Source organism: Phalacrocorax carbo, chromosome 16 (assembly GCF_963921805.1).
Source record: "Phalacrocorax carbo chromosome 16, bPhaCar2.1, whole genome shotgun sequence".
NCBI lineage: Eukaryota > Metazoa > Chordata > Aves > Suliformes > Phalacrocoracidae > Phalacrocorax > Phalacrocorax carbo.
Window position 1 is genome coordinate 4,126,888 of NC_087528.1, and position 134,433 is coordinate 4,261,320.

A 134,433-nucleotide genomic window follows, 5' to 3' on the forward strand; every position below is an offset into this window, starting at 1 on the left:
GATCTCAAAAGCTCCGTTAAGTAGGACTGCCAGAAGACAGAGATTTGTCGAGTGTGTCAGCGGGAGCCCAGCATTTTCCTTAGTGATGAGGACAGCCTGCACCGAACTATTGATATGCATAACAATATTGATATGCATCAAATACTGATATGCACAGAACAAAGCACGTAGGGGAGAGTTGCAGGCATCTTAAACTGGCCCTTCTCTACAAGACAAGCAGAAAAGGCAGAAATGGTTATTGCTCTGCAGCTGGCATATTTTCTTTATTCATTGTTTGTGCCGTTAAACTGCACAAAGTCCCTACCAAAATGAGCAGGAACTCTGCTTAGCCATTCCCTGTCTCTGTAACGGGCATCGTTCAGGCAGGGAACTCCTGCCCAAACTGCTGCTCCTGAGCAGGCATTTGCACCATCCAGCATGTGTGTAATGAGTCGCTCCCTTTACCTTCTCCTATGACCTCTCATACCTGCTTCTACAGGCAATGCAAATACCCACCTCCCCGCTGGGATGGTTGTTCAGCGGTTAGTCGGAACAAACACAGACCGTGACACAGCAGGAACAGAGTTCAGGTTTGCTGGATCCTAGCCTGGTTTCACAAACACGGCTTTTGTGCTGGAACTCAGCAATGGTTTTCAGAACGCATCAGTGCAAAGCCAAAGATTATGATTTTTCTAAGCTGAGTGGTCAAAAGTACAGTTCATCTCTGAATTTCATGTGTCTTTTGAGCAGAGCTCTGTGTACAATTTAGCAGTTTTTCTGCTCGCAAGATCAGAAGTGGGGAGTGCATATAAATGAATGTCATTGCAAGGAAAAAATGAGTGTCCTGAATTAGTAGAAAAGATGGAAGAACTCTTGTTTGTATTCAGAACTAACCACATCAGTAAGCAGCAACAGACTTGGTGTAACGGTTTAGTATGGGAAGACCTCTGACATATTGATCATGGTGGAAAAAGCAATTCTTGGAGGCTTTTCCTCACAGCTGTCTTCACAACAAACAGTTCAAATAATTTGTATGCTCTTCTACTGCATTAAATATTTCAGTAAAAAATTCCTACATTGCTGACATGGGTGCTTTGTTACCCAGTGATAGCGGTGGTGAAAACTCAAATACAGACAAGCTAAAACTTCCAGTTTGCCTACAGGACATGTGCTGTCTGTTAGCGTGAGCATGCACAGTGCATCCAAAATGGTTCTCTGCTTTTGGAAATACGAGTGGGATTCCTGCAGTGTGTGAACTGTACCTTTTAGACATAATGAGAGTTGTTTCACACAGCATTAAATTACTGGTAGCTGCATGGTTTTGCAAATGCCAGTGCTCCAGCACCCTGGGTAAAATGCACTGCAGAGAAATGTTTGCCAAAAACATCAGTGTGGAGATGCAGCCAAAGCAGTAAGCATATTTTGAGGTTTACAGCTGTTCTGAGCAGATATTCAGAGATTTTTACCTTAAGTTTCAGAAGAGCAACCAGCAATAATTTCACCCTGCTCTATCCTGATACAGGGGACGCACCTGCTGCAATTTCTCTACTTACTGAACTTTATTACAGTGAGCTAAGGCTCCGTGACAGGCTGCTGTACAACCTGCTTGGTTTATATACATGCTGCAAAACCCAGTGAACTGCAAGGCGAAGTGAGAGTCTGAACTCCGTGAGACGTGTGCGATTCCCCTGCTCCACAGTACTCGAGCCTTAGCATGACACAGAGGTGATAGTGCCATAAAACTCCATTTAGGCCACACGTATTAATCAGCACGAACTGTGCCGCAGCCCCGTAGGTCAGAGCCACGCGCACTGGCCAGCAGTCACTAACCCTGCAGAAGTGTGGTGAAGTAAAAGAAATCCGAATACTTTCTTCCATAGAAGAGGGCTCAGCCCAAACATGGGCAGACTGTCTCTGTGTTCAGATTAAGAAACCAGATGAACGTTTGCCTCCCTTAGCAACAGGGGAAGATATTCTTCAGCTCTCATTGAGTTACGGCATTAAAATCTGCATTTATTTGCTTCTTCTATTAACTGGCAGATACGTAGCTGAGTCTTTCAATTTAACAAGTTGGCAAAATTTTCTCTACATCCTCCACTCTGCCAGTAGGAAAATCATTGCCTTTGAAGTGGGTCTTTTGGTAGGTTCCCATAGCACTGTCTTCACTATTGGAAAGAGGTTTTGTTTTGGGGTTTTTTAATTTCCTGTTAGCTCGGAGGCAATTAATGTGTGGTGAAACCTACAGCTGGTGGGAATTTTTCTGACAAAACACCTCTGATAAGCAAATGCTGAGTTGTCAAAATCAAAACCATTCCTGGGAATCTGTTTTCATTCAATCCTGGTTCTGAAATTGTCGACATATCTGGGTCTACGTTGTCAAAATGAAAGCTAATGGGTTTTGGCTTTGAATAATTTTTGGATTGACTTGAACAAGAAGCGTAGTTTGAACTGTCCTTTTTTTAAAGAAAAAAAACCCACTAGGGAAATCCTATCATGGGCAAAACATTTTGTCATTTTTTAATATCGCACAAAATGGCTCATTCAGAAGAGGATGGTACTGTAAGTTGCACATGCGTGTTCAGTCTAAAAAACAAACCACACAAACCCTGTAATGCTTCCTTCCTCAGCAGAAAAACACCACAACAGAGGCAGAGAACCTGCATCCAAATGACCATCTCTAATAACCAAATGTCCACCGAAAGGCTGTTTACACAGTTCAGCTCAGAGGCTGTGTATACCATCATGATAGATGAGACTTGCTGAGACCTTAGATAAAGACTCCTGTGGAACAGCGTAATTGATGGGGACCTCAAAACCATGGCACTGGCTGCTGCTTATTTTCCTTAAAATATTGACCTTGGTAGCTTTTCAGGCCCTGCCTGTTTCCTGTAATGCATTTATTTGATGTAAGCTAACATTTTTCTAAGCTGCTTTGTCAAGTGATTGAAGTTATTAGTAAAATTATGAAAACATTTGTTGTCCCTTATATGAGAAGAAAATTAGTCTTTCACTTTATGGTGTATATATGCTCAGTTTGAATAACAATAATTGTAGAGTAACCAACTAGTCCCGTCATTTACCTTGGCATAACATAATTTTTTAAACTAATCACCTAAGAAAATAGTGGATTTTCTTTTTAGAGGGAAGAGGAGTCAGGAGAACCCAACAAAAGCTATAAATCAAATTAAGAACAGATTTGATAAGCTTCTTTACCTTAAAAAACTAGACAGAGCAAAATCTGTTGCTATTGTTATTTTTATCCCGAGGAGTCACCCTGCGCCACAATACACTAAGTGGTACTGTGTACACGCTCACTGTAAAACAGCTAAACATCCATGAGTCATTTGTTTAATCAGTTCTGAGTTTTTATGCCAAGCACCCGCCTTTTAATTTGCTACGGCCAACCTGAAACATCTGTCAATTTTTTCCCCACGAATTAATAACTCTGTAATTAAAATCCAGCAGAGAGCTCAGCTGAGACTCCTGGTTAATTAGGACAGGAGATAGCCATGTGAGCGGCATGGCGTTACTTTAGTTGGAGAAGGCTTGGATTTGAACCAGGGCTCTGTGGGTGACACGGAGCTACCAGACCATGATTTAACTATGAAGCTTTTGGATATTTGTTTCAGTAGCCAGTGTGTGTATTTGTGGGCAATCAAATATTGCTGAAATTATTTAATTAGGACGCAGTGCCTGAAAACTGTTTTCTTGAAATGTGTATTTTCAGAGGATCTGGTGTTAGTTATTGCTATTCTCCAAATAGTAAGAAAATGAGAAGAAACAGCGATGAGCTAAGCTCTTGCCTAGAGCTGTTTCACACTTCAAGTGGCAGTGGGAGTGTCACAAAGAGAAAATCACCTTGGTAAAGTCCGTACCTGCTGCTAATGTGCAAAGGTTGAGGATTTCAGTTTCTTCCAGGATTGCTTTCTACACTGATAATTGCAATGGTGTCCAAATAATCAAGATTGTTTGTGGTACTGAAAGTATCGGCTTGATTCAGGATGATGCAGGTTGGTTCCTGCAGCTTTTGAAAGGATTCTTATACCACATACTTGATACCTAAGGATTTGGGGATTCTTTTTCTTTTGTTTAAAGCAGCAGACAAAAATATTTGTTGCTGTATCGCATTTTAGCACACCTATAGATGAAAACAGCTATCTGAAGCCCTCATCACTTGTCAGGTATTTTTTTAATTTTAAAAAGTGCACCAATTAATATAGCAGAATTTTTCAAGCTTGTTCACTAAAGGCAAAGAAATTTGTATTGCAGCAAGAGTGAGATATGAAAGATTTTTTTCATGAACGTCAATAATTTGAAAACAAAATTAGACTAAACGTCTTAAATGCAAACCAGTTATTTGCCATTTTCCTTTGCAGGCAAGATGACAGAAAGGTTCCCAATGTCCCACATGCTACTTTGCTGTAAATCTGAGTTACCAAGTTCATAGCTTATTTTCCATTTTGAGCTTGTTCTTTACCCAGCAGTTTGTATATATATAGCAGTCGCATCCCATTCACGGGAAAATTATCTACAATTCCTGAAATTTAAGATTCAGGGAGTTTTTTATTTCTTTATAAGTTTTCCTGGGAGATTCAGGCAGAGGATTCTCCCTTCCAGTGGATAAGGTGTATTTAATAATGAATCTCATACAGGAAAGTTGAGTCAAGACTCAAAATATTCTGCAGTATAATAATGATTTCATTGTTTCTTTATAAATCTAGAATCCATTGCAGGAAAATATGCCTCTGAAGAGAAGCTGGGGGAACTGGATGATGCATCTTTGTCTCTGAGAAGAGTAACTTGAGGAAAGGCATTGGTAAGTTTCCTAAATATACAACAAATATTTATCTCCAGCCTTGATCCAGGGAAAAAGGAGGATTGTTTCCTGAAAGGAAATGGAAGAGAGGCAGGAAAGCTTTTGGATTAACACCACGTCGTGAGAGCAGAATCCCAGAGGGAGGTATTATGTAATATCGAATATATTTTTTTAAAAAAGTCTCAATAGATGTAAAAAACTTGTTTCTGAGAGAATTTACACTTACTCATCCTAGGTAAAACAAGGTACATATGGTTTTAGTTTCAAATTAGCTGGGATTCCCATAGTGTGTTCTTTTTAAAAATTGTTTTTCACTTGGAATTCTCAGTGTTTAGAACAGGGAGAAATACAGGTTTGTCCAACTTCACACGAAAGTGCCAGGGCAGTGACAGTGTGCTGAGGCTGTGTGGTCCAGGAAGTGCAGCACTGAACCGAGAGCGGGAAAACCTGGCAGCCACCTGGCAGCCCTGAAAAATACCACACGCTCCCCTCACCCCCTTCTGCCTTCTGAGAGCTTTGCATTGCATATTCAGAGATTATTTTTTTTTTTATTTCAAATGACAAGAAAGCATTACAATGCTAACGAGCTGCATCTGAAGCACACTGTGTATATGAGAAAACCCAACATGGCTGACAGGGTATTGCCTTTTCCAAAAACCATCCTTCACTTCGAGCAGCCACCGCATGAAAAATGAGGAGATTCCTTGGACAAGCTTGCCCCCTGCAGGCCACGGGCACCTCCCTCCTCCGCTCCAGTATTTGTTCCCCCTTCCTACACAGGCAAATTAAATGTGCTGCCAACATGACGGGGTTTAGATATTTTATTTTTTTTATAAAATAGTAATTACTTAGAAAGATATTTGGGGACAGCTCTTCATTCTTAGTGAGACTGAGTCCCAAACATTAATTTAATTTGCCCAAATAGCTCCTGATTAGGTTTGCTGTTATCTGAAGGCAATGAGCTAATGGAGATGATGCAGAAGGGATTTGATTTAGCCCTCTAGCTGTTTCTTTAAGTTGAGCTACCCGCACAGGCCATAACCAGCATCTGGTCTAATGAGCTACAGTGAGAATCCTGCTGATTGTGTCTTTGTTGTACGGGATAACAAGGAAGCATCACACTAAAATAGACTTCTGGTGAAGACCGTGAGAGTAAATACAGCTCTAGGGAGATGGAGGGGGGAATACTTTGTAACTCCTCACCTAATCTCTGTTGAATAATGATCTTTTGAGAATCTCTCTCGGTTTTTAAACTAAACCAAAAATCATCACCATGGTTTGTAATTGTCATATAACAAATAGCAGCAGGTACAAGTCAATATCATAAATCAGTTTATAAATATGACAGCTGCTTAATTATTTCACTCAATGTGTTGTGTATGTGATTCCTTGAAAGTAGGACTGAAGACTAAATAAGATAAAGGTGTGATTTTTTAAAAAAACTAGATTAATGATGTATAACTCTGAAGTTTAAAACCAGCAAAACTAGGTTGGAAAAAACCTCTGCATACCTACAGCAATTAGGGATGCAATTTTCTATTTGTAATTGACATAGCAGCATCAACAAAATCTCTAGTACAAATAAAATTACATTGACAAGCCTGCTTATTTTGGTATAATACATGTTAGCTCAAGAGGCAGACATAAACTATGCCACTAAACACTCTTGTTTCAAATCATTTTGCAAAGAGAAATTATTTAGCCTCTTCTTTCTTTTTATAACGTACTAGGTGTGCTTGCATAACATGGAAAATGTCCCTTAATAGTAATAATTAAGTATAATACTATATTGGCAATAATAGTAAAACTGCAAGGAGTGCAGTAAGACCCTCCTGGGACTCTTTGATCACTGACTCCTAAATACCAAGGACTCCAGACCAGAGAAGGCTGAAGAGTCAGGCAGGCTCATTTCAAGCCAAACCTGAAGTCCACTAGGAGTTCATAGATCGAGACCAGTACGTGATTCCGATGAGTAACTTTAATCAGTTAAGTTCCAATGAAAAAAGGCTTCATCAGATTTTTTTTTTCCCCCAGGAGTAGCTCAATAAAATATGCTTTCTGAAAAAAGAGCTGACTCGCATTGCAGGTTTAACAAAGGCTGATTTAAATAGGCCCTTATTTCAGTTTCGGTGTTAAAAAGCAAATGAAATAAAGACCCAAGTTTAAAGGATGTCTTTCAGAATTCTGCAACCAAGAATAAATAAACAAACTCCTGTTTTGACAGATCATGTCTGGCGTATAACTAAATTGCGAGACTAACAGAAGTGTGGAAAATTGGGATGTGTTCCTTAGAAAGTCTCAAATGGAACATCACCAAGCTGTATGACAAACTCCACCCATTGCCATAGAAAGAGTAAGAAAAAGACTCAGCTCCTACATTCATTGTACATGATCAACTTGCCCAAAAGTTCTTGTAATACCTTGCTTTTTGTAGAGATATTTGCAGGTACCCAGGAAAGTACGTTCTTCTCCAGCCTTTATGTTAAAGCCATCCAGTAGATGGGGCCATAGAGTTACACAAAATGCAAAAGTAAAATGCGTTTGTCTTAGGAAGAACTCTCATAATCAGTGCAAATACGGCTTTGTTAATGCATGCAATTCTAACGTCAGGCAAATAATTTATTTGGTTATATCATGTTCTGACTGTATGACTAACTAAGCTGTATTCAAATGCTAGTTAATATGATTCCGTGTTTGTTTGATACTGAAATAATTACAACTCTCAGTCAACAAAAATTAGAGCTGAGGTTTTAATTTTCATTCATGTCCCATTCATTCCGGAGTATTATATAGGTCTGAGATACAGTCAGATTTGTGATGAAGTGACACAATGGAAGTCATTGATCGTAACTGTAGCAAGAAAGTCCCACATGTGGAAACGTGTATGTGGCGAGAGGAATGTGTTAGTGGTTTCTACATAATACAAAGGATGGTTTTATGAATGTAACTTACATGCACTGGTTTCCCCCCCCCCCCCCCCCCCCCTTTTTTTGAGATCTGTGCATCTGTTCCTGTTAAATCTGAAACAGAAAAGAACAGAACATATAGATTTGCAAAACCATGTATGAACGTGGCAGGAGCAGTGGTCAGCCCCAGTGATTTCATAGCGGTGGATGCTAAAGCTTGAAATGTGTCTGCACAGAGCACGCTGTAAGGTGTAGCAGTTGTCGTCGCTCTCACTGCATATACAGTCTTCTTTTAAAATAAATGAATTGTGTGTAATCAATTTAACAAGCAAATTGCATCAGGTACCAGTTTAAAAGTGTATATGCTGTTCTGATGCATTTGAAAAGCCTGATTTTCTGAGGTTTCGTATCTGAAGTGAAGGTCTTAACAGCTATATCGTAAAGCTGACGCTTTAAAAGTCAGTTCTGCTATAAAAAGTTCTTCACAATACCTGAAAAGACAAAATTACCATCGGTCTTCTGTGCTACTGAACAGATCCATGGGGCGAGTGCTGCAAGGCAGGCGGTTTTTTCCCCTTTCCGTTAAAGTTAACATAGGCGTGCGGGTCATAGGTGCCAGCAGGCAGGTTGGAGCCACGGGGTAGGTTCGACCCAGCTGTTTCTGGGCTTTGACTCACGAAATGCCAAGTTTCTCGTGGTTTCAGCTATTAAGCCCACCTAGGAGACGGCTGAGGGAACTCTCATGAGCGGGAGGTCTCGTCACAGGTTAAGCCCTGGCCAAGGAGCAGGAAAAGGGGGACGTGGCTACGCGGCGGGGTGCTGTGGGTGCGGGACGCGCCCGTCCGTGAGGGGCCGGGCTGCCGGAGCCCCGCGGCTGGAAGACCCTCCGGCCTGGCCCGGCCCGGCCTGGCCCGGCGCGGGGCTGCCGCTCACCCCGCCGCTCCACCGGGACAGCAGCGCTGCGGCCCCGCGGGGGCGGTGCGGCCCGGTCTGGGCGCGATCGGCAACGGGGAGCCGCGACGGCACCTGGAGGCGGCTCCGCCCCAGTCCCAGGAAGGGAGAGACCGGCGGGGCGGGAGGGGAGCGGCCGGATCCGGCGGGACGGGACGGGGCTGCCCCTCAGAGGCTGCGCGACCCCGCCGGCAGCGGCCATGGCTTTCGGGAAGGCTCCGAAGGACCCTTTCGGCACCGCCGTGGGCAGCCTGGTCGGTGAGTAACGAGGGGGCGCCGCCTCCCGCCCCGCGCCGCTCCGCCGCCCGCCTGAGGGGAGCCGGGGGGGCCGCCATTTCCCGCCCCGGCCGTGAGGGGCGCGGCGGGACGGCGCCTCCCCGCTCCTCCCGCCCGGCGGGGCTCGGCGGCGCTGGGGGTCCCCGGCCGGCTGTACGGCGGCTCCCCTTGGCCTTTCAGACCGGGCGACGTTGGGAGCGCTGCAGACGGAGGAGTGGGGACAGTTCATGCACATCTGCGACGTGATCAACGCCACGGAGGAGGGGTGAGCGGGGCAGGGGGCTGCGGGCCCGGGGCGGGGGGCGTCGGTGGGACGAGCAGGGCCGGGACCTGCCCCTTCTCCCGTGGGAAGCGAGAACAGCCGATTTCCATCACGGAGGTAGCGCCAGCGTTGCTCGAGGGCGAAATCGAGCAGTCGACGTATGGTGTGTCTAAAGCCACCTAAAATTAAACAGCAGCAGGGAGCAGATATCTTTGGCTCCTAGCGAAGAGTTTTGCCTGTCTCGGTGCCTTTTGCTGCGCCATCAGGACTTGTAGGGATTAGACTTGTAGGCTCTTCGCCATAGATAAGTGTTAGGTGATAACACAGGTCTCTTCCCCGAGTCTGACGTATTTCATTTAACCTGCGCCGCCTGTCAGGCAAAACGCATGCCTTCGTGCTCTGGGAAACCCAGATTGGAAAAGACCTTGAGAGTGTAGTTGCCTGCAACACTATTTAAAACTCTGTGCTTTTAACTCATTCGGAGTTCCCTGCTATACAACTTCTCAGCCAACCTTCATCACGGTGGCAGAGCGAAGCGCTGGCTGCGTTCCTGTTCAGTGGGATCCATCCTACCGACGTGCCTGCCTGGGGCTCCCAGGACGGCGTTGGCCTCTTGCACCAAATGGCCACGTACTGATTTGCTGAGCCGCTTGCTGCTATGTGATTCCTTGTTCCTACCTGTAAAAAGGGAAGAAGGAAGTTTGTTCCCATGTAAGGTCTGCTTCGGCCTTGCATTGGAAGAACTCACTGCTAACAGTGGCGAATTTTAACACCGACTGGAGAACTCTCTCCAGGGACATGAGGTATGCCTTAGTTTCTGCACAAGTATCTTCTTTTATATCAGCTTTTCCTTCCTTTCATTTTTTTTTCGAATCCAACGCTCTCACGTGTGGCTTTTAGAGTTTGGAAGGTCAGTAATAACTCCTTCCGGTCACTGCTATAAGCAACAGCACACTTTGACCCTCTGTTCGTTTTTCTGTAGAGCTTCTATGTAACAGAGCTTTTTTAAATAAACTACTTCCTCTTGTGTACAGCTTATGCTTACAGAGGAGCTTCTCAAAACTTCCTTCTAGGCAACTACTACTAGTCACAGCCTGTAACAGGATACTGGGAACAGCAGAACTGCTGTATCTAATTAGGCAAATGGTTATTTTAATGCAATATCCAGCTCCTGACCAGAGCACTTCCAGATGCTTCAGAGAGAACAAGAAGCAGGAGTGGAATAGTAGTATAGCTTTTTGCAAGGGAAAGTTTTCCTTCCCTGTCTCATGCTCCCATCCATCACTTCTGTTTTGACTTGATGGTTTACTGGTATGACTGGGTGTGGCAACTCTGTTGCCATCGGATTAAAAAAAACAGAAGTCTTTTTTTCTGATGAGGTACAGCAATATTTCAAACTCAAGAATGCGGTAATGCTAAATACCCATTTAATTTCATTGGCTTTAAAATATTTTCAACAAAGATTTCTTCTTATCAAAACATTCTATTGCTCCGTCTTAGATTCTAGAGAGATCCCAAAGAGACTTTAGGACAACTTGTTTTTGTTGACCAAGAGCACTGAGGTGGCCCTAATAATTATACGCTATAGATAGCCCCTGTTAATCAGGCAAACTGTTTCCTGCACGCGATAGGCTAGATACCATCTTCTACCCTTTTCCTCCTACATAGATAGTTAAAAGATAAGGGGTGTATATATAGAAATCAAAATGACTAGGCTAGAAATGCCACTATCTTTGGGGTGGAATGGGTTGTTCATCCATACATGGTAATTACTCAGATGAGTTAAAAGCATCCTGCAATTATAAGATTGGAAGTTAGCCAGGACACCCTTACTCCTGACAGCACTCCCAGGAGAATATTTTTTAATTGCATCCTATATGGAAAAATAGGGACGAGTCAACTCTTGATACAGCTGGCAGTTGTTATTCCCCTTCGTAGCAATAAAAGCTAGATAAGTAAATCTATTGTACAACAGCGAAAGTAATATAGTTTTGGAGGAGACTCTGCAGAGGAGAATAACTTTATTTCTCTGTACAAGTCTCTAGAGTAATGCGGAGTTTGCAGTAACAAACCTGATTTCACCGCTTTGTTACTTCAGCTCAACGCTGAAGCGATTTTGCTGAAATCAATGGGGCAATTGCTCTAGTTTTATGTGGGTGTAAATACAGGGATGAATCTGGTCCCGTATCTCAGGCTGGTATTTTTGGCTCTTGGATGAAGTTACAAATCCGAAAAATAGTCTGACATCTCTGGTAACTTTTTCTACTTAATTTCTTGTCACAGGCCTAAAGATGCAGTTAAAGCGCTAAAGAAAAAGCTTTCAAAAAACTGTAACCAGAAGGAAATCAGGCTTACCCTGTCTGTAAGTACAGCTATATTTACATTAATTAGACACTAAGAAGGAAAACATTTTAAACGATAAGGTGGCATGCAAATTATTACTGACAGAACTCGCCGGGGTGTTTTGTCTTTGTGTGTACAGCACTACCACGGTGCAGATCAGATGGCCTGCTGGCATTCCACAGAGCAAATTCTTAAATTTAGTGTAGCTTTTTTTTTTTTAAACCTATACTATATAAAAGTAGCGTACTACTTATTTGCAGTAGTGACTGTCCCTCTGTGAGTGCCCCAACTGTTTGCGAAAGATACAGAGGTTGGCATATTACATAAAAGCTACATCTGACCATTCTGTTACTCACCTTGTGGTACTGATCGTGGTTAAAGCAAGCACGGTATGCAGTGCGGTGGAATGTGCGATACCTGTTTGGTAAAAGTGTTGTTATGTACAAATGAGAAACTTGAATGAAAGGGTAATGATGGCGAGTTAAGCAAGGGAGCAAGACCCAAGGTAAGCCACATAAGATTCAGATGTTATGACGAAAGGTTGGAGTGGCTGAGAATATCCTCATTTGAGATAACCTGGCCTCCAGAATCTGACAGTGTTTCTATCCCAGAGTTTGGGGAAGTGTAGCGATTTCAGTCAGTTTAACATTTACTGGGGTATGTTAACACAGTTCTGATTTCCACTGATAATGTAGGCAGTAGCAGGAAGCTTCTAACACTTACCATAAGCCCAGAGTTCCCCACCTGAATTCCTCTTGACTAACAATTGTGCAACTGCGGGAAGAATTGAGCTGTTTGTATTTTCAGGTGTTGGGGGTTTGTGTCTTTCATTGTTTGTCTAGAAGTGTTTTCCTCGCCAGTTCCTTTTTTGAGGTTGTAGAGGCCTGTCTGCATTACACTCTGGGTACTGTTACTCATGGGTTTGGTATTTGTTGTGCAAAATCATTATCTACATCAATATGTGCTGAGAAGTGATTAAGGAAGATAGGTGATTGATAGTGTCGAATTGTAGGTTACTTAGCAATTGCCCAAGTGCCTCCTGACAAGTTAGAGATGCAGATAAATGTGTTAAACATACCGATGTATACCTTCAGCTCATTCCATTTCCATACTTCTTTCCTGGCTTCCTCCTCCACTGTCTAATGAGTCACCTTTTTGTGTGTTCTATGTGTTTGCATAACAGAAACGCTTGGTTTCCGCTGCAATTACAATCCTTGTATGAGATCTGCTTTCTTTCTCCTGCAGTCTTTGTGCACCTTGGTCCTTTTCTGAATATCTGACGCAGTCAACTGGAGTTATGATAACCCAGTGCTTAGATTTAGGAGCCTTTCTTTGGATATTTACTCTGCAGATATACCCAAGGTGATATTATGGGTTAGCTCTTAAGAACATAAAAACAGGATAAGGATCTTGTTTCAGGCGTATCCAAGGAAGAGCTTTATCGCGTTGACCCAGAAGCTCATTGTATTTACTCGTCGATGGAGTGTGTACCTGGTTGCAGTTGTGCCTGTAGTTCAACATGTTCTCACAGTCTCTTTGCTGTTCAAGTTCCCTTCTCCATGTTTGTTCTCACCCACTCACATGTACACGTGTAACTGTGCCTGCCAGATAATCACATCCTTTTGGCCCAGTTTCTGGTCTTTGACTGCAGGTTTCTTCTCCCTGAGTTCCTTATTTTTTTTATTTGTTTTTTTTTAATGAGTGCCAGCCTTTCCTCCAACTCTTCCCACTTTTATGTAAGATCTTCCATCCTTTGCCTCTCCCTCTACCATTGGCTCCTTTCATTTTTCAGGTTTTCTACCAGTACTGCCATCAGTTCAGCATGTGTAAAACCTTTCCTTTGATGACCTCGTTGCTGACCATGTATGACTTTAGACTCCTTTGTTCCCAAATAGTCTTTCTACCTGCTGTATCTTCTGTTTTGGGTTCTTGCTTGCTGTAATGAAATTGTTCCTATTTCCCATTTTGAAATGCTTGGATTGGAACAGCAAATCTTTGCAAATAGAAAAACAGAAATAACTTTCAGTTCCTAAAACACAAGACCCCCTTCCCTGTGCAACTCTTATCTCTTAAAAATTGTTCTTCTCTCAGATTTCTACAAAAATAAGGGCCCTTTTTTGATTAACTGTAAGTTATTGTTGTGTTTCCTACAGTAAATACGGTCCTCCAGCTTTTGAGACTCTACATCAAATTGTGTCTCCTGCCCACATTAGATACAATGAAGAAGGCAACAGATCTACACATCACTTTTCTTTTGAAATGTACTTTGATCCACTTCTATTTATTCAACCTTGAAATTCTGGAATTTAGTCTTTGTAATAAAACTGCTTAAGGAGCTTATTTCCAGAGAATACACACAGGGTGAAATGTGAAGGTCTTCACCTGAAGTAGCATGACTCCATGTGTTAGCCCCGATACTGTCATCAAGACATGTTAAATCTCAACAGCGGCATCATCTTTCTGGCTCACAGATGCTTATTTGTTTACTTGGAGGAAGAAGGGTGAGTGCCAGCTGTATAATGTGTTGGCTGTGGCTTGACTTCATGCACTCATCCCCTGAAGTTACCTAGTGCTTGTGAAGTCACAGGGATCAGGGTGTATGTGTGTCAGGCCGTGAAGTTGCTTCATGCAGTGTTTGATAAAGCCAAGAAATCAGGCTTGGCAGTGGTGATTTTGCAATCAGAGTGAGGAGGATTAGAACTTTTAGGCAGGAATCCAACAAAGTGTGTATGTGTTATTTGACTTATTATTACTAATAGGCTTTGGATACGTAAACTCTGTTTATGTAGTGAACGCTGAGACACCTGTTCAGTTGGCTCCATAGATCTCCCTTGCTTTTGTAAAGCATTTACTGCAGTGCCCCACTTCTGATGCCTGTAAAGTCTTAGGAACTGAACAGCACATGGGGAAGTAGTTTATTGTAGGTTCTGCTCTCTACCTGTGTCCACGCGCACACTCTTATGTACAAAGCAGTGGGCAGAAATTTAAAATGAAATTGTTTCAGTTCTGCATGACATTGTTGGAAAATATTTTAAAGGAACTCATTGGTTAGATTTAAATTTTGGAGTTTGTTTGGGTTTTTTTGCCTTAGGCTTTTTTCTGTTTTTTCTTTTAGTATTCCATATGTTTTCAGATGTGAAAAAAATTTAGCATGGCAAACGTTGCCTTCAGATTTTCCTTTGTTAAATTAACATTTCACAAAGCAGAGGATCTAAAAAACAAAAACATGAGGGATCCCTCCAGCTCCTCCATCAAAAAAAGTCCTAGTCAATTTTATTATACTTTATGGTACGTATGGGCAAAGAGGGAAAGAAAAGGACATTGAGTGGGAGCAAAATAAATCCATATTTCAGTGTTATATATATAATTTGAAAAATTCAGGACTTAACAAAAAAAAATATTTTTGAAATGCAGAATCTTGGTAAAGTGTACATAGCCCCTACACTGTAGTTGATGAATGTCAGCTGAAAAAGCTGCTCGTAGAGGGTTCTTTTAAATGCTGGCACTTGGAACTAGTCTCTTGCTGTTCAGAAACGCTACTGGGTAGACATGGGTATATATTTGATAGAGTGGGATCCTGGAGAGGGCTTAATGAGTTGTTCCCTTTGAGTCAGAAATGCGAAGAAGCAAACTGTTCATCTGTGTTTTCTTGCTTTCACCTTAGGTCTGAGAAGTATCTGTCACAAACTACATCCATTCATTACAGCTTTGTGGACCATACCTGGCTGCCTTAGATGAGCAGATAGTACTACTGAATTCTGAGTGAGGCCTCTATAGACAAGAAATATGGTTGACTTTTATCCCCACCAACTTCTCCCCTTTTTGTTTCTGCTTGACAGTTTGTCTCTTCACCTCCGCTCAGATGCCTTGTATCAGTTTAGTTTTGTGTTGCTGATGTGAACCAGAGGGCTTTGGTTGTGCAATTCGTCCTCGTTTTTGCTCAGTGCAGATCTCTTCTCAGCTGGATGTCTGGAATCAGCTAGCCTGGAACATAGCAGCTCTGTCAGTTCCAACAGTTCTCAGGTCCTGCCTGTCATTTAGAGGAAATTTAATGGTTTGGTTGAAGTTAATTTGCCTGTTCTATTATTAAAAGTTGTTTCTGTTTAGATTCCATAGTGTTATGTGGAGCAATAGTTGACTTGGCCACCTTGGATGGCCACCTTCACTCCCATGGAACTGCTTGGGAAGGTGAAGTCCTATTTGCAATGATAAATAACCATATTTAAGTTCTAATGAAAGGTGTTATTAGCATGAAAGTGGTTCGTCCCTGAATGGTCCATTTAAAAATAATTGAGTCAAATTCTTCTTTTTCTTACACCAGTTTAGTTTCACTCTGAGTGGGCTGTACTGGCATAATGAGTGGAGGATCTAGCCCATTAGTTCAGTATTTTCATTCAGAGGGTAAATACTCAGTCCCTTAAGTAGGGAATTAATAATAGGGAGTAGCATACCAAATTTCCCATGCGCTGGGTCGAAAATGTTTTACACAGACCATCTTTGAAGTACTGCACAGGCAAATGACTTGGCTTATTAGCATATGTTTCATGTACTCTTTCAAATGAAAAATAATGATTCGAGCCAAGATTTTTTTTTTTATAATTATCTCTCAGTTTTTTGCACAGCAGTCTGCCAGTGTCTCTTTGTTCTACCCTGTTTTCATTTCAGCAATTTATTTTCTTCTGGTTTTAAGCCTCTTCTCCCATAAGTTCCCGATCACACTGGGAGAAAAATCCCCAAGTCCTGAGGCTAGAAAATTAGTTACTGAAATAATATCAGCTTAGCCAAATATAGTCTGCTCTGATAGGAAAGTATATTTAACCTACTTTTATCAAGATTACAATAGCATCCTTTAAAATCTGTGTTTCCTTTTGAAAAGATATCCTGTCTGTTGCATGATTCAGGGGAAGCTTTGTCTCAAGCTATGAAATTTTGCAAAATTTTGTTAAGTTCTACCCTTTGCTTTCACCTTTCCATCTTCCCTCTTAAACTGGGAGGGAAACTAAAGGTACGGCTGAAGAGCAAAAAGCACAAGAGTGACCTTTTTTTCTCTACGTGGGGCATCATAGTCCTGTGGTCAATCTCCAGACATGAGCAAGACAGGATGAGTTACGTTCCTGATTCTGCACCTGATCTGCCTGACCCCAGTTTCCTATCAGGACTTGTATTGGCCTGATTTCAGATGACTGGGACGTAGAGACAGCTTTGATACCTCTTCTGTAAAACGGGAATTGTAATCGGCCACCTGCAGGTGTACAAGGGAGAAGTATTATGTCATTATCCCGTACTGCTGTATTTGATAGAGTGGACATGTTGCTTGCAGGGATCCTACTCTGAGCATTCCAGGCAGAATTTTGGAAGTAGACTTCTTTCATGAAGATGAATCTGACAATTGGAACAATTCAGCTATTCTGTTTCAAATCAATGTGACCTTTAAAACATGTGGAAAAATTGTACTCTGAGTTGTTGAATTTGTTCTTTTCTGTTTTTTTCATGAATCTCTCACTGACAGGGCAGATTAGAAGGGAGGCATTTACTAATCTTATTTTCTTCTCATGTAGAGCTCTTCAGAAGCGGTCAGACCAGGGTACTTATGTGTTAGGCAGTGAATTAATTCTATTACTGAATCTGTACAAGTCATTTTTTAAGCTATGGACAGATTTCATGCTGTTAAGGTGCCCAGTGTTCAGTAACGGCTATGATATGGAAACAAGTGTGACCATACTTGTCTGTTAAAAATAGTGTAACTCTGCCTAACACATCTCGTTTTGTATTGCGTAGGTGTAACAGTACACGCAGTGAGCTACTGTTTCCCTGTAGTAACCTCATCAGGCATTCTAGTGAGATAGCTGGCAATAATCTGTTCATATCCATTTGTATTCTTCCCCATAACACCTTGGAACAAATTAAACAAAAGGAAACAAAAGCAGTCAAGTTGGGGTTTTTTTCCTAGTATCTGAGTAACAGAAGCTTTTTGTGTGTGCAGCTGCTTGACATGTGTATAGAGAACTGCGGCCCGCGATTCCAGTCTTTAGTTGTGAAGAAAGATTTCTGTAAAGACAAGCTGGTGAAGCTGCTGAATCCAAGATACAACCTGCCAATTGACATGCAGGAGAAAATCTTGACCTTTATCATGGTAAGTCTAGAGTAAACAGTAAGTGTTAGTGCCTCTGCTATAAGGTAAACATTTAATGATGCGGCCCATTTCTCTACTGTAACATACTCATGGGAACCTCTTCCTAAAGCAGATTTTATTCTTGCTGCTACTGCTTTGTGCAGAGGTAGCAGAGACTGGAAGGCGAAGGGAGAGAACTGGAAAACTGTCAACCTCCACCTTTTATATTCCCCTCCCAGTCTGTGTATGTGCTCCTTCTGTGGTTGCAGATGGGAGGTAACTTGGGAGCTTTTCTGGTTCCTGCTGCTTTGATTGGAGTTAGCTGGAGTGGTTGGAGGGGATAAACTGCCTTTAGGACCACATATTTTAGAAGCACTTGTCTGACCACTGACTGTCTGCTTCTGTGACTGTTACTGTTCCTGTTATTTCAAAACTAGACGTGGGCCCGCGGTTTCCAAGGAATGGTGGATGTGAGTGAAGTAAAAGAAGTTTACCTAGACTTGCTGAAGAAAGGAGTGGAGTTTCCATCTTCTGACACAAGCAGAGGGGGACCTAAGGTAGGGATACACAAGGATACTTCATTAATCGTTGTAAATCGGACACATGTGTTAATTGTATGAGCTGTGTAGACAAAGAAGGTGTGTTTGTTTTGTTTTTGTTGGGTTTTATTTATTTATTTATTTAAATGCTCCAAGGCAGAATATGACCAACCTACTTAAGCATGTGAGCAGGAATCAGTTTCCATTATAACAGCTAAGCTACCAACAGAGGAACTTGGCGTATATAATAGTTTATTTTATATCAAGCCACAGATTAGTGGATACGTTCTCAAAAAGGAAGCTTTCAAAGTGTGTAAAGGATTGGGTATGTGGTTTACCTCAAAATGAATGAGAGCTGAGTGCTCCAAACTTGTCAACTTCTGAAAGTCTCCACTAAAATGAGTAAGATTTTAACAAAAACATGTAGTGTTCAGAATTATGAACATTATCTATCTTTACAACTAAACCAGGAGAGGTAGAAATCTATAAGAAAAGATTATTGTCTATGTATCTCTCCAGCTGTTTGCACAACCTGTACACAATAAATGTTGTTTAAGCATATGTATCACTGTGTAGGATTTAGGACATGTAGCATAGTATGGCTTGAGCATTGGACGTCAGCTGAAAATACAGTACATGTTCTAAATCCATTCTTTCCAGAATTTTTTCTCTATTAGAAGAGTTTCCCCAAGAGTTTTGAGAAGTGTGAATGCCATCCAGCACTGCGATTACAGAATTAGGTGTCTATGATCAGTGCAGACAGGAATGATTCAGATTTATCATGAGTTTGATTTGATGATTGAATAGTGGACTGTACACCAACTTATATATTTGAAGGTTGTTTGAACAAGCTATGTGGAGAATGCCCTCAATAGACAATCTTTTTTTTCCCCTCACCTGGTACAGTAGAGATGATTCTCCGATTCTCCGTACCGCATATATCTGCCAATTAAATCAGTGGCAAACCTTCTGTTGATCTCAGCAATGGTAGACCTGAACACAGGTTTTAGCTCCATCCCTAGGAAGTGAAGGACTTGAAATGTGTAGTCTTGTGCAGGTTGGGTTTTGAATTAGAAATTTCTTTATAGCCATCAGTTCAAATGCAATGCAAGTGAACCTTTCTGCAGACAGTGTGTTCCAGCTTTTTGATCCAGGCGGCCTTTGTAATTCATCTTCTGTAGAGACCCAGACTTAAACCCCCAACCTTTCCACTACTTCCAAGCATTATAAACTACTCTTCACTGTAAAATTGCAGGGGCACTTTGGGAAGGATTCTAGGCTGTTGTAAAGCTGAAGAGCTGAAGGAGCTAGCCTGATCTTAGCCATTCCCACTTTATTCTGTGATGGAATTTACTTCCAAATGTGTTGAAAAACTATCTGATTTCCAAGCCCCATTTCATTACAAAACAGCCATTACATTTATTATTGTAAATAGACCTTGCTCAACAATTTCCCTGGGAGCACTGATTATGCGAAAGCTAATGCCCAGTTGTCTAGTCTGACAAAGATGTTTTGTAGCTCTCTCGTCTGGATGTCTGCTTCAATTCTTTTGTTAAACCCAAGCTCTGCTGTTTTGTCTTTCCGCAGACTTCATCTCAGCCTTCTACAAAGTCATCACCATCTTCAGCTAATCCTGCAAAACGTTCTTTGCTGCCTCTTCCCACAGGCCCAACATTACTGTTGACTCCTGAGCAGGTGCAGTACTACAGGTCTGGGGGGGGCAGGTCCACTTGAAATGTCCTGGTAATGTGTGATTTTGACAATCTGGGTGCGTAGGCCACTGGAAGGGACCATCAATTCCAGTGGCATAGTTCTATATTCATAGCTTTAGGTTCGTTCTCCTGAAGGTGTTTTTTATGGTGTTGTGCCAAAGCAAAGTAGGCAACAGAAGTGAATTCAATAAATGCTGGGCTGTACCCCAATCTCATGCACTCAAGCATGAGGATATCTAATGATCTCTTATGATGTTGTTATGCAAACTGATAAAAGTTACTTCAAAGATAAGTGAGAAAGCCAAACGTACTTTTGCGTAAGGCTTGTGTGAAGAGATTATTCTAAAAAGCAGAAAGGAAAAGGAAGTTCACTTCCATCCCAGCTTGGCCTGTAGGTAACTAAAAAGAGCAGCAGTAACATCAGTGAGAGGGATTAACTGTAAGGAAAATGAGTAGTACTATCAGACTTGGCTCTGTGTTTGATTGCACATGTAAAAGCTGAGCCATCTGTTTTCATGGCATGTCACTGGAGTAAAATAATGCTAATTAGGCCCATATTATACCTAATGGGGAAGAAAGTATGTATTAGAGGTAAGAATTATTCTGCTCACTCTGTTCACCTACGCAATATTCTGTCCTGTTGAACTCAACAGATTGGGAAACTATACAGTGAACTAGATATGGCAAAAATGAACGTGAGAGTCATGTCATCAATATTAAAAGAAAATGTTCCTGGCTCTGAAAATCCAGATGATATGAATCTTTTACAGGTATGTGATAATTCATTGGTAAGGCCTATTTGGTTTGGTCAAAGTTTTGATTTTAAAATATGTTGTATCCGTTCTCGTAACAGCTGGATTCAGATTGTCAGATGAAATCCGACAATAGGTTTCTATCCCTGGTTTTGCTCAGCTTTCTCCTGTCGCCTTCACCTTCCCCTGACATCTAGATAGTCAGGAAAGCACAATACAGCTTGCAATGCAAATTCAAGCTCTAGGGAATTCCAATGGCAAAGGAATTTCATAATGGAGTGTTCTCTGTTAAGCATGTTCTGTCAAACAGCCCTGAGAACATTCCACCTGAACGCAGTTGCCTTGTGGGAAAATAGATGATGACACAGTCTCTCTCTCATATCCGTCCTGGAGTTTTCAGTGCTCTCTTTATTATTACCAGTACCTTAAAGGCAGACTGAAGGCCAGTGAAGAATATGAAGCATTTGTTCTGTGTGTGACCTCCAAGCTTGGGAACTTGCTTTGCTATAGATGAATCCACGTGCTCTTAAAGTGTAGCCTGAAGGAAGCGTATTGCAATAGTTGAGTTCAGATTTGACAGTGAACATGCAGACATTCTTCTGTGGTGTCAGTTCTACTTGCTCATGCTGTATTTTCTATTTTAGAAATTAAAAATGCGGTATTACTTTAGCATTCCAGTAGTGAACTATATCAATGGACATTCTTCTGTTTCATATCGTCTTCAAGAATTTAAAAAGCTTTTACCACATCCTTTTTTTTTCCTAAACTTACCTCCAAACCTCTATGATGAGGAAGCATTTTTTGCAATTTGTCAGCATTAAATCTGTTGGAGAACTGATCTCATTTTTGCAAGTCTTCAGTGCGCTTCTCTTGCCCAGTGGAGAATTTTTTCCTTTGCAAGGAGCCCTCACTGGGTGCTGTTGGTTTGCTGTCAAGGTTGTACTGTTCAGCTGTGACCATTTATGCTTTGGCTCACAAGTAGAGGTGAGATATGGAGAGACAGCAGCAGTTTGCCACTGTCTGTCATCTTTAACGACAGGCAGCACTGCTGGTCTGGAGGAACCAGATAGGAGCCAGGTGCAAACTCTCAGTGGTTTTAGCTCCCCTAGAAATTCCTCACATCTCCAACACTGTCTCTTTTGCAGAGATTTGTGGAGCTCTGAGTCCAAGGAGAAAGGGCCTGTGAAGCAATGATCTGAGCGGAGTAGACTTTAAACACAGGCAAGGCAAACAGCTGTTGCAATAGATTACAGAGGGCTGGCATTGCCTGCACTGAAGGGTTGGGTATAGGTTGTTCCAGCAATGGACACCACCAGCTAATCTATGGCTGTTGTATGCACAGTACTTCACTGCTGTAGTGGTACTGCCACCAGGGAGGCTGCCAAGGTGCAAACTGGCCTTGATGATTTAACCAAACAGTGAAAGATACCCCAGGTAGGAGAATACACTGGTTTAATATACTCGGCCACCTCTGTCCAGTCCATGACAAGATAAGTGTCTTCGATTGCAAAACAGGAAAAGTATCTCTCATTTCCTGTCTCTTACTATGGCCCTTCTGCATGTAGGCACAGATTAGGTTTCCCGCAGTAAACCAGTAGATTCTTATTAACACTCCCAGTAATAAAATTGTTGGCAAAAGTTTGAGGACAGGGTGTGGAGTTCCCATTTGTGGGAGAATGACTAAAAACTCATTCCTTCTGTGTTAATTTCAGTGTTCTTTCTGTTCTTTTCCCCTGTGCGCTGAGTGGTATAAAGCATCAAGCATGGCTAGCCTGTTCCTTTAACGATGTTTAATGTTCCCTTTTGTTTATAGCTCTACCCGGATTGCTTGGATTAGGCTTTTGTTGTCAGAGAACAAAGTCCTTTATTATAAGAGCTGCTTGTTTAAGCTTTGAGTGAGTTGGAGACATTAATTTCAGTCCTTCTGATGATCTGGAGTCTCTCAGTAAAAACTGTAACGGGTATACTTCAGCAGTGCAACATATTTTCAGTTCTGTAACTTCATTAGTGGCTAGGCTCCTCCCTTTCTCCACCCTGTTTTGGACAAGGCTTAAGATAGATCTCACTTGAAATATTGCGCTGGCCAGTAACAGTAGTTAAAGAATAGCTAGAGCTCAGTATCAGCCAAGAAGAGTAACAAACTTTTGTACTGGACAGTGAATAGACATACTTGATGGACATGCAGGAATTTGGGTCCAGATCATCAGCTGGTAAGAATCAGCACAAATCCAGTGGAATCACTGATGATTGTTATACCAGCTGGTAGTCCGTCATTGTAAAACTCCAGTTTTCAAAACATAAGAGTGCATGCATCGTTGTGGGTAGGAGCAAAGCCTAGCAAATCTGTGCTTGAAATAAGTGTCTCGATTTCCTTCTCTGTTGAAAATTGATATTTACAAAGAAGCTAGTCTGCCTGTATAATGGAATTGTAAGAAGTACACATTTCTTTACTACCTGATACACATTTAAGTTGGAGAGGTTTTAAATTTAATTACTGACATTAAACTGAATACACTTGTGTGTTTTATCCTAGTCTATGAAGATACAGTACTGAAAGGTACAGTACTTTTTAATTCTTAAGCAGATTTGGCAAACGGGTGCAAAATTTCTTTTTACATAAATACAATAATTTATTTACATGAAGTATATGTTTTTTGAGGAAAAATCACTGTGTCTAAACTTCTCCACTTCGAGGAATAGTTAGAGCTAGACTTGTGTCACAGAGCACTTCTGTCTTTAGATTGCTGTTGTCTTTTCTCCAAGCAGATGTTGGACAGGATCACATCCATTACATCCATGCGAAGTATCCTGCTGAGTTTAATCAGCCTCACACAAGATCAAATCAAATGTGCTGTGCTCTGCATCACCCAGAGGGGTCTTTGTTATTTTGTAATTTGTAATTTAGGCCTTAGAGACAGATACATCTTTAGAAATAAAGGCAGGTCAAGGGGTAGGAACTGGTTAGGGGTAGAAGTTCTGCCTGTGATGATAGGAGTTGTCAGCCTGCCTTGCAGAGATCAAAGACATGAAAATTACGCTATTTGCAATGTTTGGTATGTGTGTGGTTTGTATAAATTAAGGAATGCTACCCGTGAGTCTGCAGTGCTCAAATGTCTTATCATTCTTCTCCAGAACTGACAAATTGGGAGATCACAGTTATGATTTGTCTTTTTTTTTTCTTTCCCTGTCTCGGGCAGAAACTGTATAAGACCTGTCGGATGATGCAGGAGAGGATTATGGAATTGTTGGTGACAGTGGAGAATGAAGATGTGATAGTTGAGTTAATACAAGTAAATGAAGATCTGAATAATGTCCTCCTGGGCCATGAAAGGTAAGTACAGAGCATCTCTCCTCACATTTGGTATTCTAACTGAATGGCCACAGACATCCAATGTTGATCCTCCACCAGGAGACAGATTTTGTCCTTAAATACAGAGAAGAAACGTGATGGCAAAAAGAGAAAAAATATATATTTGCCTTCCCCTAAACACTTCAGAAACGGTTCATAAAGGTGGTTAGAAAACTATTAGAATGGGATAAGACAAGTTAACAGCATAGACAGGAAATCAGATGGAGGCACGTAAACAAAAAGCACTTTGGAACTTGACGTCCCTTTTTGGTACTGCGCAGTGAATTTGTCATCAGTCTGCTACAAACCCTTTGGTGCTGGTGGTGGTTCTTATCTCTGTTAAGTGTAAATGCTTCCAGGAAAGACTACTTATTCTCCTTTCTAAACAACTTTGACAGCTTTACTGCAGAAATCGGCCATGGAATAGCATTCTGCCTCGTTGCATGCTTAAGAGAGTCACTTGCTTTTCTCAGCTGGATTGAAACACGCTGTTCTAGTTGTCTTACAGCAGAAAATGTTTTTCTTTACACATGGAAGCACCGTGGTGCTTGCATTGACATCCTGTGTATTTGTCTGTTATGCTACTGGTAGCACGACTAGATGCTAGCAAAACTGAAATGAATTTTTAACTCAAAATTCCAGTATTGTCCCCCAAAATATCAAAGTGAGTATCCTCAGGTAGAGTATTGTGGTTTAACAGGAACTCGCCTTCCATGTTAAGTAGCTTATCTCCTCCATGGCTAAGAAATGTTCCAAAAATCATTATGCATCAAGTGCAATGATTCATGATTAAATTTAGCAGATTTAGAGGGTTCAGTCATTTTTTTTCCTTTTTAAACCTCTTCTGAATGCTGCACTGAAAATATCACTAATTCTTCTAAGTGTCATGGCACAAAATTTGGGCCTTATCTTGACTAAATTCAGTTTTCGTTTATCCTTAAATCTTATGTCTACAGCAGCGTTAGCATACTTTACAGTAACTCCTTGAAAGAATGGTGTGCTCACTTCTTGCTTTAGGAAGTTTTTCATTTTAGTAAAGCAAAACCAGAATTCTGTTCAGTTTCTGTAAATCCACTGAAATCAGATGTGGGCTTATGCTGAATCTGGCAAGGCCAAGAACCGCTTGAACTGTGAATAGTAGCTTGTGGGTACAATTCAATAAATTGCTGATGTAAGACTCGCCTGGTGATGGAAGGAGCAATTAATTGGCCATGTGAAACTGGACAGAAAACTTCCGCGTTTTAGTACTATAATGTTACTGTTTATATGTAATGAGTCTTCTGGGGTGAAGCTGTGTTGCACTTGAGAGTTGGTAAGTGTTAAAATTTATTTGGTTAATGTTTGCAGAAGATTTGTTCTGTGGAACTCCCTCTGAACAGTGAGTGTGTAGAGGACAAACTGATTTTAACCAGCTGCATCTGTTTTATATTATGTGTATTGTTTGAAGACAAGGCGTGCTGCATTCTCCAACATAGAGTCCAAATTACATCAGGAGCAATCACCATTGTGCAATAAACTGGCCTCGTGTGTGTAACAATGACTCCCTCTAGTGGCTCTGCAACTTTTCCGTTCTTCCTGTATTTCAGATAAATACGTTCTGCAGTTGGAGAGGTTTTTTCTTCTTCTGTTCCCCCCTGTATATGTACTATCTTTGTGGACCTCACCAGTATGGTAACCCTGAATAGCAGTTGGGTAGACAGTCCCATGCCTCTACCACTTAGGGCTCTTACTTCTGAAACAGGTCAGCGTTATGGATGCTGAATAGCACTTGACTGGCTCTCCTCTGGGCCCAGTGTAGCACTGCTATGACTCCCCATATGTAAATATTTATGCAGGTGGATTTTCTGGTTTCTTTTTTTTTTAATTATTTCCAACACCTGAACTAATGAGAAGGCATAGAATGCCCCAGAATAGGCATGTGGTGGGGGGACCTCTGAGGACAGAAGGCTTCCTGGGACTCAGCTGGAAGAGTGTTCTGGTCAGAAGGAGCCAGATCTGGCACAGCGTGTGTTCATAGTTGCCTGTCTGGCATGAACAGAGGCAAACTTTATTGTCAGCTGTGCCTTGGTTTTCTTCTGGAAGAAACAGGTGGCTGTCTCCAAAAGTGAGCCCAAGAACAAACTGGCATTAGTATAGGTGATCAGAGGACCACAGCCCTGGCGAAGAGAGTCACACTGCTAGTGCAGAGACAAGTGCCCCACAGAAAAGGACCTGTAGTGGTTGTTTGGTACCTTGGAGTCGTTTGATAATCAAACCTTGATTATAACTGATTTCGTGTCCAAATTGAACACTTAACTCTAACTTCAACAGGTTCTCTCGAAACAGAGTTCGTTTTTTGGAGAATCAGAGAATACAACGTGAACGCATGGAAGTGAGTAATTACAGATGAACTCGTGAACTGCAGGACTGTAAACATTTTTTCCTGTTCATTGTGAAAAATACACTTTTGATACATGCAGACTTTTATTCTCTAGCGGAGAGGCACAGGAGACAGCAGGCTGATACTACTCATTGATTTTTCTGAAGTCTCACTTGCAGAATTTCATGCAAATTCATGTAACTAAAGTAGCAAATGTCAAATCTAAGATGGAAGCTTGGTCAGGAAAAAGGAGAGAGAGATCTATTCAAATGCTGGTTTATTACCTCTACAGCTAGGTGCTATTATCTGCCATAAACAAAATGAGGAACCATAATGTTTCTTTTCATTTGTTCTCTGTTAAGCATTTATAGACTGAAATACTATTACGCTACCCGAATTCACTAGTACTGATGGTTTTTTCTGAGTCAAAGCTTTTTCTGAATTGTGAATAATGGCTTGTAGCACATCTTTAATGACTATCCTTTATTGATTGGTAATTATGGTTGTTAATTATATTGCCCAAAGTAGTTTTGCACATGTTTTTCAGCTTCTGCTAAGCCATAATTGTGTGTAGTCTCTAGGACTCAATATGAAAATGACTGCATTGTGAATGCTGAAACACAGCTGACAATTATTAAAAAAAGGTAGAAGACGATCTTGTTTTCCTTGAAGAGCCGCTATTACTACATTCTGGTTATGCTGGTGGATGTTTTTGCTTGATGATGCACTGTAGGATTAGTTAATAGTCCAAATGGTGCAGTCTGTGCATTTTTTTATTAGAGTCTCCAAGTTTAAAATGCATCATCTTTTTTTTTTTAATCTGGTGTGACCAAACCCTTATGATTCAAGCATGTACTTTTATTAAAATCTTTGGTTGGCAACATTTTTGTTTTATTTCTAACACATTCACAGGAGAAACAAAGGGAACCCTTTGTCCTAGGAAACATTCTTGTGTTTTTGAACTTTTCCTATCCAAAACAGGACTGAAAAAATCAATCTCCTAATTATGTGTCTCAATAACACAAAAAAGTAGTGTGAAAATAATTGTACAGGACCAATCAGAAGATCAGTATCTAACCTGTATCTAAACAAGCTCATGATTACTTTTTAGAATTGAGTCCATTCTCTTTTCTACTTCAGAATTGTTTTCCTTAACTTTTTGAAATAGCAACCTTGCTGAAATGGATGTTTTCTGGAAAGCGTTTTTTTGTTTCATTAGCTGTCTTTCACATGGAAAAATAAACAAATACTGATCCTTTCTCATACTTTCTAATTTTAGTATTATGATTGTAAAAGCTTATATTCTGTGAAAATAGTAATTTGCTTAAAACTATGTAAGATCAATTTTAAAAACCAAAAAACCCACCAAAAACCCCACAAACAACTTTATTCCTTTTCGAATGTGAAGCTGTACAGGAAACAGCCATCCGCTCCCTCAAGCGATCTACTTGACCTCTCCGTAGATTCTCCATCTCCTGTGTCACCAGGGCAGCAAACTGACTCTGCCATGTCTCCTTCAGGCCTCAGTAAGTGATGAATGCACTTTCCCCTTGCAGTCTGGTTTCCTAAAGCCAAACCAACAAGGACTTAGTGGAGGAATCAAGAAGTTCCTTGCAAGGAAGAAAACAAAGCAACTCCTTAACTTTAAGGATGTTCCTCGTATCTCCTTGCAAGGAGAATTGATGTGTGTACGTAGGACAAAAATGTAAGGTAGCAGAGGGCTGCCTGTAATTTGTTTACAGTGGAAGCAATAATCTTTTTCCCCCATTATACTTAAACAGCGGAACATGCTCTGTTTTCTATTACAGTGAAGTTTGTAAAACATTGTAGCAGTTGCCTGTTTCGTAGGCTTGCAATACAGACAGACAGATAGGCTTTTCTTATACCCTCTTGATTGCCTAAGTTTTTTTTTCAGGAGGCACTTGGTGTTGGAAATAGTTCACTTTGAGAAAGGTACTAATTTCCTCTGACTTTAGACTCCTTTCATAGTCAGAGGAGTGACTAAAGCTCCTAACTTAGGTACCTGGAGTTACTGTTTGCAGAAGCCGCGCCTTTATCTGCTCTAGGGGGTCCGTGTCCTGAAGTTAAAGGTGTGAATAAACGCCTCTAATTCCATTTTAACCTTTTAGAAATAGTGAAAGGAGTTTTAAGTGGTATCTACCACATATAGCACTACTGACATTTTAAGGAGATAAATATATTGCATCTAAAACTTTCTGAGTTACTAAAATTTTGCCTTTCATGTGATAAAAAGCAATTAATTTCAGATTCTTTATATGCCTTCGGAACAAAACTTTACCCTTCCAATGTTCACAGTACAAGTAACTAACATTTGCTTAATTATGTTTAAATGATCATTAATGACCTCTTTTTGAATTTCAGATTGCATATCTGCACATCCTGAAGATAAAAACAGGCATCATCCATCAATTTATCCACAGCTAGATTTAGCAACTGCTGCAAAAGCTCAGCAATTCCCGTGAGTCAATTCTCTTATCAAGAAATGGTAACAGATAAAAGATCTTCAGAGGTATTAGTACACTGTAATTCATCTGACAAGTTTGTAGAAAGCTCTGAGAACACAGACTTACTACTGTTACACTTTAGTCCAGTAAAACAAGAGAAAACTGTCTGCTAGGCATTGCTTAATATGCTTAAAAATATGCTACTTCTGCAGCACTTTTTAGTCATAGACATAAATTTATCTCAACAGTCAAAACATACCTGAGATATCTATGACTTTCTGCTCGCTGCCAACGCTGCAGTGAAAGGGAGGAATAGGTGAATCGTACAGGTCAGTAAGAAGAGTTTAAGATAGGCGAGGTGTCCCTGTAGTTCCCTACCTTTGATGTGAATGGGACGCTGGCCCACCTGCCCATGCTGCTCTCGGTTGTGGCATAAGGTAAAGACAGACCAGCAAAAAAAGAATGTAACAATCAGAATATGCAGGTTTGATGGTTTCTGGGTGACTTTCAATGTATTACTCTCTCCTAGATTTGCGGCTGAAGCACAAAACAATAGTGTAAGCAACCCAGCTGGACATTCCTATAGCAATGTGAGTAACACTCATGTTCAGAATCATCATTCTCTGCTGGCAGCTGTCAGAATGAGAACTGTTGGGATTTAACCCGACTACTGTCCAAATGCGATACAAGGATCTGTTCTGTGGCCCTTCCCCTTACATCAGGGAGCACCCTGCATTTAGTGACCAGGCCAACTTTCCTGGTGCTAATATGAAAGCATGTTTGTTTGGGTCCAGCACAATCTCAGGGCAGTTTGCAGAAGGCAGTTGCTGTATTATTTGTGTTTAATCCGTTGCTGTGTGAAGCAAGCTGAGGTCTCATGCTGCCATTATGTTACTCTGGTGTATTTCCTATCTCAAATAAGAAACTAAAAAAAAAAAATCCAACCAAACAAAAAACCCCAAAAAACCCAAACACTTAAAAATCAAGTACAGTGTAGGACAAATGGTATATGCAGACAAAACACCCATGACAGAAGGAATGGAAAGAATACGAAGGGGCTTTGAGGTAATGTTATGAATTTGAATGCTATTCTGTGGTAGGCAGTATGAAATAGAAAAGCTGAGAAGCAGCCCCCAAACACGTACGCATATTCCCTATGTTAAACAGCAAGTAGAAGCAGATACCTGGATTCTGAATACTGTAGTCTTTGAGTCTGTGTAACAAATTACATAGAAGTAAATCATACAGATGTGCTATAGACAACACTAAAACATGTTTTGAACCTTTTGTGGAGAATGGAGATTAGATTGATAACTGTTGATGGTTAGAATTTACATGTTATAGTCCGAGAGTCTGAAGATAAGTCAGCAGTTATCAAAGTTAAGTCAAACCAGTTCTCACAGACCAATCTGTTTATGCCCTGTTTTGCTTGATGTTCTTAGTTGGTGACCCTTTTAAGCCCAGTGCCTCTGAATCCAGTAAATCCGCAGACTGGACATACAAATGGACCGTCACCAGCAGGTAATAAATACTGCAGACCACCTAACTTTCATGGAGATGTATTTTTCTTGTTAGAACTTAAGGGCTTTAAATAATGGCTGTCAAAGACTAGGAGCAGCAACAAACATTGACAAATGTCTGTCCATTGTAGCATTTAAAGCAACTAGATATGTAGGAGATAACCTGCTGCTTCCAGGAAGATACGAAAAAGTAACAGGAGTAACCATGCTTTTCATTTACATCTAAATCTGGATTTATCTGCCTGTCTTTATTCTTCAGCTGCATCAAAGAACAAGTCACAGTCACCTCATTACTACGAGATAATGGAATTTGATCCCTTGGCTCCCACTGAGTAAGTAACTTTTAAAATAGATAATGTATGTTTCTCCTAGGTGCCAAAGGCAAGAATGCTTCTGAGATGGCTTTTTCTTTTTAGTGAGAAAACACCACACTATTTAGACTGAGTTAACTGACCAGCTGGGCCCTAATGCAAATGAGTGGCTGCGTCTTGCACGTTGTCTTCGAATATTTCTGGCATAACCAATTAAGGAATAAACTCCTATAGTGTGTTCATTGAACAGCATCTGTTAAAACGGCGGAGTAATGCTGAGTCAAAAACGATCTGCTAATCTTATTCGGTGATATTAAAAGGTGAATAAAACACAATCAGGGTCCTGGTGGAGGAAGCTGACGGTTCAACACAGATAGTTCTCGAGCAAGGTAGCCAAAGTAATTCCTGTTCACAGCGATTGTGATTTTTAAGAATGTTGTTGTTCTGCATATCAAGAAAATCCTCAATTTAAATATAAGCTACAAAAGGGAGTGGATGCTGGGACTCTGGAGGGAGCCAAGTGGTCAGATGGAAAACTAATAGAAAACTAAACGGATGGCAGAAGTCTCATTTCTACCAGTAAATTGCAAAAAATGTGAGCCATCTACACAAAGCTTATTTCTGAGGAACTATCGAATTCTGAGGTAGAATAATCTCAACACAGCTTTATTCTTTTTTTAACGAGTGCAGTAGCTACATGCCATGTGGTATGCTTGCGTTTGTGTCTTGCAGTCCTGTTCCCAAGCTTGATCAATCAAAAGTGACAATGTCTAGAGGTGTCTCATTAAACAGTCACAGACATGCCACAGGATTGGCTCTTTGTTTCCATGGAAACCCGGGCATCCCGCAGCTGATGCCGCTCTGTTAGGCAAACACTATAAACTCTGCGCAGTTCATGCTTGGGCAGGATTTCATTGGTGTATTTTGCCAAAATGAAGCAACTGTGATGTAGAAGTCGCCCTGTTTCTCTTCTTTCAGAGCTATTTATGAAGAAATTGATGACATGCTGAAGACAGAAGTTAAAAAGAATACAGAATGCTGAAGGTGGAGGTGGAGTCTTTTACAGAACACATGTTACTCTCTGATGTTGGTCCTGCGCAGTGCTTCCTATAACGTACAAGTGAATAACAGGACAGGTTTTGTATTTTGACACAACAAACAAATGGAATACTAAGCTGTATGGAAGGTGGAAGAGTTACTTGGATCTACACCTTGATCATTTGTCCTAAATGTTCAACTGCATGTTCTTCAAGGTGACTTGCGGTATTTTGAAGTATTTTGGGGGCCTTTAAAATAGGATTTCCAAGTTCACCTGCGTAGGAAGTTAACACTTGACACCTGACACAAGTAAACAAAAAGGACTTCTGCAGCTACAGAAGAAAGCTTTTCTTCCAAGTTAACTGTTCCTTTGTATTGCTTTACCCCTTTATGCAGCAAACAAAGCAAAACGTTATGTTTACAGAAGTTGCAGAATCCAATTTCTATTTTGGCCTCATTGTGCTCTCTGTTAATCTCCCCAGAAGTTTAAAAGGGGGCTTTGATATGTGGGACTCTTCTAAAATCGGGTCTCTTGATAGATGTCAGAAGACGTGCAGTGTTACTTTCCTACATTCATATTCTGAATACAGGTTTTATTTTCTTCCTAAAAGCCTACAATATAGTTGGATTTTTGTCTTGGTAGGGACATGAGGAGCTGTCATCCGTGCTTAACAGAAGAGAAAAAGCCCTGCTTGTTCCGTTGTTGCTGTTGCTTTTATTTACTCACTAAATATTGGAGGGGGAGCAATCATTTCTTTCCATGTTCCTGCCCTGCAGAGATTGCTGTTCTGGTGAAGGAAAAAATAATCATCTACAATGCAGATGAGCAATATTATCCATTTCTTTTAATCAAGTTGTTTAACCCTGTTAATAACAGTTTAAATAATTAAAGTGCCTTATCTATTTTAATGCTGAATGTAAAATGTGCACTTTAACACAGGTATAGTTCTCTAAATTTAACTGGTATAAAATTTGAGAACTTAGTTCATGTTCATAATTGATATAAGCTAGTTCTGTGAAATACTGCATTTTAACTGTATTAACTCTTTAAGTGATAAGAAGTTCTCAGCCTGTTATACAATTTTTGTAGCATAAAATTCCAAATAAAAACAAATGCTTACTGAGAAATTAATCCCAGTCACTTCTGAGTTTTTACCAGATGATGTGCGTATTCCACGCAATAGCAAATACAGACAGTGGTGGAAGCATGAGAGCGAATCCATGGCGTTCCCTTGCGTGGTTAGCACTTCTGCAGCTTGCCGTAGGACCGTTACACCACCTTACATGTATCTAAAGGACAACCTTGAAACATGGGGGGGGTTTGTAAGCAGAGGTGAAAAGGTAAGCTGCTTTTTTATTACTTTTCTTGTATTATTTGCAATGGTCTGGACAGTAGCCTGGGAAAACTGCTGAAACAGGCTTTGAGGTGGATCGATTTTTCCTTACAGCTTGGTTGTATTGTTAAAACCCTCCACACTGAAGCGTAACAAATTAAAATAGGCTGTTTGAGTATGGCAATCCATAATGGCTGATCGCTAACCGAACTCCTCCATAAATATGGAAGAAGCAAAATGGTCACAGACAGATGAAAGCTCTGAAGGGAGCTGGCTAATTACTGAGGTTAGAGCGCTTTACAGTTGGAATGTGCCCAGTGTCTGTGCAAACCTGGGCTTTCAAACTCGGCAGAAAACCTGCATGTTTATGAACCTGGCACTTGCCAGGGGGATACTCTTATTTTGGCCACGTGCTTCGGAAGAAAAAAGCAAGGTGTGGAGAACTGTCACAATCAGGTGAACTTTCAAAAAGACAACGGACTAAAGACAACCCAGGTAAGAATTTTTTTTCTCCTAGCCTGGATTTGAAGATTTGTCATGATACCTTTTTTTTTTCTGAAGCACAACTGGAATTATAAGGCTTGCCACTATCAATATATCATACAGATATATTTCACTTGTTTGGGCTCCACAAGTTCTGCTGGATAAAATGCATTAGAGAGATCGAAGAATGAAAAATTTTAAAACTTTAATAAATACAGTTTAAGACCTGACATGAATGTCATCCAGAAACTAAACCCCACATATAACTGGTACAATAATGCATTTTAAAGGCAGCATCCATTTATTTTCAAAAAAGCACTTTTAAATTTATGGTATGCAAACATCATTGAGCCTAGAGTAACTGACAGTTATTTCTGAGTCCAAACAAACGAACATTAGTCTTTGTTAGATCTCATCTGCTGAAAGGGGTAGCAAGGACTGGCCTAGCAGATGAGATACTGGGTCGAGCTTAATTCCTGTCTGAAAATGAGTAGGTCACTTAAACTTGCTCTGCAACTCGCTCCTCATTTGCAAAGCTATGATAAAGTGTTATTATCCCTACCCCACAGATAATGACCAAAAGTTACATAAATACAGGCTTACGTGTTCTGATGGTAAACAGAGTACCTAGGAGTACCTCTGAACAACTGATTCGCTGCTGGGCAGGCTTTGTCGGACTTAACCTCTGAATGGGGCTGGTTTCCTTCTGGTTTTTGAGGAGACTCCTATGCTATTAACTCAGCCTGCAGTTTAGAGCAGTTGCTTCTGTACTGCCTTTCCTTTCAGCGCCTTTCATACATAAGCCGAGCTTGTCTCTGTGTGGAGGTGCCCAGTGTACAGCCCTCTGCAGCGTGAAAGAGCAGTCGTTAGCAGTACAGACACTTTAAATGAGCTGAACGCAACATTGAAATTTGAAGATGGTTATTTCCAAATGGAAACCATACCATGGATTTGACGTGCTTACACTTAAGTTACTGTCCCTCATTCAAATGATAACAGTTTGAGAGCAGTCTGCTCTTACCAGACGAACTACTGATTCAGTAATAATTCAAGAGGGTGCATAATCATCTGAATCATCTTATGCTCCTGTGCCATGGGAAGGCTACACAGCAACACAGTCTAACTTTGCTTAGTTTTGCAATTTCATGAACTGATTACCTGTTTTTACCTTTTTATAAAGTAACTTACATGGAAGTTATTCTTCAGAGCCAGCAATGCAATTTTAGATGCTTATTAAATGGATTTGTTCCTCTGTATTTAAATGAAGATCTCAATTTACACTTGCAATTAAAAATTTGCCTCGCCGTATTCAGGTAACATGTATCATCTTATAAAAAGATAGCTTGAGAAAACCCTCTCTCACCCAGGAACACTGTGTTCCCTTCTATTGTCTGATGAAGAAATACTATCCCTAAGAAATAATATTCCAACTACATAAGTTGTTGGGGTTTGTTGTTTTTTTTTTTCTTTTAAACAGAAATACATCCTTTCCTAACAGCAGCATGTGCCCACAGTGGTTTAATAATATAATTTCATATTGTACCGTACTCCTGCAGTTTTTCCTTCCATGGAAAAATGGTTTCAAAACTGGCAGTCAGGTAGCAGAAGTCAAATGGTGTAGAGATTGCCCTTTACTGATATCCAGGAAGTGGTAACTTCTGTCCTTCCTTTGCTTCAAAAAAGGTGTAAGAGAGGGTGATCAGATCAACTTTAGCCATTTTAGGGTCCTCTGCAAATTCTGGATCAATGTAGAAAAAGACAGGCATGTCCACTTCCTCTTGAGGATTTAGCCGCTGTTCTTCAAAACAGAAACACTGCAAGGGGGCCAAGAAAAACCCAAACAATTAAACAACAAAAGCTACGGTAAACTTAATCTCTGCCAATGCAAAGGAAAGCTTCGTCTTTTAAAATCCTAAAATCCTGGTAACTATCAACCATGTGAGCATCAAGGCAACAATTCTGTTCCTCTGTGTTACAGGAAAACAATCAGCTTTTAATGAAGTTAACCTGACGTGCAAATTGGCCAGGCCAGCTCACATCACCACCACCTGCCCTCAAAGCCAGTGGTACTAAATTCCACCTATCTGGGAGCCACTCTAGCTGGCCGTGTACTTCAGTGTGTTCTGAAGTCAGTAAGGCGAAGAATGACCTGTTGCGCTGTCATATGAAAAAACATCAAGTTACTCTGTTAAAAATGTTGGCATACAAAGAATGGTCTCCAGGATTAAAATGAGGAAAAAGTTAATTTATGGATAATAATTCTCATTCGTGTAAAAGGAAAATGTGATCTTTGCTTTGTCCACACTTACTTGTATTTTGTTGAAATACTGTCCCGCTTCAAAGGGTATTACATTGTAGGTGGAGATTCCAATTATGGGTTTGTCAGTAGGATTTTTTGCTTTATAAAATGCCAGTGCAGTCTCTCCTGGTACCACCTGGATAAAGCAATTGCAGAGTGATGGGCTTTTTTTCTTTTTAAATCCACTGCAACCCTCCACACCTCAAAGCAGTTCTTTAGACTTAGCTAGAGTTAGTTATTTCTCTCTTTTGCTGCTCCAGCTTGATAACTTCACAAATATTCTGCTTATATACCCACCTTCAAAACTAAATGCATCCACAATGCTACATGTGTACATTTTTAATCTTAACCAGTTTGCCACTGAGGCTTCTATTTTCAGCCACTTTGCTGCAGGTGGAGCTTTTTAATATGCAGATTTATATGTGGTGTACATTTAAGTTTTGAGGTGTTAATTCTTTTGGTACTGGACTCAGAAACCAATTAGGAAGCATGTCTCCTTTTGAGTTTTTATTAAGAACTAACTTTAAACAGTAGATTTTTTTTTTTTAAATATGAAAAAAGCCCTACAAGGATAGGGGCAAGAAGGGGATGTACTGGGGGCGAAGTCTGGCACAACCCCCCAGGTTTAGATATGCAGCCACTCCAGATGGTTTTTTTTATAAATGTGTACGCGCACAGAGTTTGTGGTGTACCCCCCGCCCCTTGGGGGCAGTCGTGCGGCGGCAGCCCCCCCCCCCCCCCGCAGGTGCGGGCGGCCGCGGCGCGGAGGCGAGGCCCCACGCCCCCCCCCCCCCGGGCGCTCACTCACGTAGATCTCACTCTGCTGCGGCCTGAAGCTCCACTGGATGCTGGAGTGCACGTCCGCGTTGAAAGTGACCCTGACGACGCGGTCCCTCACCGGCTCCATGCTGGCGACCCGCTCCGCGCCGTGGCCGGTGCCCGTCGTTCCGCCCAGGCCGGTGGCCTGACAGAGAGGAGAGGCGGTGGGTGCCCCGCGCGGCCCGCGCCTCCCGGCGGGCAGCGGCCGGCAGCGGCGCCGCGGGGCTCCCCGGTACCTGGCAGTAGAGGCGGTAGAGCGGCACGGCCGCGTACGACATGCCCACCATGCCCACCGCGGCGGCGGCGATGTAGGCCAGCGCAGACCGGTTCCGGCGCCGCCATTCCTCCTCCTGCCCGCGGGTGAAGGGGTTGGAGCTCCGCAGCCCGCGGCTCCCCGGCGGGGCCGGCGCCCGTCCGCCCGCCGCCGCCCACAGGCCGTACCGAGCCCTCCCCTCCGGCCGCGGCGGCGCCCACCCGCCAACTCGGCCCGGCCGGGAAAGGGCCCGGCCCAGCGCCAGGGCCAAGAGCGGGCCCGATGCCCCGGGGAGCCGCAGGCCGCCGCCGCGCGCCCAGCCCCGCCCGCACAGCCCCATCGCCGCCCGCGGCTGCCGGTACCGGGCGGGGAAGCGCCGCTCTTCTCGCGAGAGGCGGTGGCGGCGGGGTGAGCCCGCGCTCACGTCGCTCCGCCTCCTCCCCGCGGCGTTCGGGCTGTGGCGGGGGCCGGGGGAGACCGCGGCGGGGTCCGGGGGGGCCGCCGCCCCCTTGGCGCCGTGAGGGGCGGGAGCGTGGCTGCGGAGGGGCTCGCTCCTCTGAGGGGCGCGGGTGTGTGTGTGTGCGCGCGCGGGTTCCCGCCAGACGCCGCCGTTGTTTCTCCCTCCCCGGCGGGGCCGCTCGGGCGGCGGGGTGCGCACCGGGGGAGCTGCGGCAGCCCTGAAGGTCGGCGGGGTTTCGCACCCCCGGGGACGCTGGTGGCAGAAAGGCCCGCCAGAAGCGGGTTACCGTAGCGAGGCACGGTGAGGGGGAGCCGTTACCGGAGTACCTCAGCGGGGTCAGGGCGAGGAGGAGCGCGCTGCGGGGCAGCGGCGGCCGCGGGAGCGCTCGGCCCGGCGCCGGTAACGCCGCCTTCGTGCCCTGCGGGGCGAGGGGCTTCGGCCCTTTGCCTCCCTGACGCCGGCTGTTATTTTTTTCCAGCGGTGCTTTGGTTCGTGTTGAGTTTCCTCTCTTTATGTACGGATTTGTTTTCTTTGAGGCACAAATATTGGCGCGTCGGGCAGGGATTGAGCGCTGTTTGTAAACAGCGATGGCTTCAGGGCAGGCAAGGTTGGGCAAACCCACAAACGCAATTTTTCTTCCCCTGCACCGTAACAAAGTTGGCTGTAGCAACGCTTGGGTTGATTGCTTTAGAGCGCTGCTCCGCTCCGGTAACGGGAATCGCGCGGTGACTTCGGCAGCTCCCGCTGCGCTTCGCCTTTGCCTTTAGTTGCGTTGAATAAGAGAATGATAAAGCCGAGAGCGAAGCAATGTTGCAGCTTTTCCTCTGTATTTAGATGGCGTTGGTTTTGATCCTTTGGGGAGAGGTCTGAAAACATCCGCTGCAGGAAAACTTGTGGTATTCCAAAGTGAATATAATATTTTGGTCGTGCAGATATATATATAAGCCGATGAATCGGGCAGTGTGTTTGTGCGGAGGCTGACGCTGTGCTCTGGGGAGCCTTCTGGATTTTAGCCCAGGTTTGTGGCGTGTCAGCGCTGCCGCAAGCACGCGTTGCCGTCTGTCGCCCGCGCGTCGTTCGGCGAGTCCCTCGTGCCGTGGCTTCGGGGTGGTGCCGCCTCCGGCTCGTGGCCCCGCGAGGCTCCGGCCCTACCGCTCGGGTGGTCGGGGAGGCTTGTTGCTGTCACAAACAGAGATTTTTGCGTTAAGGCTTTTGCAGTGATTTTTCAAACGGTCTTAGCTCAGTACGTTTACGGTTGTATTTTTTGTCGACCTGTCGTATGCATTAATAAAAAGTGTGAATGACTGGGGTTTTGCTACATTAGTGGAACGTAACCCCATTTTGCATGCGTTTTGGCCTATATCCTACATACTTCACATGAGAATTCCATAGGCACTGAATACTAGACAGTAAGTTTAAAAAAAAAAAGTGAGAAATAAAGACACACAAAACACCTTGTCATGTTCAAAACAACATTCTCCCCCCCCCACCCCCCGCCCCGGTAACCTTTGCTGGAAAAAAATGAGATTGTTTTTGTCTTTAGCAGTTACACTACTTTATCCTGGAATTGTAATCTCAGTTACTTGATTTTTTTTTTTTTTTGAAAATTTTAAATCGCAGGGCGTTTGTGTTTCCCCTAATTCCTACAGCATAATTGTTTTGGTACAATATACAGCCAAGCCTGAGCTGTTAACTGCTTACTGCGTTCAGCAATGAAGTGTATCTGTTGTATCATGAAAGTGCTTTTCCCAGGTGATTTCAGCTAGCCATTAATAAGTAAGAATCATTGTCAGTGACTGAAAATAAACGCAGCTATGTAAGTTTCAAAAAGTGGTTTCTCCTTTCTTACAGCAATTATTATCTTGGTTACGAGCCAGTGCTTCATGTGTCAGAATTCTTCATTTTGAACTTTTATTAAAATAGTGCACCTAAGAAGATGTCCAGTACAGATCCCCTAACAAATACAGATAAAAAGTAAGTATCTTTTCCCCCTGTACAGAAATACAACAGTTACTGGGTTGTAATATGGAAATTCTTGCTGTTTCATTAGTAGGATTTTGTTTTGATGAAATCTTAAAGAAAAATAACTTTGATATTGAAACAGTCTGAAGCAACGTCTTAGAAAAGCTTATACTAACACCAGTGAATTTACACATAAAGGGAAGAAATAGCTTTTAAGCTTTTCATTAAGTTAACCAGTGCTTGGTTTGGACTGGTTCTGTAGAGATAAAAACCCCCCATAGAAATTCCTTAGTGCTTCTGCAACTATGAAAACATACTCGTAAGGTACAGAGGAAATTAGTTCCTTGTACGTACAGGGTAACTACAGTAACAGAAGACGCTGTACGGAGTTCATGTATTCTACGCGTTGCTCTTTCAGAAGGCATGTCTGCATGCCTTTAATGTTTTCTATGTAGTGCTGTGGAACCATCTTATTTTTTATCAATGCTATGGAATATATAATAATCATTCTATAAACTGAAATGTTATTCACTTGAGTTGGATCAGGTTCTAAATGGCAAACTTGGATTCAGTTGTGACAGAAAAACTGTAGCTCCAGACCCTTCCCAAACTGCGAAGTAACCGTGCCCAGTGCTGTCATCAAAACCATAATTAAGAAGAGGCACAGTCAGCTCTTGCTGGACGATCATGTTTGCTGTGCTTGTGCAGCAGAATCAAGCAAACAGTATTCATGCCAAACAATTTAGCATAGATTTTGAATTATGCCACTTCATAAATAACTTGATTTAAAAAAAAAAAATCCACAAACAGAAACATTAACTTGCTTTTTACTGGGATCTGAGGAAGCAAACACTCTGCTCGTCCAATAGAAACAGAGGGTATGTAATACAACAATACGTCTGTGAAACAGCTATGGCCGGCTAGATTCATGTGGAAGGTATATTATTATACCGATAGTTACTAAATCACTGTATCCTACAGGCAATTTTTCACATAGGGGAGGGACATGAAAGCTACATATAACTGCACTTCATCTAGGTGAAGATGGAAGCCTATAATTTTCTGTACTTACTTTTTTTTCCCCTGGGAGACAGTATCAATGCACAATGCTCCAAGAATGCACTTGGTTGTATGTTAATGGAGGTTTACCTAAACTTTAAATAATACCTTTCGTTTCTCCACACGGGGTTAGCCTCAAACCATTCATGCTTCTCTGCAATTACAACGTTGCTCAAGCTTTTATTTCCTGTTTAACAGTAGCCGTATAATGACATATGTTTTCTTTTCGTCTTTATGACCCAATCAGCAAAATGTATTTTGAATAATTAGTGGGTTTGGATAGATCAGAAGTAAGTGTTTGTGCTATATGATACGGCGTTCTCTTGGCTGTGGTCCTTAGTGTCATACTAAATTTTTACCTTTTAGGGTTAGTGAACCTGAAAGGCCACAGTTGCATAATTGACTTGTACAGGGTTTTTGTAAAAGACCTTTGTTTTATTTATAACAAAAAGATCTTGGGAATCTTGCTTCTGAAGACTCTGCAAATCTTTTTGTTGTCTGCTAAATTATCCTGTAATCCATCTCAGTTGCCAAAGCATTACAAAGCTTCCTTTGGGAAAGGTGAGTCATCATTAATAATGCTGCCAGAATAGAACAGTTTACTAGCTGTTTGAAAGAGAATCTTATTTTGTTTGCTGCATAAAATGACAAACTATGTCTCTTGAAAACTTAGTCTTATTTATTGATATTAGGTTTTATGGGGTTTTAAGTTGTTGAAGTATTCCTTGATCTTTCTGGAAGTAGAGAGTAATTTATGTTCCTCTGAGTATGTTCTTGAAAGGCAGAGAACTTGCAAAAGAAGCAATAATACCATTTTTCTCAATGAGTCCTTTAGGAACGTTAAAAGTAGCACAGCAGCTGAATTTTAAGGTAAAGAGGACTAGAAGCCTTGGGGATGAGCTCTGGAAACCGAACAATGCACAGTTTACTTTGAGGAAGGGACGGAGGAGCAATTGTTTGAACAAGTGATGTATTCGTGATAATAACACTAAAAAAAAGAGGTGGGAGCAATAAGCAGCTCAATGCTACTTTATATCTGCTTAAATTGTTGGGGTGTTTGTCAGGCCTCGTTTAATAAACACCACTTTTTGCTTTTTAATGATCGAAATGCATAGCCTTGAGTCATACTTTCAACTGGGGGTGCGTGCGTGTTTCTGTGGCAGGAAAGATGACACTGGATACCAGCCGTATCCGTCTGAGTGGTTTGTTTTGCCAGAAGTTCCTGATGCTGACACCACAAATTGAGTTCCACTGGTGTTAAGAACAGTGACAATTTTGTTGGAGAAAGGCTACTGGTATTTCGTCTTCTGTACCCTTGCCTGGAGCAAATCCAGTTGATACGATGCTTAAAATGTCAGTGGTTTGTTTTTTTTTATCAGACTGTAATGCCAGTAACACCGCCAGAGCTAAACTGATTGAGAAGAGGCTACAGAGGGCCAAATTTTCATCACTGACTGGATGTGAGCAGGCCAAATGATGCCGGTGGAGCTCTTCACGTTTTGGGAACTGAGGGGGCTGCTTTGTGGTCCCACTTCCAGCACTGATCTCCTTAACGTGTGCTGGGTCACTTTACCCTTCTGCCCACCTTGTGCGTGCAGGTTGGCGGCTCTAGGGGCTGACCTGAGTATGTGTCAGCGCTACACGGCACGTCGCCTACAGCAAAAAGATCCTTTCCCCACAGCAATTACGTGCTAATGAAACCACAGTCACTACAACTTTAAAAAAAAAGTGCGTGAGATAAGCATATGCATTCCTGGCGTAGCCAAGCTGTCCTGCTGTGCAGCTCTAGACGCTGACAGATGCTGTCTCATCACAGGGTTACTGCCTGCTTTACAGAGGATTCACCTTTCTACTTAAACAAAGCCCTCAGTGAACACGGAATATTTAGTTCTCGTTTTAAACTGTGATCTTTTTAAGATCTTTTCTCCCCCCTCTTTCTGAATCGGTGTGCATCTTCTGATGCAAGCCTGGAAGAAAATAGTAATTAACCAAAGTGATGTCAGGTGCTCAGAGCTTCTCAAAATACGTGTAACCCTGCAAGACCAAGCCTCGTATCAGAGAGAGGCGTACTTCTGGAAATAGGGGTGCATTTTTTACTTTTCCAACTAGATTATTCTCAGTGTAATGATATAAACTCACCATTTTTATTTGCTTTGACAAATAGCCAGATGTGTCAGCTTCCATTTCTAGAGAAAATATATAACCCAAGTTCTGTGTTAACTTTTGACTGTTGTATATTGAAAGACTAAAAACTGGGTTAAAGCACAACACAAGTCAGTACCCTGATGGAGAAGCAAAGGAGGAGCATAATGGCATTTGTTTTGTTAATGCTTTCGGTCTGTCTGCTTTGTTGGCTTTCCCTTTTGTGTGTGGATGTAGGTAATCCAGCCTGCTAGGAGGATTGCTTTAGAAAGGTCATGAATTACTGCTTTTGACCTTGTTTGGAGGGAACGTATAAATTATTGGAAGAAAATGAGTAACGAAGTTCATTTTAATGACTTTACTTGGCTTCTGCTGCTAGATATAGCTTGCATAATCACAGCTGTAGTAAATGCAAGTGAATTTTCTCTCCTTTGTGTTTTCAGTCTTTACAGCTGTTATAAATTGTCATTTCAAACAGGGAAAAAGTAAACGTTACCTCGATAGGTGAATTAGTCCATGTGACGCAGAGGGTTTCAGAGAAGATTAAGTAGGCAGAGACACTCGTCTGGAGCTCTGTCTCTTTGTTTTGGTTTTTTCCGTCAGTAGCAGAAGTTGTCCTGCACGTAACTTTTCTCCCTCTGAATTGGAAACCTCTGGTGTATTTTGGTTGCTTTGTCATTGTCGTTGCTGCTGTACTGAAGAATGTCCTTACTCTCACCAGGAGATGAAGATGAACCAGAGCGTTTTGATGGTCTTTCTCTCTTATACTGGTATGCCTAGCCATTAGGTTCTGACAGTGTTTTTCTAGTCTGTGATGGGAAGAGTACGGTAAAGATAATTGAAAAGCTGTAGCCTTTTTCAGCTTCCTTTCTCTTTTCATAAGCAGCCAGAATCTACCATTTTGATTCTTGTTTAATCTCTGTTTTGTGAGGTAAGGGTATTATTCTTCCGTTGGTAAATCTAGGTAAATATTTGTTTGTGGACATAAATGACTAATTTATGTGGACATAAATGACTCGGGAATACAGATCAGAAGACTATCTGGAGCTGTATGTTTTGATAAGTCTCTAGCAGATATCAAGCTGTTGAACTTCCTTGTGTATGCTGGTGAAAAGCAACAGAAAAAAAAGTATTAAAGATTTCATTTTAATTGCCTTTAGTAGAACATCTACACAAAATTATACTGACTTAGTCTATTTGCATTCCAGGACTCCAGGTGGAGTGTTGAGTTTAATATTTTTTCAATTATTTCAGTGTAACAAAGTTCTAGTGTACATTTTGTAGAGTCTTGCTTGTTTATTTCATCTATTGCCTTACATATTTTCTTCTCTGTGTGCTAAAAGCTTGTGTACAAGTATTTCTGCATGAATTCTCAAGGAATGAGCAGCAGCATCTGATTGTTTAATCTGCATCTTTTTCTGCAAAGAACATTGAAATTATTATTTGTTAATTCTGCCAATTGGTTTAGAAACCTATTTCCTTATTTATACTGTTGAGCATACTTCTAATGGTTTGGGGGAAATATTCTAACATTTAATGAATGTTAAATAACATGAGATAAGCTTTGGATGGGCGCTAAATCCAAGTCTTCATATAGTGACACTGCAAAGCCCTGTGTATTTCAGAAGAACTATGACAAGTAGCTTGACTTGAAGATCCGTATCGAAGTTACATGGGAGAAAAACTAACACCGAAAGCCGGCAAGATGTGATATGCTAAATGAATTTGGGGAATTTGAAGATCCTTGTCTTTACTTTGTATGTGATAAAGTAATTTTTAAACTCCATATATTGGAGGGATTTGTCTTCAAAGCATAAACACAATTGAACGCCTTGTAAGGGTGTCTGTTCAAAGAGTCAGGCCTTTCTAATTGTAGATGGCAACATCGTAATAATCTCAGTGTTTTAGAGATACTTTATTCCTCTCCGTTGTGAATTAGTTTGTACGTTGTCTGTATCCTCTTTGTCATAATCCATTTTATGGTAGTTCAGATCTTTTTTGAAAGTATTGCCTGTTACTTCTGGAAATGTAGATCCTTTCCTATTAAGTGTTCTGTGCCTATTTGGTCATACGTCACGATCATTTTATATAGTAGTACCTAAATAGGTTCTATTTCTGGTGAACTCTGTTTTCCTTTGGAAAACTTTAGGCTTAAAATCTGAGATTAGTTCTTTCAAGACTTCACAAAAGTAAACTGCTGTGCGAGGCCGAAACAGCATTTGTTCTTGCTTTTTTTATTAATAAAAAACTGCTATGTCAAACTAGCTGAGAGTATGGCAGAGCAAGAAAGAGAAGGGGAGTGGCAAAAGGCAGGACAAAAAAAAAGAATAATTGTCTGCTTATTTTAAAGATCAGTGTACCTTGTCTGAGTTTTCAAAGATGGATACAGATCAGGACAGACCTGTAAAGAACATGACTAATATGTTGTCTTTGAGCTTCAAAATGATTTAAATTCATGGGATAAATGAAGTGACAGTACTAGGAGGTGATGCAAAATACTCTGCTGTTGTAGTAAAGGAGTAGCTTATCAGAACAGTTTTGTTAGAGAAACAGCAGACTTAAGGATTTATTCTTCCTTTTAGGCTGTGATTAAGTAAAGGCAGTTCAGTTTGCTTTTAGCCTTACGAAGTGTGCCTTATGCTCCGCCACAGTAGTAACAAGGTCACGTGCAGTCTTGTCGGCGGCCAGAAATACTGACTACGTTTCATAATTTCGTTTTAGCCTATGGAACGAACACCGCAAGAAGCACTGAAGTGGAAATTATACAGCGTTTGAAGCACAGGCTTCCTGTTTGTTTCAAAAGATCAGTTATTAGGGTTGTTCTTACGGCTAGCCTTTCGAAAGCAAAGGCTAATTTTGCAAATACTTGGGAATCTGCATTTGTGGAACAAATTGTTGCTTTTAAGAGAAAGTGCCTTTATAAAAAAACTCAAACAGTTTTCTTATATAAAGCCAAAAGAACTGGGGATGTTCTTTGGAAGCTGGATCTCTTGCCTGGTGCTAGAATTTAGGAATATTTGGACCTTGTGGATTTCTCTGTTCACTCTGGCACACCACCTCTTAATGACATGTACCCCAGCTTCTGCAGAAATACCCGGTTTCAGGCAGGGGGTTCAGGCTGTGTGCTGGATTTGGTTCTGTGGGAGGATTTGGGTCACTATGTCCTCCACATCGATCTCCTTCCCCCCCCAAATGAACTCGAGTTGTTCCGTTTCACTTTAACATCATGCTCTGGAAAACACAACTCTCTATCTGATACAGAACAATATGTAGGTCAAAGCAGAAAAACCTAACTGGTGCTTCTGCTTTTTTTCTAGAAGGGATCTGGTGAGCCTTCTCCAAAAGAGGTACAGTGGGAGGACAAAGGAGCTATGATACAACTGGGATTTTTAATAATAATTTCTCTAAATGAAAATAAAAATGGTAAAGGGTAATTTGGCTTTATAGGAATTGTTATCGCTTTGCCTTCTCAGCGCGGTGTGCTGGTCATGCTTCTGACGGTACTGCAAACGTAGGTTTCAAAACTCTCAATTTTACTTTGTATTCTTCCTTAGTTCTTTAGCATTATCTGCTGCCTCCAAAACATTCATCTGCTTTTAGACAACTTCAAGCGCCATCCTGGTATTTTGTCTTGGGGTGGGAGGGTACACAAGGGAGTAAGCAATGGGGTTTGGAAAGAAACATTTTTTTAAAACAGGTAAAGAAAAAGGTGTTGAGTGAAGAATTGAGAGACTGCAGGGAAAAGACTACATTCATAAATAAGCACAAAATTATATGTTAGATGTCTTAGAAAGTATTTTTATATACGCTGTCTTAGCTGTGGTTTTGTTTTAATATTCATTACCTGATCTAAGTCATTATGGTATGTTTTTCTTGCCTAAATGCTAAGCTGGACCAGGTTGTGGGATTTTGTTTCTTTTAATCATAATCCTTTTATTATAATCGAAGTGGGATTCACAGTTCAGCCTGAAGTGTTTTGAGGGAAAAGGAAATAAACTGCCTATACTTTTTTTACATTGCCATCTTATATATTATCAGGAGATTGTTTTTGCATTGGTGGAAGGGGTGGCACGGAGGTGTCCAACAATATGAAGTTGTCAGTGGAGAAAACTGGGTTTGGTTTGTATTAGAGTTAAAAACATGATCACTGTAATTTCTTCTGTATTAACATAGCTCTACGTATGTTTCTGTAATTAGGGATTTAAATGACTTTTGTTTTATTCCTTAGGACTATCATGGGCCCTCATGGAATCAATCGAGCTGTTCACCGCATTTCTTTTTCTGATTGTCAAAATGGACTAGGTAATGAGATTTCACATCCGCTTGATTCAGACTAAACCAAATCTAAAAGCACCTGGTGAGCTTTTCCAGTTCACACTGCCATCGGTAGAAGTTTAATTTATTTGGCTTTTATGGATTTGACTGCAAATCGATTTAGCACAATAGGTGGCATAACCAATTTCTTGCTTGTTTCTTTTGTTTGTTCTTCAGGAGTTAAAATTATTGGAGGTTATCGGGCACAAACAGCAGAAGATTATGGGATTTTCATAAAGAGAATTCTGCCTGGAGGGATTGCTGCTGTAGATAGTAAATAATTTTACATTTTTTGTTACAAGCACGCTGCATATGAAAAGCTGTCAGAAGAAGTCTTCTTTATTTTACTTTGTGGATAAGGCTATTTAAAATAGCATGGTTTAGTCAGGATTCACGGTGTTGTGGCTTACTTTAAGATAGAGAAATGAAAGTTGGACCCTCGATAGGTCAGATTTTAAGAGTCTCCGTTCTTGAAAATGTGTTCAGATCTAGATATGGCCGGTGTGAAAGCAGTTGGTGATCTTTCAGCACTGCCAGATAAGCGCTGAGATGCTGAACCTCTTTCAATTCATAAGGGGCAAGAGTGGTGTTTCCTTTTTAGAACTAGTATTTTTAATGAGTTCCAATAACATCTTCCCCCCCTCCCCCCCCCAATGATTCTTAATGTTCAGTGTGGAAAGAAGAAATTATACTTGGTAGTGTTTGCCCTAATAAAGTACGGAGTATACTTCTGTCCTAGGTCTGTATATGGGGTTTTTGAAATTCCATCTGGTCTGGCGCAGAATGATCATTTAAAAGAATCTAAATCTACTTCAAAAGTGATGGCTCCTAAACCTGGGATTTACAGAAGGTTAAAAATAGAATTGGTTCTAAAAAAAACTTTTAGGTGTCTTTATTAATATATAAAACATTAATGTATCTATATGTGGTAACTTACATGTATGTTAAGAGCAAAATTCAGCTGACAGTTAATTCCACAACTGTGAAATGGAAATTCCAGTCCCAAAAATACTTGTGCTATGTGTAAATAATACAAATAGCTGAATAACACTTACTTGCAGTGGCTATGCTGTGGTTAATAAGACTATCGATAGTTCTTAGTCTTATCACAATAATTTAGCTTAATTAGGATCAGAACCTAATTTGCAAAAAGTCATAAGGTTGTTTATTGCATTAGATAACATAAAATTGAAAGAAAAAGCCCTCTTTTATTACCATGATATAATATGTTCACCATTTTCCTGTTGATTCATGTATTACTGTTGATTTAATTACAAGGCCGTTTGCTCACTGGTGACCTAATTTTGGATGTCAATGGTGAAAACTTAATTGGAGTAACCAATGAAAGGTACGTTTGTGCTGATTACTAAGTCTTTATTGAGCTTGGAATGTTACACGGGGGTTTTTGGGACAGCATAAATTAAAAGAGCACAACTCCACTGAGGTCCTTGGAGTTCAACTGGCAATTAATTAATCCTACAACTCTAATTCAGCAAAACTACCGTGGAAAAGTGACAGGACTGAATATGCTTTTATAATGACAGAATAAGCTAGTTTCTTAATTATTTAGTTTATAGAATGTATGTGAAAATAGCACTAAAAGGTGTTATTTTTATAATTACCTGTAGGTTCAATACTGGTGAAGGTAAATGAGGCAGCTGACGAGTATCATTGCAATGGGACAGCAAAGGAGAAATTGTTCAGAACAATCTGTAGAACATGTTGGATGGTTTCTGAATCTGGATCACCAGAGATCATTGCAGTTTAGTGTTGGTGATGTAGGTTTAAAATGGAAATTAAAATCACAGTATATATTGCTGAGGGAAATTCTGAGCAATGAAGCATATCTGGGCAGTAGTTTTTCTCTGGTGTAGGCTGTTAATCCTGAGGGAGGTCCAGGAAGGCAGTAGGATGGGCCAAGGAGAGATGGGGACAAAAGGGAAGGGAAAGGGAGGGCAGTCCCAGACTCACCACAGTCTGCCTTTTGCTCAGTTCTCCAATGCTTAATTTGGGTTATGTAGTCAAAATTATTAACTACATTAAAAATTTGTTTGTTTTCCTGCACTTTTAGCGTTACTCACCACATACTCCTTGACAGCACCCTGGTATATTTATTTGGTTGCTTTTCCCCCCTTCTAGGGCTGTTGACATCTTGCGAACAGCATCAGCCTCCAATCACATATCTCTGCTAGTTGCTAGAGATGAAGAAGCAAAGTAAGAGAAAAACAAAGTATTGTTTTAAGCTCAGAACTAATAAAAAACCAATGCTACACCTAAGGTCGGGTGGGCGGGCGGGCTTGCATGTATTTTTCTTTCACATCAGTTTTAATCACAAAATTGTACCACATGTCACATTTTTCGGTGTGGTATTTGATGCCAGTTCATTCTGAGACTATCTGCGTCAATTAAAGTAGCAAGCTCCGGCCAATTTCAGTTTAATGAAGAGGATTGAAACGTTATGTTACCAGCTAATGCTATTAAAAACTATTTGCTGCAATAATTTTGTAAATACTTCTCACATTTTAAAATAATTAAAAATGAGGCATATGTTAGACCAACAGTACCACAGAACTGTGTGATTTAAGCTGGTTTGCCTTCTGAAAAAAAAGGCAGATTTAATCATTGTTTCCCCTCAGAAGTTTGCTTTTCAATCTTTAATGAGCTTTGAGTTAGTTTGGATAAGTAGGTTAAACTGTTCACTGCAGCAGTTGTCCAAAATACATCCGTTGTAAGGACATTTATGTTAAATATTGCTTTAACCCTGCTGTCTAAAGTTAAGCGTCTAAGCCAATATTGGCAGAGAATCATCGGAAGTGCTGTGATCCAGGTCTGTGTCTCCTTTTGACTTAAATCTCTGGAGGAAATGGCTGTTGCGTAACTATATTTGATAACCATTGCAAGAGTATCTGCTGTTATTTGCATTTCCTGGGATGTTCCGCTTGCAGAGTAATCTCTCCAGAAAGGAATCTTCTCTAAATTCCTTTAGCCTTTTGTCCAGTTTAAGGTTCCTTTTTCTGCTCCTTTATTTTTTGTATTTGACGGGTATTTAAATCACTCTGTATCCTCTGATCTCGCCTTTTTTTTCAGACTGCCTAGATATATGTGAGGTCCACTCTTAATCTGCTCTTATCTAAAGCGTACCGACCTAGTTCCTCTAAACTCCTTGAATAATTAAAACCCATCAGTCCTTTTACTGTTCTGGTGGGATGCCCAATGGCCTGTGCAGAACTTGCCACTACACACAGTCAGAGAGCTGCGAGTTAATTTCTTGTGACTGTACATTCCTGTGCTAAAAGATTGTTTGATTTACACTCAGAACTGTGTGTGTGTGTGTTCCCTGGGTCTGGCATTAGTTCAATAAATTCTGTCAGTTTTTAAAAAATAATGCATCCAGCAGATTTCAACAATCCTCTGCAGTCACTGGAATTCCTTGGGAATTACATTCCCTGCAATCAGATAATTTATGTTCTCTCTAATTCTGTAATATTAATTTGCTGGTGTTTCTGGCTTACATCATTCAGGATTATTTATATTTTTTTAATCTGTTATCACTGAGGTAATCATAGCTCAGATTATCAACTTTTTTATATATAAATTAGGCTACATTCAATATTAGATTAATCAAGAGTTTTTGTCTTCTCTTTAATGCATGTAATACAAGGTGTATGTTTTTGCTGCTTTTTTGCCAGTTTGTTACAATATGATTGCTTTCTGCAAGAGCTTCTGCTTCTTTTTTTAATTATTATTTTTTCAACAGTGCGCCTCACTGTTGCCCTTTATTTTGTCTATTCAGGCTTTTTAAAAAAAGATATTCTAATGAAAAAGATAAGCAAAGCCCAAGCACATACAATATTTAGTATATGATGGTATTTACCTCAGATGAAATAGACTGCAAGTTTCTGAGAAAGCTAAACAGAAGTTAAGAATTTGCCTCTGTTGTACTCATTCTTGAATAATTAATATTTTTTTATCCTCTTTTGAGGTGCCACAATTTTGTTTGCCAGTCTCTTCTGGGTTCTTGTTCAGTATAGTTGAACTAAAAGCATTCTTTAAAAATATGAGTATGCTATAGCTATACTATCTGATTCCTTCTAATATAAATAACTTGTTCTGGACCGAAGTAATGCCACTGTTGTTACTATCTGTAGTTGACTTGCATTACAAGATTTTAAAGTTTTGAAATCCAGGGTGAAGAGAGGTAATAACTGAGCTTTCCTACCAATAATCCATTTCATTCGTACTCCATTGCTATTCCATCCTTATTCTTCTATAGTATATTATCTTTTTTTTTTGCCTCTTCCGAGTGTTTGCCAGGGCTTTCCTCTTTCACTTGAGGTTGAGCTTCCTTCTCCAAGGAGGGGTAAGGGTTCAGTAGGAACAGCAGCAGGTTTCAAAGGATGCACTTAAACTAATGCCAAATCCTGACAAAGAGGATAATTTTATTGCCGCAGGAAAGAATTTCTTGACCTGATGGATAAGTATGGCTCTCACAGCGACACCAACTCTGCAAGTTCTCCAACACAACTCTCAGTCGGTGAGATTGCTTCCTAGCCGGACGTAATCCTGGAGGGCAGTAGCTGTACTGCGGTGGAGTAGAAGCTTGCGCTTAAAACTCCTTTCCTTTGGGGGGGTGGGTATATTGGAGGAAGTGACTGAAAATCAGGCAAAACACACCTTTACTGAGACTTTAATATTAATTTGTAGTCTAAACATGTAACTTGAGGGGTTTGTGTGTCAGCTTCTCCAACGCTTAAAGTAAATATGCTACCACCTACTTTCAGCAATTATAATTAATGAATAATGTGAAAAGTATTTGGTATTTGTAGGTTAAATGTACCATAAGATTTCAAAGTACCGGTAAATTTTGAGCTAGAATACCATAAATTCTAATCCTCGTGGAATCGTTGGCTAATAAGGATGTCTTCAGATAACATGAGCCGTTATTCAGTTGAGATTATTTCTGCACCCGGTTTGGAAAACAAAAATCATCACTTGCTATGTTTTAAAGAATTATTCCTGGAACCCTGGGTGCCTCGCAGCGCTTAGCTGTGTACACTTCAGCTTTCCTTTGGCTATTTGATCGCTTATAGTTTGTCTGTTTTCTAACATGAAAATAGTCCCACTGAACTTGCTTACATGAGATGAAACTTTGTGCTTTTCCCAAATGTGTGTTTTATTTCTTTTATTCATTGTTTCTTTTCTTTAAGCAAAATCTACAGGCAGCCCTCCTTCTGGCTCATCCTCAAGGTCACAGAGTCCTCAGTTGCATCTGAAGGATAATATTACGACCATCAGCAGAAATAATTCTGTTCCAGCACCGTCCCCAAAGCTTGCAAAGTAATTTCTGAAACTGACTGTAACTCTCTTGTGTGAGCTGTAGGAAATGGTGTATTTGGCTGCGCAGGAAGATTTTGGGTTGAGCACCAAGTGTTCAACCTTTTCTGGTTTTTTTGTTTTGTTTTGTTTTTTAATCCTGTAAGTTATAATGCCATTGACATTGCAAACTTTTAGTTTAAATAAATAAATGAGAAAAATACCTTATTAATTGTTTACATGGTAGGAGTAGATGAATCAAATTGACTTTTGATCTTAGTCTCTCCAACTTTATTAATGTTTCTGGTTTATGTGTACCTAGATACTCCCATAGGCCTTGAATATATATATATTAGAGAGGAGCTTTTATTCTTGTAAAATAATGTATTTGTTCTTTCTGTAATTGCCGGAAGTAACAACTGAAGTTGCTGATTTTGTAGTAAGTAGGCAGTGTAATGTTTGAACATTGAGATTAAAAGTCCACTATTTCTATTTGTTGCTCTAATACATATTTGTGAAATCAGTAAGATAAAGTTACTATATCACGTCAGCCTTTATTGAGTGTCTGGTTCTGTGAAGTAATTATGCTTTTATTTTTATCTTTCTCTTTGTAGGGACAGTGCATTTCAGATTATCTCTGTTTGCAAAGGAACAAGCCTAGGTTTGAATATTATAGGAGGAATTAATAGAAATGAAGGGCCTTTGGTGTATATCCAGGATATTATCCCTGGTGGTGACTGTCATAAGGTAAAGACCTTTTTTCCCTCCCTCCCTCCCCCTTCAGTCCACCTGTATTTTTGCTGTCATTTAGTATCTACTTCAGTATTTCACATATACGGTTAGATACAAATTTTGGTTGTGTTTCTGAGTGCTTTCTCTTTAAACAGAATTCTCACTGCACCATGGCATGGTTACATGGTAATGAAAACTATTCCTGAGTTTATCTGCGGTAAATAAGGGTTTATTCCCCAGTTTACCTGTCAGAAAGTATCGTCTTTATGAGGTTGCGTGATGCAAGGTAAATCAGCACGAATGGGCAGAGCTACAGATTGCATCTCTCTGGTTTTTTGTGTTTGTTTTTTTTTCTTGGACATTCAGAAATCATTTTTCCCTTGGACTTAATTTAGATGGATCCTTGCAGTTGGAAAGCATTGCATAGGCAAATTAGAATAAAAAATACTCTGATAGTGCAGACCAGTAAAATGTATGAATCAGTACTGATTACTGTTTTCATTTATGACAAATGCAATATTTAAATCGGGAGGCTTTGTCAGTTTTAAAAAGTAAATAACAGAGCTGTCTGGTTCAGGTACACAAGGCTGTTTATCCTAGTGTCTCCTTTTGCATCCTGAGTTATTATGGTTATTTTGATGTGTAGATAACCAGGCTTTGCCTCTTGCCAAGCAAGAAGGTACGAGGTAATTTCAGAAGCAATGAGTTTTGCTCCAAAACAGTCTATAACTATTTGTGACTGAATTTTTGTAAACTAAGAGTAATCCCAAAAGGCTAAGGTGGAAGGAAGAAAACACAGTGCTTCTCCAGGACTAATTTTAGTAGCTAAATGGTAATGATTCGTCTTTTGTTTTCTCCTGTTGTGGCTTCTGAAACATTTTTCTCATTGTAAACTTACAATTTAAAGTGTATCATACATAACTGATCAGTTGAGACTGAGACATTAATTTGCAGTAGGTTCTAGTATTAGCAAAATTAGAGGTAAGTTCCCAGTCTTGGTTGTCCTGTTTGAGAAACCTAAGTAGCAAGCATATTTTGCATCTCTGCCACATGAGGGCAGCATTGAAATGGATATCTTTTAATAGGCTGGATGCAGGCGAAATAAATGACCTACGACTTTTTTCTTTAATCAAAACACCAAGTGACAAAAAAGCGTAGTAAAATCTTATCATAGGTTTGAAATAACACAGCTAAAATTATGGTATGTGGGTATTAAATATGTAAAATTACACTGGTCTTGAAAAGGTATTTAACTTATTTCCTAGGTATCTTCTTCTGTACATTTTGTATCACATGATCAGATTGATCCTGTGATTGATTTCTTAAGAGCTGAAGAACACAGGCATGTTATGTGTAATTTAACATGTATTAGATTAGACAAATGTCATCACTAACTCTGTAGCCATAGGAGAATTACGTGACTTTCCAGGTAAATTATTGAGGCCTCTTTCAACATGTGCGTAAAGAAAGCTTTATCTTAGCTAGAAATCTAGCCTAGCACGCTTAAAGTCTTGTCTTACAGTCTCTGAGACAGAAACATGATATGTTCCTCTGTTGGTAGAAAGTTTGCAATGAATTCAACAGAAGCACAAAGCGGCCAATATTATTGCTATGCTGGTATTGACTGGTGAACCCCTAATAGACTGGTCTGATTTTCTCATTAAGATTAATATGGCCAATAAGTGCCTGAACAGTCCCATTTATAGCCAAGAAGGTTTGGTTTTGAAATATAAATTTATCCAGCTCCCAGCTGAATTAATTAGTAAAGAAGCTCCTTGTAGTCTGACGGGTTGATACTCCTTGCTGGAAAAATTGCTTTCTGTACTTTGTTTGGGGTTTTTTTAACAAAAATATGCATCTGGGTCCAAATTTCTTCTCCACACAGTATCTAGATCAGTTCTGTCTGACGAAGCTTTTGTAACGACTGCTGTCATGGTGATGAAATGATTGTTTGATCCGCTGTTTATTTCTGGAAGATTGTCAGGAAAAATGTATAGTCATTCTTGATATTTCTTGTCTTAACCGATCCAGAGGAATATGTTGAAGTGCTGTTATTTTACAGCTCTTTCTGTAGTCTTAGCAATTAATGTAAAACGTGTGGGTTTGGTTTTTTGTTTGTTACTTTAGGATGGACGATTGAAGCCTGGAGATCAACTTGTATCCATAAACAAAGAGTCAATGATTGGTGTCTCCTATGAAGAGGCAGAAAGTATAATCAACAGACCAAAGATGAGGTATCTGTTACTGTCAAACTGAGGGTTTATTATACTATATTTATGATCAGATTGTGAAATGTCTTGTCCTGTGCACTTAGAGGAAATGCAAGGGATATTCATTGTGTTGAAATATTCAACTGCAATATTATTTTGTAGAAAAAGACTCAAATACACCTTTAGGCCTGTAAAATTATGATGCTGTCATTGCTTTCAATAGAAAAGAAAAACAAAACCCAAACCCACAGTATTTGCCTTTTTTAATGATGGGGAATAGAACATCCTTTTAGAAAAATAAATAAATGAAATCACACACGGTGTTTGGGAAAATGTAATTTCTGCGAGGGTAGTGTGTAATCTTGTGAACAGTGTAGCATACAGTATGTTGAATCTTTCTTAATTTTAATTTTAGGTTTGAAAGTTTTTGGGAGATAGCTTTTATTAGACAAAAAAAAATTCCCAGTTATTTAGAGAATCTGCAACGTCCTTCCAGCCTCTTAACGTCGTCTGTAGCATATGGAGAGCAAGAGGCTGCAGTACTTAGTCCTGCTGCATCTCCTAATGGGAAGCTTGTTTCGATGTTCACTCCAAATGCTGTGAGTATACTTATTCCTCCTTTTAGTATAAAGTGAGGGAATGGTTGGTTTTTTCTAATTTTATTGGAACTTCAGAATAGGGTTATTTTAATTCAGTTCCCATTCTAGTAAGAAAATGACTCTCTTTCTCCTGCACAATATGAATTCTTTGGAACATCAGGACTTTTCCAGAAGACGTCTTGTGTAACAGTAGAGTAAACCACACTGATGAGAGGAATAAGAGTTAGTTGACTTGTGATAAGGAAACAAATCAAATAAAATAGCATTAACTGTGTTCTTAGACAGAAAGTTCTCCTTACTGCTTCTCTGGGGAGTAAAATTTCAGAAGCAGATACATGGAGTTACATATTTCAGAGATGAAGTACTCCCTGATTACTACGTATGTGTGAGCACAGTGCAGTCTCACAAGTTACACTTCCTCCACAATGACGGGATTTTTGCTCTTCAGAGTCCTAGAAGAATGTGGGCTTTCCCCTTTCCTTCAGCTAAGCAACAATTGTTTTAATTCATACAGCTTGCCGTTAGTGTAAAGTAACGTTGCCCATAAGAAAGGTTTTTAATCTACTCTATTATTTCAGTTTTTCAAAGAATATTTTCACTTGATCACATTTTAAAAACTAAATAAAATGTGTCTTGGAACAAGGAAGAATAAAACCTTCCATGTCAAACACAAAGTTGAAACAGGTGATTCTCAATTGTTCTTACATTTGTACTTAAAATTCTTGCCCCTTTTTCTTTCCTATTAGAGATACAAACATCGAGGCAGGTTGCCTAGAGCGGCTGCGCTGTCTTCATCTGTGAAGATACTCAAAACCTAACTAATGTTTTGATAAGGCCCTGATCAGAGTTTTTTTTAACAGCATTCCTTCTTACTGCCACCACCACCCATGCCTTCCTTTTTCTCCTAGGGTAGTTTCAATCTATCCAGCCCTACTTCTCCCCCTGGTCTTCCCTCCCCTCCCTCCCTCTCACATTGATGTGTGTTTCTAGTTTGGCTTGTGGTCTGCTTTGGAAGTGGAATTTTGTGACTTTTGATTTTCTTTCACAGATGGAAACCGGCGTCAGGATGGGAGAGCAATCTCCAATTACTTCTCTAGACAGCAGTCCTACTGATGTGTCTGCCACTGGTAAGTGCTGATTTAATTCTCTGCCACCCTTTTTTTCTTCAATAATGTCATACAGAAAATAGTACATAATGAGACTTGATAGTCTTTAAAAAAAAGGAATGTTGCACTATTTTTGCAGTACTAAATAAAGGACTGAGATCAAGGGACTGTTTAGTAGCTTCTGTCAAATATAACTTACATTGTCTTTAACAAACTGCTGAAACCAAACAAAAATGAGCGATCACAACATTTGCTATACAGCAGTAATGATAATAGACTTGGTAGAAACCAGATAATGAAGGCTTAGATATAGATCAAGATTAGGTTGCCATAGAAACTGTGCGTTCTTGGTTTGATGAAATTATGTGGATGTATACCGCTTGCACTTTTTTTTTTTAAATCAGGGCAGCATATTGGAAGGATAGAAATAACACGCAGACCTCTTCAACAGTTTTTTAGTTAACAACGAATAGAATGTATATGTGTATATTTAATTTTGAGGGTCGTGACATTCAAAGGCAATAGTCACTTTGATCATATCTTTAAATATATATTTTGAAAACAACTGGTCAGAACCAAATCTGAACTGAACAATTGTAACTCCTTTGGGAAACAAATATGTGTTGCATTTACACTGTTTGTAAGTACAGTAGTCAGACATAATCGTGAGTCTCTGTTGACCCAGTAATATAAGTGACTGTACTGTATTTCTCTATGAAGACCTGGACCGTACTCTTTCTCTTCAGGCAGTAGTAAGCAAGCATAACCTGTGCTTCTCAACTTGATTTCTAACTACTGAGAAGAGGAAGGACAAACATACAGGACCCGATTCACTCTAGATATCACTCCACTAATGTTATTTAAATTGTACCCGTGTTTATTATGGCCCATATTAGATATCCTAATTTTAAATGAAAAGGTCTTCATATTGCAAATCTGACCAGTTGGCTCCCTTCCTTGAAGGGTGAGCTGAGTGAATGTGAACTTCTGAAACTGGAAGGAAAGGTTGGTTGTAGTATTGAATACACCTGGAGTTCCATGATCACACAGTTTTTTTCATATTGATCATGAGAAACACCACAACTAAATCAGAGGAACAAGACAAAAGGCTATTTTTGAATATATTCAGAGTGTAAGACTCTTGGTTAATAGAATGCGATACACAGGAACTTCATTGTTGCTTAAGGAGACCAAGAAGGCCACAGTTTCTTAACATATCTGAATAACGTAGCTAGTAGAGTGGGAAGCAGAAGTACTTGTGGCTCCAGTTTGTACTGTTCCTTGTCATTTTTCATTTTAGTCTTATTTAATAGCACATCCTTAGTCAAAGCTGCCGCTTGCCTCATGCTGCCCTTTCTCAAGGATAACATTTCAAAATAACCTTGAAAAATTGAAGTAGCTTCTAGATTATTTTTTCTAATGCTGTAAGAAAAATCAGCATAATTTTGAGAAATTCTTGCACAAACTCCTCATACACAAGGCTGCTTCATTCTGAGTTGAAAGGGAGTGTGCCAATTCAGCTGAGGTTCTAGCCCACTATCTTCAGAATTTAATATAGCATGTGAGAGGTGTTAGTGTCAGAGATTTTCAAGATGTTTTGGTTTATGCTTTTGGCATATAAAAGAGAATGTAAATTACTTTGAGCTTGGTAACAGATATGCTGTGAAACTTAAAAAAAAAAAAAAAATTCTATGCGATTCCTTCTGTTCCTTTGGGGAGAATCTCAAACTGCAAGATCCTTTAGTTTTCAAATGCTGGCTTTGGTTTCAGTACCCCTCTAGTCCTTTAAAGAAGTAATGAATTAAGATCTAAATTATCTGTATAAACAATGAATGCAAACAAGTATTCCATGTTCTTTTGCATAAAACAAGTCAATGAATTTGTTCTATTTACATACGCCTAAAATCCAGAGAGACTGATAGCGAGCTGCTCCTTTTGCCCGCTGTCTGTGATCAAAGTCTTCCAAAGGTTGCAGCTTCTTGTGTTGTATCCGCAGGTGTGTCTGAGACACGACAAAACTGTGACGGCGGTTCTCGAGTAAGCGCGCACACCAAAAAAGAAAGAAAAGCAATTATTCTGAAGTCTTGCATATGGACTGCTTAGTCCTGCTAGCTTCTTTTCCTTTCCTCAGCTTAATCATTTGTGTATGTTGGAAGTAAAATAGAGGCATCATAAGTTATTAATGCGTCTAGCTAAGATTATGCAAACTTGTGTTTCTGAGTGTAAGAACTGGGGAGGAGGGGATGATGGCTTAATGGATGGTAGTTCTGGGAAGAGAGTTCCTCCCCAGGAAAAAGTACTGAGGAGCCTGCTGGAATTCAGTCTAAGCTGTCTCCACACTGACCTTACTTGGCAGCAGGTCATTCCCCCTCTTTCCACAGTGTGTTCTAGATCACTAGATACGCTTTTGGGAACTGTTAATTATGCTGAGGGTGTGTCTTGAAGGTCTGTCTTCTTGGAATTCACAAGTGTGTTTCCCCTTCTGTTTCCAGAGTAACTGCATCTCTGAGAGAAGAGAAAATACCAGAAGCATAAGCCATATGCTTGATGGGTTGCTCAAAGTTATTCCTGGTTGCTTTCTGCTAATTTGCTACTTGTCACTCTTTGATGTGAAAAAAATAGTTTAAGTGATTGATGCCCATAATTTTGTTTATTACAATTATGTCCTTAAAAAAAGTCAGTCTAAATATTAACATTTATTTGTGGCAAGTGGGTATTTAGCTGGCATCCGGTTGATGAGCAGAGCTTCAGAACAAATTTTTCAAAGCAATAGTTACAACTGTATCGTTACTTAATTTCAATTTTTTTCTTAGTTGTTGCCCCCAGCCAGAGTGATGATTATGATCTGCAAGGGAGGAACTCTACTATTCGTCTCAAAGCAGAAAAGCTGGAGAGGGTAAATACTTACAATCTTTTGAGTTTTCCTTTCTCCTCCTTCATGATGCATGTAAAACATCTGGAGTATATTTCTAGGTTGACAAACTATAAGCTATAAATTATACACCAAGTTTTCTATTTGGATAGTTCTTTCAGGTTGCAGGCCAATATTTCATTTTATATTTTGGGCAAATTACTGTTTTTGTTAATCTAATTACTGATTAACTCTTCTGGGAATCTGAACAGCCCTCAGGATTTTTAAGGCAGTTATTAAGGACAAAGGGTTTTGCTTATTACACTCATCTGTATTCAAGGTTAAATAATATCTGAACATCTCTCAATTAGAAGGAAAAGACACAGAGCGTCTCTGGAATAAAAGTGTTGTCAGTGAGAGTGTACTATAATACAAAGGCTCTTTGAAGTATAGCTCTCTAATTACTCCCCCATGTCCCTGCAGTCATTATCCCCAGTCCTTTCTTTCTCCCTCCTCCCCACCCCCCCCCCGCCCCAAAATAAGTTTTCTCCTTCCAGGCATTGAATTATCTTGGGATTCAGCCCACAGATGAACAGCAGCAACCCCTAAGGCAGCAACCTCAGAAAGATTCTAAAGGAACAGTGTCTTTTGGAGGTAATAATTTGTTAATTACCATGGAAAATAAGGAAATGTAGGAACACAGAAATGATAGATAATAATCATTAATATATTTTTTTGTCAGTATTGGGTTGCTTTTGCAAATAAAATGATACTTTGAGGCAAGGACCTTATTCTACTGTATAAAAATAAGCTTGGAATTCTGAAACTAAGCAATTGGAGAGCAAAACACAAATTTATCTAATTAAGAACAGCCTTGAGAAAGTTTTGATCTTGTGCTTGCAAATTCTTAAATTTTTGCCTTGACAATAGAGTACTGTAATTGTTCCAAAAATTACTTGGGAGAGTACTGATGGCTAAAGAGACTTCTTGAAGCAACCAAACTGGTGGATTATTTAACTTGTTTAGTTTGTGAGAAGCAAGAACATGTCAACTATTGCATATAGAAAGAGATTTGTATGGAGACCATCATAATTCTTCTTCTAGCTAAACCTAATTCTGATGGGGATGAGTTGCTTATGGCAACTTTGGGTGGTGACACTCACAATTTAAGAATATTTCTCATAAACTGAGAGACATATGATAGCTCTAATGCTAAAACTGATGGAAATTTCACTTTCCTTAGAGCTTATGAAAAACAGCATCCAACGCTAGTATATGAAAAGTAATTTCTTTTACTTAACCATCCAACTAGACACTGGATTTTTCAAGTACCTTATCAAGAAAGATACTGGATTTTCCATCAGATTTGGTGTGGTGTGAACAGACTGACCTTTATATTTCCACTTTTCTGTCACACTGTAGCAGAATTTTTCTTTAGACATTCGAAATGCATGGGTGATCCAAAGCATCTTGGTTGAGAATTCTGTAGTGTTTGTATTTAAAACTTCCAACTTGGTCAACATTAGTTTTAACCAGGTCTCTAACGTGGGTTTAAAGGACCTGCAAAGGAAAATGAGCTGTGAGCCAGCACGGAATTTTTCCTTTTTCTTGCAAAGACACTGTGTCTGCTCTAGCAAGGTCAATCCGTTGGGAAGTGCAGCTGTATAACAGGTGTGCAGGTTTCTGTTTCACAGGGCTCTGGCAAATGCAGAGCATCTCTAACCAGGTACTTTGAAGGTGAACTTCACACCACCTTTTGTTTCCTTTCCTCCTTTGCAACTTGACTGAGGGATATTTCATCCCAAGACCAGTTTTTAACACTTTTATTCTTCTTCTTACCAATTTTAAGAAATGCTTGTGTTCAGAGAGACGTGTCTGACTTGCATATTTTCCTTCAGAAAGCTTATGGAGGGCAGATGCTGCATTTATAACAGCGTAGCCATGTGTTGCGAGAGCAGTAGTTGTGTTGCATCTAGTGATACTGCTACTAAACGGAACTTGTGGGCTACAGCAACAAAATCCAAACTGTTTTTTAGATTTCGTTGAAGTTTCGAGGAATCTGTTCTCTATGCAATTGAATGCAACAGACGATGGCCGAAAACCTGTAACATTTGGGGTCAGTGAAGTGGCCAGCTTAATGGATTCACAGGTAAAGTATGTGCCTGTACAGTGTTTAACTGTTGGGAGGAGATTACTGGAGAGCTTATTATATGTAAGATTACTCCAAATCTTGGGCAGATGTTTAGAACGGCGCCATATCATGGTGTTCTTTAAGGTAACCTAGTTTCTGTGAAGCTTTTTAAAGCAACCTACTTTGCAGAAAGCAATTTACATACTTATGTGGTGATTTGTTATAAGTATGGACAACAGTGATTTATTGTGGCTTCTTAATGGTATACATATTGCTGCTACCTGTGTGAGTGATAAACAGTGATTTGAACTACTGCTATAGTGAAAACCACTTTATTCTAGAGGTGAGAAAGAACATTTGCAGCATAGGAATACTAAAATAAAATTATGTATTATTTAAAATATTGAAGAAAATGAGCTATTAGTGTTGTATTCTTGTTACTTTTAAAAATATTTGTAGTAATCCTTTTTAATAGGAAGAATAGTTCCTTTGGAAGGTAAGTTGGTCAGAACGCTCTTAAACATTTTTAGGATTTTCAGACCTTTAAACTATTTTAAAATTAAGATTATCCTCTCATTTTCTTTTAAGAAATTTTTCATTCTTTCAAGATAAGATGTTAAAGATTATGGCAGATACAGTTAGCAATACATTCTAACCTTACATATTTAAATATGCACAGTTTGTAACCTGTGATTCTTTGGAGGATGACATGGAAAGACTTAAGAAAGAAAGAAATGAAGCTTTAAAAGAGATAAGTAAATTGAAGGTAATACTTTATTTTTATTTTCTTTGAATTATTCAAGAGACTAATTTCTTTTGGAGTGTATGTAGTAATTTACCATTTTTCTTTTGAATTTTATGTGCAATTTTTGATGAATAAATAAAAAGGCAGAGCAAACAGTCCTAATTATGTCTGAAGATTGGATGCTTCCAATTTATTTCTGGCGATAGTGAATTGTATTTGTTATATTGAAAACTAACGCTTTTTTTAAAATCTGATTCACAGAGAAATGAGACTAAGCAGACATTTTACAAAAGTGAATTTGGAGAAGTAACTGATTTGCATAGCAATCTTATTTAGAAACGTGTGATCCTGGTAACTGCCGTGTCTGAGCATATGCTAATACTTTAGAAAGAAGTCAGAACTGGAGGATAAATTAATCTGTTTTCAAAATTAATACGTACTTTCACAGACATTACAAAATACATAAGACCTAAAGCAACAAATATATTTATTATTTCTTAATACCCTGGGTTACAACCGTGGTGCCGTGCTCCGGAATTTCTTTCCTGACAACCCAACAGATAAAAAATTCTGGTTCTGTATTCAGTGTACCTGAAAATTGCTCCCAAGGTACAGGCAATTCTACAAATTGCCTCCTAGTCCAAAAAAATTCTTTCTTGCTAGCAGTTACAAAAACAGTGGGTTGACATGCCCGAAGAGCTGTTCTCCATTCTGTGCACAAAGATTCTTCTTCTGAAAACTTTGTATTGAAATGCAAGAACCCGATTTACATTGAAGCAGTGAATGCTTTTATCATGAGTCCCTAAATTACTGATGTCAAAAACTGGCACTGATCAGTCTATAATTGCCTCATTTCTTACACTCTTTCCTTAACAATCTGCAGTCAGATATTTGATACTGAGTGAGGAAATACCCTTGGTCTGACTCAGGATGAGAATCTTCATGCTTTTATAGCACTTTTTTCTTAAAAAAAAACTTCAGTAGAACTGTTAACCTTCAGAAAGTGGTGTACCTTCAGGCTCTGGTGTAAGTAAGCGAGTGAAAGAATGGTCAAACATACGATGTTGAAAATACTTGATGTGAATATTAGGTTTTACAGCAATTTGTTAAAGCCACAAAAATGTCTTCATTCCGCTCATTTGTTAGGTGTCAGGGTAACAAGGGACTTACAGCACAGAAACATTCAGTAAATAATCCTCAGATGCTCAAGAAACTTAAACAGTATCAATGACCTCTCTGAAAATCCAGCTTTTAGAGGTTAAAATTTGCTTTTATCACAGGTTTTATAAAAGCTGTTGATTATTTATTATTTCCACCAGAACTTTTTAAATATCTGTGTTCCTGATTATATGTGATGGTCTAGAAACTTAGTAGTTGTACAGAAGGCAGTAAGTACATTGATAGAAATTAAGTATTGCTACCAGTAGTTTTGAGCGAGCTAATTGGGTTTTAGGAATCAAAACTCTTTCAGACCTAATTATTATTTCTTCCTTTTTTTTTTTTAACAGGAAAAATTGTCTGAATCTGTGAATTTACAGAAACAGTTAACAGAGGAGCTAGAAATAGTCAAGCAAGTATGTTGAAGGTTCTTAAAAATATAATTACTCTCATTTTTGGTTTTTACTGTTTTTTGTGGAAGGGAGTACTTCTTTCTCCCTTGATGCTGGTATAGACTATACTTTCACACTGATTTCAGTGCAGAGTGGTTCTTTTGTTACTACACAGCTTTTGATTAGAATTGGAGAATATTGATCCTTAAGTTTCTAGAGCAATAACAGTTCTCTGCTGTTGAATTCAGGTAGGAATCGTAAGGCAAGCTGGATCAGATGAATTGGATAATAATGTAGTGGTACCTTTCTGGTCTGAAGTGTTCTTGAAGTGATTTTGCTGTTCTAAGGCAACAGTGTGCCTAATCTGCAGTCCTAACGTTAGCTACTTTATATGTCAACCAAAGCTTTAGGAATGAAAAAATAGATGTACTTGTCAATTCTACCTGATATTTACCAGGAAAAAAAAGGTAGTGAGGAATGTCTTGTTTCTGTCTCCATATCTCTCTGTAACTATGAGAGAAAAAAATCAGAGTTTCTATGAAACTTAGCCTTCTTGTCTCTCCTAAAGAAAATTTCCAATTACCTGTAAGTCTCATGTCATGTATAGCTTGGATTCAAAACCAAGTAACTTTGCTGTTTCCTGCTTGTACTGACCATCACCCTGTCAGCCCCTGTTCCTACGAGCGGGCCACCTTTCTTCTCTCCTGCGCTGCTACACGTATTCCTTGTAGGCTTTTCATGGCTACCTGCTCCCCCAGATGCCGTGTACTAAAATGCGAGATACAGTTTAAAAATGTTTCTGTGTACTGTTATATTAAGATTAGTTTTTCTGGTTTTGCTCATATGCAAGGTTCAGCACCTTCATTATCACCTTTTATTCCGTGAATGAAAGAGAACTGCTTGAAAGCTTTTTCCATTAATATTGTGATGTTGCCATCTGTGCACTGGGGGACAGCAGGGAAATAAACTGGATTCTTTTTTGGATAAAATTTAACTGGAAGTATGTCACGGTAGCGCACCTCATGTGTCCATTTGCTACTGGGCATTCAGTCTCCTGCTCTAGACTAGAGCAGACGTTCAGTCTGTCAGTCTAGAGTAAAGCTAGTACAAAGTACGAACCCCAAAATGCAAACAGTATGGCCACCAGGTCCTCAGCATCGAGAGCTTCAGTTCATGTACCTGCTCTTACTGGGAAGGTAGGCTTGGCCGAAGATGGTTTCAGCTGGAGTTGTAAGTGGCCGCGATGCCCGTTCCCTACCGCACGAGGTCCTCGTACTTTTATTTTCTGTCAACGAAGGCTGTGTGATGGTGAAGGTCAGCTTTGCAGTACAAACCTCCAGGGGATAAATACTCTTGATTTCCTAGTAAACGTTTTAAGTGTCTGCTGTTGAAAAGGTTCCATACAGTGAAATAAAAGAGAAAAAATAAATTATATGTAATTACAGCACTGAGTGACCTATTTTAGGAGATACAAGCAGGCTTTTAATGGAAATTTTAGTTCTGTTTGTACTTGGTGCATTTTCAAGCATTTCATATATATTTCTGTAGTTCAGGACCAATGTTGATGCTGAGATTCGTGGTGAAAAGTTGTTTAAAAATAGGCTACTTACAGTACAGGTCGCCATTTAACTTACGGTGGTGCATTTCTGCTTGAGCTGAAGTTAGCAAAATGAGTTAATGAGTACGTTATTGAGCCCTAATGGCCTGATTAAAAGTAAACAAACAAACCGACTTAGGTATGTGTGTAAGGTCTTCTGAATTCAATTCAAACATTTTTTTTTTTTTTTTTCAATCACTGCCTTCCTGAAAAAAACCAAGGTTTTAAATGAGGATATAGGCTGCTAGTCATATACTGGAGTTTCTTTTGTAGTATTTCTGTTGTTTGCTAATTGTGAATTGCAGAGATTACAGCTTAATTGGGGCCAGCATACAAATATTCTGGTTAAGGAACATGTTTTGTTAGTACCGATTCATTAAACAGTGCTTGAATCAGTAGCTAACAGGACAAGCAAACTCCTAAAATTATAAATATTGCTAAATTTGAAATGAGGTAGTGATGATTTTCTAGTATTGGTCTATGACAATGAAAATATATTGATTGATATCTATTTACTTTGAGATTGTGATGTAGCACTGTGTTTGGGTCTTCCTTGAAATCATATGGAAGGTGAGATTGGCACATTTGAGTACCCAAATCATGTCAGAACCATGAATGTGAAATCTGTGATGGTGTCTTTTATCTTCCTGGATGAGTCTGAGTGTATTCTGTGCTGCCCGAAAGTCGTGGGTCATACCAACCTGCATGATCTCTTCTTCACTAGAACTTTTTTTATGCAGTTATTGTCAGCTGAAGCATCTCAGCTAAACACAGGAAATGCAAAAGGCCATAGAGATAAGATACTGTTTGTGGTATCCCATACTGCTGGACTTGTGTTTCACAGGGCTCAGATTTGCTCTTCTATGCTTATTTATTTCACCCTGCCTGGGAGAAGTAGTATTTGGTTTATTTTTTTTTCATTAGCTTTTTTATTTTAATATATAGTAAAGATACTCAGTTCTTGTAAAGGATGTTTTTGGCATACAATTTTTGTAAAATTAATGAATAAACATAACTGAATTGTAACTACAATTTTTCATGTGGTTTAAAAGAATACCTTTGTCCCAGCGTTTGTGGTGGCTGAATACTACTGGATAAAACCTTCTTCTGGCAGTTGAATTTGTCCAAGGAAAAAAATACACACTGGCTTTGAAAGAAACCTGTACCTTGAAACTGATTCTGTAAGGATTCCACTTCTCTCCTCCAGCCTGCAGTTTCTTACTTGTTGAGTGGCTTCATACCAGATTAAGACAAATGGTCCCATCAGGTATTTATATAGATGAAATGTTAGCAGCTGCAGATTCCAGTTCTGTTGGGTCTTCTTTTATACAAGCAGTTGAATGGGACAGGAGAAAATGTTGCTGAAGCATCCTGTAATCCATCTGTTCTTCAGTGGTGGGGGGCCCTTACCTGCATGAGTAAGAGAAGCCACCGTGTCGCCGCAGTGCCAGCTTCAGTGACTGTAGAATGGGGAAACCTGATGGTATCGTTGCCCTTTGTGCCTCCCTGCTCTAGCAAACAGCTGTGGTTTGTCAGAAAATTTTGCTAATTCAGTTGTAGTGTAGAAAATAGTTTCATTGTAATGTAAGAACCCATTGTTCCTTAATTATTCCTTTAGGTCTTTCACTGTTGAAATCTGGTGATACTTAGTCTGCTATTACAGGGAAATTAATATTCAACAATTGGGTTTCAGAAAAAAACAATGGAGGAGTAAAGACGATTCTGGATTATGAGAGATTAAACCTTTATCTCAAGGAGGTCTTATTTCAAAATGAAGACCTCCCTTATTATTATAGCAATTTTCCAATTACTTTTCTGATGTCAGTTTATTTAAGTAATTCCTATGTGTGCATTTTTAAGATGCCACCCTTTGTCGAGGCCGGTGTGTTCATTTATATTAGTCAAATCTAACATCGGAGCATCTTTTCACTTTTGTCTCCAAGAGTCTTTATCCCGCCTCCAGCCTATTACTGAAGGATAGATACCTTTGCTACTGAAGGCTACCAAATCTTCTTCTGTATCAGCAGGGCCCAGCTCTCCTTGCAGTTGAGTCACACTGTTTCTTACAGCGGCAAGAAAATGCCCTTTACAGAGGCAGTAATTTTGACCTCTACTTCTGTAGATTCATAACTTCTTAGAATCCCTTTTGTTCTCTGAAACATTTCTCGGAAAAAGAAGCGCTATGAGCAGCTTGCAGGAGGGGTGGGTTGTTCTGGTGGTCTTTCAGTGAGTGCTTTCAGTAACGGCCCCCTGCACGGCTTTCAGTGCTGTGCAGACAGCTGTAAACTGAGCTGAATAACAGAAAGACGTGCAGCAATAAGCTTTCGAAGAGTTTGTGTTTCCAGGTAGAGACGATCATGGTGTACAATAGGCTCATCTAATGCTTTGTGATTCCAAAAGAAAAGTCACTATAGTTGCTGTCAAATTAAAAGTTATTTAAATGTATCTCTTATCATTTGTGTTCCTATAACAGAAACCTCCAGACTATGTAACACCAATGTCATCCCTATTCACTAATGGTGCTGCCGTTTGCTACATGTGCAATTACTTCTTCCAATGCTTTATTTTCTAAGAGACCAGAATGTCCCTGGCAATCATCCAGATCGGTATTGTATTGCAAAACCATTGTGAATATGAAGATGATGATGTCCTATATATATGTCATCGGGATTAGTTTACTTATGGCAATATAAATATATATTGTTTGTTAAGAGTAACACTGTACAGGTTAAAAGGCATCCAAAACTGAGACTGGTAGATCATTTTACAGAAAAAGACTTTATGACAAAGTATAGGAAGGCCTGGCTTGAAGGATATGGATTACACAGAACAAATGCTTCTAAGTTAGGAAATAATAATAGAATTAAATCTGCTTTTGTGAACTTAACCGACCTCTCTAGACATTTATATTATGGCAGCTGTCAAATATTATGACATTTCTTCCACAGTATAGGAAGACTTGGTCATTTAGGCTTTTCGGAAACAGAGATTTCAAGGCTAGTTCCTGGAAGGTTATTTCCTACTTATTGTAGGTTCATGGTGTGTTTCTCCTCTTCCCCTACCTGTTTCCCCTCTAGTTCCATTCCCAACCAGGGTATAGTTACACAATACAGTAGGTAGACTGGGAACAGGATATTCACCTAAGTATCCTCGGCTGAGGAATTTGTACAAAGAATTTCTAGCTCTGTGACTTTGTATATTCACAAAGCTTATAACTTAAAATGATTCAGAAAATTAATATAAAGTGACTTTTTCCACAGATTAATAAAAAGCTGAGGGGAAAGATGGTTCATTGGTTTTGGTGCCGGTGAGCCTGTATGTCTACATTTCTGATGAGCAATTTGTTTGTATTTTCTAGTGTAAACTCATCTGTTGTCCAGACCTTTAGTTTGACTTTCTAAATTTACAAATCAAAATTAATTTGAATTAATATTCAGTAGTAAAATGAACAGAGCAATGTCCTTCTCAAAATCAGATTTTACAACATTTAGGGATTACTTTAGCTGAATTAAAAGCTAACAGTTTCTAATTTTCTGTTTTCCATACTTTGTTTATATATAAATTTTATAAAACACTCTTCTGTGATGAGACAGGATAATGATGTAAGAGCAGGAATCAGGCAGAAAAATAAAAACTAGCACTTACTTTGAGAACAGTGTGGACTGAGTGCTGGCATTAGAAGTCTATCTACATGATGTGCAAACTCCAAATTGACTGTGAATTCAGACAATAATAATAAAGTAACATCTCATTAAAGTACTTTTTTAGTATGGAAGTGATGGGGCAGATTAACAGCACCAGGTGCATTTTTATAAAACCTTTCATTTGATTAGATTTACAGTAATCATAGAATTTGTGATTTAATTATTAGGAAAATTATCTCTTTTTGTGAATACCTGGGTTTTGTACATCATACACTTAAAAATTAGCGATTGAATCATCTCACCGTAAATACTAAAGGTATCCCCAGTGCCAACTGCAGTACATTTGAGCTAAATCTGTACTTCTTTGTTAGCTGGAGTTATAACTTTTCAATTAAATTCTATCATCTATAGGAAGCCAAGGCAGCTGTAGAAGAGACAAGAGCCCTGCGAAGTAGGATTCATCTTGCAGAAGCTGCACAAAGGCAGGCTTGTGGGATGGAGATGGACTATGAAGAAGTAATTCGCCTATTAGAAGCTGAAATTGTGGAGCTGAAGGCTCAGCTCGCTGATCATTCTGGCCAAAGTAAAGTAAGAAAAGCAGTCGCCTGTTGTAGTTACCATGGTTTCCTTGCTGTTGTCATGTATCTTGTTTTCATTTTCTTTTCATCTGCTTTTCTAAAGTAGGTCACTGTTTGTCTTGTATTATCCAATAACTGGAATGATGCGTGGTGAAAGGGGTAATGTGAAGTGTGTGAGTCTTCCTTTATCCAGATATCTTTGGGCTGGAAAATAGGAGCTAGAAGCATATGTGGGCCATAGGTTAAAATGGCACATCCCAAGCATTAAAGCACGGAATAGTTTCCAGACTGCAGATATATTGTCTTTAAAGATTATATGTATATATGTACGCTTCTGCATTAATGTAACAATGGCCTTCATATTTTTGGTTCTGTTGGGCAAATAATAACAATATGACATCCAGTGCTGTTCTTAAGGAAATTTAGATTTAATCCAACCTGGGATTCTCTGATCCTGTGAAGATAATCATTTAAATGCTACTAACGGTATCCTGCCAAAAACACCTTTTTTTTTTTTTTCTGAGCCTCATATTTTAAAACCACTTCATCTCCAATGAGGCATTTCAAAAGACGCTAAGAAATAAAATATTTGAGGCACTTTCAAATTTTTCCCCATAATTGCGGATCCATTTTCTGTACACAGTCTCAGTAAGTGCAAGCAGGTTGGCATTTGTGTTTACCTCCTTTTACTCATGAAAAATGGCTGTGCACATAAATTGATGAAGAAAATCTACTGAAATGTTGCCTTATTTCCTCATGAGAATTAATTCAGCATTACAGGGTATTAAAGGTAAAACTGAGCTATGGTATCCAAGCTTACGAAGAAGCAACATAGCAAGTATGTTTAGCCCCTGGGGAGGAATTCCTCTCATCTAGTTGTGAGTGTGTGTGATGAGGTGAATCACCCCCTAGAAGTTCTTCTTTCTGAACATCCCAGTGAGATGCCCCACCTTTTATGTCAGGTATTTTTGAAGAACTGTTTGTCAACATTTTAAGAAATTCAGAGCATGTGGGTTGCTTTCTTAGAGATTTGTTTCTGAGCTGCTAGCTTGAATTCCTGAAATTGAGTGAGCACTTGTGTATCTGAGTTGAGACTTGATTCTCTGCATTTCTTATTCAAAAGAAGCAGTGTCAAGTAGGTACCAACTCTATCGTATACTCTTGAGTATAAAAGAGTGAGGTCCCTCTGACAGCTTACCAGCTCCTTCTCCGATAGTGGGCAGCAGGATTACCAAAGAAAGGTGTTTTAATCAACAGATTCTTCGACATTCAGAGTGATCATGACTCTGCTGCTTTGTGCAGGGTATACAAACAAATGTGTGCACTCATTTGCTTCAAGTAAAGATAATTACTGGGTATTGGTGAGTTTTTTATAAGTTTGGTGATAGGTAGTGGGCTTTCAGAAAAGATCACCTACAGTGATGTAAAAGTTTTTTAATGATAGTGATATTTTCTTAATTTTGGGGAGTATTTTGGTCTAGATCTTCTGTTCAGCAGACAGCGTAAGCTAAACAAGCAAGCCCATATGCACATGAAAACTTCAATTGTGGTCCTCTCACACAAACAGTGCCAGGAATTCAAGCTGAAACCTTCAGCCTCCAGAACTTGATCTGGTGGGACTTACATTCTCTGTAGCTGAAGTACAGAGGGATGCATGGCACTGATCAGTAGGTTACAGAAGTAGAGAAATCCTAGGGCGTCATTTTCTCCGAGATATGCCATAATTGCTCTGTTGGCCAAAGGATGCACAGCTGCAAACTAGCGGACCGCATTTGTTCGCATACGGGCTATTTATGCCACCCTGCTGACCGATACTGTCACTGTCAGGTAGGTATTTTTTGATCCATTCATGAATCAGTTCAAGCTGTCCGAAGTTTCAGCCCTATCACTGTTGTTAGATGCCAGTTTCAACCTTTATATCATTTGCCAAAATCCGTTGCAGTTTGGGAGCTGATTTACTCGCAGGTCAGGCATACCTGCCTCAAGAGCAGCTATGTTTTTCAGAAATGTAGAGAAGAGTGTGTCTTTAAACATTTCAGACACCCATTTCAATTCACACCATGTATCTATGTGAGCCATGAGAGAGAATTATTAAAATAAAAGCCTTAAAATATCTTTCCCAGGATAACATCCAAGACTTGAGAAAGAGAGTTACAGTGCTCGACTGCCAGCTGAGGAAATCAGAATCAGCTAGGAAGACCTTTGAGGTGGCTGCTGAAAAATTGCTACAATTTGTAGAGGTAACTTTGCCTTTCATTTCTACCAATATTTTGTTTGGAAAAGTTTTGTGTTGATGTTCTGAGGAATAAACATAGTAAACTGACTATAAACTAGTTTGCAGAGTTCCTTTCAGTACTAGAAATAAAGAGCATGTGTAAGTAAGTGTACAGATCCATGTAGGAATTTACTTTATCTTTGTTTTGCTATAGACTAAACAAATGAAACTGATCAGATAATTTTTTTCCTCTTAATTTTTCACAGACTCATATAAATTTCTCTGAAATTTCCCAGACAAAAAATGCAGAAAAAGTAATATTTGATAATATTTTGAAATGTTATGAAACAAAAAAGTTATGTTATTTTATTTTCATTTAAAGGGGTTATAATATTTAGGGGTTTACTTTAAAACTTCTAGCTGTGAGAGAGTAGAATAATTACAAATCAAATTCCCCACACTCAAATCGAACATTAAATTATAAGGTATTAACTTTTTGACTGTGTTGATTTATAAACTGTTAACTTCTTGACTGTGGCCAACAGGTTGTGCATGAAATTCTTTCAGATAACTCTACTTCCTCAACAGTTTTAAGGTAATGAAGTGACATAGTTTTTAATGTTGAAATGGCAATATTAATATTGAAAAAACCTACTATTGTTTCAAAGTCTCCAAATACTGTTTTATAGCTATTTTTGTTACGTTTTTGCTGTATGTTTGAGTGTCATTTTATTGGAGGAGAGGGAATGGCATGAATTAAAAGGAGTGTGGCCAGCAGATCAAGAGAGGTTATCTTCCCCCTCTGCTCTGCCCTAGTGAGGTCACACTTGGAGTACTGTCTCCAATTTTGGGCCCCCCAGTTTACGAAGGACAGGGAGCTGCTGGAGCAAGGCCAGCGCAGAGCTGCCAAGGTGCTCAGGGGCTGGAGCATCTCCCTTGTGAGGAAAGGCTGAGAGACCTGGGTCTGTTCAGCCTGGAGAAGAGAAGGCTGAAGGGGGGATCTCATAAGTGCTTATAAATATCTGATGGGCGGGTGTCAGGGCGATGGGGCTGGGCTCTTTTCAGTGGTGCCCAACGCCAGGCCAAGGGGCCACGGGCACAAGCTGGAACACGGGAAGCTCCACCTGAACATGAGGACAAACCCCTTCCCTGTGCGGGTGCCAGAGCAGGGGCACAGGCTGCCCAGAGAGGCTGTGGGGTCCCTTCCCTGGAGACATTCACACCCCGCCTGGACGCGGCCCTGTGCCCCTGCTCTGGGGGTGCCTGCTCCAGCAGGGATTCTGTGAATTATAAATTAGGCTTTCAGGATACAGCTGCATTAAATACCTCAGAATTAAAAAGCAGTTAGTTATTACATAGCTATGGTTGCTTGAATGTTTCCATGAAGTAATTATAATGTGCTACAGATTAGTTAAAAGTGCAAGGAACCTTAACAGTGGGTTATAATTTTTTTTACTATTACTGTTTTTTAGATTTGCCCAAGTGGTATTGCATCATCATTAAGCATATAAATAAATTTACAATGTAGATCCATTTAAGTTTTATTACTTTTCTTGTTTCAAAAGGTACCTAGGAATATTCAGCAAGATTTAGAGCAGCCTTTGGTCCTTCAGAATATTACAATGATTGAGCCTATATACCCCAAATAGTGTTCCATTAACATTTATGCAACAGTAAAGTTGTTTGGTCTCTCTCCTGCCAACTTTTTCAGTGAAGCTCTCAAGGAAATCAAATATATTTAAGTGAAGTTACCCGGAACTTTATTTCAAAAAAATCGGCAGGATCTGGTCAGCTGTTACATTGGAGATGTCTGTGTTCTCATATGCTAAATCCTAATCAATTAAATGCACTTCCCATTGGCACTGCACAAGAGTGATGTTGCATGTTTTATGAAGTTCGTAGACTTTATTTTAGTAAATGGTTTGAAGTATAAAACACAAAGCTGAGGTGACTGACTCACTAGCAGCATAGAAGATAAGAACTGGGTCCCTAAAGCAGTGTCCCTTCATAAATGCTAATATCAAACTTACTTTTAAGTAAGTTACTTTCCTGACACCCACTGAGTTCTCCACACTAGATTTTGAGACATGAATGTTGTTTGAATTGAACTTTCCTAGTACCTTTATTGCACAGACAGAACTGCTACTGAGGCAAATTCATCAGTTTGGTAGTATGAATCTGTCTAGTTCATACAGTAAGACCAAAACCAATCTAGAAACGCAAGTTACATTATTAAAAGTAACAATTTCTTTTATGCTCTTTCAAATAAACACCATTTTTTTGTTCTCTTAGTGACAGAAGAACAACATTGTCTACTAAAGCATGGTTGGGAAGGATTGGACCAACTGTCACAACAGCTCTTGCAGCAGAAGCCAGAGACCTCGCCAAGTCTGTCCGTGCCATTTTGGAAGTAGATTGTGAGTGAGTGTGTGCGTCTTTGTGTGCGTGTCTGCACGTACACACACACAAGTACTTCCTTTCTTCCACCCAGCGTTGCAGCTTTAGCATCTTGCTTGCTAATGGAGAGTAGTGTGTTTCAGGAGTCTCCGTGTGGGGCTTTTTCCAAATGCAGGAAAAGGATCCTGCGCAGAGGTTCTGTTTGGGTTGAGTTAGGACTGTGGGGTAGGTAAGGGGTCCAGAGCCCGCTGTTTCTCAGAATGCTGGAAGACCTACAAACCCAGGAAAAGGGCTCCTGCTGCTAAGGGCCTCGTTTTTCTAACCCTAACCGTTACCCTAACCTAAACTTACCCTGCCCACAGTCAGAAGCTTCTCCTACAGTTGGACTCTTCATATGGTGATTTGGCCACTTTCCTGTTGTGTGCTTCACCCAGCAGAATTTGTCCACTGTATCATTTTTTCATTTCATTTCTTTCCAAGATTACAGAGCTGCCTTAATTCTGGCTGCTTAAGATTTAGGCAGTACTTTGTAGGACTGATACAGAATGTGGAACGAGGGAAAACTAGTATCTGTCTGGAATTAGAAGCTGTTTTCCCTATTAATACCCTAAAACAGTAAGTGCATTTCCTCCTTAACTTTAAGCAGATATCCCAGGGTAGTTTATTGCATGCATTTTACCAGTGTCAAATGGGTGTAATAATAATAATGACCTTATTTAAGTAAGTTGGGTATATTTTCTAATTCACTTAAGGCTACGGAATAAACGATAGTGAGACCTTTACAGAAAAGATAGAGTAAACAAAGAGCAAAAAAGTAAATTAAATAAATCTTTAACAAACAGTGTTTTCAATTATAATGAAGTCACAGAACATTTTTTTGGATCATAAATACTCTTCCAGGAAAATGCATCAGGTATTTCCTTCTATTATTTCTGATAGCATGTATATGTTGTTTATTAATTGTCGGTTGAAAATTTCTTCTGTTTATGTTCAGCCAAAGCAAGGAGTTTTGTTCCTCTTTTACTCTTCTTTTACTAGCTCTTAATAAGAATATGGTTGTTTGCTAAATCAAGAAAATATTTATTCTTCTAAGGTTTAACCTGGGAGTGGGTAGACATTTCTGAAAAGACCTAATAATTCAGAGAGATTCAATACATTTCATCCCATTCTAGAAGGCTTGGCCAGGCAAGTGATAAGTTCTATGCAAGCTGAAATTAGTCGCCTGTTACAGAGTGCAGTAAAGCCAATGGCTGGTACTGGAGACTTCAGTGATTTGCTGCCACAGAGCAGATCATTTAGAGAATGGTCAGTGGATTCAATTTTTTCTTTTCACTTTTGTTCTTCTGTTTCCCCTGCCTTTTGCAGGGTCTTTACTTTCGGGGTCATCAACAGCTTTTATCTAACACAGACCTCACGACAGGAAAAATGGAAGTGTAATATTAGGAAGTTATTTTAGTTCTGTTAATAGCATTCATCAGTCTTCCAAAAACAATACACCGAGGACTTTCTGTAGTTCAAGATCATCTTGCTCTAAACATTAGGAGGAAGAAGTCAGAAGTAAGCATCACATGGGATTATAAAGACTTGTGTTTTCTTGTCTCAAAAGACATCACCCGAAACTTATTGGAATATTTCCATTGACCTTGATGGGATTTAAACCAAAGTGGTGAATGCAGTCTGAGTCAACAGGGTTTTAGAATATAAGCTTTAATAACTCAGATACAGATCTTTTTTCCAAGATGCAAAGGATGCATCAGAGTGAGAAGGTTTCTCCAAATCTTTAGAAATTCAGAGCATTATTGTTAAGGATTTTTAAAAGTGAGTTTTGAAGTCAGGAAATGCCCTTGAGGAAACAAATCCTCCAGAGCTTTTAAATCTGGTATCGGTTCATCAGCAAAAAGACAGATATTTTTATTTAAAATTGGATGTGAATGGGCAGATTAAATCATTCATAGCACCGGAGGACAGTGCAGGGTCAGTGTCAGTTCAGCAGCACCTTCATCAAATTATAATTAGAATATGAAGTTATTCCAGAGTGTGGGGTTTCTTGTCCTGGAAAAATTAAAGCAGAAAATTAATGCTAAAATGAGGAATATAAAGATTTCCAGAATCATGTAAAACTACCAGAATTTCCTGACTATTATGCTCTATTTTCATATGGGAATGTTTACAAAATGTTATTCTGCTGAATTTACATGAACATGTATCAAATAGTGTCTTAATGAAGAGTTTATTGCTGTAGGGAGTGAATGTAGCCTGCAGTTTCATTTGGAGATACGTGTATATCCTCAGGTCATCAACAGAAATCTCTTTCCATTGGTAAAAATTATGCTAGTTCATGACCAATTACTGTAATAAACTGCATGCAGTTGGAAATCTAAGAAACAACTGGGGCTTACTGTACGATTCCTGGTTCAGATCATCGAAATGATGCTATATTTTGATCATATTTACCCATAGTTGAGCAGACATGTCAGTTCTAATCCAGCTTAGCTGGACTGATTTGTTAAAATAAAACAGAAATGGCCTGACACATTACAGGAGTTTTTGGAAACCTGGTGAATTACGATTGACAAAAATCATGGTATCAAAGATTTTAATATCCTTTTTACATTGCTTGGGGATTAATTTAGAAAGGGGCCAGATAGATATGTATGTTGAGGGAATGTTTCAAGATACAAAAAATGTCTTATTTGACGTTATTTATGCAACACTTACCTATTAAATCACTCTATGGAGAAAAAAGCAAGGTCGGAAGATAATAAAATTGTTCGGAAGTGTCCAGAATATTAGAACTAGAGTGACTCTGGTGGCCAGGAGAGGAGATAATTGGTTTTCCACCACTGACAATGGTAGAGTTTTGTCACACTGAGTTGTTTCTATCACACTACGCAGGAAATCGTGCGAGGAAAACTTTTAGTTCTAAATGCAGCTGAATTCTAACATGTGCTTGTGTCAAACGTAATAGGTAGGATACACGCTGGAAAGCTCTGGAGCCATAATAGGGATCCATTTTATGAACCTGAAAGTTAAAAATAGCACTGCAGAGGATTTAAAGATTGAACGTCATCCTTCCGAGTTCATACTGATCTGGAGAGTATTACACATAGATTTGGGCTCTGACGAGCTTGTGTACGAGATTAAAGCTTTAAAGCTCACTCTTTCTCTAAAAAAAAAAAAAAAAAAGGCAGTTAAGGCAGACTAACCGTTTAATAGCATGCTGCCTGCAGTCCTCTGTGCCAGATTCTCACAAAATGTTTCCCATGTGATCCTCAGTTTTCTTGCAGATGGGCTGTCATAAAAAGGGGGCTCTCGTGTATGTAGCACTTCATAAATATCATACATCAAAGAAAAAAGCATAATAGACATTACTTTGCAGACTAAAGGCTTCCCTTTTTCCAGAAAGATGTCCACAACTTAATAATTTGTTCATAAAATCTTAGAGAATTGGAGTGGCTATTTTTGAGGTTGCTAAGTGGATAAAAATGCATAGCTGGGCAACTGTCATGATATATTTTACCTTCTGAGTAGATCTTCTCTTTCAGTATTTGCTTCATTTTGTACAACACGAAGTAAAGGAGCCCTAACAGAAATACTTTTTAGATTCATTTACAACACCTGTGAAACAAAGTCGAGGTGCAAGGCATGATTGTGGAGTGTTCTTCCCAAGGAAAACTGCTTCCCTTGTTAAATATCATCCTTGCCATCCAGGTCAAAATGACATATTTATGAATTAGCCACACAAACTGTCCTCCTCCTGGGTGATAACGTGGCATTTTGCCTGAGAAGAGGTTTCAAGGAGTTCAGTGTATTCCTGAAAACCTCCAAGTACATATTGCCTTGTGATAATGCTGCAGATCAGTTTTCAGCTTTGCAGGTTGAGCGACAGCTCTGTGAAGTCAGTTTGGCAATTCTTCAAGCGAGGGCTCTGTCTAAAAAAGAAAAGAAAAACCAGCCAACTTGTTTTCCAGTGCTTACTACTACAGGAGCCTCAAGATCCAGAAATACAAATAAGAAAGTTATAAACAGAATAATCAAGCTCATCCTTTGAAAGATTCATCCTTCATCTTCCTGAAAGACTGTAAGCTATTTTTAGAAACTAAGTCCTGAGAGGCCTTTTTGTTTTGTAGAATGCAAGCATCTTCTGAAGACATAAAGAAAATTGCTTTCATCATACAAAGGACAATAATGCCTCAGTGAAAGAACTGTAGCATTTTAATGTAGTAGCTGGCTGCACTGAGTAGATCATATGGTGCAAATCATGCTAAAAAAAATTGAGAAAGCATTTTCTTCTTTTTCTATTACATAATTAGAAAAGAAATACAGTTGGTACTAGTAATGGCTAAAATCTGATTAACCCTGGTACATACTTATCTCTTGATAAAATAGCAGGCAATCAGCATTTTGAGATGTGCGCTAGCATAATGCAGCTTTCACGTATTTTGACTGCTAATTTCCTCACTCCGCCTCGGAAATCTCTATCCAAAAATACAACCTTGCTCTTGTTGATATAATCCCGCTCATCAGTATCCATTAAGTGCTACGAAGCCTGCTTCCCTGCTCGGCAGGAACTCAAGCAGTACATCTTCAACTATTTTTTCCCATCGTGTTCCTTTAATCTGTTGTCAGCCTGGGATGTGACACATGGCGATCATGCTGAAGTTCACTAAAATCATCTCCAAATTAACACAGTTTCCAAAAATCCTACTTACCTTACTGATATTGATCTTGCTAGTTGGTCGCAGTAGCCATTATACATCTGACTGTGAAGATCCTACAGGCAGAAGTTTAGTTGCCCAGTTTTTGTATTCATTTTCCTTGAAGGGTGACTATCTCTAAAAAGGCAGCAATAGAAGCTCTGGTGGTCAGCATCCATTAGTGCTTGTTCTCTTGATAGTTGCTTTTGATTTTTGGACCACAAAGTCTTACATCTTAAGCATCAAAAGCTGAAATACGGAATCTCTCCGTTTCTTCGGTAGGGTTTTTTTAACTGTATTATGGTCAGTTGCCGAAAGCATTGCGTATTCAGCAGTGTTAGTTGTCCCTTCCCATTCTTTTGACAGTGTTGGTGGAAGAACGTTATGAGGTAGAGTGGAAAGTCTTCAAAATAATAATTTTGCTATTCTGAGAAGAACTAATATTGTTAAGGGATCTTGTTTCTTTTATTCTTTTGTTATTACAACAAAATTTTTATTACAACAGAATTAAAGCCATGTATGTTATTACTATTTTGTTCTTGAAATTAAATGTGCAACAGTGCTCTAATTTTGTACAGGCTGTAGCGCATCAGAAGAGTTCTGAAAAAGTAAGCATGGGCTGTTCCCTCCCCCCCCTTTTTGGTTTAGGCTGTGCATCAAAATCCAGATGTAACTGGGTAGGGCATACCCTGGCTAACATGACTTTTGTTAACTGGGATAGGGGTATTAAGTATGCATTTGCAGAGGCCGAATAACAAAATGTGAGTCTTCTGTTGACCCCAAGAATATTGCCTGATTGCTGGTGTATGCTGAAACTCATGCTGCTAAGTCTTTTTATATTTTTAGTATCAGAAAGAGAAAATTGTTTCCTGAAAGATCATCTTTCTGGGGACAATGCTGCATTGGGAGGATAGCACACCCTTAATATTCTTTCAGCTAATAACCTAGAACTGTACCTTTTCTTCCTTACTGGAAGAGCTGCTTGTCAAGGAGCAGCATAGTGATAACTAGAGAGATAACTCTGTGTGTTCATTGTTCTGGCAAGGCCATAAATGTTTCAGTGAATTACTGAAATCAGAAATAGAAGAGACCTATTAAATAATACAATGTATATTCTGAACGCATCTGGACAGGTCCCCTTTTTAATAGTTTTTGACTAGTAAAAGAGGTAAATCTTAAATTCAGTGCTGTATGCTTTAAAGATGAAGAGGTTATGTTTGTCAATTAAGTGTTTCCTGAGACAGTACTTCCATTAGAAAATACGAATTTGGTGAAATTGGAAGTTTCAAAGGAATAATATGTTTTTAACAAAAAGAGGTGAGTTTTCCCAAAAGACAAGTTATCAACTGTTTTATCCAGTGGAAAATTTCAGTTTTACTAGTCCCTGAAGGTTGAAGAATTTTTCCTCAACCAAAAATATTTAATGGGAAGGTTAATTTAACTTCTGTAGAAAGTAATAATATTACCTTATTAAAGGAACTTTTTACTGTTGAATCTTTTCTGAGTAGGCATTTAAAAAAAAAAAAAAAGATAAATCCCAGAATGACATTGGTGATTTTGGAATGTGAGCTGCTGTCCTGGTTTCCACTGGGATAGGAGTTAATTTTCTTCCTAGTAGCTAGTACAGTGCTGTCTTTTGGATTTAGTGTGAGAATAATGTTGACAACACACTGATATTTTAGTTGTTGCTAAGAGGTGCTTATACTAAATCAAGGACTTTTCAGCTTCCCACTCTCTGGCAGGGGCACAGGGAGCTGGGAGGGGGCACAGCCAGGACAGCTGGTCCCAACTGATGAAAGGGATATTCCGTACCATATGACGTCACGCCCAGTATATAAACTGGGGGCAGTTGGCCGGGGGGCAGTATCGCTGCTCGGGGACGGGCTGGGCATCGGTCGGCGGGTGGTGAGAGGTTCATCACTTGGCTTTCCTGGGTTTTGTTCCTCTCTCTCCCTTTTTTTTTTTCATTTTCACTATAATTTTTAATTTTTCTTTTATTTTATTACGATTGTTAAATGGTTCTTGCCTCAACCCTCAAGTTTTCTCACTTCTACTCTTCCGATTCTCTCCCCCACCCCGCTGGGGCGGGGTAGGGTGAGCAAGTGGCTGTGTGGTGCTTAGTTGCCAGCTGGGGTTAAACCATGACATCTGGTCATCAGCAGCTCCTTCTGCTTGCTGAATTTTGAGCTCATGGGGACTGATATCTTTTGCCACAAAATTCTGGCACTGAATCCTCATGTAGTATCTTGGCATTATACCAAATGGTGTCAACTTCTCAAGAACAATGCTCCAAAATACATTTGTTCTTACACAAGAGCAGGAGTAGGTGTGCCTGTGGCATGTCTTCCTGGCTTCCACTGACTTCTGAAGTCAACAGGAGACATAAAACCTCTTTCTTATATAGTAGAAGCATCTCCCAGTTGTCTTGAATTTATAATTTAGTTACCTTCTTGTTTGCTCAGTCTCATCTTGTAGAGACAACATAGAGTGAGACACAATAGAGCAAGAGAGGAGCTTCATGCTGCTGCTGAATGCATCGCTTGATTTAGTCTCTGTGGGGCACTGGTTTTCTGGTTTCCACCTCTGCTCAACGGAAAACTCCATAGGAACTGGGAGCAGCTGTCTTCCAATTCAACATGTGCCCTGGGCCGTAGGTCCCTGCTATCAAGCACACACTGTGAGTGAGTGACACAGTGCAGAAACAGTGGCTACTACACAGTTTGTCCAAAACTTAAACTTAAGGTAGCAAGAAATTGTAATATTATTTTTTATTAAATTACAGAGTACCCACATTCCTTTCCTGATCTGAAAACTTTTTGCTGTTGCAACAAGGGAATATAGTTTGGGAATTGAAATAAACTTATAGTAATTTTCCTTTTACATCTTCCATGATGTAATCTGAGAATAAACTTGACTTAATTTTAATTGTTCCAATACATAGCATCAAATACACATGAGATGAGAAGTGGACCCCTTTTGCCCTGTAATACAGAGATTGCTGAACTTTTGCCTCATTCTGAAAATGAGAAGGTTTTGTTAAAAAAACAGCTTATCAGCAACTCTTTATATACACTACAAATAAATGAAAAGGTGAACAACTTACAGACTTTGAGAAAAATTGAAATTCAGAGTTGCATAACAGGGAAAATAGTTTCTATAATTCTCAGGAAAAAAGTCCAAATGTGTTTAATACAAATTTACAAGGACACAATCTGGAATTTAAAAGCTTGTTCTACATATCTGTTTACTGCAGGAAGACTTTGAATTTTCTGCAGATCATTTAAATTTCCAATTTTGCCTCCATGGTAAATGAGAATGAAGAGTTGTGATTTTGACAGTGTACCTCATACTGTAATTCCAAAAGGAAAATCTATCTAAGAATTTTAAAAAGTTTCATTGCAACAGAAAGGAAGCCTTCCACTTGAGAAATGTAATAGTGTGCAGTCCTTCAAATCTTCCCAATTTAAATTAAATTGAGTGTGCATGGATAGTAAATTAAAAATGGAGCACTAGACCTGTGAGACAAGTCCATTCTTCAGTCTGTAAATCTAAGATCATCTGCTTTATTTCCATCATTTGTACACCTTGATTAGAATTATCCCCATTTTAAGGAAGCAGCAGGCTCGCTCGTTCCTGGGAGGGAGCGAAAGGCAAGGACTTAACAGAAGTCTCCTGAGTTAAATAACAATTTTATTTTTCTGACTAGGTGTCATAGCAATATTTCTTCATGGAAAGTAATCTACTATTACTAGAATCTGTTACAATATAGATGATGTTCTTCTGCATTCTTAGATAAATGTCAAGTTCGTTAGTGATTTATAAAAATACGTTGTTTCTGTTTTATCGTTACTGTATGTTGTATTTATGCAGCGCATGGTCATTGAACAACAATGTCAGTTGGTGCCTTGACTGTGGAACAATGTCAAGTAGCACCTTCACACTGTCTCTTACCCTCTTGAAGGCTTCCATTAGAGAAGGAGAATGCCTAATGAGGAAGCAGACTTAAGAACGGAGACAGCCAGCGTAGGGTCTGTTGAGGTTTCCTGAAAGAGTTTTGCTGGTTCTGGATTCTTGCAATTTTAATTGTAATTGTTATCTTTTGGTACTGTGTGTTTGATGCTATGTGTCAGTGCTGTGTACTTGACCCGAATTACATTTTTAATGCATGGTTATCCACATATTTCAGAGTAATTTAGAATTACAGCTGTGGTTTCCAAGCTGTAGTTTGTCAACAGCCGCTGAACTCTTATAACTGATTTACAACTTGTTTACAGAAACTTAGCATTTTTACACTCTTTTCAAGGACAAGATTCATTATGATGATCTATGAGTATTTTTGAGGGTGGGTAGTGATGCCTGACTCAAAACAATTTGCAGTCACTGAGCTATAGCATCACTGCTGAAATAGCGACGTTTAAGTACATACCTGTGCTTAAAAGCAGTGCCTATAATGTTACATAAATAAGGCCAGTGAAGCCAAATCAAGGTGGAATGATTTATTAGAAAGGTAGTAGACAGCAAAAAAACTTTCACAGTTTCACCTTTCGCTGTGTTTTTGTTGTTGTTTTTAGTTTTGGGTTTAGTATTATTATTGGGGTGTGAGTTCAGGTGCTATCTGACAAGCCTAAAAAACATACTATAAAGCCTATTTCTTTTGCCAGGATTGGTTTGGTTTTACAACAAATACTTGGAAGGAGGCAAGAGAAGAGTTGTTCAGCACATAATATAAGTAAATTATTTCTGTGAACACAAGACACAAAAATGCCTTGCAAATGGGAAGCAGAAGCAATGTCTGTGCGTAATGTAAATTACACAAAAGCTCAGAAAACTAGCACTCAGATGGTACTTTGCCATCAAGGAATCAGAAAAGCTTTGGCTAAAAAGTACCTCCAGCAATTAGGTTGTTCATCCACCTGCCTCCAGCCACATGAATTATATCTGCATTAGTCCAAACAGGTATTTGTCTGGCACATTCCACAGCTTCTGTAGGCTAACTATTTCCATCCTTAATTATTTTCACCATTAGAAAGCTTTTCCTTTGGCCTAAATCCTCCTCATTGCAACTTAAGCCCATTACTACTTGTCTTCATCCCTACAGTTATTGAAAACACCCTACTGCTTTCCTCTTTATGGCAGCTTTTAACATATTGGAAGACCATATCGTGTCTCCACTCCATTTTCTGTTCCCCAAAATAAACTGAGTAATACCAGTCTGCTCAGTTTTTCCTTACAGAGCATGCCTCTTAGCCATTTCATCACCCTTGCATTTCTCGGAATTCCCTCCAAGTCACCAAAATTGTATTTGAGTTCTGTAGCTGAGACCTTCCAGTGGGAGACAGAAATGGAAGAAGTTTGTTCGCTGTAAGATGTAGCACGCCAGCTCTGAAGTCCCCAAATGGTGTTCCCTCCCCCTGACAGAGCTTCATGTTCCTGATTCGTATGAAGTTCAGGCTTTCCTGTACTTCCAGAGCCTGTTCTGCTGAACCAAAGGCCACCTAGACATACCCAGCTTGTTTTGTGCAGCTGATTATTTGCACCTATGGTAGCACTTTGCTTTTGTCATTATTGAACTACACCCTATTTATTTCATACATTTGATCCAGTTAGTCAAGCTCTCACAAAATTCTAATCCTGTTTTTCAATGACATTGCAAAGAAATGTCTGTTTACAAAGGGTTTTAAATCCTGAATTATCCCTGAACTCTCCTGACGTGGACTAAAACAACGTTTTGTTGAATGTGAGAGAGGAATGCCATCGTTTTCACCTAACTGGTCTTACTTGTGGGTACTGTTACTGGACCTAGGAATTAAACGCCACTTGTTTAATTGGATGGCTGAGAATCCGAGCATTACAGCTTGTAATTATGTACAAGCAGAGAGGCTAGATAAAAGGTGACACTAATAAAGATGGGATAATTTTATAGCCTGATCAAATAAAAAAATATATTTCAAGTACCAATTATTAACAAGTTGCTAGCTAACTTATTGGTGATTGAGCATGTCTGTTAGGCCCAATGTTTCACAGCAAGGAAAAAGACAATTCAATGTCTAAAGCCTGTATTTAAGACAGTTCTTTAGTATGACCTAGATTTCAGAACTCTGTTGTAGCTGCTAGAAAAGCAATTTATTCTCTCTCCATTCAGTTACCTTTAATGAGAAAAGATGAGTCAGGTTTTGAATAGGCACTGTCTGTACTGACTTTCAAATCAAAACATTTTAATAATGAAAAACAAGTAAGTGATATTATACCTTAAAATGCAGATGAGCTAACAAGATTAGTGCAGTCTCATTAGGTTAATTTCCAGCATCTCTGAAGGAAGACTTCATTAAAGAGCAGACCTTTAAAAGTCTATGGATTCATTTAGTTCATACTGTGACCCCACTATGAAAAAAATTAATTGACTTTGTCCCTCTTCCCATACAAGTTGTACTTGTTCTTGGTAACTATGGAGACTGAAGCCAAAACTCTCCAGAATCAATGATTTTACTGGATGGTAAATACTTCCTAAATTGTCCCTCTAATAATTTCTGTTGACATAATGTTTAGAATTTTAGTGCATTAATCCTGAATTACAGTATGATGTTTTGACATGGGGGGGGGGCGAAAATCCTTCCAAATTTTGTAGCATGGAGATGCAGCTTGCTCACTGTCAGAGGAGACACAGAGGTGAGACGGGAATTGAAGGCTGAGATCCCGGTCCCAGACCAGCTCAAGCTGAAGCTGAAGTCTCAAGCTGAAGGCTGCCCTGCCTCCTCTTCCGATTTGCAAGCCCAGGTCAGAGAGAGCCGGCTGCTTATCGGGAGAGGGGGGTGCGCCCCGTCTCTGTGTGGGTACGTGCGTATGCACGCCACTCGGGGAGCGACGCCCGTTCTCTCTGGTACCAAAAACCAAAGTAACCCCTACTGTATGGAGCTCAGCCAAGGAGCTGTGCGCACTTTTGCGCAGCCAGTGCTGAGCTGAGTTGCTGTGGCTACGCGACGGTGAGCATCCTGAGGGAGCTGGATTCAAGCTGGCAGGGGGAAGGAGCGGGCCTTTGTTTCGAATATCAATGTATGCTAAAGCTATCAGTGCTCATCTTGTCTAAGAGGGTTGGTATGCTTTTCTGTCAGTTCCTTCAGTTGTCACATTCTTTCACTTTTTTTCAGTAGGTAGGAGTGAGAAGCTGAGGGCTAGCAGAGTTACTTAGACATATATGGCGCACAAGTGTGATAATTTCAGTGGAAAGAAGTACAGAGACCGTTGATTGCCAAGAATGATATGGGAAGCTTTTTAAAAGTACATTTTAAGGAGAATTTGCAAGAGTAAAACGTAATTGCTGGGTGCTCATGAAGGAGACCTAAATGAGGTGCAAAATGTACGTAAGTCTCACACTAGATGATGTATTGCCTCATGCCATACAGCGTATGTATCATTAACTGGGAGTTAAGGATGGAGATCTGGCTTTGCCTTAGCAATTGCTACGGGTATTATATTTGAATCCTTTGCAGTTAAGGTAAAATAACGTATGCTGAGTTAGGCACATGGTGGATTTTTTTTTTCTTCAGATTTATAACAAAAAAAGGGAAGGTATCTATCCGAGTTTCGAAGAACTTTTGATGTTATTTATAAAATATACTGGCTTTAAAGTCACGTCTTCCTGTAAATAAAACCCTTCTTTCACTTATGTGTAGCTACAGCGGTTTTTGTAACAGGCTAAAAGGATATCTTGTATTAATGTGTTTGTACAATTCTTGCTTCAAAAGGAAAAAGTACTGCTTTGGTCTGGACTTACTGAGCAATGAGCTCAGCAGAGAGTAGTTCTGTGTCTCTCGGTTGTGGGTGGTTTATGCCAGCCCCCTGCGCAATTTAATTTCATCATCAGTGCAAAAAAAGTAAGATATTACTTAGCAAGAAAGGCATATCATGTAATACTATTGCTTTTTACATCTCAGACAATATCTGATCAATTCTAATTTTAGACAGTCATTTTAATTTGTTACTGATGAATGCTTTCTAATTAAACTTATATTTAACAATCACATGCGTCAGTGAGCAATGCGAGATGACAGTGATGGAAGTGGGTGCATAGCACAATAGATGGTGACAAGAGAATTGATCCAGTAAGGAAGGGAGGAGACGGATGAATTCCGGAACAGAGAGTAATCAGGGGAGTGAGAGAGTAGGGAAACTGAGGAAGAAGTAAATGGTTTAGAGCTGGGCCGTACAGCGAAGTGTTCCAGGCTATTCCTAATTACCTAGTCCTGGTGGTGAGTTCCCTGTGTGCAGAGGCTCGTCTTTCTGGAATAAGAGTGTGTTCCTCCACATTCTTTTAATCAGCTGGAAGAGGATCGTACCAATTCAGAACAAGAATGCCCTCAAGAGAGTACTTACTTGTATGAATTTAACTTTCTTCAGCCTACGTGGCACCTGTGTAGAATTCCCCAGTTATGGACCATTTCTCTAATTTTATATTAAATAATGTGTTTCCTGTCTTGTCTTCAGCAGTTTGAGATTTGTAGGCATAAACAAAATTAATTTCAAATTAACTTATGCAAATATTCCTCAGAAATTAGTTTGTAAGTGTAGTGTATTCAGTCAGCAATGGAAATAACACATTCTTGACCCGTTGCAGACAGACAGCATCACGGCAACAGTCAATACTGGAAGGCTGTAGAAAAAAGCCTGCAATTAATTCCTTTTTTAAAAGCTGAATGAGACTGAAAAAAATGTAATGGGGTACATGCTTACCATTTTGGAGACCTTATCAGGGAGTGCTGCTACCTATATGATCCTCGGGTACTGTATTTCTCTTGCTGTGTCACTAAGACTCTGGTTTTGGAGCCTTTAACATTAAAATAAAACACCTTTGAGTTGGCAGACTAAAGCAGGTGGGAGCCACTAGAGGATAAGGAGCACTGGTATGTTATTTTGCAGCCTTCTCTGTGGAAGAGGGAGATTTCTGCATTCTGCAGTTTTCTGATTTTCTGCATTGTCTCCACCTTAGCACAGATTCTTCAACGACAATAAACAAAAGAATTGGGGGGGGAGGGGGGTGGTCACTGCATTCTTATGTATTTTCACTGGACAGCCAGTAGCATTTTAGTAAGAACCAGTGTAACTGTCAGATAATCAGTATGTTAAATGTATTTTCAAAAGCAAATAATATGAGCCAGTAGATGCAAAACTCAATGTTTGGTCAGAATGAGCTAGTCTTAAACGCCTCTCTGCTTTCACTATCCCCTGCCTTTGAGGGCTTACGCTTCCCTGACCGAGTGACTAGACGAATGTTCTACATTCGTGGCCAAAATAGCTGTAACGTTGAAGGACATACTGCTTAATGGCATCCTCGGCTCCTCAAAATCAGTTGTGGAACTTCTGTCAGATGTGTGGTATTACCTGGTTTACCTCCAGGCTAAGAGGAGGATTTATCCAAAAGTTGATGTTTTATTGGTGGTTTGTTGGTTTTTTGTTGTCAGTTGCTGGTGGCTTATTTACCTTCCCTGGTCTCACAGAAGCCTGTCTCTTCTCCAGGGTACCTTAGAAGAACAGCTTCTACTCGGGGAAGCAGACAGCTTGGCACTTCATTTGCTGTATTCTTCCCATTCCCTTTAAAAGTCAGAATGTTTTCTAGTAATGTTGTTGTGAAGTACGTTCTGCAAGCTCCGGTGACTTCTGCCGCTGCTCTGTAATTGGTCGTACACATTCGGTTGCCACCAGGCAGAAGAAAGTATTTTATTGCCCTTGTTAAGTGTGTTGTGCTTATGTTTTACTTTCACTACTAACCTCCTGCATGGCTAAAAATGAGCATCAGGTAGACTGTTTGCTTCTCATTTTAATAACAGTCTAAATTGTTTGGATGCTACAGTACCTAAAACTTCTGTTTGAAAGGATATTATTAGCCTTTATTTGAAAAATATGTAGGTTTGGGGTTTTGTTGTATTTCCAACATTCATTTTCTGAAAAGGGACATTTTTTTAAAGTAATGTTTCCAGAAGATAATTCTTTATCCATCCTGAAGAGAGACAGCAGCAGCCTCATTGCTCGGGTGAAAGGTAGCTCTCGCTTGTTTCTGAAGAACTTAAGTGCACGCGCTGGCAGGGTTTGTTCTGAATTTGGATTTCTGGGTTACGTCAGCTGGGCGAGCAACACGTCTTCAGCAACGGCTGATCGCATGCACCGATCAAGGCCATGCTTCGCTCCTTAAATTACTCAGTTGTTCATACATTACAATTCCTGTTGTATCCATGCTGTTTCATTAACTGTTCCAAGTTATTCATGGACGAGTATTAGAATAGAAGAAAAATATTTCTAACAGTTTGTAATTTCAGAATTACCGTAAAGATCTTGAAGTTGGTCATATAATCCTGCAGCACAAGAAGCAAACTATGACTCCTGTTCAAAATTGTAACTTGATATGGTGCAATTGTTTTAGTAAGAGATTAATGAGTCTGCCAGCATAGACGGGTCACTATCTTATCATTAACAGGAAATGGGAAAACACAAGGTCATCTTTCACCATGCCCTGAATATCCAAAGTAAGAAAAATACTTCTCCTTTCTAGGAACAAGGCTGAAGGGAGACAAGCCAATCTGCCAACCATGCTCTAAATTAGCGTACATTTCAGTTGCTAGTATTTCCCAGATGTCTGCACTTGAAAACTACTTACTCCAGCTTTGTTTTATTAAATTACCACCAACAAAAGCAAAAGAATAATTTCTTTAAAATGGAATTTGATATGTGAAAGAAAGGAATGGAATGCCCCCTTAGCAGAGTATTATTCATAAAATGAAACACGTTTGTGGGAAGAGCCCTTGAAATAGTCTGCAGAATAAAGTGGCACACAAGCAAATGCCAGAAGTGCACACTCACTCCTGAAAGCTGTTCTTCTGAACCTGATGTTTTATACTTAATTCACAAATAAGCAGGAACATACAGTATATAGCACTGACAGCCTCAGAAAATAAAGGGCCATTTTATGCCTGCACCCCATTGAACAGAGTCAACAAAGAAGGCTGGATATTTCTCCACAGATTATTGCTTTAGCTGTGTTCAATTGCATGACTCACAGAGGCGTTTCTGCTGGTCTCACATCATATGATACCTCTAGTCTCGTGTCTGGGCTATTCCCATGTTCCAGGAGCACTCAGGAGTCCAAGACCAGATAACTTAGAGGCAGCAAGTCAGATTTGCAGCCCTCTGTCCTCTGCACTGCATGGATAGCTCAAAGAGAAGAGCCAAAGGCAGTTGGGATCTTAACTAAGCAATTTTGCATTATTATTGAGGCCACGTGAGGAAGGCTTAAGTGTTGGTAAGAGCTGAACGGGTGGATATTAAAGAGAGATCAGAATTCAAAAACTCATTTATCAAGCTAACAGAGAAAACTGTTTATAATGTCCTTTAGCAAATCTTCGATATCAGAAATACTTTTAACGGGTAATTTCTACTTCTGCAAAAACTTCTGAATTTTGGAGTATCACAATATTAAATATAAGTAAATCACTAGGAGGTAAATAAGGGGTAGTTCTGAGCTAGGTCATGCTCTTCCTTAAAAACATATAGCTGGAAAAGTCAAGCATAAGTAAAAGGATATGTAAAAAAGACATCCTTATTTCTGTTGTTGGTTAAAGAATACATTCATTGTGAAACCGAATACTAATACTATGTGGCTTTTGAATCCCAGATAGCTATTGCATCCCTTAAGCTTGATACTTCATATTAATTCCAGACAAAGTGGTTTAATGATACGGCCACAAGATTGTTTAGCCTTGACAGGAAACGAGCTGTAGCCAGACGTCCTTTTTATGGTGGATGAAAAGCTGTGAACAGTGCTGGGAAGAAGTTTGTGTTTCACAAAAGAGTTTTGAGGGTGAGCTTACGCCTCCGGTAGGCACCTATCCCTAAGCAGTCTCTGCAAATTCATCAGTAATGTTTGTGTGACTGCGTGTAATGGAAGCAGGGTTTTAAAGTCTGGCCTTAAGGCCAACATAGAGCACTTCAGGACATACTTATCTTTATGCATCTAAACAGTCCCACTTTCTCCAAATCTAGGTAAAATCCTAGTGAACAGTAAATTTTTAACTAGTTCTTACTATAGGCTCTAAATCTCTCATGTCTTTTGAGTAATTTTGTCAGAAAATAAGAAAAGTAAACCATTTTGGACTGCAGTATTTAGATGTTAGGGAAATAACTGTCAGTTTTGAGTCAACTGAATATTCATGCTGTGGTATCTGCTTTTATTAGTTTCATCTGCTGACCTCTACATTCCTTTTTGTTTAATATTTTTTAACTGACTTATTGGAGGGGGAAAAAACCCCCACTACATTAATGCACAGTTTCTAGGTTTGATAACTGCCCAGTGAAATGGGGGTTTTTCCTAATTTCTGTATTTCCCCCTTCCTTTAGGGACATGCTTTGATCATGCTGCGGGCAGCTTTTATTGCAGGGAGGCTGTGCTGAAGCACGAGGGACGGTGTATGCATTCTGCCTTGGAAACAATGGGCACAATCTTCAACATCTATCGCTTCATACAAGTTTATCATTTGGGCTGAGGTTTATCTTCCTACTTACTGCAACCAACCAAGTATCAATGCTGGTACATGTTTTTTGTCCTGTTAACCCAAGGAAGTGATAAAGATAGGCGAGAACCACGCTTTATCAAGTATCAGGAAAATTTTGTTTGCCCTAGGGTTTCATTCCCTTTCTGCTTTATATAATGTTAGCTTTACAACAGTGGCTATCACAGCAGGCATCTTGCAGCTGAGGACGTAAACAGTCACCAGGGATACTGCCTTGCTGCTCTGTGACCAGCTGCAGCGCTACTGGTAGACAAACAACAGCAAGTGGTTTGTTGTTTTTCACATAGAATTATAGAAATCTCCTTTGCATTAACCCTAAATAAATGCATATAATGGTAGGTTATAATGTATTTTGGCTAACATGCACCCTCTCAGGAGACTATTCTATTTGGACTGTATTCCACTTCTTTTGCATGCATAATTACTTTTGCAGTTTTAACTTTTTTTACCTTGCAAAAGATGAATAATCACAAATATTTGAATAGAGAGAAGCTTGTATTTTCTACTGAAAATACTTCTAGATATTGTAAATTGTAATTTTTTAAGATGATATATGCCGACAACTGCAGCTGAGATGTATTATTTATGAAGTTTCATCAAAGACTGTAGCAATTCACAGAAGAAATGATAAATATGTAGGAAACCTAAGACTTCTGGAGTTCATATAGACTAAATCCTTTATCTTTTAGACTATTTCCCACTCTTTGAGGTTCTTTGCCTCCCATTTATTCCAGGTGAGAGCTTAGCAGGCTTTCAAAGCAAGACCTAGGACAGGCAACAAATCTGACCCTGGAGGGTGTGAAAAAGTAGAGCACTAGGAAGTAGATCAACTTATGAATGATTCATGGACAAAGTGAGCTTGAAGGAAGCAAAGATGATGTCTAGGGAAATACGATGCAAAACATGAGAGCCTCCTGGCTACCATGGGAAATACTGAGAAATATAAGTACAAATCTAACAGTGAAGGAAAGAGTAAAGGGAACAGCAGTGAAAAACTAGCGGAGAAAGAGTAAAAGTGGATAATAAAGGCATTAAAAACCCTGCAGGTGTAGGTGGAATTTTGAAACATGTAAGGAGTGGATAGGATATAGTCTAATGCATTTAAAGTCAAACAGGCAAATAAAGCTGTGGAGATATCTCCAGAGTTTCATTTCTAGGTGACAAATGTATTCAGTGTTTTCAAAAAGCGTGGTCTTCATGGTTAAGAAAAGAACGCAGAGCATCAGTTATTGCTACCTATGTATCGCTCTTCATTTAGAAGGGAAAAAAAAGATATAAGTTGATCAAATTACTAGTGAAAAAAGTGTATTTATCACTGATGAATGAAGCAGGTGAAGTAAGGGATCCATGTGAGCACAGAGGAGATGCTGAGGTTTTATTCATAACTAAGCAAGTCCGTTATCATTTATTGTGGTGCACGCGGGAGTGGGGAGAGGCCACGGCAGGTGGAAGCAACTGAATGTTGACTCCTATTGCTATTTAAATCATTAGAAAATATCCATGTTAAATAAAGGTCTCATCTTTTGTGGGAGAGGGAGGAAGAACTAGTGATCATGTCTAGCATATTTATAACTTAAAACATCCTTTTCTTCCTTCTTTCATAGGAATCAGAGCCTGAAAATTGTTAGGAAGCGACTACCTTGTATTTAGAGAGAAGTAGCTGTGGTTTATTCTCTCTCAAAGGTAGTAGGTGGCGTGTTTTGAGGAACAGATTGTATAGATCTGTGCTAAACTGAAAATGGAAGAAGCCTGAGATAAGTGACTAATATGGGGTAAAAGTGAAAGGAGAAAATTAATCCAACGTGCTTTTTGCTTTTCAAGCTGTACTAAACAGTGTTATGGTGCTGGTCTGCAGTTACCAGTTCTCAAGTTTCTGAATTCTGGAGTTTCGGTAGACCGACTTGTTGCTCCTCACTTGGTGCCTACAGGTATAGTTACTTCTCAGCTGGTTTGTACCTGCTTCCCTGCGCCAAGCCATGATTCAGTAGCTGTAATGAACTCTGTGTGTCTTTGGGACCTGAAGTTATCCCTTTCCAGGTTTTTAAGAAGGAAGGACCACACTAGGGAAAAGGTGTGATGATGGAAGAAAAGAAAACGAGCCTTTTAAGAAAGAACTTCCAAAGAAATGTCTGTGTGCACTGAGGGCATGCCTTGGTATGAAGCAGCTTTCAAAGATCATATGGTGCGTGCAGTCCAGCACATTTTCCAAATAAAAGTTTTCAATCTAAAGCAGGCTCACAGATGGTTCTAATGAGCTGGTCTTTGAGATATACTGTGGCTTGAACAAAAATAGTTTAACTCCTAAGACACTAACATTTCGAGATGACTTTCAAGCTAAAGCACTTGCAGAACAAATTTTCATGCATATTTTAATTGTATGTATATTTCCGGTCTGCAAAAAAGGGAGGTTTTTCAGGACCTTGCACTTTCCTTCATTATGTTACAGCATAGTATCACAAAATCATGCATCAGGAGTGTTTTTGCACATTGACTGATGCCTTTTTCCCCCAGCACTTTTCAAACTCTACAAGCATTTGGTTTTGAACAAATAGTAATAAAGAAGGTAGACATTTCCCATGAAAAATTAATTTTAAAAGTGATATAGTATAGTACCCTACTAATAGTATTACTCGTCATTCTCATGGACGGGACTTACAAAGTCCACGGTTGAGTTTTAAAGATGAGCGTGACTGGAAATTACAAAAGGGGAAAAGAGCACAGTTTCTTAGTGCACATAAACCTGGCGCCCTTTCAGAATTAATATGTTCATTTATGCTAAACTTCCCAGTATGACATACTTCAACTCTGAGAAACATTACTGTACGTCACAAAATCAAGCAATGCGTTCAGTAAATTAACCTTTGTCAGGATATGTAGACAGAGATAAGTATACATACAAATATCTGTACATATTTTCTCTGAACCTGGCTCTAAGTGCCTTGGCATCCGTGTTTAAATTCCCAAAGAATTATGCATAAACACAAAAGTTGGTGATAAACCAAAGAGCAGAGGGTTTCATTCTGCCCAGACTTCTACCTCATACGGTTATTAGCATCTGTATGAGGCAGCTGTCAAAACAGGCCACAGGCACGGCGGGTTTTTTGGTCACTTCATATAGGTGTAAATTACAAGAAAAAGTTCAAAAATAATTAACTGCTACGCTCTAATTTGACCAGACTGTCAGCTTCTGCAAAAGAAATGCTGCTCCTGGAAGTATCATCAGATGGTTTATAGCTTTGTAGCACAGCAAATATTTCTTAAATTGTATTGTTTATGTTATTATCTATTGCAAAACCAGCAAGAATTCATTTATAATCTGTTTATGACATGGTTTGAAATGACAGCGTTCTGACTTACACCACTTCAAACCTATGTTTCTGTCACCTATGCTTTGAGAGACATCTTATTTCTTCATTTCATCCTAGGTCTGCCTTATGGATGGGAAGAAGCTTATACAGCAGATGGAATCAAATACTTTATCAAGTGAGTAGTTCCAGGCGAAACGGGTCAGAGTTAAAATAAAACCACATCAAACTAAACACCCTTTTAAACCTAGAATTAATGGAAAAATGAGTAAAATAGCAAAAGCTGTCATATGTTTTATATACATCTTTATTACCAACATCACTTTTTCTTTTCTGGTTTTCGTTACTTCACTGTCCAGAGGGTCCTAGGGGGCTTAGTCACAAATCCAGGTGAAATTTAGTGAGAACGGTGTCTCTGCGCCCTTCAGATATCTTTGACAACCCTAGTCTACAATGCTGAGAACTTCCCCAGTTACGTTTCACCCTAGAATGGGCCCAGGAGATAAGAAAAAAAAAATCTCAGCCTTTAAATAGTTTACAAGTATAAATATCTATTTTAAAAATGCCCTTATATTTTGGGGAAGTGGAAGAATTCTTAGAATTCTTTTAGATTTTTAGAAGGGAATGCTCTGGTTTCAGCTAAATCTAAAGTTACTGATAGGGTTTTTTTGACATTGTATCCTGCTCCCTTGTGGGAATAAGTTATTCTGTCGCTGCAAGAGGGTGGACTGAAAGCATTTAGTTATATTTATAAAATGATCAAGAGAATTCCAACTGCCTTACCATTCATTTAGGAGAAAAGTGATTATAGCCTAGACTTTACACTTAAGATGCTAAATGGAGGCTTACTAACCTGTGTATCAGAAAATTGCCCTTTCACGGTATCGCTGTCTGCAGGCTAAGCAACGTTTGTTCCAGTGATGATGCCCCTGAAGCTGCACTGGGTGCGAAAGCCTTCTCTTATATTCTGCATGTCCTGCACATACACGATTTTCTGTTCTTGATTTCTACCCTATGAAAATTATACCTACGGTTTCCATAGGGTTTGCTTTCTACATTTTCAAGAGGTTGCCAAAGATAAAGCCGTACTATTCATAGCTGGCTTATGAGAAATACTTATATTAACTAACGCTGAATTTCACAGACGGGTGCTCAGGACAGACATTGCAACAGTGAGCAGTTATTATGACCCCCCAAAAAATTACAGAAAACTATGTCTCTAACAGGCGTTACTGGTGATTTATTAGAAGATATTGCCAACAAAGTCATTTTTCAAAACTCTCCAGAGACTAGAGGAAAGGTGACATTAATAAGATGTTACAATAATGCAGTGTCTAAAGCATAAAGAAAGCCTCTTCAGAAGTTTTTAAAGCAGTTAGCATTTGAAGGTGTAATTATGGGGGGGGGAAGAACTAAGCTTTGGCCCTTGTTTTTGCCTTTCCTTAACTGTAAGAGTTCCTTAGTGATCATTTTTCTGAAAGACTAGAAGAAAAAATGCAGTGCAAATTCATTATTTACAAAAAATGAAAAAAGATTATATTATTTTTTTAACCAAATCTGAGGTATGGTTTATATCCTGCTCATAGCTTGCAGGTAGAGAATTGAAAGCCTTTGTAAAAGGCCTGCCTGATAAAAGCTGTAAGAATTTGGTGTATACTATAGGAAAGATATTTTTTCAGTTGTGTTCTCTGGTTCTGGAGGAAAAATACATGAAAAAGAAGTAGGTCCTGTTGGATGTCCCAGAAGCTTCAGGAAGTGAATTGGACAGTACGCTGTTATTTTATTCCAGAATATAGTGAAAATTAATTTAATATTTTTTTTTCCCTCTAGAAGATTGAAACAATTGGTGAAAAATACAACTCATCTCCCTTCATCTATATCGTGAATCATTGCTTAATTAATAGCTAGTTACTCTAGCTGCTGAGATTTGCATATTGTTTAATTGTTATAGGTGCCAGGAAGACACTGGTTTGCAGGTGGACTTCCACAGCCTCCTAAAAGACAGGAAGGGCAGCAAATAAATCTTTGCAGTGAGATAAAAATTACTTTCATCCCAAACTCTTATAAAAGTCACGTTAATAACACAGAAGTTTTTGTACTAGCTAGCCAAGAAAAGCAGGGACATTCTATTTTTCTTTTTTTTCAAACAACGGCTCCGTTGTCCTTGACTCACCCCGTGGCGCCTCAGGCTAGATGTATTAAAGCAGACATGTTTTTTCTGCAGAGGTTTCCAAACACACCATATATGATACTGCATTCCAGCTCTAAGGGCGGCTTTTCTTTTCAGACAGATGTAGGTTACTACATGGGATTTATAAAATAAAAATTGTAGAAAAATAACTTAGGAAATGAAAGTGAATTGAAAGCGAATTTCATAGCAATGGAAATAAATACAAGAGCAACTCTTAAAATAGAGCACTGTTCCCTTGGTCTCCATCTGTTGATACAGGGAGCCGTTATAGGACAGTTGGAAAGTTAAGGTGGATTCTGGATTCTGTTCTGGGTCAAACACTTGCAATACTCTAGGTTTACAGCTGCGTAATTGGAAACTGAGCTTGAAGATAGTATTATCTACCAATAATAGCAAATAAAATTTAGCAGCAGAACAGAAGAAATCTCACATTCCTGCAACATCATCCCCTTCTCTTTTTTTTCCTGCTTTTGTTTCTGTGCTTCTCATACAAGCACTTATCTTGATGACTCAGCGGAAAGCTAGATTTGCTGAACATGCACAGGAAATTTCTCTTAAGTTCCGCACTTGGATGCTGAACTATTGCAGATGTGACGATGAAGATGCATATTAGCGGCAGTAGAATCTCAGGTAGTCGAGATGGTGGAAGCCCTGATTTGTATAAAACATCAGATGTTTTGCATGTTATCCCCACTTGCTGGAACTACAGATCTGCATTGAGTGGTTCACATGAAAAAGCTTTCTCAGGAATTTTTGCACCTCTTCTCTTTGGCTGATTATGACTCATGAATGTTCTCCCCTCCTTTTAATATGGTCCTAGCATTACAAGTGGTAGTGCCCCAGGTCTTCCGTCGTTGTTACCTTCTGTAATCTGTCCTGTAAGGTTCTGGACGTCAGTCTTCACGTGGCAGGCAAGGAAAATCTGTCCATTTTAATTGCAGAGAAGGGTACGGAGTCACCCTTCATGGCCACTGCATATAAACTTCCTTTCTTCTGGATGGAGCCAGCACACTGAAGTAGTGTTAAGAGCTCTTAATGCAGTCATTAAAATGGAATTAACTGAGCCCTTCAATAAAACATCATGGTAATTTATGCTCCTTTTAACTATTTCCTTATTTTGCTTTCATCACTGTTTCCAAATGCCTTTACAGAGCGTAAGCCAGGCTTTGCATGCCTGAGAATTCATACTCTTACTACACTTTGTAACGTGTATGAAGTCGGTCTGAGAAAGTTAACTATTTAGAGCAAGGAGCAGGGGTTGCCTAAGGCCTTGTTTGAAACACTGAACAGTAGAGATTCCATGATGAAGATTCTGCCCAACATTGAAAATATCCTTTTCTAGGAGGAACTTAGCTTGAGGTGCATCTTATCAACTGATCCTTTTCAGCAGGATTTAATCTAATTGTTTAAATGGGGATTAGCAGAATAGTCGATACTTCACAGCCCTGCTACTAATACTGTAACCTTGTTCTCTCTGGCTGTTAATTTCAATCCTTTCATTCTTTGGTGTTGAGAACAGCGGAGGCCCTGAGGGGCTTAAGAGTATTTCAACATCAGCCCATTTCCGTGTATATAAACAGATGGAAAAACATGTTATAATTCCCAAAGTGTAGCCACAATTAAAGTGATCTTGTATGTGCATTGTCAGTTTTCTTATTATGCAGTTAAGCTGGGAGGCTATAGAGAAGCTGCGATGGCTCTGTTTAAATCTGCAGCGGTTTTACAATATGCTAAGGACAATCAAATATTATTTTAATTAGTGGTTGCCTTCAGTTCCAGTGTGCTTTATTGGGCCATCAAGTAGCTGAGTCCATAAATCTGTATATTATAAATCTAATGCAGTAAACACCCCAGAATGGAATCTTAATAGCACATAAGCCTGAGACAGCTTGCTGTGAAATTTCCATAAATATCTCTGAAGGGGGTGTAGCAATATGAAGTGCATGAGAAATGAGAGTTTAAAAGAAGCAAACCAGCTGGCTTGTGTTACACACTAAAGTGAAACCCACTTATGTGAATAACTGACATGAATAAAACATTTATTGGCCATACTCCTAAGGGGCTGAACAGCTCTCTGTACCTACCAGGGAAAGCTGTATCTTGTCCATGAATACTCACCTTAAGACAATTTTTGAAATCACCTCTTTTATTCAGGAAATCATTTCAGTCTCTCGGTAATCTTGGGGAGATTCCGATTGGACACCAGAGGGAAATTTTTCACAGTGAGGACAGTCACCATTGGAATAATCTCCCCAGGGAAGGGGTTCACTCGGCCACGTTGGACACCTTCGAGAGTCATCTGGACAGGGTGCTGGGCCATCTTGTCTGGACTGTGCTCTTCCCAGAAAGGTTGGACTAGATGATCCCTGAGGTGTCTCCCAACCTGGGATTCTGTGATTCTGTAAATTTTTCAGGTTGCTAAGGTTGGTCACAAAGTACTGGCAAGTGTGAGAAAAACTACCTTTTAGCCTCGCATGATTCTGTGCTAGGCATTAAGGTCATGTCTATAGGTTTACCATGAAACAGCAAACTAATGTAAGCTTCTCTGAGTTACAGCTCAGTGTATGCATTGGAAAAAAAAGCACGTTCAAGTGTCTTATTAATATAATATAAATTAACAGTTATCAGCAGGACAAAAATAACACCAGTAGACTAAAAGGTCAGGATCAGTTCGTCGTTAGTGTAGCTGTGCTTTCCTCCTCCTGGAGAGTAAAGGGTGAGTTTGGCCCCAGATATGTTTTAAGATAACCTGGTGTACTTTAAAGTCACGGAGAGGCCAAGCACTATTTTATTTTGCATGTAGCAATACAACCAGTCATTCATACATAGCACCAGATTCATGCCCCATCAATTAATGTGCAATAGAAACACAGTACTGGTGTCTGTTTCCTCACCAATTTATTTCTGGTATTTCTATTGCTGTTCTTATCAGCCGGTTTCGTTACGAAGAGTTGAAATTCTGACCTCATCTGCTCAAAGTGACAATTGAAAGTAGCCTAGCGGGGTTTTCAGCAGTCTGTTGCAATTCCAAAATCATGGTACAAAATCATAGAAGTCCAGACTGGAAGGGATGTCTGGAGGTCACCTCCTTTAACCTTCTCTTGAACAGTAAGTTATCCAGAGCCCTGTCCAACCAAGCCTTGAATATTGCCGGTGAGGGAGATTCCACCACCTGTCTGGGCACCCTATTCCGATGTTCAGTTGTTCTCACAGTGAAGAATATAATCTTAACATAGACGGAATTTCCCGTGAAGCAATTGCTTCTTGTCTGTTGCCATACATCTTGGTGAAAAGAGTGCCTCCATTTTCTTAATAACTATCCTTTAGGTATCGGAAGACTTTGATTAAACACCCCCACCCCACCCTATCCCCTGAGCTTTCTCTCCCTGGGCTGAACAAACCCAATTCCTTCAACATTTCTTCATGTGCCAAGTTCTCCAACTCTCTAACAGTCTTGGTGAGCCTGCACGGGATCCTCTCCAATTCTTCCAATGTCCGTCTTGACCTTGGAGGTACTGAAGAAGCCCCACATGAAGGTAAAAAAGTTAGATATTAATGAATTTCACTTACCAGATGATTAACATGGCTGCTCTTCTGTTGTCAGAAATTCAATTACCAATGTTGTAATACAAATTCCTGTCGCAAATAGACATTCTATCTGGAAAACCCAGAGACACAAAGGGGCTAAGGGGCCCTCATGAAGTATCACCTACCTCCAGCTGTGTATGTGTGCACTTACCCGGCAGCTGGGAGGCATTAGGTTGGGAAAGCTTTACAAGTAAGAGAAGGTTCCTCTTGTTCGCTTTTAAAGCTAGTCGTGTGGCTATTTTTGCCCAGGCTTAGCTCAGGTGTAACGTTGAATGTGTTTACTAAGTGTTGTAACCACTGTTAGAACAAAATTTCACTTCTGTTGTACGCTCTGGCATTAAAGTCCTCGTGGAAGTGCCAGCACTGCGAACAGGAAGCGTTTTCTATCACTGAATGGATTTGGTGCGTTAGTAACTCCGAGGTTTGATTTTTAAACAGGAGAAAGAGTCTATACATAACTTTGCTCTCCCAGTGAAGTGTCATATATGCTGATTAATTAATGGTTATACACTGGTGCTTTAGAACCACACAGGGACAGCATAAAAAAGCATAGCTGGGACACTAATTTTTTTCCCAGAAAACCCATTCTAGTTAATCTCTTCCATCCTCCCACTACGTTCACCTTTAACATATGGCAGCTCTGTATCATGAGACTGGCACCTAAAATTAGGTAGGGCCTTGCTATGCTCCCTCCCACTCCCACCCACTCCTTGCATATGTATACAGTTTGTAAGGACCAGCTGTGAATTTTTCCCCTGTAAACACTGTTTTTCTAGCTTTTTAACAGGACTCTGTTCCAGCTATTCCACATTAGCTGTTATTTTCCTCAAGAACATTTATCTTACATTTAATTTTCCTGAAAGACAAGTAAAAGTTCCCAGATATTTTAATATTTTGGGATCTTTTCCCTTAGATGTATTAGGGTCTGTGATGTTTTCTGCCTTATACCAAAGGGGAGACAGTAATATTTGATTTAGGGTTATCTTTCAGCAGTTTATCTAAAGATCAGAAGTTTCACATGTAAGCATTGTGTGCTTCAGTGTGACAAAGTAGGCAATGAAAGTGCTCTGACCAGCACAGCTGGGTGTAGAATTGGTTCATGTTAAGTAGGAGCCTAAAGTCAGTACTTGCAAAATACAGTTAATAAAACCCACACATGACGTGTTCTGGTAGCTTTTGACATCATACATAACAAATCAGGCTTCTGATTGAATTGAATGAATTAATGACTTGTAAAGCCAGCTCATCATACTTACATATTTTATAATATTCTGTTTTGTTTGGGTTTGACTGGGAAGGAGCCATCATTAATTTTACTGAAAGCTGGGCATTCACAGAAACTGTTTATGATTTTATGACTGAACTATGAATAGCAAAGCATGTGTGACAGATTAAGAACTTCTGTAGTATAAACATTGATGTTTTCTAGCACCACAGCTAAAGGTATCATCAAAAAAGGAAACTAAATCACAGCTGATTTTACTTACTGCATGATAAATTGGGAAAAAAAAAAAAAGAAAAAGCTGCTCCTCTGGTAAGTGGACTTTAGACATTTCTGCTGCATTATCAAGGAAGGGCTGAAAACCCAGCCTGCTGAGGTGAGGTGTGTTCAGCTTCGCCTCTGCTGACCCGTTCCAGTATATACTAGTACGTTACAATATCCTAGTTATCTGCAGGTTATCTAAGTAGTGGTTGGAGTGGCCCTTCCTAGAAGAAATCAAGTTTGATAAAGTTCAAATCATAGCAGAGCTGATCGAGAAGTAACTTCTGTACATTTGTTTCAGTGAGTTCAGAGCAGCAAACTAAGAAAAACCATGAACGTGCAATAAAAATTCCCCCGGACTGGATCGAGTACCGGCTCTGCTGCCGACTCCCTGCATAGCGGTAGGCAAGTTAGTTGCACCAAAGTTATCAGTTATCAAAGTCATCATTGTAGGTGTCCCCATCTTAAAAACTGTGATGTTTTGTGGGTAGGACTGGGTATTTTGAGGCATGGAGTGCTCTCTTTTCACCGAGTTCAAAGATGCAATTACTTTCCATCTCTTAAAATTGGACCTTTCCTATTTTACACATCACTCAAAAACAGAGGTTGCTTTTGAAAATGTTCCATTTTACCTGTGATCCTCAAGTCCTCCTGTCTGAAAATAGAGGAAAGAATCATCGTATAGTCACAAGAAGTTACAAATATTTAAAAAAACTGGCTCAGCACTAACCAAGTGCTGTTGTTATACTTTTGAATGTATAATGATCCAAAGCGCTCTGCATCCGTCAGCTTAACATCAGTTGAAACACTTTCAGATGTAACTGTAGGAATTGGGGTAATCCTGACATTTTTCTTTTTGATTTTTGGATAACCAACTTGAGACATCTCAGCGAACTTTTATTTTCACGAAGTGCTAATGCCTGCCCTCTGAAGTACATGACTCTCTGCTGTGTCTCAGGTTGGTCACTGGGAATAAATATATCTAGAAGTAATAATCCTCTCTGAAAATTGTGCCCCCCGGTTGTTCTTTGTTCACAGTCACTGCTGAATGAAGAAAGACTTCTCATGAAAAGACAGAGCAGTGATCTAGTGTAAGACATTTTGCTAACTAAAAATTCTTGAAGACTTGCAGATAGCCAGGATAAGATGAAAATTCAAAGTGATTTCTAAAGTTTAGAAACGGTTGATTGCCAGATACTTGGGTTTTAGGGAATTCCGTTTGTCTGATTTTCACTGAAATAATTTTGCGTGACTATAAGGAAAATAATGTCAGATGTAAAACTAGGAAACTTGGCATTGGATTTTGTGATAATATGAGCTTGTAATGCAAGAATGTTAAGACCTTAAGCTGCTTTTGGTTGGGCATTTTTTTTTTTTTCCTGAGAGGTTGTTTGTTTTTTAATATCACGAACCAAAATGGAGAAACATTAATTCAGCCTCCACAGATACTGCACGCTCTGTCCAGGTTCTGGCCTATCATATAAGGCAGCTGTTAAAATTTCTTCTGTGAGAAAATACATGAAGCTGCAATGATTTTTTGCTCTAGACCTATAAATCCCACTGAAATCAGTGTGCTGATTTCTGTTCCCTCTGCTGGGTAGGACTGGAAATGTGGAAGTTCAGACTCCTACTAAGTTTTCCTGTTAGGACAGGATTTGGCACTTGTGGAATAAGTCACGTACATCATCGGTTCTGAGATCTCCCTGGGTTTTGGGAGAGCCGTCAGAAGCAGAACAACACACAGCAAGGTTTTATCAGTGTGTGTTTCATCTGAAACATGGGCCTAAGCCACGACTTAGGCTTTAATTCATTTCAGTACACATGTAGTTTAAACATAAGCCTTGAGCATGCTCCAGCCTGTGGCAGAAAAAAACTTGTGATCTTGGCCTAAGTCTGCAACATCTGTTTTATTAAGATATTAGGCCTGTGATGCTAAGACAGGACTGGCATGAAGTGAGCAAACTGGTTGTACAATTCCTCACAAAACTAACGCTGCTGATCTTTATGTTCTGATGCATTTGCAAATATACTGCAGCAGGATTTTTATGATGTTCACTTAGCGGCACAGGATTAGGCGTAACTGCATATATTAAAACAGCACTTTTAGAGTAATAGCAGTGGGCTAATACTGGGGTGAGACAGATTTCAGGTAGGGCTTTAAAACTGTGAAAAGTTTGCATATCCTGTCACTCAAACCTTTGGGCTTATTCAGCCTTGGCTCAGATCCTGCTGTTATTACTGTTTTTATTTTAGTTTGGCCCGTTTGTTTATTGTTGACAGTTTAGTGATGTAGGACACTACTTGCTATATAAATCTTCTTCCTAGTGATAACTGCCTTCTGAAATTGCTCACAGGCTCACAGATTTTTCTTAGTAGACAAATGTTTAATTGGTTTAATCAAGGAATGAATAGCGAGACTGTCTTCTGGTGTTTTGCTTTATACCCCTCAATCTTTAATTAATACTCAAGCAAAATCTGTGATCCCTGAGGGAAATAAAGAAACATTTATGTCGCCTTAGGACACAGTTCCAAGAGGTGATAAGTGCTCTCGATCTTATTGCAGCCAATACAAGTTAAGGTCACTGCCATCTTCCAGGGCCTGCCCAGCATCTCGTGGGTTGCTATTAGGTGCTGTGTGTTCCCTTGGAAATGTTGTCTTGAAAGCGGGTGTGGTCTGGGACCAATTTTAACAAAAAGGGTAAAGAAAAAATAATGTTTAATTTAAATAGTCTGATTTTGATAAATACAATTCAAAAACCCTTCCCAAAATGCTTATAGGTTCCATGTCTGGAAACTGTCCCTGGATGCTCTCGGGATTGATTGATTATACTGGCATCAACGTCACTCAGTTGTTTGATTTTTTCCTAATTGCTTATCTGCTAAATTAAAACCCTTTAGTTACAGTTCAGAGTAAGTTACTCCTTTCAGAGCCTCCCAGCATTTGCTCTTCAAAATAGCGAGTTTCCAGTTGCTTCACTTGGGATCCCCTTAGAGCATTTAACATCTGCGTTCCAGCCTCTGGCATTTTCAAAGGGGATACCAAACACGACAGATATCATGACTGGGTCTGAAGGTGTGTGCTAGCTCTGAGAGTTTATTGCGTGATAAACACTGGTTTGAAGAAAGAAAAAATTAATAACAAGTTTAAATTAATAAGGGACAACAGCAAAGTGTTAAAAGCACTGGCTCTGGAAAGCTGAGAAATAGTTCTGCTCCCAAAAATCATGCAATCCTACATAAAATTAGGACTGCACCTGACAGGCTTATGTGAATGCATTACCAGTAACTACATGATATGTTCCATTTACTTGTGCCAATTGTAAATACCGTCAGGTAGAGATCTGAGGGTAACAGAATTAGCACAATTCCAGCATTTAGGCTATCCAGTGTACCAAATCTTGCTGTATGGTATTTATCTGAACTCCACTATCACGGGAGGGGGCTGGGCTGTAACCAAAAGGTTTGCAATTACCCTGCTCTGCCTTCAGGAGTAGCAGCTCCCTGGCGCTCCCTTAGATACTCCATTGCCACCTGCTGGCTTGGGGAAGGGTAATTCTGCCTCACCCTAGCAAGAGGTGAGGGTCTAGTGCAAGCTAGGACTGCTCTATTTTTGTGCAGGATCTATTTTTGATGGTATTTTTTTTTATTATGCAGTGTTTCAGAAGGTGCATAAGGAATGTTGATCATGGACCAAGAGACTTGCATTCGCAAGTTAGAGAAGTAGGAGTAAAATAGAGGTGAACGACCTGGGCACCTTCTCAGAGGTGCAAGATTTGGGACAGTGGGTTTTAAAGAGAAAAAGTCATCCTTGCAAAGCAAAAGGCTATTCAGGCACAAGGGGAACAGAAACAGAAAGGCCCAGCATGAAAAGGCAAATGCAGTGATTAAAGCCAACCTTGCAGAGCTGCGTGTAGTCCTGCAAAGAGCTGCACAGACCGATTCTGTGCAAGAGCAAGCCAGGAAGATGATACAACCTCAGGATGAAGGATTAAGTTTCAAGATCTCCATTCAGTGGCATTGTTCTTTATTTTCCTGTTGCTCTGGACCTCACTGGCCTCCAAACCACCACTGCTTGGGGGCCGCAGACTAGCGTGTAGCGAGGGAACGCGTAGTCCCCCGTAGAGGTACTCATCTAGCAGATGGCATGTACGCCTTTCCCAGTCTCTTCAGAACTCCCCACTGGGATGCGCATGTCAGTCTAGAAACTAAAACAGCACAATATGGGATATATTTTGGGGTCGTATAGAGCATGTCCCCTTCCAGCCCATTGCACATACAACTAGCCGTGCTGTCTGCTACATTTTTAACCGATTATTTCAATAACTACAGTGAAAGTACTGAAGGTTAAAGCCTTCCGAGAGTGCAGTTTCCTGTGTCAGCCTTACGGGTGTCAGCAGCACTGCGCTGTGCCAGTGGCTGTGCCAAAATTTTCGATTGCGCGCAGATTGGTAAAAGCTCTGTCAAGCAGCAATACTCTTCAGTTGAGCATCGCTGCATTTTAAAGGGCTAGTGAAGTCTGGGAAATCAAAACATAAGATAGGATAAAATTTTAGGAAAATTAACACTGTGGATCAAATGGATTAGGCTATTGGGTGTGTTCACATAGGGAGGAAAATAGCTACCTTGGCTTTTGTGGTATTTCACAGGAGCAGAGTTCTGCTTTCACTTTCATCTTCAGTACTGCTCAATTTGGTGGAGCGGCACAGGGTTCACATAAGGCCAGAATTTGTCTTTCCAAGTTCAGATACAACTAAATTCTATTTGGCTCCTAATGAATAATGGTCATTGTGAGAGTTTGGCTGATTAATTGTTCAAGGCTGCATCTTGTCTCCTGAACAGATCTCAGACAAATGGATCTTGTGCAAGATTGCTCCTTGTAAACCTAAATAACCCTGGCGTGCTGGAAAAATTGAGCCAGGTGTTAGGATGTGGTCCCATGTCAAAATGGGAAAAAGAAACCCCCTAGCTTCAGAGAATACCGCATGACTGCTTTGTAGCGCAGCGTCCTGCACAGTGACCTACAGCAGTTGTGTTGTCTGCAAGACTCTCCACGAGTCCCTGTTAGGCTCCAGAGTTTGGCCCTAGTTGGAGAATACAATTTAAGGTGAAAAGCATGTCTTGATAATGCTCAAAATCTGAGAAAGATGCAGACATTTTTTCCTTTGAATTATTCTTTTCTTAAAAGGTTGTCTTAAGCTCTCATTTTAAAAGAAATCATTTTGCATGCAAATAAGAGCCATAAGGAGGGCAATTACAATGGTATTTTAAACAATTCGCTACCATTTCTTTGCCAAAAAAAATCCCGGTGTTCTCATGTTTTGTTTTTCCGAGCTCTAAAAATTGTCCTGCAATTTACTGATGTTAAAAAGACAGACTAAGCTACTGACATATTTCCAGATCAACTGTTTCTGTTTTCTAATAATAAATTGGGCTACGCTCTGATAGCAATCACTTGTTTGAAAACCTAAAAATCTTTAAATATTGTTAATTGCTCCAAAAAAAGTGAAATAAATCTTTTGAAAAAGAACATTTGCAAATGGAAAACGTTTTACGTTTAGAATTTGTAATGCTGGCTTTCAAAATATTCCTTTAATAGTCAAAACAGTTTCATCAATTAAGCAAAACCCGGAGGTAGATTTGAATTCCCTCTCACTTTTATTGCTGGCCCTAACACACAAATCAGAGCGGATGTATTTCTAATACAAGAATGTTCTGCAAACCAGTAAATCTGGGATTATCTCTTCAGACTGATTATGTCAAAGCTCTTTAGCCACAGCACTTTTGGAGAGCTAAAAATAAATAGCCGGGGTGGGGGGAGTTATACATTTATTCTGTACCTAAATAATCTGTGCGTATTGTGTGGGTCTGTCTACACGGTATCTGGACTTAATGTTTATTTATAAGAGTTCTTTTCCTAGTAAGGATTTTGGCAAAGGGTTTAAACCAAACTGTCCTACTAGAAGCGTCCTACGGGATAACGTCTGGTGCAAGTTTAAAAGACCTGAGTTCAAATCAGAAGTGTTTACTGCAGATTGGTATTAGAGCAAAATTTGGCCCCAAATATTTTGAAAATGGATTAAAACGATTTCTCTTCCACCCTACCGGTGATTAAACACTGTTATGTCATTGAACAGAGAAAATTGGGATCTTTATTTCAATGCCACAATTCGGCACTCTTAAAGATCTGGAGAGATTTTGCATTTAAATTGTACAAGACCAAGATGAAGTTCTTACAGCAGTTAGCAGAAAGACAGGCATGCTATCATTTGCCTCCTGCTCCCGAAGTATGTAGGAGGAAAATCTTCTGAAGAATAAACACTTAACAAAGAATTTTTTAATAGGTTACATCAAAGATCTGTGAATGCTTTTCCACATAACTCTTCTACTCCTGTGCAGATTCTCCCATTTCACAGGACTGATACTTGCATGCTCACAGGAAAATAGAGCGAAGGATGGAGGTACACAGCAGGTCAAGGCACGCTACGTGAGGAAGTCACATGGGAAAAAGTAAAATTTAAAAATAATGTTGTTCTTATTTAAATTCAGTAATGGATTGTTGAGAAAGGCTTGATTAAAGCAGGCAATATAAACACTTACATTAGTACTGCAGGCAATAAATCCTGCATTGGCAGAGCTGGAATGGATGGAATCCAGTTCATTCAGCTCCCATGATCCACAGGTATTGGCAGGAGTTCTCTGTCGTTATGCAGATAAATGAAACCGCATGCTGGGACTCTAATTTAGAGGGACATCTTCAGTATTAAGCCATAATGCTGACTTTTTTAATTAAAAAAAAAAAAAAAAAAAGATGGTGTTTCCTGGCAGTAGAGAAAACATTGCAGAAATATTCATTTTTCACTCTATATTTACAAATACAAACATATATTCGTAATACAAATATGAATACCTGTATTTCCCTGTGTTGTGGAATAACAGGAATGATGTTCTTGATTAGACAGAGTTCCTCTTAAAATGGAATTTTTTTCACAAATCTCTCAGAAAAAGATGTATAAGGACTCTTCATATTCATGGTGGCTATCGTCTGACTTTCTAAAGGTAAACATCGGAAGCTTTTGGAAAGTTGCTCTTATTCCTGGTGAGAATGGTGCATTCACTTTCTCAGAATGAAATGATGGCTGTACTTGCGAACGGTCAGTGTCTGCGGCGCTGTATTTTCTGTAGCTACATGGTGTTCAGTTACACTCTGGTTTAGCTTCTGTGCAATGATCTCTACAGCTCCACTAAGGCGATGCTTGTTTTTGTAATAGCCTCATGAAGGAATGGAGGCCGTCCAGTGCTGCTCTGACCAAAAAAAGCACTTATGCATTGCTCTAACACAAGCTGGAGCTTTTAGGGTCGTCGTTGTTTTAAGGATAACAACTGAGACTGTGGCCTTTATTTTCCACACCTTGTTTTTCTTGCTTGGTCCTTACTCAGGTCATTTCAATTGAAGTAGGGGCTAAATTCACAGATTACCAGTTCAGAGATAGGTTAATCTAGTTAATGCAGCTCAAGATATGATTTACCTTAGCATCATATTTACCTCTTGGTGAACAGTATTGTCCTCATCATATCCAACTTACTCTGAGCTCAGTATACTGAAATTAAAGGTGTGAACAGAAGGTAAGGTCATAGCATGATAGTGTTGACTGGAGAGGCGATCCCCATGCCCGTAATTCAGTGTAGGGGAACATTGTAGTGCAACGTTGACTCGTTTTCCTACTTTAACGTATCAGTTTCTGTAACTGGATATTCAAGAGAGCATTCTTGAAGGCAGAAAGAGAAAATCTATTTTCACTTGAAAAGGTAAATCTAGAGCAGTTCCATCATGGCACTTCATACTTAATTAAACCAGTGCACCTGAAAGGTGGCTATAGGCATGGGCTTTAGGCACACCATATGTTAGAAGTTGTGAGAAGAGCTCTTTGTCCTTTGTGGTGTATATTATACGCACAATATTTTTCAGCTAGTTCTTGTAATGAACTTATATTACAAAATTCATCTTTGCACTGACTTGACTGTAAAAACTGTGAATTTATTAGCAAGATTTTTTTAAGTGAAAAGAAGCTATTTCCTTTACCAAGAACACATTATTCCAGAAGGGAGAAGAGGCTGTGCCTTGCCCACACACAGTATGGCTAGCATGCATACCACCAATCATAAGGTGTGCAGCGTTCCCACCCGCTAACAGTGAGCCCATTCCATTTATCTGTCCTTACCGAGCCTTGATCAGGTTCTTTCCATTCATATAGAACCTTACCAAAAATTATAAAGCAGCTTAAACTGCATGTCAAATGTAGGGTTTAAGCCTTAAAAAGTAGTACTGACTCCCTTTTATTACAAGTGTTAAAGGCTGTGGAAGCATGTCCAGAATTTGGTCTAAAGGCCATGTAAAGAGCATCTGGTTTTGGATTTATTCATCAGCCTTTTTCTGCAAGAAGAGGAATGGCTTAATGAAACTAGAATATCAGTTCCTGTTCTAACAAACTGAGCGTATTTCTGCGATGTGATTCCACATTTGGTCAACTTCCTCTAGACCTCAGCCTTTAACTGCTGGGATGGCAACGTTGGTACCTTGCTAGCTTGTTGGCGTTTTGTAAGACTTGGCTAGTCTGGGCTGCACAGTGTGGATTGTCTACAGCTCTGCTAATGAACAGGCGCTGTCACCAGCCTGTCTCGGGAGTCTCTTACAAAAGCCTCTGATGTCTCTAATGCCATGGGAAATGGGACCTTCAGTCTGGGTTCTGGCACTCAGAAGGCTCCACATTTTGTTTGTAAAATCTCGTAGTTAGCAAGAAAAAGAGAATTCTGTGTTTGAGAGTGCTGTAATATCATTACAACTCCAGACTCAATCAGGTATTTCTTGTTCTGAGATTGGTAAACCTGTGGTTTTTTCTCTTGGTTCTTTTTAGCCATGTGACACAGACGACGTCATGGATCCATCCTGTAACAAGCGCACTAAGCTTGCTTGGCTCTGAGGATGATGACAGTGGAATAAAAGAGCTTCCCGGGTCCAAGAGCTGAGGACGTCTCTTGACAGAATGTAGTTTGTCCAGTTTCAGTACATTCGTGAGAAGATGCACACTTCTTATCTACATACCTTCTAGTCCAATGTAATAGTACCTGATGACGTTTGTCCCCTTCAAGTCTGAGGAAGTTCTGCCGTTTTTTAGGTGGGTTTATTCATGGGTGCTGCAAAAGATGCAGGCACTGCAGAAGTCTCTGTTCGGTCCTTAATCTGTCCCAGTTTGGCGTGCAGGGAGCAGTCTTATCTTAAGGCCTGATCTGGTCCTTTCATGACTTCTCTTGGCATAACTCCACTGACCTCAAGTGGAAGTTTCACAGCTCTGTCCAGCAGAAGAGTTAAGATTGGGACATTGGTTGCAGTTTCACATGGTGAATTCCAGGTAGTGGCTGAATGAAAGATGCAAGGTGAGCTTTTATCTTTTTTTAACCAGTGCTAGTGAGTGTAATGTAGATGCCTTAACTACTGAAAATTTTTATTTTTATGGAAGAAAGTTGCAAATAAGTTTTGCTAATAGAAATTTAGCAATTTATTACAAGTATTGGAGCCATGATGACTTTTAAAACAAATATTTTGTAAGATTCAGTTTGGGCTTTAGAAAAATGAGTCTTTGATAAGTTGTCAAGTGAAAAGAAACAGTTTTGGTAGAGGACATCATACTCTGTCAACAATATGAGGCAAGAATGAAAATTTTTCTACTTTTGTACTCTGCTAAGCTGATATATACATGCATCAAATACTTCAGTGGAAGCTGTGAAGTTTCAAGTACAATGAAACCTGTGAAACCACCTCCAGGATCAGCAGAAATCAGTCACCTCCTCAAAGCTGGTCTTTAAGTAGAACAAAATCATTATGTACACGTTGGTGATGATTTAAAGAGGATATAGAAAATGACAGGGGGTGCTGGCGCAATCTTAATGAACAGGTTTCACTGCACCTCTGTCGTGGTTTAACCCAGCAGGCAGCTAAACACCACCCAGCCGCTCGCTCACTCCCCCTGTAGTGGGATGGGGTAGAGAATCGGAAAAAAGGTAAAACTCATGGGTTGAGCTAAAGATAGTTTAATAAGCAAAGCAAAAGCTGTGCACGCAAGCAGAGCAAAACAGGGAATTAATTCCCTCCTCCCCAGGGGCAGGCGGGTGCTCAGCCGTCCCCAGCACAGCAGGGCTCCATCGTGCGTAACGGTGACTTGGGCAAATGCCATCGCTCCCAACGTCCCCCCCTCCCTCCTCCTTCCCCCAGCTCTATGTGCTGACCATGACGCCATACGGTGTGGGACACCCCTGGGGTCAGCTGGGGTCACTGTCCTGGCTGTGTCCCCTCCCCACCCCTTGTGACCCCCCAGCCCCTCGCTGGTGGGGTGGGGTGAGGGGCAGAAAAGGCCTTGGCTCTGTGTAAGCGCAGCCCAGCACATCCCTGAGTTACCAATGCTGTTTTTACCACAAATCCAAAACACAGCCCCATACCGGCTACTGTGAAGAAAATTACAGCAGCCAAAACCAGCATGTTTTCCACCCCTTATTCCATACCATTCACATCATGCTCAGGTCCCACACTATCCGGTACATTCTCGTTACCCACCTCCACCCTTCCATGCTTCGATATAATACACGGGTATCATTCCCTTACTCTATGGACCACCCCTGTAAAGTGTCCACAGAATGTCCACCAAGTTCATTTAGTCCATGACTTTGGGCTCCATGTGTTCCAGCGGTCACTGAGGGCAGGAGAGGTGGTGTGTTGGGTGGAGTTACTGGGCACCAAAGCCAGCTCAGCTCAGGTCACTACTGCACTTGCACAGCTTCTTGTAAGGCTTCTCCTCCATTGGTTCAGATGGTTCCTGCTACACTAATGCCCATAACGTGCAGCTCAAACCATGGGTTACAACAATCTAAAGGTATTTCCATTACAGTGTCCACTCCGGTCCTTTTGGGCCAGGTTATAGGGTTTAGCACAGACTATTTTAAATCTCATTATTCGCAGCACAGTATATGATGCCAGCTTTGTCAAATATCTTATTCTGTGCTACATTTTTCTGGAGGCTGTTTATATATATCTCTGTGTGTGTGTATATAATATAGATGATGGGTGTTGACTAATGAATGAGAGAAGGACCTGAAGCTTTGCAGCAGCACTGATGACTATGCCAAAGGAAAGCCCTGTCTCTGACCTTCAGCCCAAGGAGAACAGGAAGGTAACAGTGTGAGGCAGGCATAGACTTCAGTCTGCATTTTTCTGAGGAGTGCACTTAAGGACTTCCGAACATCCCTGGAAGGGTTCAGGCACACTTCTGCACTCTGGCTCACCTCTGCTGACAGGTACAAGGGAATGAGGCATTTTTTTGGAGGGCTGTTGCAGCAGGTATGGCACTGGATTTAAAAATCCTTGCACTCTGAGGAATGGATATAAAGACCAGACTTACCTGCAGTTATGGTGCCTGTGCCACACTCTCTGTCCGTAGCATGACAGAGCTGTGCCAAGTCAGGCACGCTGTAGCTGTTGATCCTTTTGAATGAAAAATAATATACAGTCTTTTTAAAACCCAGGTCAAGGCTCTTCTTTGAATAGCGTTTGGCCTGTGAGCTGTAGAGCACATCACCAAATGTTCTTCCTGGAGGAGCGAAGCGCAGCTCACAAGAGAGTTCTTTGCAGGCTTTGCTGGAAGTAGATGTCGGGATATATTGACTAAGCAAATAGGAAAATTTGTTTTGTACTTTTAACTAGGTCAGAACCAAATTATCCATGAATGTACACAGGTGATGTGGATTAGGAAGAAGAGCTTGCTCAGCAGACCCACAGGAACTTACATTTCTAAGAAAACTTCTCATAGCAATAACACATAAATGCGTTAGCCATATTTTGCTCCGGTTGCTCCTACAAGCTTCACAGCCGCCTTTGTGTTCCCAGGGAACACAATCTGAAGGGTCAGAGCACGTGCTTTGGTTTCAGGGTTGGACACTGGAGAAGCATTTTTATTTCAATCCCTTTTCTGCGAATGGCACAGCCTCGTGACCCATAGAGGAGATACATTGCTCTGAATTCCTTGCGATTTGTGCTGTAGCCTTAGTGGTCATTTGGATGCTTTATGACAGGCGTGTTCAGTTCATACTTCCGTGCTATCCAGCTTGCACATAGATTCCAGTTTTCCAATTCTGTTCAAGAGAGGTTTGAATCTCCGCTTGACCCTCGCAGTCTTGATTTATTCTGCTAGTGGCTCAGTGACAGCTAGCTGGGTCTTTCAAATGGGAGAAGCTATTTAGGGACAGAGAGTATGGATCAGGCAGGCTGCATGAGCAGAGGCTTCACGGAGAGCAATTTAAAGCTGTCCTTGTGTTAGATCAGCTGGAGGAGGACAGCTCTGCACACCCTGCTCGCCCTTCCCGGGGCGCTGGTAGCGGTCTCTGGCTCCGAGCATGCAATGCCCAGCCTGCTGTGCACGAGGGAGGGGGGCATCGAGGCAAAATGTTGGCCATCTGCCTGCTCTGCTTACTGTCTGCACCCACAGATGAGAACATTTCAGAAGCTTGGAGACTCTCTCTCCCTCTCTCTCATAAATTTGGCTAGGAATTAAAGACATTAGAAATAGATCTCTAACTAGCTGCTTCTCCGGTAAGCACTACGTCTTCAGATAACCTGCTAGTTCAAATTCTCTGTTATTGAGACTACTGTTTCATACCTACAATCTCCAGCTACAATCTCCAAATGTTCCAATCTATTTCTGTACGCTGGCATACTTGTTTCCTAGGTTATTTCTCTCTATCTCCCCTTGTCTCTTCCTTTCTGTGAAATAGTTTGTGAAATTATTTTGATTAAGCTGAACTGTGTATATTGAGAAAGTGGTTCTAGGATAACTTAAAAGAAATTTGTGAAGAGCGGTTGTCAACAAACATAACACTGTAAACAACAACTTTTCATTTTTATTCCAGAATAAAAACAATTTAAGTGGAAAAGAAATTAAAGTGCACGTTATATCCTTTAAAATAGTGAAACTACAGCTTTATAAGGGAATGGTCACGGGGGCATAAATGATTCCTGTACCTCTATTTATTTTCCGTGTAAAGGTGACATTGTGAAAAATACTGTCCTGGTACACACTGATGTTAATCTTCACCTGAATGCTTGCACCACACTGCCCTTCAAATCCTGCAGATATCCCCGTAAATTTAAAATGGCACATTCTCCCATCAAAGCAAAGAGCTTAACACAAATACCTACACAGTCATATTGGATGCTCGGCTTCGTAGGTGCTAAATAACTTGTAGCACTACTCAGTGTCTCAATAAATTAGATGATCCTTTTGTCACCCCCCACCAGATAAATACAAGCACGCACACATATTTGAGCTGGCCACTCCATAAACATCACTTAAATCCTCATAGCGGTCAGGCACACGTGCTGGCCGGTGCGTGGCCGCGCTGCTGTGTAATGGCTGCGCTGTGGTTTTCTACAGCAAAGTCTATAAAGGAGATATGGTTAATGTGTAAGTAAATGCATACGGCCTTTAGATTTTTATGGTCAGTTGGGGAGAAAAGCCAACAGCTGCCGTCTGCACACAGACATCTAATGCAAAGCAAGGACCTCCTTGGACCCAACCTTACAGCGCTAAATCTGTTCCCACACCAATTTCATTTGGAGCTGTAAGGACTCACGTGGGTTTGCAGTGGTGCCCGACTCTGTACAGAGAATTTCACTGTAAATTCTCAAGTAGTGTTATTCTCGAAGGATGATCCTGCTCGGCTTCCGGCTGGAAAGCTCCCTGTTTAATACCACCCCCTTTAAAACCATAACTGATGCAGGCTGCTGTTCCTCTTCGTACTCAAAAACATTTGTGGTGGTGGAAATCCCTTGTGTCCTTCAGAATGCAGGTTTCAGTGATAGAAAGTACTTACTTATGTAATTAAACAGTACAAATCACTTCTTCGTCTGCTTGGGCTATGCATGTTACTGAATCAGCTCGTGCTTATTTTCTAGGGCTGTTGTAGGCATGTGATGGGGCAAATGCCCAGCGGCTGGCCAAGGAGAGGGAACAAATCCCTGCTCTAACATCAAACTTTTCAGGATTGCCAAAATCCAACTTTTAAAGGAAGCTGAAAAAGCAAATCAGCGTTGCTGCAGTTCCTGTGCAGGTCTCTGTGGAGCCTCGCATACTTTACTTACATTCCCCATGGTTGTAGTTTAAGGAACAGAAACTAATAGGATCCAGCCTAGAGATCAGCTGGAGGCTCGAGCCTCTGCTGTAAATTAAGGAATACAAAATTACTTACACTAAAATGAGAAATACAATAAAATGGGAGTAATTCCTGCAACTTATCCTTGTAATTTGCTGGTTACTTCAGAATATATTTGCCTCACGGACACTATCCGTTGGGTGGCCTCATCTGCTCCTCAGACCAAGTGCAGTCAAGGTTACCTCGAGCACCGGCTGCCAGAGCCAGGTTTCACCACGTGTGTTTTGGCGTGGAAGATAAACCTGACAAGCCGGAGTACCGAGAGACAGGTTCAGTCAAGCAAAGTGTTTAATGCGGGTTGATCTATCCCACGTAACGTTCACCATCTATTTAAATGCTTCTCGTGACAGGCTGCTTTATGAACCTGAAACAAATGATCTAGTAGATGCTTCTGACAGGCAGGAGGGTGTCTGTTGGAATTAAGTTAAGGCAAGGAAAATCCTTTAAGAAAAGTGTTTGCAGTTGTGGAACAGGCCAGGCTGCGCAGGACTGACAAGTGGGAAAGGCTCTCCTGAAGCTCAGCAAATATTGTTATGACTTGGCCTGTGAAATCTTGACTTTTCTGGGAACTGATGGGATTCTTAACGCTCAGCTCAAGAAACTCACTGAGTCAGACAGCTTAATGCTCATTCCAATCCGAGCACCAAAATTCGGTGTCCTTTCTTGCCAGTACTGCTGTGAGTGACTTCCGTACGGCTCTAGCTTACGTCAGTAACAGACCTCCCAGCCAGCTCAGGAGCCTTTGTTTGCCTCCGTGCTCCGGGACCTCGCGTATCACCCATCCCACCCTGCCCGAGGAGCGCCAGCTTGAGCTTCGGCTGCTCAAACGAGCGAGAGACACCGGGCAGCTTTGCAAAGATGTTTAGCAGCTTAACGATGTTGATGGAGTTAATGGGAATTAGGCACCTAACCTACTTAGATGCTGCTATAAATGCTGCTAGGCGTGTTTAGGTACCTAAATACCTTAGTAAATCTTTCCCTTTACTGCTTGCAATGATAGTGTACCAAAAATCAAATACTAATGAATAAAGCCTAACCTTTGTCCTCTGTAACCAGCTTTGCCTTTCCCTGGGGATTGTTTTCATGTAATACTAAAATTACTGGCCATCTCACAGGTTGTACCGTCCAGATTCTGGTCATATTTTTGGTTGCTTCATTATTTATTGCTCATTCTGCTTTTTTTTTTTTCCCCAGACAGTGGCTGATGTTGTCATGGATTTAATAGGTTGATATTTTTGTAACACTCTCTTAAAATAAGTTATTTTATTACAAGCTAACAGTATTGAAGTCTCTTCCCACAAAGATGCAATGAGGTATTTTTATCCTTCATCATTAAGTCATATGGTTGAAAAAAAAAATGGAATGGGCCAAAATCTGTTATAAATAAAGCTTTGTGTTTCCAAATACTAGGATGGGAAGTTGAAATCTAATAACCCATACTGATTTTGTCCCCATGGTACAGTATCCAAGTGAAATCCAAACTGTGTCAAGCTGTTCATTTGGGGGAAAAAAAAACTCTTTCTCCCTCCTGCTCCCAGTCTGTTTTGGGAGGTTAGCCTGTCCCCTGCCAATTCCGTCCCTGAAGCCATAAGGCCATGTTTGATCTGATGTATATGATAAGCGTCTGTCTTTACAATGTACAGGGTTAACTACAGTCTAAGGCTATTTTCTTGCATTAGCGCATATATGTCATCTAGGCTGAGCTCTTCTCAGTGTAACAGAAAGGACGATGATCTGGTTAGTCGTTCTGATGGCACTCAAGACTCACAGAATTGAATTTAGTCCAGCATCTTTTCCAGAACATACATAAGCTATGTTCTGCCTTCAAGTTACAAAGGCTATTGACAACTAGAGATACTGAACTGCAACTATATGATGCCTTATTATTCCCTGAGGGCTGCAAACAAGGCAGTTTGCTGAAATGATCACTCGTCTTGACGAGAAAGGATCCAGCTTCTCAAGACAGTCATGATGGGGAACAGCGGTTTGATTGCTAGGTGTCTTGGCTAAAAGCAAACCATGAAAAATCAGTAGGTTTGCCGGTGCTTTGGATAAGTCACCCTGACCCCCAAAAGCCTCACACGAATCAGAAATGTCTTAATCTCTTTCGAATTACCCTACTCTTTAACTATTAAACAGTCAATATTTCCCTATGGCCCAATTATTATTATCATCACGAAAAATCCTTCTTCTTGTATGTGAGAAGAACTCATTAAAACATATGATTGAAATGGAAAAAGAAAATTATGTCTGTGGCCTAAAATAAAAATGCAACAATAATAGCACTGATATAGGAGAGAGACAGAGCATTGGGGTTCCTTCTAACCTTTCCATTTTTACTCCAAAGGCTGGTAATGCATCACCGTTCCTTTGCAACCCCAATGGCCTGAGAAAACCAAGAGCCCTGAGCTCCCCAGGGGTAGTGAAGCCTTCAGTCCCCAAGCAGCAGCCTGAACTGCATTTATTAATCGCTGGCCTGTGCCGCTGGGGGCCCTAACGTTAGGCACTGTAATTACTCACCATGGGGGTTACACATTCCAGGTCAAAGACAGCTGCAGATAATTGATGTCATGGCATGAGCAGGAGCAGACAAGCCCATTAAGAGAGCTGCCTGTCACTCTCAGATCATATTATTCCTTCAAATTAAATACAAAAGTGTTGTAAATAATAAAGAGGAACAAGAAATAGGGCACCAACAGCGTTAAAAGTATGACTCTTGTGTTATTTGGCTATTTGAAAGATGCAACCGAAAGGAATTATTTTATCATTAAATGAAAATGTGTAAATGCAATTAAAGTCATTCATGTCTTCATGTGCTCGTCTTTGAGAATGTCGTCCAGCCACCTGAGCCTAAGCTCTCCGCGTGTGTGCTTAGCCCATTCCGATTTCAGATGCTGAAGTAGCATGGTAATGCAGGCTGGGGTGGGCCAGTAACCATTTAGAGCCCACAGTGAGTGATATAAAAACCACAAATCAAATGAGCAGTAAATGCACACTAACAGGAAAGCCCTGTGGCTGCCGAGGGTAACTGAAAAGTCTGTTACACTGCTGTGCTCAGAGGTTGGCCGAGTCTTTTTCAGTCCAGGTTTGTTATCGCTGCTTGTCTCACCGTTACGTATACACAAATTAACCTACTTACAGGTGAGTACAGTTTTGGGAAAGGGAGGGAAAAGGCCTTGATAACTTCTCTGCATTCATAAAAACATAGGTTCCCTCGCACAAGAAAACTCGTTGGCCATCGGCAATCAAGTTTTGCTGCGGCACAAGTGGGTGCTGCAAGAGGAGTCCTCTGGGCAAGGGATGGCTACTGCCCAGAGGTGAGCCGTAATTAGTGATTTGGTTTCTGATGTGGCTGAGAGAAATTGCTGCTCTCCAGGTAAGGAGGGGCAGCTAGTTTCTTTTTTTGCTACAGCCAGATGGGAAAGGCAAGGCAAGGGACTCCGCAGCTGGCAGTGAAGACGGTGGCACGCAGTCAGGTGTACCATCACGCCCTTGAATCCGCAGTGCATCAGAGCTGGTTCCCGAGAAAGGATCGCTATCAGGTAAGCTCTTCCTTGCTCGAACAGCTTTTAGCTTATTGTAGCGGGAAGTCCTTAAAAAAAAAAAAAGTTTGCTCTGTAAAGGTAGTGACCATTCTAGCTCTGTGCAGGAAGCTTAAACGAAAGATGCCCACAGAAGTGTCTGTAATTCCTTGTTAAAGCCAAGGCCACAGCACAGCCTCCTGCCACTTCTAGCACTAACCGCATTTAGTAGCTGTTCACAGAACTGATGCCGGCACGACATCCTTGTGCCCTAGTTCTGATCACGCCCCTGGATCCGAGCTGCCTTTTTCCCTGTCATCCACCGTGTCTCGAAGGGAAAGACTGCAACGCTGCAGCTCCCGAGCAGGTGAGTCGGGTTTGCAGTAATCCCAAATACCTGAGGTAAGAAGCACAGCTCTGGCGTGGAGGCTGAAGGTTTGGAGAGCAGGGCAGGACAGGGAGTCGGATTCATGTGCCTTACGCCACGCGTCCCTGCCAGGGCTGGAGCCTAACTGGATTTCACTAATATGACCTCTGTGTTTCTTGATCACAAAACCAAATTAAACCTCAAGAAGTTCCAAATAAGTCCCGTTCCTGAAAGTTTGCCTTAAAAAGAAAATGATGAGAGATCGTTTCATTTCAGCTTCTCCTCTGCCCCAGAAGGGGAATAAAATGAAAGCTTCAGAACTATTGCTTTAAACCAAATAAGAAGAGAAGCAAAGTACAACCAGCAGATCTGCTGGATTCCTGAGTGCACTGAATAAAAGCAGTCATGTGATAATGATGGGATTTTCTAGAACACCTTTTAGGCATGCAATTTCTCTATTAAATCTATTCAGATGTCCCTAGAACATCTTCTTCTATAAAATGGGAATAACAGCCACTTTTTACAGTGCATTGACAGCTACAGATAAAAGCATGGTAATTGCTGGTAGTGACTACTGCCTAACAGGAGATTTTATTGAAAGTTAACCTGTCAAGATTTTTAAGACTATTGCACATCCACACGCAGATTCTGGAGAAGAACCTCAGCCCTGATAGCCCTGTGCCAGTTCATGCAATTTTGGGAGGTGGGGTACATGTTAAAATTATAGCTAACAGTGGGATTCAAATAGATTCAAGCTTCTCTTGAAGCCAGATCACAAGCGGGCTGATGTCTGGAGTCGGGGCAGGAGAGGGAGCAGAGCTCTCCCTCTGAGGCTGCCTGTTCCCTCTGATTTGCTGTTAACGTGACCTAAAATCAGCCGGAGCTGCTTCAGCACGCAGGTGCAGTGGGCTGCTCTGCCTCCCTTTGGGGCGACACCGAAACACCTGCTAAAATACTGGATAGCCCAGAGAGGAGCCAATTATAGCTAATGCCTGGGAAGATCCCCAGCTCTACAGCGACATGGGTCCTAGCTGCTTTTCATCTAGCTCTCTCTCCCGATGTTTATTCATGAGGCAGGGTGCAGGGAAGATGAAAAGGCAGCTAGCAGACTTCTGCCTGGAGTCACCCCTTGAAATGGCACCACATTTCCAGGGAAGCCCTGCCTGCGTTCACAAGACTGAGACTCCTGGGAATGCAGCTCTCAAGGCAAGCAAACGTTATCCCTGATGTCCAAGCACTGAGGCACAAGGAGAAGTCACTAACCCTAATCTACTTTGGTAAGATCCAGAGCTAGAGATAATTTTACCTCTATTGAAAAACCCAATGGCAACATTGCAACGGCTTTGCTTGGTGCCAGGCTGTTCTTCCAGTCTTTATGGCAGCCACATGAACAGCTGTTAAATAGTACCTAAAAACAAGGGACAGGGCAACGCGGACTGCTTCCACACAGGGCTCGAGCAGAGCAAAACACTGCTGCGGGAAACCTGTCTGACACCTTTTTCTGCAACAGGGAATGGCAGCTATTGGAGCAGAAGAAAAACTGTGCCTGAACGAAAGCAGAGACCTTGGGGAGGCACGAGCTCGGAAGAGCTGCCGCCGTCCTTTATGCCACCCTCGTTCAGTGAGCGGGGATGGCCAGGAACAGGCTGTCAGGGTGCGCGGTTCTCTGTACGCACCATCCCCTTGCTAAGGATAGCAGTTCCTCCCCTGGAGCACCCGCAACCTGGAAAAAAGCTAAATTAGGCTGATTTTTTTTTTATTTTGAGGGGAACTGTTACAAATATTGAAAAAAAACCAGACCTGTTATCTATTATACAACTGGAAAGCTTAAAATTTATTTTTTTTCTCAGCTGATTTGCAAGCTCTCATTAGTGCTGTCCGTGCTGATGCCTTACCATCAGGGCGTCTCTGAGTGCCGAAATGCGTAGTCTCTAAATGAACCAAAAGCGCAACATTTTGTGTCTGTAACTGCAATATGTGTTAGAGCTGCCGAATCCTCTCACACGAACTCACGCATATTTTACTTTTTGTTAAAATTCACACGCACCCTCAGATGATGGCAAATCTTACCTTTATAACAAAGCCAGCGTTACCGTTTCAGAACAGACGGAGGCAGGGACCTCGACGGGCCCTTTCCTGACCCCTTTGCCAGAAATGCAATGCTTCCACAGATTTCTTTGATTTTAAAAACCAGTCTATGTGGCAGTGAGATACAGCACCTGGGACATTTCAACAGCCTAGTGAGAGTGAGTTGTTTTAGTAGAGATTACTCGTGAGCTACTAATCTTAGCATTATAAAGCCTTTGACTGACTTCCAAAGGACCTCAGCGCAACTCATAAGTAAATGAGTCTTGCCTAAAAAGTAACCCAGAGTAACCAAGGGGTTTTCTGTGGGTCAGTCTCTTGCACAGGCTCCCTGTCCAAGCCAGACTGGAGCTGCAGCACACAGAGCCTTTGCCTCCCCTGATGTGCTACGGATGGCCCGGCTCTCAGCAAGCACTCAGTGCCTGGCAGGATCAAACGCTCCAAATCTAACCAGGATCTGGGCAGTTCAGATGTCTTACGATGAGCAATATTAGACTGTCTGTGCTAGCCAAGTGCAGAAATCTGCAATAACCGAGATCGCGACCGACTCTGTTACTAAGCAGATGCCATCTCCCAGCCTCTGAGCAGCTCATTAACAGGGCTTGAGAGAGCAACAAGAGGATATTACTGCGAGGTTCAGAGAAATATAATGTGCTGCTAAAGGCCTTATTACAGGAAACAAGTACCTGGCTGACATGTACAAGAGGTTTGCAATCTGTCAATGTCATAATAGACCTCATTACCTTATACGAAAACACACAGCCAATCCCTGCAAATATTCATCTGGGATACAGATGTTACTCTCTCAAGATCCTCCTACCTGCTCCTACAGGAAACAGAGACAAAGAATGAGAGCGACAACACTGACAGAAACGGAGTGACTTGTCCGAGGTCATGCAGCAAGTGGTGGCAGAGGCTGGAGAGATGAGCACTAGTCACCAGCCTGGTGCTTCAACCCCTGTACTGAACTGTCTTGATAAGGGAAGGCTGCAGATCAGGTGTAAAGGTTTAAGTTAGATGAAAATTTTATTATTCAAACACAGTATTAAAAAAATGGTTCTGAACTTTTCCATCTGCTAACACAGAGAAGATCATTTCCAGTGATGAAAACTCTTGGACCGCATGTAAGAAAATCATCAGCTTCAGCTCTGTGCCTTTCAGTGTTGTTGCATGGCTCTTCCCACCCAGTTCAGGCCTCGGTCTCGAGGTGCCCTGTAGCTTAAAACCCAATTATAAGGGATTTTAAGCAGACCGAGAGTGAATGCATTTCTCAGGTCCGTGGCCAGGAGTACGGGACGCAGACAGCTGCGAGAGCCTGGCACTCCAGTATCTCAGGGATCCCTGGGTCTGGCACCTACTGCTCAAGGAAAGTCAAATAAGGGGACAATATGGCACTGCTTGCAGAAGTGACAGTTTTTCCAAGGAAGACCCCACATAATATGACAGTTGACAATGTGGTTAGATAATGACCAAGCTAAAATAATGGTGCTGGACATCTGAGCAAAGCATCAGAGAAACGTTCCAAGAATCTTGTCTAAATGTCTACAGCGGTTCAAGTTTTGTTTCTGTTGCATGGAAGCTTCTTGGCCGTAGAGGCATTTCGATGCTCGCTGGCTCCAGTTCTCGCCAGGAGAGAGAGGAAGGAGTGCCCCGAGGAGCAAAACAGTCATTCGGTTGTGCAAGTGCAAGTGCAAAATATTGTGAAAAGCTGATTGGACTTAATGGAGTTAGCGGATGAAATGCTGTATCCATGGTATCTAAGAAGGTGACTCATGTCACCACTATAAATATTAACTTGCTTGCAAAGAGTATATTCCAGTAAAATCTGCATTTGCACAAGCAGCCTGTACTGAGGCTCCACTTCTTCCAATGTTAATAGCGCATGTCTCAGGATGAGATGCTGGTGTAAAATAGCTGAGGCCGAAAGAGAAGCCATGCTCCATATGCTCTCCCTCTCCTTTCCTCAGCTGCCAGCACCGAGGGCTGGCCAGCAGGCAGTCCTCCCCAGGCTGAGCATATTGTTGAGTGCATCGAAACGATGAGGAAACACCTCTGTGTACATCTTCTCTAAGAGCTTAATGCAGCAACTGTAATTCAAAAGGTTTGTTTCACACAGAAACAAGTCACTGGCTCCCTTCTGACGTTGGTTGTGCTTTCAGTGTTAAGAATATAGTGATGCCACCTGGAAAGAAAGGTAGCTGCAAACGGGGTAACCATTAAATAGCCGCATGCCAGCTTATTGGGCTCTTTCCTGGGAAGCAAGAACATTGCAGCAGAGCATCTGAAAGTTCCTAGAAAAAACAACAGATCTCATAAGGTAAAGACATCAGGCAGAACTCCACTGGCAGTCTGGAATTCGCATCAGCAAATAGCTTTGGATGCTTGCATTTGGAGACCGTAACTTGCCTCCCTGGGACAAAAAAAAAAAAAAGAGGGGAAAAAGGCAGCCTCCCCAAGCTGACAGAAGCGCTGTTCACTTCTGAGCTCAGGAGCGCAGCTCCCCTGAGGCAAATGCAAAGATGGCTGTGGATTTCAGAACATGCTGCTCCCCCAGCAAATTTAATGAGCCCAGAGATGCGCTCCTGCTCCTTTTCTGGCGAAATGTTGAGGGACGTGAGTAAATCAGTGGGGAAGAGAGAACTGTATTTGTGGCTGCTTTGTAGTCAAGGGTCTCAAAGTGAGAGAAATAGGACTTTTTAAAAATAACATACTGAATTCTTAATGATTTTTAGAAGATACAAATAACTTTCTCATTACAAGAACCTTCTTTGCTCCCCTTGTTTAAATATTCCCTAGCTGGAAAAGTGGAAGAAAGTCAGAAAGCTGAGTTGGTTCAACACAACACTACAAGGCTTTGAAAAAAAATATAGACAAGCACTTCCCCTCCATCCACGGTCCCAAACCAGATGAAATCTAAGTGCTTTGGTAGGTTTTTGCATGTGTTATTGTATGTCTTGAGATTCTGATAAAATAGAAAGATAATCAGATTGGAATCCTATTATTCTTTACCTTTTGTAAGATTAGTAATTTCACAGTATATGGTTTCCTAGATTAGTTTAAATGTGTAACAGCACTTCATTTCACAGCGGAGCATGGGTAGACAGTATTCCAACACTGCTGTGAACATCTGTTCTGAGTTACCAGAATTCCAGCTGAAAAACAAATATTTCCACTATAAATCAAATAAAACATTATCCTGAGTGTTGTAACAGATGCAAAATGATTCTGGCTCCCTCTGCCCTGTGGTTTGGCTTTTTCCTTAAAATTGTTGTGAATATATTTATTTACACGCTTCAAGAAACGCACATTTGACATGGCTATTTAAGCTTACTTAGAATGAGACTGATGTTAGTTCAAAGCTGATGGTCAGTTGATAGACTATCTTATTAACTACAGATGCTACCAATTAGCATAAGCTCTAGTCACAGCCTTCCAGATAAACCTGGTATAGAGCTACACTTAAAGTCCTGCTCAAGTGTTCTGATTACTGTAACCCAAGGCTACTAGAAATGGTGACTTGGAGTTTGTTTTGGGGTTTATTATCCTGTTCTGATGCACTTTGGTGGGTTTTTTTAATCCCCATTGTTACTGCTGCTATTAATCTTCAGTTTCATGAACTAAAACATTCAGAAGAGATATTGATTTAGGTGGAATAAACAAATGATATTTATTTACTAAACAGTGTGGAAGAAGGCTTTGCAAGAGACTGCCCAGTTTATGGTTGCAGTAGGTGAATAAAATGGTTTGTTTAGGCAGAAGAAGCTGTAATTCCATACTTTGAGGTGTTTAATTGCATTAAGCTGCATCTGAGCAACTCTGATTAAAGAGGCTTTCCTTTTTTGAAATATTCCATATGTAACGGATAAGCCAGACAAGGAGAGAACTGAACTATGGTAACGTAAACAACAACAAAATCTTGCAGGGGGGGAAGAGAAAAGTCCTTTCGGTTTACCCCTCTTAGCAGAAATATACTTTGGGGGAAGAGGCAACGCTGTGTTTTGAGGATGACGTTTTGTAGTTGTTACTCAGATTCTGTCTTAAGTGCTTGGACAAAAACAGCGTGTGTAGACTAAATATAACCGTGCCTTTTGCGATGGTTGGGAAATAGGAGCTGCAGGCTAGTTATCCAGCCCACAAACAATAGGAACACATGGTCCCTCCAAAGACATGATGATGGCAAAGGAGCTCTTAGGGGAAGGCCAAGGGCCCAGCTCAGGCTCCCGCTGCGATAGCGGTGTGTGGCGCGCTGGGGTTTTCGGGCGTCGGTGACCAAGTGAACAGAAATTGTGCAGGGGGTTCAGCCATAAGCACATGCGTTATTCCCCATCAGAGGTGCCAACGTTATAAAAGTCTAGGACCCCATTTTCTAAAGGTAATCTCTTAATTAAGGCATAACAGTAAAAAACCCAACGCTACGTATATTTAAAACTGTATACGAATGTGTATTTTGTTCAATATTTCTATCTGCAAAGCGATTGAAACATTCTGTATGCAGTAGGCTGCATCCCTTTTATGGCATTATACATTTGCTGTATATATTGTTAATTAGACCTAATTTAGGCCTCAAAAAGAAAAAAAAACTCATTAAAATTCTGATTAGTGGTGTTGGCAAGCAGCCATCTAAAAAGCCTCCATTTCTTCCTTTGATAAGTTTGAAACTGCTATAGCAAACAGTAAAAATAAGATCACAGCTTGCTTTCTCATGCCAATCAACATAATATGTTCTCCAGGTCAAAGCCATTTAAGGGAAAATACAGGAGGAGGACATCTTTATTTCCTTGCATACGTGCTGTCAGATGGCTATAGAAAGCTGTAAGTATGTTTATGCCCTTTGGAGGTTTAAAAAACAAAACCAAAACAAACCTGTCTATGAGAATGCTAGTTGGGAGCCTTCAAAAACAACTTGCTCTACAAGGAAATGACTTCAAAATTAATGGGAATGAAAATAATGCAAAGCTGGTTTAATATTAAACTAGTTATGTCTGATGTTTTCAGTATAACTTTCTGCCTGATGCTTTCCGTATAGTTTATACTCGAAATGCCTGGCCAGGAAAACATACAGACAAGAATATCTTTAGTCCAAATACAGTCAATTTTACACCCACGTTACTGCAGACCAGGGCAGATAACTTTAAAAGAAAATATGACGTTTAAAAAAAAAAAGTCAAAGGCAGAATAAAGCAACAAACAATAGCAATGCTTCTACGCTTCCTTCTGTCTGCAAGTATAGCGAAGGGTTATTGTGATCCAGCTGCCAGTTATCATTGTATCCATCCCAATTAACTTAAACATTTCGCTTCAATGCATAAAAACGACTTTACAAGGCTGACGGCACAAAGCTGAACGCTGTTTGACATGGCAAATACTACGCATCTCTTTTAGTGTACATCTTTTCCGTACACATCTGTCCTCAGAGGAGACGCTGGCAATCAGTCTACTCTTTCCAAAGATAAAACGGGGAGCAGGACTTCTGCAGAGCTGCTGACTCCAGCGGAAAGGGGAGGTAGGAGGACCCATGGTTTGAACGCTCCGAATGTGTTCCTTTCCCTGGGAGCACAATCCCCACGTGCAGCTGCTCCATCCTGCGTCACAGCACACGGCGGCCCTGGACGCTGGTAAGACAAAGCCAACGTACGATTATGGGAAAAATACCTCCTTTTCCTTTTGATAAACACAGAGCCATACGACTGAAATCAGCTTTGGGATGCTCTGTATCAGTAAAGCTGATCCCATGCTTGAATACACATTTTTAAAAATCCAAGTTACTTATACTCTGTTTTTTTCCAAGCCCTTTAAAATGTAATCTTTAGCGATCTAATCAGACTTTCTGTATCAAATAAAGCAGGGAGACAGACGCACGGAATCCAGGGTACATTTGCCTCTAGAGACAGCGCTCGCTGTTACTGTCTCTATGTTACATTACGATATTTGCATAAGGAGGTTTCCAAAAACCTGGGAAGCCTGGTATGCTGGTATTTAACATATTCAATGTGCGTATTGTGATACTGAGACAGCAACTAGTTTCCAGCTGAAATTTCTGATGAGAGATTTAAAGAGAATAAAATGGGCCACAAGAGAGATGATAATTTAGCAGAATCCCCCCGGCTGGGCTAAGGAAGGGTGCTGCAGGCTGACACGAGTATCGGGAACCTGTTCTGCTGCTGCGTATAACTGGAAGTGGGAGTACATTGAAAAGGGGGGTGGGAGGCAGGAACCAAACCAGTCTCATCTGCAAGATTTAATGAATCTAAACCTACAGCATAAACTGCATATAGAGCAATAACGTGTGTTTCTGCACTACTTGCTGCTCTTTTAAACTATGTGCAGTTGCAATGACTCTTTCATAACAAGACATACCATGACTTTAATCCCTTTATGTTTAGAAGCCTGATTTTTCTGTCTGTAGGAATTTTCCCAGTTTTCCGCAGAAGGTCAGGCTTTCTTACCAAAGATCAGAGGGGTTTACCATGTTTTCGGGTTCTTAGTAATCTAGGCCCATGCAATTAAAAATTAGTTTGGGTTTTCTGCAATTTTTTAAAATTTCCCAGGGAAACCTGGGAGCAAGGTGGATGTCACAGAACTGATCACAGAGGTACAGGACAGAAAGAAATCCCACGCTCGGGGCAGCCTTGCAAGACGGAAGCCCAGGGCACTAGTCACTTCAGTGACTTTCACAGACCTCCTTGAAGAATGTGGGTTTTCAGTATCAAGTTCTACAGATCCAGATCTGATAAGCCTATGCATGCAGAATACTCCAGGCTAAATTCTGCCTGACCTTCCCCAGCACCATGCCTCCAAGCTCCCTGAAAACAGCCATTTGAAGTCAGAGAAATGTGGGTCATTGACTTCAATAGAAGCTCTGAATGAGGAGGAGATGCTCAGCTCCTGCACCTTTCACTCCTCCCTTCTGTTACAGCTCTGCCTGGGGATGGGCTGTTTCATTCCGCGCTCGTGGGTGCTCTTCTATCTCCAGTAAAACCAATGCCAACTTCCAAAATCAAACAGCCTGAGCATGTAAGAACAGCTATTTCTAACTGTCTTTCTGCAGCATGCAAGCCAAAAGTGAGAAAGGGAGAGGAATGGAGTGCAGAGGAATAAATGGAAGGATCAGGTTGTTTCTCCTGTTGGCACCAGCTGGGAGTTGCCCTTATTCAGGGGAAAGTCTGATGGCAGAACAGGCCAGCTACCCCCCTATCGCTTGTCTCAGTCCAGCTCTGTCACCTGGCTGGTTACACCTACTGGGTCTAAATACTTTGCCAAGGCACCGAGGGCACTATGTGCTTGAAATGGGCTCGAGAGGCTGGTTAATGCTTTACAAGGTTAAGGGCGCTTTAATAAGCACAGCAGAGTATGTGTTCCAAAAATGCAGTCATCGCTGAGAGTAACACTTGCGGAGTTCAAACCAGGTCATCTGCCCAGGCAAGTACATGTATTTGATCTACTGTCATGGTAAAGGCTGACTGTAAACTTTGGCAGAGAAAATTACTAATCTTTCAACCCGTAGCATATAAGCAATGCCTAGTAATACCTATTTTTCTGAGAACTGGAATGCCTTTTGGAACCACCTCAGATTACTTAAGAGAAGTTCCTCTGCCATCACCCAAAAGCAGTTCCAAACCTGTCTCTCCCACATTCAATTAAACCTAAGAAAAAAATTAATTGGAAAAAAAAAATGAAGGCGGGGGCAGATCATGGTTCATTCAACAAGCATTTTTCCTCTTGCGAGGAGCCACAGCAGCTCACTCAGCTGCACACCACGTGGACAATAAACATCAATTTTTAAGTAATTCAGCGCTGTTGGTAGCGGTTTTCACTTGGAAAGCCAAGCCAAGCTACTTCCAGAACCTCTGTATCTTCAAGTTCTCTCCTCTGTGGTTTTTTTTGTCCATCCCACTCGATCCTTTCATCCTTTCTTTTGGCTCCTAAAGGCCTGAGGCAGGGATTGCTCTGCCGATAAACCTGTAGGTATTTAAGGTACTGTAACCATTTGCTTTTCCAATGTCCTGTGCCTTGACCCAAAAGCCTGTTCTCCTGCATTATTTATCCTCTCTCTTCACCTCAGTGCTTGATATCCTTCCCCCCTACTTTCGCAATTCTTGTTTCCAGACAGAACGTACTTAAAAGAAAACAACCCACTGGAGGAATTAAGCGAGGCTGGCCGTCCAGCTGCAACCTGCTCAGGGGAAGTTTTGCTCAAGTTCAGGAGAGTTCTCAAACTGCACGTACAGTCTGGCTCCGATTTAACCCCAAGACAGAACGAGATGGTGAACGAGCTGGATTCCTCAGACCAATCTGCATGGAGACGCGTAGGGAGCTCTGGATCACCAGCCGGGCATGGTACACCTGCCTTCCAGCACGGGCCTGCCTATCTTTCCATCTATCAGCATCGATGTTTATGCTGAGCTGTGACCATTGCACGGTCCTCCCGGCCTGCTTTTATCCGTGTTTATGGAGGAAGTACAAGCAGGTCCCAGGGACGACACTGGTTAGGTGGATCCCCAGAGAAAACTTTCACTCAAGCTTTTGGTGTGGGGAAGAAAAACCGCAATCTTGTTACCAGATGCCATTTCAGAACAGAATTCCCAATTACCATTACGAGCAACACAAACGCAATAAATAAGAGACCGGGACCTGCAGCAGAACAGTGGGGAAAACACATTTATCCACTACACTTAAGATTTATTTTTTTTTTTTTACTTAAACCAAGCAGTACCTCCTTTGTGAAGTGTGTTTAAAGTAACTTTAGTGGGAAAAAAAATCCCAAACCTTTATTCAGGTTTAAAAGCGTGGGTAGGAGCAGGTTTAGAACCGAGCGCAGGCCCAGCCGCCCGCCGCCAGCGGTTCCCGCCGCCCTAGGGCGGGGCGCCCACGCCGCGACCCCGGTGTCGGAGCCCCCGGGTGCGCACCCTGCGGGCCGGGGGGGAGGGGGGGGGGCGCCGCCGCAGCACCGGCGCGTGCGGGCTCGACGTGGCTGCCCGGGGCATTCGGTACCCCCGGGGCCCGCCACTAGCCCCGCCCAGCACCGGGCAGCGCGCGGGGAGGGCGCGAGCCGCCCGCGCCCCGCCATTGGCCCAAAGTAGGTCAGCCGGCGCGCTCACGTGACGGCCCTCGCGCGCCTCTGCCCCGTGACGCGGGGGGGGGCGGGGGGGCTGCGTCGGTTACCCCCGCCGTGCGCGGCCCCGCTCGGCCCCGGAGCGCGGCGGGCGGGGAGGGGTGCTCAGGGTCCGCCGCGGCCCATCCCTGCCGCCGGCGGTGCCCGGGCCGGCCCTTCGCAGGTGCCGGACCCTGCTGCGGTGGGTGTGTGTCCCCCTCTCCGGGACAGAGCGGGAGGGGCCCGGTCGGTCACGCAGCGCGCCCAGCACCCCGGGCCTTTCCGCCCTGAGCCGCCGGGCGGGGCGCGGTGCGGGGGTGAAGCCCTGCAGGTGCCTCTGCGTAACGCTCCTACGCAAAAAAGAAAACTCAGTCTGTGAACTGCTGTGCGTTCGTCGTCGCAGCCCGGTGGTGCTCGGGGCGCTGCTGTGAGCTACGGAGGGGACGCCCGCCTTGGCCGGGCGACCCCCCCCGGGGTTGGGATACGCTGCTGGTCCCAAGCCCGGCAGCGCGGTCCTGTGCTGCCACAGGGGCCTCTGGTCCTGGCACGCCTGGCCTGGAGGTGGAAGAACCCCTTAAAAATGTAAAGGCTTTTTTGAGTTTAAAACTGTCTTTACTGAAGAAAAGAATTGCATTTAAAAAAAAAAAAAAGGATGAACTTGGAAAATGGTCTATTGTGTCGTGTACTTGGTTTGCAAAAAATAGGATCTTTGGGCCATAAAACTGATCAGATTTCTGGGATGGAAACACCAGGGGCAGAAACACAAACGGTGGCTGAGATACTTTTTTTTAATGGGGGACCAATCAAGATGTTTTCTATAGAGAAAAGAAGCTGTCATAGCCCTTTATGAGCCATAACACAAACGTTTTCAGGGGGACTGCTAAACTAAGAATACACACCAACAAATGCTACTTTGGTCAGAAAAGGTAGAAACCCAGTTAGTGAATCATCCGCTCTGCTTTGGTGTGTGAGCCTTACCTGTGGGGTCAGCCGGCAGCTGGAACAGTGTGAAGGAACTGGGGACACCACCACAAAAGCGTAGCAGTAGAAATTGGTAACGCGTAGGTACACGCAGCGCTCCTCTTCAGAAACAGCGTGGTGTCCTGACAGCCGGGCAATTTGGGCTACTTGGTACAAAACCCGCCTGCGTGGCAAGGCTGGACTTAAGCTGGGGCTCCCGTTGCAGCATGAGACTGGAAACAGCAGCCTGAGCACCGCACTCGGGTCCTTCGCTCAGCTTTTCTGGCTGGTCTGGGTGGCAGGAAGAGACAGTTCGGCTCTCTCGGCCAGGAGGTCTCCAGCTCCTGCGCCTCGGGAGTGCTGGGTCTGTAACTGTAAGCAGTCCTCAGTGGCTGGGTGCTTCACCTGGTTCCATGCCTGCACAGATCGACACGTAACAAATCCTGTTCCATGGCCAGCAGTGAAACGGTGCAGTTTTCTGGTCATTCTGCGGCACTGAAAATGCTGTTTCTTTCTGTCGAGTATATTTTGTCTGTAATGGTCAACAACCATAAAAACTTGTGCTTTCATTACATCTCCAACCGATCCGGTTTGTGACTGGTGTTTCCCAATATCCCCTTTACTTTTACATCTCTTTACTCTCCTTTGTGGCTTCCTAAATCTCCTAAACATATCTTTATCTTTTCTTTATACTGCATAGCAAAAACGTTCTGTACCCCGTCTGCATAGGGGTTGCCAATCGTTGCCCTAACCTTTACGTCACTCGCTCTGTACCTCTGTAATTAAAGGTTTCCAGTAACTAGCAATTTGTCCGTCTGAGGCAACGTTGGTCTGTGTACGATCATTTAATAATCCAGTGCTTTTTTTTTCCTGGTTAGGTGACTTTAAAACTGCTGTGCTGCCACTAACGCCCCCCTGCTGGAAGCCCCCCCCGGCACGAACCCTGCTGCCTCGCTGGCCTTTGCAGGTTCTCCTGGGACCCCTCCTCAGTCGTGCGTAAATACGTTAACATTGTGCTGTCTCTGGTTCCAAAGGGCCTGACAATTACAGCTGCTGGCCTTTGGGTTTTGGTTGTGCCAGAGCCATTTTATTGATTTGAATGTACTTTGGGCTTTGATTAGTTGCTTGTTTTAGACAGATCATTTGACCAGTTACTACTCAGTGTTCTTAATCATGGATATGTAAGGGGAGAACCTAACTGCTCAGGGCAGATTTCTGTTCCTCAGGCAGCTTTTATTTCTAAATACTGGGCACTCCAGCTAAAAGTTTATGCGCATCATTTACCTTTATTTGCGTATTTATGATTATTTATATTTGTTAATGGCAAAAACCTGACTTCTGAAGAAAGAGTAACAACTAAATATGGACGGTAAAGCTTTGCAAAATGCCATCAAAAAAAAAAAAAAAGACAAGAAGACAAGAGGCAGGGAGATACAAATGCCTACAAGCACCTGAAGGGTGGAAGTCACTACAGCAAGACTGCACTTCTTGGCCGGACTATGCAGGTAGGGCTCAGTACCTGAGAGGGTGGCTGAAGGCCTAAGCAGGGCGAACATCAGTCGTACTTCCAACGAGGAGCTTCGCCAGTAGAGAGAAAAGCTCCTTCACACAAACTGGGACAAGATACTGGGACCCTGCTAGCGGTGACAGCTATCTTGGTAACTGGTGAGAGAAGCAATCTGCTTATGGCAATGAGGCCTATCAAACATCTGCCGTGGCTCTGGAACTAAGTGCTCACAAGCCCAATGACCGGTTCCCTCAGAATTGTATAAGGATACCATTAGTCTCGACTCCTTTGGGCACCAGGGTAGTTCCCCACCGGGCTCCCCCACCACCATCCTCAGTGCTCCCGGGT

At 40.7% G+C, this 134,433-nt stretch overlaps 3 protein-coding genes across 15 annotated transcripts; 2 read left to right on the forward strand and 1 right to left on the reverse strand.

Moving 5' to 3' along the window:
- The first annotated feature begins 2,567 nt into the window (after positions 1–2,567).
- Positions 2,568–32,822, forward strand: TOM1L1 (target of myb1 like 1 membrane trafficking protein). Of its 3 annotated transcripts, XM_064467036.1 has the most exons (16): positions 4,705–4,795; positions 7,020–7,148; positions 9,109–9,193; positions 11,474–11,552; positions 17,517–17,666; positions 18,083–18,202; positions 19,772–19,879; positions 20,550–20,666; positions 23,846–23,979; positions 26,308–26,368; positions 27,765–27,882; positions 28,739–28,835; positions 29,351–29,411; positions 30,264–30,342; positions 30,601–30,673; positions 31,631–32,822. In XM_064467036.1, exons 2-16 carry the CDS (start codon positions 7,118–7,120, stop codon positions 31,692–31,694), a joined length of 1,377 nt encoding a protein of 458 aa, XP_064323106.1. In that variant the 5' UTR covers positions 4,705–4,795; positions 7,020–7,117; the 3' UTR covers positions 31,695–32,822. The 3 variants fall into 3 exon arrangements, with proteins under 3 accessions (XP_064323107.1, XP_064323106.1, XP_064323105.1); XM_064467037.1 differs by lacking the exon at positions 7,020–7,148 and having other exon boundaries at positions 2,568–4,795; XM_064467035.1 differs by lacking the exons at positions 4,705–4,795; positions 7,020–7,148 and adding an exon at positions 8,481–8,910.
- An 873-nt stretch (positions 32,823–33,695) lies between these two features.
- Positions 33,696–37,420, reverse strand: LOC104039439 (cytochrome c oxidase assembly protein COX11, mitochondrial). The gene is made up of 4 exons (XM_064467038.1): positions 36,862–37,420; positions 36,615–36,770; positions 35,817–35,942; positions 33,696–35,321 (listed from the first exon to the last, which is right to left on the reverse strand). Exons 1-4 carry the CDS (start codon positions 37,216–37,218, stop codon positions 35,139–35,141), a joined length of 822 nt encoding a protein of 273 aa, XP_064323108.1. The 5' UTR covers positions 37,219–37,420; the 3' UTR covers positions 33,696–35,138.
- Positions 36,661–115,274, forward strand: STXBP4 (syntaxin binding protein 4). Of its 11 annotated transcripts, XR_010375426.1 has the most exons (24): positions 37,454–38,747; positions 39,190–39,312; positions 46,730–46,803; positions 46,993–47,088; positions 48,094–48,163; positions 48,955–49,029; positions 51,267–51,349; positions 52,023–52,152; positions 52,743–52,875; positions 54,988–55,094; positions 55,486–55,669; positions 56,718–56,796; positions 59,589–59,671; positions 60,184–60,280; positions 61,663–61,775; positions 62,437–62,523; positions 64,011–64,076; positions 69,705–69,881; positions 71,995–72,111; positions 72,632–72,681; positions 74,379–74,503; positions 95,160–95,217; positions 111,214–111,733; positions 113,408–115,274. XR_010375426.1 is itself a non-coding variant. In XM_064467027.1 (23 exons), exons 2-23 carry the CDS (start codon positions 39,275–39,277, stop codon positions 111,323–111,325), a joined length of 2,154 nt encoding a protein of 717 aa, XP_064323097.1. In that variant the 5' UTR covers positions 36,661–36,789; positions 39,190–39,274; the 3' UTR covers positions 111,326–115,274. The 11 variants fall into 11 exon arrangements, 10 of the variants coding, with proteins under 10 accessions (XP_064323097.1, XP_064323100.1, XP_064323096.1 ...); XM_064467027.1 differs by lacking the exon at positions 37,454–38,747 and adding an exon at positions 36,661–36,789 and having other exon boundaries at positions 111,214–115,274; XM_064467026.1 differs by lacking the exon at positions 37,454–38,747 and adding an exon at positions 37,036–37,236 and having other exon boundaries at positions 111,214–115,274.
- Positions 115,275–134,433: the final 19,159 nt, after the last annotated feature.

Excerpts from the sequence above, each read along its gene's own strand:
- TOM1L1 (XM_064467035.1), top strand. The coding sequence starts at position 8,853 with ATGGCTTTCGGGAAGGCTCCGAAGGACCCTTTCGGCACCGCCGTGGGC. Across the intron at positions 29,412-30,263 it reads CTGGACATTCCTATAGCAAT|TTGGTGACCCTTTTAAGCCC; the intron begins GTGAGTAACACT and ends TGATGTTCTTAG. Across the intron at positions 30,343-30,600 it reads AAATGGACCGTCACCAGCAG|CTGCATCAAAGAACAAGTCA; the intron begins GTAATAAATACT and ends TTTATTCTTCAG.
- LOC104039439 (XM_064467038.1), bottom strand. The coding sequence starts at position 37,218 with ATGGGGCTGTGCGGGCGGGGCTGGGCGCGCGGCGGCGGCCTGCGGCTC. Across the intron at positions 35,943-36,614 it reads CGCAGCAGAGTGAGATCTAC|GTGGTACCAGGAGAGACTGC; the intron begins GTGAGTGAGCGC and ends TGCTTTATCCAG. Across the intron at positions 35,322-35,816 it reads AGTATTTCAACAAAATACAA|TGTTTCTGTTTTGAAGAACA; the intron begins GTAAGTGTGGAC and ends GCCCCCTTGCAG.
- STXBP4 (XM_064467033.1), top strand. The coding sequence starts at position 43,204 with ATGTCCTTACTCTCACCAGGAGATGAAGATGAACCAGAGCGTTTTGAT. Across the intron at positions 46,804-46,992 it reads TGATTGTCAAAATGGACTAG|GAGTTAAAATTATTGGAGGT; the intron begins GTAATGAGATTT and ends TTTGTTCTTCAG. Across the intron at positions 47,089-48,093 it reads AGGGATTGCTGCTGTAGATA|GCCGTTTGCTCACTGGTGAC; the intron begins GTAAATAATTTT and ends TTTAATTACAAG.